This window comes from Pseudonaja textilis, chromosome 5, assembly GCF_049901715.1.
Source record: "Pseudonaja textilis isolate UNSWEBS1 chromosome 5, rPseTex1.2, whole genome shotgun sequence".
Classification (NCBI taxonomy): Eukaryota; Metazoa; Chordata; class Lepidosauria; order Squamata; family Elapidae; genus Pseudonaja; species Pseudonaja textilis.
Window position 1 is genome coordinate 105649 of NC_141994.1, and position 144179 is coordinate 249827.

At 46.0% G+C, this 144179-nt stretch overlaps 1 protein-coding gene across 1 annotated transcript; it reads right to left on the bottom strand.

Annotated features, from left to right (window-relative positions):
* Window positions 1-14406: 14406 nt before the first annotated feature.
* SEMA3E (semaphorin 3E) lies at window positions 14407-121352 on the bottom strand. The gene is made up of 17 exons (XM_087933902.1): window positions 120844-121352; window positions 58706-58866; window positions 52753-52812; window positions 51872-51991; window positions 35670-35763; window positions 30585-30704; window positions 30140-30282; window positions 29072-29186; window positions 28418-28487; window positions 27281-27425; window positions 24211-24433; window positions 22349-22440; window positions 21753-21794; window positions 19921-20087; window positions 18753-18814; window positions 18024-18163; window positions 14407-17135 (listed from the first exon to the last, which is right to left on the bottom strand). The coding sequence occupies exons 1-17, from the start codon at window positions 121076-121078 to the stop codon at window positions 16677-16679; spliced, it is 2448 nt and encodes an 815-aa protein (XP_087790028.1). The 5' UTR covers window positions 121079-121352; the 3' UTR covers window positions 14407-16676.
* Between the last annotated feature and the right edge of the window lie 22827 nt (window positions 121353-144179).

The following is a 144179-nucleotide window of genomic DNA, read 5'->3' on the forward strand; positions in this document are numbered from 1 at the left end:
GACAGAAGAAGGGAGGGAGAATACTCACCATCGCTGAGCTATTTCAAGAGCTGCCCCTGATCCCTCCCTCCCCATTTGTCTCAATATCCCCACTGTTTCTACCAAGATCATCCGATCCGAGTTCCAGTGAAGCAACTATAATTGAAATAGCAAGTCTTTTTCCTCTGCTTCATCTTAGAAAATCAGTTTTACTATTGTGGGATAAAGCTCAGCTTTATTCTCAGAGAGAACTGAGGGAGATGGATCTTTGCCGGCAGGAGGGAAGCCGACCAACCCGGAAGGAGCTGGAAGAAAAGGGGAGCTAATCACACCTGACTTTTTGCCGAGGAAACTAAACATGGCTACAATAAAATAAAATAAAATAAAATAAAAGAGTTTGTGTGCTAAATGCTAAGATGCCCCCGCCCAGTTCAGAAAACACCTCTCTTATTTCTGGAACAGAGTTGAGAACCGTCACGAGTAGATCGGCAGCTGCTGAATTCCATGTCACCACGAGCCACTTTAGGGCAGCCAGGCAGCCCTGTTGCCCGAGCCGGGAACCATTTCACCTGGTTTCTTCCCTGCCTGCAGCCCCTTTAATGCCAGCGGAAGGCAGCTGCTCCTCTCCTCTCCCATCTTCTCTGCTGCCTGGATGGAGCTCTGGCTCAGACATCCAGTGGGGCAACCCTGGAGATGCACCTGGAGTCCAGGAATAGACTCTGGACCTGAATCAAAAACACCCGTCTTCCTGGGCTTCCCAAGGCCTTTAAAACTCTGGCAAAGGATCCATTCTGGAACACTCACCACGCGCACAGCTGTACAAAGTTTTGTACCAGAGTAGGGAAAAGCTGACCAACCCCAAGTGGATTTTGAAGCTGCTAGAAAGAGAGTAACACCCATCACTTCCAGTCTTGGTCCACTATGAACCCTGGGGATTTAGTCCATTGTGGATAACCAGACTGAGATAGGCCTGTGTAGGAAGAAACGGCACCGCAAGTGTCCGTGGGAATATCGAGTATCTGTGCGGATAGACAGGCAGGTGGACGGAATTAAAAAAATGAGAATCTTTCCTACATTCAATATTCCAAAAGGCAAAAGACTGCCTAAAGGACAAATGGGAGATTTGACTGGTATTTGTCTAGCGCTTTTTCCCATTATGAAGTAATCTTTGTATCTTGTTACTAACTATGGTAACTGTCTGTCCGTTAGAAAAAAAGTGATATAATAATTATGTATATAGAACAGTGGGCCATCCAAGTGGATTATAACCAAATACATACCCCTGCGTTTGCTTGTAAAGGGGAAACATATAGCTGAGGATGGATAGATTGACGCCTTGTTAGAATTTTAGACATATTTCCAATCAGTTTCCACATCAAAAATGCATAAAAAATACTCACACACTTGCAGTTATACATTTGCTTTCAATTCTAATATTCATACTTTAAGAAATCTTTCCTAATACATGGATATTGTGTACAAATTTTGTGTCAAGAATTTATAGCAAAAATGTGAGAAGTGCACAACCTGACAGTTAGGTGCCTTGTGCTGATGGCATGTATTAATCCCACAAATGATGAATGGGATGCTTCATTAAAACAAAAACAACACCCTCCCCCCAAAGATCACACTTGTAGATGCGTAGTTTGGATCCTAAAGTCCTAGTTATTTTAAAATCTTTATATTGATATGCTGCTTTTCTGATGTAGGAATTATTTGCCTTCTTTTGTATTACAGGAACCTCCCTCCTAAGTCGCCCTTCCTTCTAAAGAGGGCCGTCTCAGAATCTTTGTTCCAGATGCCCAAGTTTTTTTCTTCTTCTCACTTTCTTTTCTATTGAATAATTAATTTTCCATCCTGCAGCAGCTGAAAAACATCAAGAAATGAAGTGTTTTCCTAAATCTACAGAAATGTAGTGCTGAGATCTTTTTAAACGAAACTAACTGGCATGCTATTTTTTTTAATCGGGGTTTAGCTTCTGGCTTTGCTATTAATCCTTGAATAATAATCCTTAACCCACTTGATATTTTAAGAAAAAAGAGAAAGATGCTGCTTTCTGCACTACTGCCCTCTGCCTCAGTGCCACAGCTCAGGTCACCGGGTTAAAAGGCTGAAGTGGGCTTTGTTTTTTAATGCACAATTAAATGCAGTTTTATAAATAGACTTGCTTAGAAAGAGCGTAAGTGGCACAAGAAACATAGAAATGTGCCTGAGTAGTTTCAGCAGCAGATCAATGCAGCCTCCAGCGAGAAGAACAGGATGGGTTGGGTGCCAGCACCCGGCGGCTCGGCAGACTCAACACTCTGCCCATTCCTTGCGCCGTTTGGGGAGACTGGCAAAAAGAGACCTCCGAGACAGCACAGCGGGGGGGGGGGGAAACGGACCCCACAAGGCATCCCCAAATGCAAAGGGAAGAGGTGGATAGGGTCTACCTCATCTGAAGTCGTGTGTTTGGTTTGGATAAAAGAATAGGAGTTGTTGAGAAATGCAGTAAAATACTTTTAGAGCTAGAGGAACTTGATCTTAGATTTCAGTGCCATAAGTGCCTGTGGTACAACAGATTCAAAGTTAATGTAGATTTCAAAAATCACCATGTTAGTCATGCCATACGGAGATAATGGAATAAATATAGGAAACCCAAGCTGTGCTCAAAAGCAGCTTTATGGTTCTCAGCATAAGAAGCATTTTATAGCGAAGACAGGGGCAAAGATAAAACGATGAACCTATTATTAGGTGCTAGAATTTCATCAAGGGGAATATAAAATAGAGTTAAGACAAGACTTCATGACACGGGACATGGTTGTCATTGGTTTTCTTGCAGCCATCAGAAAGACTTAAAATAGATAAAGAATTGATGCCGTTGAACAGACAAAGAGACAAAATTCAAAATGGAATTTATGTACAGATAATGAATTGCTAAAACATACACATTTTCATTGAAATTTGAAACAAGAGAAGAACAGGTTGAAGAATGTATGATAAAATGAGCTAAAAACCATGGTTATACTGTACAGATGGAACAATGGAAAAATATGTAGTTAAAAGTTAACATAAAATTTACATTGTGTCACAGTTTAAAGAGAATTTTTTACAAAATGAAATACCATTGGTATATAGAACAGGAGAAAAACAGTCTAGAGTGTATGAAGTTACATTTATGTTGGAAACGAGAACAAAAATAAGAGTTCTTTTATTATGCCTAGTGGATGTGTAAAAAGCTAGAAACTTTGGGCTCAAATACATTCAAAGGATTCAGAGGATTTTAAAGATTTCAATATTCAATTGAAACTATAACTTTTCCTCCTGGAACAGATGGATGAATAGTTAGGAAAGAGGGGTGGAACGCTGCTTTTATGTATAATAGCTGCTGAGAAATTAGAGTGTACACAAATACCTGGCAACCCCCCCAGCCAAGGAACAGCTGGGGAAGACTGATAGATTGAGACTGCCGGAATGGCTCCCCCGACTGGCCCGCTTAGAAGAAAGGCAAGTCTGTGCTGACGGGTGACCGGACACCCATGAGGGGCGTTTTGTGTAAAAACAAACCTTCTAATTTATGGTTTTAATGACTAGATAGTATAGATTATAGAAAGTTGAGAGTCATGATGTAACCTTGGAGAAAGAAGTTAAAATATAATAGTACTTGTAACTGCTGTGAAGAAAATCAGAATCCATTTATTTAATTTATTGTTTACTTTTATTTATTTTTCTCACTTTTGAACCACCCAATTCCCTTGGAGAGGGGCTCTGGGTGGTACAAAGTAACATCCTAAAGTATAAAAATAGGTCAGTTGAAAGTTAAACATTTGGAGAGAGGTGGGGATGATTAGATGGGATAGCGAAGGGGGGGCAGCTTTCAGGCCCCCAGCCAGCCCCACAGCTGCTGTTCCGCTGGGGCTCCCAGGCAAGGCCGCAGATCCAGGCTTTCGCTCCTTTCCAGAAGACCAGGAGGGTGGGGGCCCACCTCACCTCTTGCAGGGAGGAGAGTTCCACAGGGTGGGGGCAACAACAGTGAAGGGTCTCTTCCTGGACCCCCTCCCCCGGTCGAATTCTTTGGCTGAGGGGTCTGCACACATACCTGGCCCAGCGAGTGGGATGGGCCAAGGTAGCAGGACTCTACTTACAGGGAGTGCCTTACTTCCCACCCCCATCCTTCCCTTCTTTTTCTTTACCTTCCTCTTTCCCTAATCGAAGCTCATCCTGCTCTTCCCCTTTCATCCTCTAGGGAGAAAACAGAAGGGGCCGCATGAAGAGCCCGGCTCCCCTGTCAGCCTCGGGGAAATCATCTTCTGCGGAAGAAGCTCTTCAGGCGTTGCTCAACAGGAAGAACCGGGCTGCGCTCCAGCTTTTCCGTCTAGTGCAGTGGTCACCAACCGGTGGGCCGGGGACCACTGGTGGGCCACGAGAAAATTTTGGTGGTCTGCAGAGAAATGCCCCCCCCAAAGCACTCCCCCCAAAGCAATTAACCCAGGCTGTGTGGGAACACAAGGCTGTGCCCACCCACGTGGCCCACCTACCCGCTGGCCCCCACCCTTCGGCTGACCACAAACCTTACCTTGAGTAGAGCCATGCGAGCTGGAACTGGAAGGCAAGACCAACAGCAGGAGAGGGAAATCTGCCCCGGGGTGGCTTCCTGACGTTGGTGGGAAAGTCGGTCCCATATTCCAGAGCTGCAGGAGTCACAGGACTGGCCCTTTGGTCACCCCGGAGCAGCTCCTCCAGTCCATGGCAGGCCAGTGCACCTGGGTGGAGGAGCAGCTGCTCCGGGGTGACCAAAGGGCCAGTCCTGTGACTCCTGCAGCTCTGGAATATGGGACCGACTTTCCCACCAACATCAGGAAGCCACCATCAGTCAAAATTCAGATTAGTGTCCACGGGACTTAAAATTATGAGTTTGGTGGTCCCTGAGGTCCAAAAGGTTGGTGACCCCTGGTCTAGTGCACATATCACAGTATGTAGGGTGGTTTTAGAATTTGAGAGAGCCAAGGGCTACATATCCATTGGGCTGGACTGAGATTTGTTTAAGTGCAGCTGGACCCGTCACCTCTCCATCTCCTTGAAAGCGCTGCCAGTTGCTCTGTGTTTAGGACCCTTGGTTGGCAAGCAGAAAGCCCACATTTGAGACCCACTGTGGGGCAGGGTGAGCTCTCGTCCTTCGCTCTGGCTCCTGTGGAGGACATGAAAGCAGCCCCCAACCAGGCACCCCGGAGGCGACAGTGATGGTGCCACTGGCTAATCCTTTCAACCCGGGAGCTCCTCGGGGGCTTCTAACCGGAAGGGCCATGCGATGCGATTGTGGGCTGTTTTCCTCCGTTTGGCAGCTTCCTCGTTTGGCCTCTACTCGTTTCTTCCCCTGCGCTCCTTGCCTGACCAGGTCCCCTTTCTGCCAGAGGGCAAGGGCTTCTCCTGGGCTCTCTCTGGAGACCCCACCATCTTGCTGTGTTTGCCAGGGGCTGCATGTGCATCCGCAGGCCGAACCTGGAACAGCCAAACACTATCCCTGCGGAGCCTTCTTGGTAAAGGTTCAACCATTCACAGCGTGCTCTTTTGAATGTTTTGCAGAGCTCTAAAACTAGCTTCAAATACATGTCCAAACTGATCGCTCCAGTTTGCTCCAGTCTAGGACCAACCCCGAATGCTGAGACTTTAGCTGTAGGGCAGCCAAGCCTGTTCTCAGGTGATGCTAAGCAACCCCCTGGGAATATTTAAAGCTTGCTGCAATTGGAGCCAGAGACTTCAGGAGAGTTGAGATTTAAATATTCGTCCTTTCTGCTGAATAAAATGCAAAGTAATGCAGGTCTTCCATATCACCTCATCAAGAACTGGTTCACACATGGATGTTTCCTATTAGATAAAAGCCAAACTGACATATACTTACATCGGAAACCTGGAGCAATGATTTAGTTAGCATCACATGGAGTAAGTTAGATATGAGCCATTTCATCTCCCCCTTCAGACAATAGTTTCTCCACCCTGTTACAGCCAAAGCCCCTTCTCTACAGGAGCCCTAACGCAATGAACCGAGTGCACACGATGAAACACACGCCTGAATGGACATCCCCACAAATCCGAATGAAAGAGCTGTGCCCTGCAGCCCAGCATCTCTTTCCATAAAAGCCGAGCAGATGCTCCCAAGCAACTGGAAGGAAAGAGATGATCCCAACCACATTCTCACTCCTGCCTGGAGAGAGGGAAGTGGGGAGGGAGGGAGGGAGGGAGGGAGAGAGAGAGAGAGGGAGAGAGAGAGAGAGAGACTGACTGCCACTCATCTACATAATACATAATTTATCTTCCGAGCAATGTTTTCACTTTTTCTTCCCAAGAATAATTATATGTTGCATTATACCACATATCTTCTTTGATTATCTGCAAATGACAACTTAGAGAGAGATTTCAGTTTAAATAGTTATGGGGCATCAAACACAGTTTCCTAAGTTATAGAAAGATAAACACCTGAAGATTATATATCCGGAAACAGCAACTCTGGTTTTCACAGCATATGCATAAAGAGAGAGGACGGGGATAATTTATAACGCTGTGGCTGTTATCTGGCAAAGAGGGACCTTGAGATTCCATCCGGTGGCTGTCTAGATTTTTCCAGCTCAGATCTAGAAGATGTCATATAGGTTCATAAATGTGACTAAATAAATATAATGACTGTGTCAGGTCCCTGTTGGGATGCAGATTCATAATGGGCATGATGCTGAATTATTATTAAATATTGTAGCTATTTGTTTTTTTATTCATCATAAATGAATCTGCGATTGCATTTCTATTCATACACAGGCAAATTGCTTTCCTCTCTGTCTCTCTGTCTCTCAAAAAAAAAAAAAAAAGAGAGAGAGAAAGAAAGAGGGAGAGAGAGAGAGAGAGAGAGAGAGAGAGAGAGAGAGAGAGAGAGAAACATATATAGTTATGAACAAGTCAACTAAACTGAGAAACCCATTTTCATGGTCACCAATAATTTGTCTCTAGATTCCATTCTCCAACACTTTTGAAGCCTCAAATAACACAGCCATTTGCACTAAAGCAAATTGAGAAGGCTGACAGGAATGGCAAAGAACCTGTGAGGTGCCAACTGTAAAAAAAAAAAAAAAACCTAACTAACCCCTTTGATAACCCTTATTTGAGCAGCGCAGCTTTCTAGGGCACCTCTGGCTTTATGACCCTAGAGGCCCGGGGGCAGAAATCTCTCCAGCTTCATTATTGACGGTAAGAAATAAAGGAGGAATGAATTTATTGCATCAATAGGAGTCTAGTTCTCCAGGATTCAAGGAGCCCTTCCCCCCCCACCCCAGGGAGGAAGGGAGGGAGGGAGAGAGAAAGAGAGGGGGAATTATATTTTTATTAGCTATAATAAAAATTTAATCACTAGATCAATTATGCTGAAATGCAATCATTTCAATCTTTCAAAATGCTAATGCTGACCCACGTGGTCAAGCGATTAGAAAGGACTGCAAATCCATTTCTGATTTTGAAGTAGACCTGGACCTGAAGCATGGATCGTGGGGTGGGTGGCAGGGGTTCCTTGAATCCTGGAGAACTAGATTCCTTTTTATATCCTAAACCGATAATGCTCTCCCAGCTCTAAAGGGACTTTGGAGACCATCTAATCCACCCTGCTGCCACCCTGGCAGAAGCCCAACAGGGAGCAGAACTCAGGACCTCCTGAGGAAATTTAGGTTCTAAGTCATCTCCTTTTTTCAATGGCGCTTACCAACACAATATTTAGAGAACATGGTACAACTTTGTTGGAGTAAATCCAACACCTTACTCTGGCTTATTATCCTTCACAGTGCCAGTTTGCGTTCTCTTTACCTCAGAACAGGAGCAAAGATCTGTCGCAGGACCCTAATTGTTTCTTCCCCTCAGAGCGGAGGGGAGTTGGGAAAACTTCGCAGTGAGGGCAGCCGCCGCCTGGTTTCTTCCGTGTGTGTGTGTGTGTGTGTGTGTGTCCTATTCAACTGGACAGCCACAGCTGCCCTCTTGCGAACCCCCCCTGCCCACCGGGCAGACCCTCCTCCTCCCCATTCCAAAACAGGGGTCAAAGCTCAAACTATGACCCTGCCTCTCACATCTTCAGCGGGTTCTTCCACAACTGCCTCAGCCTCAGCCAAAGCTCCTTTTCTCTCGATTCCAGGAGTGCCAAATTATCTCCAATAAGCAAGCGTCTCTTTGATTGCCTCCTCCATTATGGAGAAACTGTTAAATTCTCCAGGATAAGAAATCCTCTAATTTAAAGGAATTAACCTAGTTTCAGAAAACCCTGCGCAATTGTTCCTGCCTGAAACTAACCCTTTTACGGGAGCAGCTGGCCTCCCAGATGTTGTGAGGAGATGGCGAGACCTGGCCTCTGCTTCAAAAGCTCACATGGAGCAAACAATTGTGTCATATTGTATCTGAAGGAAGGATGGCAGCCTTTTTTGGGTAACAACACGTCATAGGAACTCCTCTCCCCTTTAATTAATGCCTGGATCTTTTGAGTCTGATTATAAAGAGAGAATCCACTACTTCTTTCCAAATTTAAACTTAAGACTGGAAATTAAAAATGTAATGTCTCCTTCAGATTGAGCTCAATTCCTATTTACTTCATGGACATTTTTTTTCTTGGGTGGGGGTGACTTCATAATTAGCCTAGAGTCCAATTTACCAGTGATTTGTGAGGACTAAGGGGAGCCCCTTTCAAAAGGATGTGCTTCATATGTACAATATTAAGGGTACAACCTTAAATCCCAGCTAGGTTGAAGATTCTTGTTCTAGAGATGAATGGTTCTCTAAAGCACACCATATATATGAAAAATGCAAATTATGTTTTTGTTTGGTGCTAATTAACAATACTGGAAAAGTAAAATGTGAAAGATGCTCTTTTTTGGCATATGATGGATTTTATTAAATTCCAAGTTTATGACTGAACTCAGATTATAACACCCGTTTCTGGGCAATGCATTTTAGGAAGGACTCCGATCAGGGGTGGGATTCTACCAGTTTGCACCTATTTGCTAGAATTAGTTGTTCACATTCTAAGCAGTTTGGAGAACTGGTTGCTAGAGGAAATTACTGGGCTAATCCTGCAAGGAAGGCAGGAAGGAAACATTCTGATGTTGCTTACAGAAACTGCCTCTCCGTTAACCCTTATTACATTCTTGGCAGGACTAGACTTCCTGTCTCTGGAACTCCTCCGGAGTTTTTTTCCCCTCCTTTGCTGGTACTTTGCTTGTGTGGAGTGACCATTCAAAGTTACAATGGCACTGAAAAAAGTGACTTATGACCGTTTTTCCCACTTACAACTGTTGCAGCAGCCCCAGTCATGAAAGGCCAGGCAAGGAGATGCGTGCCTCAATGTGAGTGATATTGAGTTGGCTATGCCCAGCCAGTCACATGACCACTGAAGCCATGTCCAACCAGTCACATGACCATCAAGCCACACCCATCACCTAAGCCACACCCACAGAACCAGTTGTTAAAAATTTGAATCCCACCCCTGACTCCGATGAAGACTGTGGGCCGAGGAAAGGAACGAAGCCTGGAAGGGCAAACCTACGTGAAATAATTGGAAATATTTGATGGATTTAGCTTAGGAAAGGGAAGACTGCAGAGAAACATGACTTAAGTATTCAAGTACCTGAACGACTGTCATGTAGAATATGGAGTAGAGTTATTCCGCACTGTTCCATACTCTCTGGGTTCTCTTCAGAGGATAAAACTCATTTGTCTAAAGTTGTTCAGGAACACAGGTCAATTCCTTTTAAGGGAAGTGGAGCCCTGCGAGGAAAGGCTCAGGTTCCCTCACTTAGTGGGTGGGGGGGCTTCCTATTTCCACAGGGCAGCCCCCTTTTTGTGTATAATCTCTTAAGCAGGCCCCCTGGGATGGTGGCTAAGTTTTGAAGCTGGGGTTGGCATTATGAACAGATAATTTTGGGGCCCACAGAATCTGCAGCTCCCTAAACAGCTTGGCTCGGGGTGGGGGTGGAATCAGTGGCTAAAGCAGCTCTCTCCTTGCAGAAGCTGCTGATTTGCCTTCCAGGTTCTATATTAGGTCAGCTTACAAATGCTGCCTTTGTGAGACTTTTTTCTTCCATAATTAATTAATTGCAACGTTTCCTTCCTGCCAATGCTAAAATAAATTAGCACCTTTTTCTAACCTAGAAGCATTTTCAGCTACAAAAAAAGTAGAACGTTTTACAGTAAATTGTGCTATTTGGAAGAAGAAAAGCAAAGCGATTGTTCTTTTTCATTTGTAACATTTCTTCTACTTTTTATAATTGGAAAACATGAGGGTGGTTGTAGCATTCTCTTTCTCTCTCCGAGTCAGCATGCCTGAGAGTGGCATTCCTACCCCTGAGCAACGGTTAGTGAAGCTGGTTTCATAGCTACGTCAGAAAGAGGCTTATTCCCTCGGACATTCAGGACATCCAAGCGCCTGGCCAATGGCGTTCCCCTTGGAAGTTTCACGTCTCGTACCCCACACTTCTCCCCCAGAACAAAGTTACATCCACGTGGCCCTCCGACACCCAGCAGGCGGAGCCCCTGAGGGCCTTCGTGTCCTTATTCTCTTGAGGTTCAGGAGAGGGCTTTCGGGACCTCCAACCTCCGATGCCACCGTGGGTCCCTTTGCCCTCCTAGTTCGAACTTCAGAGAACCCAGCCTGGCTTCGGAGGAGCCGTGGCCTCTCCAGGGAAGGCCCCACGAGGCCCCTTTGCAGACCAACCCCAGGCTTCTCAGAAAGAGGGGCGGGGGGTTGCGGTTGGTCATGGCAAATCAGAAGTGGATACTGAAGCTGTCATGGAGTCAAAGGGGAGGAAAGTGTTGGCGCAGCAGTTAACCGTTGATGCTGTAAGAAATGCCAAGCCAGCATGTTGGGATGCTGGGAAAGAATTCCTGGCTGGAGCCCTTTTCGTCCACAGAAGGTGGACCTTTGAATGGTCGAACCTAGCGGTGCTTATTTAACTGAGGTTTTTTCATATAATCACTTAAGTAAAATAAACATATATATATATATATTTTCTGAGGTTCTCGCGGGTATTTGTATGTGGATCTTTGGTTGTTCGGGTTTTCTCCCGCGTAAGATTCTAAGTATCTAGACAACGTTTCGATGAAGTCTCATCCATCATCTTCAGGCTTCTGTCTCACCAACTCAAATCCCCCAGCAACTAAGACTAACCTGAGCACAACCAAGCCCCCACTTGAACAGAACACGCCTCCAACCAATCAGAACACGGCCAACCCCCCAACCAATCAGAACACAGCCAAACCCCCTACCAATGACAACACACTCCCACCCAATCAGAACACAGCCAAGCCCCCACCCAATCAAGTCCCCCCCCCCACTAGCAGTTAAAAGGAAGAAGCAGCTGCAATCTCACATTACTCTGAGAAGCACAGAGCCGGAGACAGAAGCCTGAAAAATCAAACCCCTCCGAGCCATACATGAAGCAAACCGACACCCACTATGAAGATGCAGCACGACCACGAACTCAAAGCCAAACAGCAAGATCACAGCTCACCAACTCAAATCCCCCAGCAACTAAGACTAACCTGAGCACAACCAAGCCCCCACTTGAACAGAACACGCCTCCAACCAATCAGAACACGGCCAACCCCCCAACCAATCAGAACACAGCCAAACCCCCTACCAATGAGAACACACTCCCACCCAATCAGAACACAGCCAAGCCCCCACCCAATCAAGTCCCACCCCCACTAGCAGTTAAAAGGAAGAAGCAGCTGCAATCTCACATTACTCTGAGAAGCACAGAGCCGGAGACAGAAGCCTGAAAAACACCTCAACAGCCTACACCCCAAAATACAATTCACCATGGAAACAGAAGCCAACAATCAACTTCCCTTCCTAGATGTCTTGGTATACAAAAGATCCAATGGCTCCCTAGGACACACCATCTACCAGAAGAAAACATATACAAACCGCTATCTACATGCACTCTCACACCACCACCCAGCACAGATCAATTCCGTAGCCAAGACACTCATCTCCAGAACAAAATGCTTAGCCGATGAACAACACCAAAAAACCGAACTACACACTCTCACCAACGTACTTACAGACAATGGATTCCAAAGAAAGAAGATTACCCACCTAATCCAAAAAGAAACCCCAACTAAAATCCAAGACAGAGAACAAGAAAACGGCAAAGCCCTCCTCCCATATATAAAAGGCACTACAGACAAAATCAGCAAGATCCTCCAAAAACACAACATTAAAACAGCATTCTGCACAAACAGAAAAATATCCACCATCCTAAGAAACCCCAAAGACAAAATCGAATTAGAAAACCAAGGAGTATACGAAATCCCCTGCACTGCCTGCCCTACCACATACATTGGACAAACTAACAGAAGAATAAGTGCACGCATTGAAGAACATAAGAACTCAATCAAAAAAGAAGAAACGGCCTCTTCCCTGGTCCAACACCTCAAAGCCACAGGACATGAAATTGACTTTAAAAATACCAGAACTATCGCCAAAACCGAACACTTCAACAGCAGAATAATCAGAGAAGTCATAGAGATAGAAAAACGCCCACAAAGCATGAACAAACGAGATGACACCTCCCGCCTTCCAGCCATTTGGAAACCCGCCCTCATGAACAGACGAGTACCTAACATGAAGAATGACACCAGACCCACACCCATGAGAGCCACACAAGATGCCACCACCACACTTCCATGTAGAAAACAGACTCACACCCACTCAGAAGATGAGACACGACCATGGACCAGAAGCTGCACTGCAGCTGCATCACTACCCACTTCAAACCCCTCCGAGCCATACATGAAGCAAACCGACACCCACTATGAAGATGCAGCACGACCACGAACTCGAAGCCAAACAGCAAGATCACAGCTCACCAACTCAAATCCCCAGCAACTAAGACTAACCTGAGCACAACCAAGCCCCCACTTGAACAGAACACGCCTCCAACCAATCAGAACACGGCCAACCCCCAACCAATCAGAACACAGCCAAACCCCTACCAATGAGAACACACTCCCACCCAATCAGAACACAGCCAAGCCCCCACCCAATCAAGTCCCACCCCCACTAGCAGTTAAAAGGAAGAAGCAGCTGCAATCTCACATTACTCTGAGAAGCACAGAGCCGGAGACAGAAGCCTGAAGATGATGAATGAGACTTCATCGAAACGTTGCCTAGATACTTCGAATCTTACGCGGGAGAAAACCCGAACAACCAAAGATCCATATATGTATATGTATATATATGTATAATGAAATACTAGCAACAGTGTCTGATTGTTATAACACAGATCTGAGAATGGCAACATTTCCCAAGGAAAAAACTGCAATTTTCTTGGCTTTCTTTGTAATTCCATTCTATTCTGGTTCTGCATTACACTTTTATTAAAATACCTGTTTCAATAACTACTAGTTTGAAACCAAGTTTATAAATGCAAGTTCTTTCTTAAAATAATGTATTTTAAATTTGTATTGTGATGATTCCATCAGCTAGATGCTTCATCGCTACATTTAAAGTAATATGAAATTATGTACACATAAAGAGGTTCTGAGGTTAGTATTCCAGAATTCCCAGAAAATGAGAGTTGTAAAGAACAAACGTGTTTATCATTTTGTGCAATTTATTTTAACAAAACACTTGAAAAAAAGTGTGTTTCAGAAAACTAATTTTACAATCCCGACTTTATAGTTCTTTGGAGCTGGATGTCTGTATAAACCAAGATGGTGGCGCAGGAGTGAAAAATTAAAGCTGCACCATGAGGCCAAATGGCCACAAAATGCAAGAGATCTGCATAACTGCACCATAATCTATTGCTATTACTTTCACCAGGAAAGCTACATTAACTGTCAAATAATGTCCTTTCCTTTTCATTCTCTGTCCTTAGGTCACTCACGAACAATTTCAGTTCAGCTGAATAAATGGGGGCTTGTCCAATGAGTGTTTCTCCCATCACAACCCTCATGAAACGCTGCCGATGTACCAGGTTCACCACCCAAGGAAACCTGAAAAAACACCACCGGGCAGGGCCACCAACACTGACAAGACGAGCCCTCAGAACAGAGAGAGAACGCCACTCCCTACCGGCACTGACGATGTTCCCTAGTTGGGGCATGAAAGGTCTGCCAGGAAACCACCCGGCTCAGAGAGAACCAAGGATCCCTCGTTTCAAACCTGAGCTACTAGTACTCTCCTCTTACCCGTTTAGTTTTCTTTCAGCTAATTAGTCAAAAAGAAGCAGGGATTAAATATGAATGTAAACCAACTGATATACTAAAAGTGATCAGTTCCGCAGAAAGCCAAGAAAATCAGAAAGCCAAGAAAATCGCCCTGTTTTTTGTATAAAATATGTTAGTTGTGGGCACCGTATTTTGAAGGCACCAAGTTTTCTGTAGCAACTCTGTATTCTGAAATGAAAAGTGCTGTTTGACTATGAATATGATCAATTCTGTAGCTTTATTTTTGTTTTATTCTTTTAAAGAACTTTTATGGCATCCTATCTCACACGGTGATCACAGCAACCAATAAAAATAACAGCTGTAAGAACCCACCGCTCCCTTCCCATCCACATGCCAGAACCCTCCCCCTTGTTAACTCCTGACTCAGCCCTCTTCCAGCCCAGGGCTGGAGGGGACCCTCCACTGTCTTCTGGGACCCCCTAAAGCTCAGGAGAGAGTTTATTCCAAAGACACTGGGGGGGTGGTGGCTGCAGAGAAGGCCCCCATTTGACGTCCCACCAGGTGGCAACATCGGAGGGGAAGGACCTGGCCCACCCTGCCTAATGAGTGGGATGGGCAGATACCCGTAAGGAGAGCACAAACAATCGGCCCCTTGAATTGCAACTAGAAGGCAACCTGTGCCACAGCCGCGTAACATGATTGAACTATGGAGCAGCCAGAACTGCCCCCACCGCATTCTGAGCGATGGCGGCTGCTGGGTGGTTTTCAAGGGTGGCCCCACACAGAGCAAGTGGCAGCAGCACAGCCAGGGAGTGGCTGAGAACCCCACCCCCCCGTACCCAGGAACTGGTGCCCGAGGTGGATTTGTGCAAAGAGCCCCCCACCCCCAATGGATGTCCCCCCCTCTCCCTGCAGGAGCTGCAAGCCCAGGAGGGCCTCAAAGGAAGCAACAGCTCTGCCTTGGGGGCGGGGGGATGCTACCCTGTCCAGAGTCAGAGCTGCCCTCTCTCCTCCTGGCCCTGGAGAGGAAGTGAAGACCCAGAAACCCCCCCCCGCCCTCTGGTCTTGCCAGGGGTTGAGTTGCATCCAGGCACTTGCCCACAACCTCCAGGCATTGGGGAAGCCCCTGAGCAAAGGCTGGAGAGGGTCCATCCTTAGTGCGGCCCTGCCTGCTTTTAGCTTCTACGGATATTTAGGAATATCACTTCATTAAAACAGTCAATTCAGTTTAAAATATTGACACCCCAATCCAACGAATTTGAGAAAAAGTATTTCTAAATCACTGCACTGGTTAGGAGCCAGCTCTTCAGATACCAGATTTGACGAGACTTGGTAGTGAGGTTTGGAGAGTCCCTTCATCCGAATCCAACCTCCAGTTCAGGGGTTCCCACGGCCCGGAGCCTGAAGAGGGTGCGGGGTGTGTGTGTGCTGGGGGCCTTCTTTGCTGCGAGGTGGGTTATTTTTTTAAATAGCGGGCCCTTCCCTCCCAGTGCAGGCGCTGATCTCAGCCTTTTAAAAGAAAGATGCCCCTTGGCTGTAGTTGAGAAGCAGATGGAAATATATCGGACACGGCAATCAACACGGCAGACGCTAGCTAACCTTTTCCCCACACGAACCCTCCTCCCAGGCACCCTGCTCATGGCAACGTTGCTCCATGGATGCCAGGAAGGACTTCAGGGCCAGAGCAGACTTCGAAGGGACGAGGAGGGGCCTAACTTGACGTCCTGTTCTGTGGGCCTGTCTCCTTATAGTTATATGAAATGATCTTCCCAGGAGGAACCTGGGACCATCCCTTCTCCTTCTTGGTACAAGGCCCCGGAAGCCATCCATGAAACAGCTGGGCTCAGGTCAGGAAGATTTCACAGTCACGTTTTGCGTCTGCTAAGGTGTTCAGTGCAGCAGCGAAGACGCCTTCTCATTGCTTCTACAGATATGCTCCACGGCTCAGATAGTTTTGCTTTTCCTTTGTCTTTCAGCTTTTATTTATGATTACCTTCCTCCTCCCATGCCCTCATGGATGCAAACCAAGCAAGAATTGGAAGCATGCTCTTCAGGAGGGAAAAGTATAAAATTTCTAGAATTTAGAACGAGGCCTTAGGATAGGCCACAGGAAAATCAATTATAGCTATGTTTGAAATTAACCTCCCCCCGATACAATTTACTGTTGCTTTGCTTATCAAAACATCAGCATTCTGAACTCACTTAAATACCCCCAAATACGCTAAAATATACAGTGCAAGCATGTCCATGATTAATTGGACTAAATGCCGAATATGAAGATTGTCAGGTTGTCTTTCAATTGAAGCTTGATTCATAATGATACAATTAAAATTCAACAATTAAGTAGTTTTTTTTAAAAAAAATGCATCTAAATAGACATTAAGTATGTAACTTTCTAAAAGCATTTAGCTCATTTCCAGTGTCAACATCCCCTTCCACTGGGTCCAAACACCACAAAGAGCCTCCTGCATGGATTTATTGTGTGTGTGTGGGGGGCAGGGGCCACATGATATTATGGCTTCCCCCCATCAGGAGTCCCCCATCCGGGTGTGCCTGGGAACGCGGTAATGCTCTGATTTGATACGGGCCTTTTTTTCTTGTGGATTGGCATACTTCCACTTAGAGGGAGTCATTTTCAGCTTTTTTCTCTTCTTATCTGTGCACCACACTTTTTCACAATATTCCTCCACCCTCTGAAAATTGCTGTAGCCTATCAGTTGCAGGAACTCCTTGTACCAGGGCTTCGACCCGTGGGAGAGGCTGCTCTGGGCAGGGCAGGGCGTTTTCTGAGCCAGCTCCTCCTCATAGTCCTTGCTGAACATGCGATCCACACGTTCCTCTTCCACGACTTCCAGGGTGATTTTTCTCACGGTATGAACGATGCTGTGTTCCACCGTCTGGCAAAAATACATTCCGGCATCCGTCCGGTGCAGCCTTAAAAACAGCAGGCCAATGTCCATTTTAAGGAGCCTTTCATCAGCCTTCACCTGCGGGCAGGTCAAAGAGAAAACGGTTTCATCCATAAGAAGGTTTTTTAAAAATCAGATCGATGAAACTAAGACGGACCAGCAGGAAATGATTAAAGTGAGAAATTTATTTACATGTTTGATATACCAGTAATTGCAGACTTGCATAACTGAATTGGGTTTAGAGGAAGAGTCTAATAAATGTATCAGTAAAATATAGAAAATTTTGAACAAAATTCAGGGATGTTAAATTCAAATAACTTGAAGCACAATGTACCCCAAAGTTAAGTTTTTGAAGGCATCACTAGTTTTACTGATTTATTGGTAGATTTTTTTTTCTGAATACCCTTTTGGTCTAGAAGTTGCTCTCAACATGGGGAGAAAAAAAGAAAGAATTTGGCCTCCTGGTTTAAAGTAGATGAGATCAAAGCAGGCCTGAGAGTCTCCAGAAAGGATGAGGGACTTGAATGCCTTCCACTCAGAATGCTTCATGCACATGTTGCTGTTTAGCTATGTTGAACGATGCTAAGACTATTTGGGGAGGAAGATTAGTGGAAGTGTGAAAGGCGTAATCACAAACTCAGTGGGACTAATGGAACGCACACAATGCTTCTTTCCTAACCGTATTTCGTGAAATAGAAGCAGTGCTTGATGTGTGCGTGTGACTTTCTGAGCTGAACCTGGACGTGGTGAGGAGTGAGGGGTGTGGCAGAGATTGTTTCAGAGCAAGAGCCCAGGAGCAGCACCTGTCAGGAACACCTGAAGCTGCTGAATCTCCCAGCAGGATCCCTCAGGGAGAGGCCTGCCCACCGGCGCTCCTGCATCTTGTGCCCCTGCCCCCCCGAGATGCACATTCCCCTTGGACACCAGGTGGCCTGCACAGCCACGAAAGCAGGCAACTGCCAGTACCTCTTCCTTCCGGGCCTCATGAGCTCTCTGCACAAGCCAGATCACCTGGGCTTGCAGAGTCCTGGGGATGCACTCCAGGAGGGTGCTGTTGTGCTCGATGCCGTACACCAGCCGCTCCTCCACCTTGCCCGAGGCGTCCCCTGTGGACCGGAGGAGACACCCATCAGCGCCCGGGGCCACTTGCACCAACGGCGAAGGGGGCACCACTGATCTCTGCTTTGAGTTGGCAAAGAGAACGTCTCCTTTCTCAGGGAGCACATAACAAATGCACACGGAGGACCTTCCATGTACAGTCTGGTGGTGGGATGGCCAACAATATAGAAAGCATTCTATATATGGGTTTTTAAAAATATATAAACAGTGAGGCCATCCGCACAGCTACTTTGCCTACATGCTTATCTCCTACCACAGAATTAACAGAAAATCCCCCCCCACCACCACACACATAACGTCTGAGTTGGGGCAAGCCAGGTTACAGTCTGTCGAGCTCCTTCAGGCAGCAATGTTAAGGCCAGGCCTTGGTTTTCCCTGCCTGAAATTGGAACCCAAAGTAGGAAATGTAGCCCAACGATTGTAGGCAGTTCTACGGTCCCCCTCCAAAGTGCCCAAAACAGGACACTGATCCCTCCCTCTGCTGATGCGACCTGGGGCTGCCCTCGGCCCATTACAAACCCCCATCCCCACAACCCTCCCCCACTTTCTCCTTAGCCCCAGAAGAGTAGCCATTACCTTGCTGGCCGAAGCACTGCTGAGCGGCATTTCCGTGACGGACATCCTGTCTACGGAAGCGTCTGAGCAAAATGAAAAACAATTTGCAAACAGCTGAAAGCTCCCAGTTGTGACGGCAAAAGGCAGAGGCCTCAATCAGGCAAGAGAAGCTCCCAAGGCCAGCAGGAGGGAAGCGGCCTCCCGAGAGGGGCCTCCTGGGAGAGGGGATGACGGAAGCCTCGCTCCAAGAGGCGGGGGGGATTGGACATATCGGGGGTTATCGGGGTGCAACACAGTCAAATGTTCCCCATGCGCAGGCCACAGCAGGGCCTCTGTCCCATGTTTGTCCTGTCGGACGCCCAGCAACTCCAGCCTTGCATGCCTGTCTGCTGAAGGGAGGCCTGGCTCAGGCTCCTGGTCTCAAGGCGGAAGAGCAGCTCCTGTTGACACCGGGCGGCCAGGGGTGGGTAGGGGCTTGGCTCAAGGGAGTGGGTGGGCTGCCCCCGACCGGACAGCCGTGACATCCCCTCCTGCAAGGCCCGGGGGAAGCAGAGGCTCCTCTCTCCCCCCCGCCAGGCCACCCGTGGAGGTGGAGTGAAGTAAGATGGGTGGAAAAGCCGCCCAGATTTTATCCGCTTTACGGCAGAGATGCTGCAGCCTCTGAAAGAGAAACTGCCTTTGCTTTGCTTTCTTCTCCAGTCCAAGGTATCCCATGCTCCACTGCCGATATCAACTCAAGGGAATCAATGCACAACACCCGCGTGACTCTTTCCCCCTCCCTCCTTCAAACACGGTTCATAAGGGCTCCTGAAAAGCTTCCTCTTTCCTACCGCTTGAAGCCTTTAAAACAAAGCTAAGAGAGCCAAGAGCTCCGCCATTCATCCAGTGTCCCTTTCTAAAAGAAAAAGGACATTTCTGAAAAAGAGACTCTTCGTCTCTATTTGCAGCAGGGAGTGAAATGGAATCACGGGTTTTTATGGTTTATCAATTGGTGCAAATGTGGCTAAGGGAGGCTTCCACGTGCTGTGAATTTGGAAAACGGGTGAATTCAATCCCCAGGGTGCACCCATTCCATGACCAGAGAGAGTGTGTCCCTAGAGGGTTGCCCAGCTCACGCCCACCGGTCAATCCAGGACAGCCCCGAGGAAGGGAGAGACTGGCGGTCCTGAAGGCAGCGTCGGATCCTTACCTTTTGGCCTGTGTTCCTGTTGGGTAGTATCTGGAGCAGGACATCCCATCCCAGGCACAGTAGGGATCTCTCGCCAGGCAGCAGTCGGCGCAGGCCGAGCCATACATGTCACACTGGTGGAACTTCACCTGTGCGACGGCAGAGTCGGACCCCACGTAGATCTGTTGCTGCAAGGAAAGCACAACCCTCTTTAGCACAACTCCGGTGAAGGCGGTGTCTCCTTTGCGGTGACGATCCATGGCTTCCAAAGGAAGGGCCAAGACACTGAGTGTTAGGGTTGATGGAACGTGACCCAGTTTGGTTTGGGAGAAGCACTGCCCCCACCCCCACCCCCCCGAGCCTCCCCTCAGCTCGGAAGCGGAGGAAGAGGGAGGCGGCCCCCACTTCTTGCACTTCCCCCTCCCTGGCAGCCTGGCCTCCGAGGGGAACTTCCTTCCGTGGCCTCTGTGTCGTAGGACGGGAGACCCGGGGTCTCTCTTCACCAACTTCCTGCTTCTATGATGAAGCTGCAGATTGATTGCAGCTTACAACGAATTAAAACCTCTTTTATGGCACTTTCTGACTTGATGTGACACGACGAAAGATAAATTATTGTAAAATTTTGCACAAAATTTGCTAAACAAGGTTGACCTGGTGTTATTTCTGTGCGGGGCAAATGGTATATTGCCAGGGGAATGAAGTGTTCACCTATGTCTTCACTGCTCAGGGAGACAAAAATCAGAGTATCAACTGAATTTGGTATTAAATCGCTTAAAATGCCTTCAAGAACCATGCTTTATTTATCAAGATCTCATTTCACATTTTATGAATCAGGAAAAGGGGATTGGTTACGTAACGGTTGAAGGAAATTTGACACAGCATGTATCGAGCAATATATATATATATATACACAGCCACACATGCACCTACTGTGTGTGTACGCACTCACACGACGACACACAAGGAGAGAGGCAAGCATATATCTGAACGCTTCTCTGGAAAGCAGAGCAAAACTATACATTAATATTTAACATTCTAGACCACTCCCTGAAAATTCATTTTATATGGTACATTTTGTTGCACTGCAGGAGCAGAAGGAAAACCAACAGTGGTAAGAAAACAGCAAATCTGACCTTCCAAAGGATAACATAGAAACAGCCCTCAATTTCACATAAATGCATCGAACTGAATATTATTTGACTGAATTAAACTGATATATAAACCAGTTATACGTAACAACACTATTACTAATAGGTGGGTGTTCCTAAGATTTTACTTTTGGAGCCTCTGAGTTACTCTTGATTTTTTACAACTGTCTAGACAAGTTCCTACAGTTTTCTTGGCAAGATTTCCCACAAGTGGTTTACCCTTGCGTACTTTCTAGGGCTGAGAGAGACGGACAGGCACTTTGTGGGAAGATTATGGGCTGGTTGAAATTTCTGTTTGATGAACCAAGATAGAAAATAATGTTTTAGGACATAATATGCCCCGAATAGATGCCTTAGGTAGCCTTTGGGGTACCTCGACCTATGTATTGGGAATCTGCACCTGTAGGATGTTCGCCTGGCTGCTTCACGAAGCCAAGGGCTGGCCTGAAAAACCAAAACACGGCACGAGTCCCTGGATCTGTGGAGCTCTCATAGCACAGGGGAACCTCACACCTCGCAAGGCAAAGGGTTCAAAAAGGCTGCCGTGGGTGCCTCCTGCTTGAGCTGGGGATCCTGATGAACCATCGGGGGGAAAAAACAACCATTTAGAACCAATATTTTATTATCTCTGAATGTCTACACGCTGGATGTGTTCATACCACTAAGAATGAAATAATTTTCTTGAAAAAAAGGAACAACACTTACTCTTTTGGAAGAAATTTCCATAAAGAGAATAGGAGATGGCACCTGAAAGTGAAAAAGTTTTTCTTAATTAGGAAAGAGGAGGCTATCCACGCAGTCAGGATAGCTACCTATGGGTGATCAGTCCATCCAAGAATTGCACATTTTGTGCCAAGACTGCTTAGTAATCTACTGCAAAGGTAGATTCCTCCTGCCTTTCGGCCATTCTTTAGGCCGCCCAAAGCTTTCCCTGGTGAGCACGGAGTAGCTTTATCCATAGTCCATGTATTGGCACGTGTTCCTCCCCCGCCACGCTATCTCCAGGGAGCCAGGCCCTGGAAGGCTTGGAAGGCAGTGGCCGGCAGCCGGAAATTCACCTGGGAGCCAGGTTGTCTCACGATGCAGGTCACAAAGCAACAGGGCCAGGTGAAAACAAGCCCCCCCCCTCACTGCCCCTGCTGTCGTCAAGGGCAGCCCTGCCTAGGGGTCTACCTGTGGGTGATGTGGTGGGGATCCTCCCGTGGATCCAGGAAGAGAATGGGTGTGACGTGTGTCCTGGGTGGGAGGGTCCGTGGGGAGGCCGGGGTTAGCACCCAGCGGTCGGTGGAAGGCTCACTTACTTTGAACACCTGCAGCTCTTCAAGAATCACTTCCTCCATAGATTCCGTGTCTTGGTTGTAAATTGTGATCACTTTCAAGACAATCCCATTATCTGTAGGTGAAAAGGAAAGGAAGTCTATCAGGTAACTAGGGATTGCTAAACAAAAATACACAGACACACCTGTCAATCATTTAAGATAAAACTGTTTGAAACTAACACGCCAAAATTTAAATCTGCAAGTCATTCAAAAACAAGTGTCTATAAATTCAAATCATCAGAAAAAGGAACCAGATCTAGACAATTTCAAATGTTCGAAGTTTAACAACAACAGAATGGAAGCGGGTAGAAGGCGGCTACATTCCTTCTTGGCCAAGTGGGCTCACTGAGCACCCAAGGGCTGAGCAGCAGCGTTTAAGTTACATTTTGTCCCTTCTTCTGTGGTTGCAGAAAGCTGGGTTTCCTCTGCAAGGAGCCAGCTTTGGGGTGGGGCAGGGCTGGGGGGGAAGGAGCCAAACAAGGACCACAGCAGCAGCAGCAGCAGCGGCAGCAGCAGTTGTGTTGCCCTCCAGAGTTGACTAAGAGGGCAACCTCCTCCTTCCACGAAGCCCCCGAGGTTTCCTGGCTGGAGGGAGGGGCCCCTTCATTATCTTTCATCCCGACAGCAGCAGCAGCTCAAGGTGGCCGCAGAAGCCTTTTTGCACGCTTCCTCCTTTTCCTTGGCCCACTGGAAAGCAGAGGGGTCCTGGCCGCCTCCCCACTCATTCATAGTTGAATGCAGTATTACGCCCAATAACAAGCACCAGAAAGAGAAATTATTCCCTCTGCAGATTCATTTGCTTACAGTCCCAAAGGGGAGCAGCCTTTCCCTGCCTCCATTTCTCCAAACCATATAGCAGTCTAAACTAGCTTAATTATCACAGATTTGCTAGAACTTCCCAGGAGGAAGAAGACGATCTTAGCCTAAGTTGACCCCATGTGATTTCTGGCAGAGTGGACATGCAAACGTAATCATCGTGTTATGAGATTAAAAAAAAAATGGAGGAAAATTACAGCCCCAAATTGGCAACCATCTTTTGAGACCTTCCGACAGAGTAAACAGCTTTTGGCAGAGCAGGCCAGCCGTCGGCACCCACCCTGGAGTAAGACCCTTCCTTGGGTAGGAGGGGAAAGGGTGATTCCTGTCCTCTGAATTGACACGGAAGTCTTGCAGACCTTCATGCTCCGTGGATTCCAGCTCTAATGCACCCCTTCCTACTAGCCCGCTGGGACATCCCAAGCACCTGTCCTTTGGGCCACCGGACTGCTCTCGGGGCGCTCTTTTGCTGCAAGGGGGGAGCTCCAGAAGCCACGGAGAGTAAAACACAGAGAGCCTCCCTTGAACCTGCCCAGAGGCTTCCCAGGGACACGCTAAGCTGAAGCAATCATCATTTAGGAGGCTCCTGACCAACAGCAGCCCCCCCCCCCCGGGACTTCTCTTCTTCCAGCCTGGAACACCGAGGCCCCGTCTGGCGGTGCAGGAATGAAGGGGGCACAGATGGCTCGGGGGGAAATAGGGTGAGGGGCGAGAAGGGGAGAAAAGGAGGGTCCACGGTGGGAGGTGGAAAGGGCGGTGTCACACGATTCTCCAAAGACTGAAAGAACGTCGACCTCCCTGCCCGCCAGGCCTCAAGTCAAGATGCCTCCGCTCCCCTTGCGAGGTGCGGCACTTGGGACAGAGGAGAGCGGGAAGAAGAAATCCCTGGCTAGCCGTAAGGAGCTAGGGGCCGGCCTTGGGCATGAAGGGGCAGCCCGGAGGGGTTAGAGGGCAGGTAGGTTGCAAATGGAACCAGCCCGACACTCTGGATGGAGAGGGAAATTTAAGTCACCCGCTTTCCCTCTGACCTGTTCCGATAAATAAGACATCGTATTGGCCATCTTCGGCTTCCACTCTGTCCACGGCTATTTGTTTGAGGCCGTACTTTCCGTCTGTCTTCACCAGAATTGGCCTCTTGTGCACCGGACGGACAGTCTGGTACATCAGTGGGTGGCCTCGAGCGAAGCGGATGGCCTCGTCCGGATAGTCTTTGGTGCTCCCATGCAGACCCCCATTCACTTTGCTGGCACACTACAAAACAAAAAGGAGCTAATGTGACAGCATCAAAGACTCCTTCTGTCAGGGATGCCTCTGTGCCTGTGACTAAGTGACTATATGCACCACACACCAAGGCCTGGCAGGAGTCAGGCTTCTTGGATTGCGGCCAAAGGTTTTGGATGCAGCTCCAGGGTTGGAGCCTCCACCGCCACCGTCTTAGGGCTCGCTGCTTTGTCATCTTCTGCCTTCAGACACAGCCAGTCAGATGGTCAATCTGTATTGTCCACCTGTAACAGCCACTCTGTGCCCCTGGAGGCCACCTGGCAAGAACGCCGCCCACGGACACAGTGCCCTTTCCCACCTACGGGCCTAAGCGCAGGCAAGGCTCCTTTCCTTTCTACACCCGTTGGCAGCCCCTGTATGATGGGATGGCGTCCCTTAGAAACCAGACTGACCCTGTCATGCCCCTGTTAGAATCTGACTCTGAGGGAGAGGAGGAACAGCCGACAAGGGAGTGGGAGTGTGGCTCCGGAGGTTGTACAGGAGGCTGGGGAAGGGCACAGGCTGGCTGGGCCCTCAGAGGAAGACCCAGGCCCATCCCCGCCCCATCCTAGGGCATGCAGGGAGGAACGGATAAGGGAGAAACGTGAATGGCATGTTCTACGGGGGAGGAGCTGCAGCTGTGAGGACTGTTTAAAAGGACAAACTGAGCATGGCAAAGTTGCTGGAAGCAAAGCGTGAAAATATTTCTAGTTTGTCCATTCTTATCTGAGTTCTGGCATCCTTCCCAGTGTGTGTATTTTGATATCTGTGGATGTCTTCAAGCCCTTATCCTGCCTGGTCTTCTTAATTGCTTCAGTGTGATTTGTGTTGTTATTTTTTTCTATTGATAGTTTATATGTATTTTGAGTTTGAACAGTTCTTCCTTTTCGCAACTGTTTGTGGGGGTCAATGGTAATTGGACCTTTGAAGCCAAATTAAAGGAATTTTAAAGGGACTTCACCTGTTTTTGTGACTTTGTTGCTTCTGTATCCTACCCTGGGTCATCACAGACCCAGAGGCCAGGCTGAGGAATTGTTGCTGGGTGCAACCGGAGCCCACAAGACCCCCTAGTGTGGACGACTGAGGTTCTTTTTTTTTTAATGAAATTGACCACTTAATGGGCTTGCATTTGTCTTTCTTTGATGCTCTTTATTGTTGTAGACCACTGGAAGTCTGTGGGTATAAATGTAATGAGTCAATAAGAAACAAGCAAGCAAGCTGGCTGACTTAATGAGCAAATCAGCTCATGCTGCTGTCTTGTATGTGTCGACTTAAAAGTCATTCAATTGGGGCCGGAGGTTGGGGCTGACTCCCAAGTAAGCCCTGTTTGCACCCCGGCCTCATGAGCAGCTAAACCAGGGGCTCTTCTGGACAGGAAGCCTTTAACTCCTTCAGCAACCGGAGAGGACACTGTGCTTTAGCCCACCTGGGCCCTTCCGGGCTCTTTAATTGGGACCCTTTGGGATTCTGCTTGAAAGAGCCGAGCGGTCATTTCCTTCATCCATACCTCAAAAGCAGGGTGGTTTTTCATTCCACACCCAGCCTCAGTAGCAGACTCTCCCCGCTGAGATGGGATTTTCAATCAATAAAGTGAAATCAAATACTCTTTATGTTTACTGGAAACATTCGTTTTTAACTTGCAGCAAGACTATAATTGACAATCATAAACTCCAACGCTCGTCCAATGGGGCAGGGTTAATTTTCCTTTTCTTGGGACTGAGCTCTTCTGCACTATTTGCTTGGACTCTTTGATGGTTTGAAAATTAATTTTCTCATCAGCCAGCAGCAGAATTTCCATCAGCTGCTTGTCATAAAAGGCAGAAGTTGTGGCTCTCCACAGACGTTTAAGGGTCTGGGTTTGTTTGCAGATTGACTCAGTTGAAGGCCAAATCCTGCTGAAAAAGTCTGTCTCAGAAAGATTTAAGCATGTGACATTCAGCTGGGGGTGTATGTTTGTGTGCTATATTTTATAAAATATAACTAGGTCATCATATTCCACACAAGTAGTTCGCTCATATTATTCAGTAATTTCAAAATCTCCACTCTGGGTTTCAAAAAATTATGCTGATGGGTTTGAGTGATTTCAACAACTGCTCAAGTGAGAGTTCTAGTCCAGAACGGATCAATATTTAGAATCAGTTGCAGGCCTGCCACGGTTTCTTCTCACTTTCGCACCTCAGTTGGTACAACTGAGTTGTTCAACTTCACTGGGCCGAGGCATACAGCTCAGTGAACGTCAGGGTGTTGGCTAACCGCAGGCCTGCTGTGACTGAACTTCTTCAATAAGAATGGGGTACTTAGATAGAACATTTAGGTAGAAGATTTGCAGAATCTACAATGACTGGGCAAACAGGTCCTTCTTTCTTCAGTGCAAAATTTCTCTGTATTTCTGCAAGGATGAGATTATGAATTAGGAAAAATAGTCATCCTTAATTCAAAAACGAAGATGAAAATGCTTCCCATTGCTTTCTTGTAGCTAAACTGGGAAAATGAGCAGATAAATAAATTGTCAAATTTCATTTAAAATGGTGGTTTGCTGAATAAGATATAATGTAGTTTCACACCTCTTTTAAAATAAAAAATAAACCAAACTTCTGATTGTGCAACTGGCCACTGTGGCTTCTTCCTGCTGTAACAGACCTTGGTTTGCGAGGTCAGTGGAGGCTGAGCTGATTAGGGCCAAGTTTTCTAAAAGCAAATCTCGGCAACTTCAGTGCAGTCAGCAAAGCACCTGCACAGAAACACCGTGCGGGGCGCTTCCATTCCTGCCATTTCAAGCAGGGAACGTTCGTCTCTCTCGAAGGGGAAGAAACCCCTTTGCCCACACCGAAAACTCACCGACCCAGGTCTCGGGTAGGGCACCTTGCCTTCGTACACAGACCAGTGATATTCAGGCCCTTCTTTGTGAGCGTAGGGTCCGTTGAAAGCCGCCCGGATACTGGCCATGTGATAGACACAGACCGCGTATCCGTGGAATATGTTGCTGCAAAGCAAAAAGGGGAGGAGGTTATGAAGGCCTGAAAGTCCTTGCTGGAAAGCTTCTTGTTACGTAACCATTTTGTAGAGCAGCGGCTTCAACCTCGGCTCGCTCCCTCACCATTCTCCAGTCTCCTTGTGCCACGGACAATTCCCACAGAAGGACCTGCCCAGGCAGTAGCCGAGCAGGACAGTTTGTGTTGCAACATGGCCACGCCTGCTTCCCCCTCCCCCTGGGAAGCCCTCGCTCAGGCCTTCTCAGGAGTGGAAGCTGCTGGACGCCCTTCCCTTCCGCCGTGTCCAGGGCTGCTCCCTGTAAGCAGTCTCTATTACTGGAAGAGAGGGAAGTCAGGGAGCTTCGGTGCCAGAGAAGTGGCGACAAAGGACAACGGTGTCCCTGTTTCCAGTTTTCCTCTGTTGGTGAGCGGGGCAGCCCTGAGGGCTTCCTCAGGCAGCCGGCATTTAATTCTCAGCCAACAGTGTTGGGTTGCTATGAACATTGTTTAGTGTTTCAAAGGAACACGTAATTGCCTGTTTCTTGAGTGTTCCAAAATGTGTATTAATGTGCATTGCTGGTTTTATTCTTGAAAAGAAGGAAGGGAGAAAAGAGAGGCAGGGAGAAATGGGCAGATTGCTTTGAAGAGCATCCTGTCAAATGTATCTGCCTAAATCGAGGGCTGCAATCACTTCTTTTGGTATGAAAGGCAAGAACCAGAGCAGGGATGGCTGGGATCTGGGATCCCCTAAAGAGAAAATTCAACCTGGACCCTCTTCAGGCGCCCCTTCATGAGACAAGATTCTGCCTACAGGTTATAAGCCATTAGCCCCATTCCAACCCTTTTATTGTCCAGGACTAAATCCTAGTGTATTATATAAGCTCATTTTTGTATCACTATCACCTAATTGCCTTGTTCGTTTGCTAAGGGGACGGGTAGGGTGGGGGGTCTTGTGGACTGTACATCAGGGTCTTCATGACATTCCCACATCATATCTGCCCACCTTGTAGTGTTGAAGAGTCCAAATATCACCGGGTTTTTGCTATCCCGAGTCTGGAGCAAAAATATGTCCTCTGCAAAAATGGAAAAATGGCAGTTTAACTTGCACTAAAATTAGATATTTTAACAATATACATAAATAAATACACAAATGGCTCCTTTATACTACCTAGCAAAGCAATAATTTCACGTGCTTAATTCTAGGGTAGGGTTATTATTGACCCCAGTTTGGGCATCAGGCTGGGTCAGTCTCGTGTTCTGTTGGAATTGCAAGGTGAAGGAGAAGATTTATTACTGCTGTGGCTAATTAAAAACAGGAGAGAGAGCTTCCTGACTCTTCTGTGATACTGAACTGGAAGAAGAAAATATGCCAATTGAAACTGGTTCACACATTATTTGGAACTGGGGTTTATTTCAACCAATGTTTGCTGAAAAAGCCACACTGGCCCCATTCAGACATAACGCTAAGCCAAAACCAAGCAGGTGACATTGTTGCCCAAGGTGTGAACCTTGCCACTATGGCGGCTGCATGAAGCCATGGTTTGTTGTTTATTATGGTTAACATGACCTTCCTGTCATGAAATATTGAAACGCAGTGAGGCAACTATGATGACTCTGAGGGCTCTGCCTTCCTGGCCTTTGCAACCCCGTCACTCACCCAACTCGTCAAAGTGCGTGTCGATGCCATTCATCCCTGGGACCGAACAGGCCAGCCTGGCTTTGAGGAAAGTGGTCCACTTGTTCACCAGCATCCTTTGTCCTCCCATGTCATTCTGAGGAGCAGAAGGAGGGAGGCAAGGAAGGCCTTTCTCAGACTCCGCCAAGTTGTGCATTTACACAACATGACTCCGTCCATCCCTTCTGGCTCAGTGCAAAGCACCAGACCACAAACTAACACAAACTGCACACATGCACAAAAGTTGAAAAAGCGCAACAACAACAACCCTCCAGTCAGTGTCTTGTATGGAAGTAAAGGTTACCTCCCTCAGACGACACCCTAGTGGTCACAGCCGAGCGGAGGCCCTGCAGGCAAGGGTTCCCAGAAGGAGGTGCGTGTTGGTGAGGCTTGAAAGCTAAAAAGGGGCACCTCTAATCTCTCGCGGGACCAACGGGGGATGCTGGAGGGGCCCCTCGTGAGCCTCAGAGACCCCCCTCAGCTGAGCAGAGGCAGGAGGCAGATAGGGGGTGGGAAGCTGGTGGGATCGGCCGACCTGTTCGGGCCACCGCAATACAAAATGGAGCTTTGGAATTCAAACAAGGCGCAGACACGGACTTTGCGTTCAGTTCTACACACAAGGGGCGGCTTTTTCTTTCCATTCTCTTTCAAAGGGGCTTCTTTCTAGGCTGCCCCTGGTGTCTTCTCTGATGCCCACCCGCTACGAGCCTAACGGAGGTCTGCCAGAGTCACACTGAGGTGGGTGGCCGTTGGGATGGCTGATACTGAGACTGGGCTGGACTCACAATCCAAGCTTGGCTTGTGGGTGGGGAGAGAGAGAGAGAGAGAGAGAAAGAAAGTTTTCTTACTTCATTCCAGCTTTCCTAAATCTCCCTTCTTGGGGATTATACCAACAAACAGAGGCTCACCCGTTCTAGAACTAAAAAGCCCAACCTATCTGATGGGAGTCCAGCTGGGAAAAGCTGAATTAAATATACAGCAGAAAAAGGAAAGAAGGAAGAAATAAAAAAGCAGCCAATCCCAGTTGATGGCCATAGAAGTGTTTCTTACCGCACAGACTCGGCCCACTCTGGCATAGAGAGCCTGGGCAGCTGCTTCTGCCTCCAACGCTTTCTCGGTGAAGAAGAAATACACCTTGTTGTCTTCCCGGTCTTCGTTGTCCGGAATCATGTGGGAACTCACAAATTTAGGTTCTTAAAGAGACAGTGAGATATGGGATGGATGAAACTGCTTAATTCTAATTGCAAAGTGTGATTCCAATTGCAATTCCAGTTGCAAAGCGTGACTTCTACTTGCATTGTCCCACACGAGATTATGAACCTCTCTAAAATAACTTGTATCACGGCCCGTCTCTGTGACGACAACGTAAGGGCTGACCACCCTGCTTTGGGGGAGAAGACCTACGGCAGAGGCTCCACACAAGCGGAGGCCAACCTGTTGCCCTGAAACAGCTTTGGTCCTCATCACTGTCGTGATTACTTAGAGCCCTTTGTACCTTTCAGCAGCCGTTCATCGTCAGGCTCAGTCCGGATGTGAGCCAGGCGGCCCATCAGGCGGAAAATGGCGGCGTCTCTCCCCCAGTAGTCACTGTAGAGTCCAGTAAACAGTTCATTTTCTGAAGACCAAAGAGACCATGGGAGGAAGTTAAGGAAGGCCTCCAGCAAGCCTGGCTCAATTCCTATTGACTGCATAGCCCCAGGCGTGGGCTTCCCTTGACCCCAGCATGGAAGTGTCCTCCTCAGCGGAAGCGCCCCCCTGCGGGTGTGTCTGTCTGCGCCTTGCAGGGTGAAGTCAAGTTTAGAAATCCTGTATCGCAGGCTGTGATTGTGAGCCCATTTGGGTACGCTGGCCCAAATATGCCCAAACTGAGACATCCCCAGCTCTGCTCCTGGTCTGGCCCGTGAGTTGAGTCCAGGCCAGGCAGGGTAGGAGGCGGGTTGGGGAGTCTGCCTAGGCCCGATAAGAGGCACCCCCCTCTCCCTCCCTCCCTCCCTCTCCGGGGTCCTTCCTGGCACCTGCTGCTCTGCCCCTCAACCTTCTTCTCCAACCCCAGACACGCTCCTTCTTCGTCAGGGCAGCCACACTCTGCAGGCCCTCTTTACCACAAAGACATCTGTGCCCCAAATGACTTCTGGCGTGTGGCACTTCAGTCGAGTACCAGAATGGCCCAGCATCTTCGGTCAACAAGAACGGTTGCATATTGAAATCCAGGCTAGCAGAAAGGAGTCAGTGGATGCTTCTATTTCTTCAGGTTCTCCTAACACAGGGCAGCAATCAAACCCATCTTGTAACTCCAAACTTTACAGATATGTGGGAAAGCCTGTTTGATGTTGATATAAATACTGTATGCTATGACCTCAAAACAAATATTTAATATATAATAGTGGGATATTATACAAGTGAGTAACTAGAGATATGGAAGAGATTCAGTAATCTAATATTTAGACTCTATATTTTTCCTAATGTAAGCTAAGGGCAGTAAAGATTATGTATAGGTCACTGATTCATTTCTTAAAATATAGATATCCGTGGAATCAAAACATTTACATTTACCGCTAGATGGCAGCCAAGCCACAAAATAGTGGAAAGAATATACTGTATTTCCCATACAGAAAGAATGGTCTTCTCTCACAATCATATATTTATTTTCTTCCTTTTCTAAACTTGAAGGAAAACAAACACATTTTTTTAAATTTTACTTGCCAAGAAGGATGGATTTAATTTTGGTTTATGTCAATTTGAAAACAGTTATGCTATGATTTTAAATAATGACTTGAATAATTTAAACTCTCTACTAGGTAGACTCTGAAATTTATTTCCATCCATAAATGTATTATTATTTCTTAGGTTTTGCTTAATACTGAATAAATATTGTTTTCAAACTTATGAGGTCCTGAAGCTAAGTAAAATATTAGCATACAAAATAAATTTCAGCAGCTCATACTGAGGTGGTACTTCATGGCAGAGTCGGTAAAATAATTATGTAATCACATTCTCTAATTCTCAGCTTTAGAAGATATAACCTTGACATCTACAGAAATACAGAAGTTTTGTGTGTGTGTGTGTGTGTGTGTGTGCTTAGCCTTATGACCCAGATTGTTTAGCCAGCAGGATTCCAATCAATGGACTCCCCCAGACTAGCTTTTCATGATATCTGAAAACAGGCCCACATAAGAGGAAAAACCTTTGGTTTCCATAGGAATCTGAAGCTTTTCTCTTATGACTCATGAAAGCAGCTGTGTCTTTCCCAGGCTTCCACAGCAGATTCAGAAACCGTTTGTCATTTCAGTCTCTGCAAGAGAATTTTCTCTCTGTTCTAGATTCTTACCTTGTAGTATTGCTGCCTAGACTTGTCTCTGAGTGTGTGTGTGTGTGTGTGTGTGTGTGTGTGTGTGTCTTTGTAAAATAAAATTTTCTGCCTATCTCTATTATCTACACTATTGCATACCTGTGATTTCCCTGCTCTATAGTTTGGGGCTTCTTTAGCCTGATCTGACATCCCTGGCCTTCCCTGGTGGTGCCAGCTCTCTGTGGGCGCTCCTGGCCTCTTCCAGGAGCTTGAGCCACCGCTTCCTCCAAAGGCCAAAAGGTCTCCCGTCTTGGTGGCCCACAAGTGGCCATCTTTATTCTGACTTTTCTGGAGGAAGCTGCGTTTTCTTTCTGGGGTTGGGAAACCCAAAGATAACAAACCAAACATCTCTTGAAACTTTTCAGTAACTGCAGCCATCTCCACAAATAGCTAGCTAATAAAAAATATAACTAATTGCCCATTTCAAGCGTTAAATGATCGATTGAGAAATTTAACATGCAGTTCAGCTCTTTAGAAAAGATGCAACTGTATTTCAAACTCATTTTTACTGGCAATTTTCTTCTTCAAGGCACAAGAGTCAGCACTTTTTCAGTAGTAGGATTTTTAGAGGTCTATAATTAATAATGTTGTATTTACTTGGCCGTAGATCTACTTTCAGTGAGAATGTCTGTGCTCACCCAGAATGGTCTGATCAAGCATTTTCTAGAACACTGAAATATCAATCGACATACAGGACTAGATCTTTCTTCAACGAGGACACCTTGGTGTAGTAGTGATAACAGCCTCTGATTATATTTACTCAACACCATTTGAAAAAAAGAAACATCTCCTCCCCGTTTCCATGCGTCTTTGCTACATCCTTCCAGCCTTTCCTCAGGAGGGTCTGGCTGACTTGAAGCCTTGAATGTAGCCACCTCACCGTCACGGCCCTGGAAGATCCTCAGTTCTTTCTCAGTTGCTGACTGAGTGACACCTGACTGACGGGAGACCCTGCCTGGCACTGGGCTGTCCATCAACGTACAAAGCCTCTCCCTGGGGAAACGCAGCAGGGTCCCCTCCCTCCTCTCAGTATGAAACGGCCCCTTTCATCTCCAGCGCCTTCCCACATGGGTGCAGCTTCGTCTGGGTACCTGCTTGATTTAGCTGGGCAATGGGACGTCTTTCAAGCCTTCAGGGACTGGCTGGGAATCTAGGCCCCCCAACCTTCTTTGCTCCCCCCTTCCAGAATACCCACCCTGACCCCCTCCCCAGTAGCTGGAAACAACGGGATGCCCTGCCACCACTGGTACACCACTTACTCCCCAGTCCCAGCAGCTGAAAATCCCGGAGGAGAAAGGAGGCCAATGAGAGAACCAGCCTTTGTCAAAAGCCATCCGCCTAAAGAACACAGCCTTTCTTTCTTTCTTTCTTTCTTTCTTTCTTTCTTTCTTTCTTTCTTTCTTTCTTTCTTTAACCCGTGTGGTCTTTGCTAACCCGCCAGCCAGCTCCATTCCAATGTAGGAAGTTGTTTTATGGAAAGCAGACTGGAGAATTCATTTGTTTTAGACATCTGAGTCATAAAATTATTTATGGAATATGTCCAATCATTTAACATTTTTATATAGCATTAGCCATGGTTGAAAACTTATTCTGTTTTCTGATCGTCATTCAGAATTTATTCATTCAAAAGTAGAAACTGTTCCTTGCTGTTTTTCCTTAGTATCAAATAATCTCTCCAAAAACTGAAGCTAATTCACAAGAAAACATTAAACGAGCAACCAAACAAAATAAAAGTGGTAGGGAAGGAGCACAATTTAAGTCTTCTCTGTTACGGAGGAAAATTTGTGCTTAAATTTCATCCATTAAAATAATTTCATTTTAGGAAAGCTTAAGTTTGATTGGAGTTTGCCCAATATTTTAATTTAAGGCACACAAAACCACAAAACCAGATTATATTGCATTTTTTTCTGCTGTAGTGCAGACATTTCAGTGAAAGTTACTCTGAATCACGAGGCTTCTTAAAAAAAAAAGATAAATGCATGCAATGTCTTTTAAATTGGCAACGCGTGCCATGAGGCTATTGATTGTCCTGCTGTTGAGTACTTTGGACTCAATTCTAAAACAATATTTTGGAACACACAAACCTGTCTGGAGCTCTTTAAAACAACGACTACACTTTGGGAAACATTGTGAAACCCCAGAAAAAGCTTGAAGGGGCTTCAGAGAGGCTCTGTGTTCAGCATCTGTGTGCACCAAGCGTCCGAAATAAATCCCAATGTGTGGATGGATGGCTTGAATGGACAAAACCTGATAGGTGAGATTAAAGAAAAATCTTCCCTCTTCTTCTGAGTTGACTCTCTGTGCTTACTTTTCCCTACACTAAACTAGAATGAAAGAAGAGAAGACATTTCTAGGAGCCTCTGTGAGGACACATTTTCTACCCCGTTTTTCTCTGTGAGAAAACAAAACTGATAAGCTCTAAACTGTTTGTACTAGAATTAGATGAGCACTAAAAGAGCAGCCATCTTGAACTTGTCTCAAAAGGCCTGTGCAAGTATAGCTGAAGCCCAGCTCCCTCTTCTGTGGTTGCGGTCTCCTCTGGAGATGGGGGTGCCATGCTGGCTTAAGGCCATCCAGCCCCAACCATGGCTACCTGCCCCTCTCGCTGGGCCATGTTTTTTCTGAGCTTGGCCTAGATTCAAGCACATGGGCCCGCAATGAAGGGCGGCTCACTGCCCTGCCTGTATTGATAGCTTGGAACGAATCCTATCTTAGCCCAAATGGTTCCAAAGGTGCCTTTTGCGCTGGACAATCTTAATACAGTATAATATAGGATGGGCATTGTCTCAACATTTCCAAACGACACTGTGAGTTTGCTAAAGGGATCTGTGAATGAGTTCTGCATAAAGTGCAGGAATGAACGTTGGGCAGCTTCCTGTTATGGAGAAGCATGTTTAGATCCGTAGCCTCCATTCCTGGTAGGCTTTGGACTGAATTTCCAAAGGAGAATTCTTGAAACAAGGGGCCGGGATTTCTCCCACATTCAGAATAGATTACGTGACAGATAACAATAATGGATTGCAATAATACAGCCAGTCAGGGTAACAATGCCTGAAGAACAGCCGACGTTTCCCCAGCGTGATGCAACAGGCGAGACGGGTGGCAGACCAACTCTGAGACTCTGTGAGTGAATCCAACAGAACCCGACATAAGTAAACCAGAAAGGAACGGATGCATTTAGAAATGGAATAGAGAGTGGGTGCGAATGGAAAAGAGTTCTTAGGTTATTACCATATAAAGTGGACATGAAGGAAGAACTTGGTGCATATGGACATCTGCCCCTTCCTTTCTCTAATCGGTGAGCTTCTAGATGAAAGAGATGATCCTTTAAAAAAAGTACACAGAGTATTAGAAGAGATACTTGCAGAACAAAAACCATCAAAGGTAATAGATGTGTCAGATGTGTTATCTAGTCAGAACAATACATGACACCCTCTGGTGTCCAGGTTGAGACGCTAAGATGGTGGAGGACCTGCCCTCCCACTCCATTGCGCATATTCTGAAATGCGTCATCCAGATATTTTAAGTAAAGATTTAACTCTCTTCCCTCCATTTCCACCCATGCAGAAAAAGAAAATCCGACGGACCGGTTTATTAAGTAATAATTTTATAAAAATTACCACCACTTTTTTAAAAAATGCCTTTCTTAGAGGAAAAAATCATTTAGTAGTTAAACACATAATATTAATTCTCCTTTGCTCATTTTCTATGAAAAGGAACAGATAAAGGAAAAAAACAGAAAAGGGGAGAAAGGGAGAAAGGAGAAAAGAAAAAGAAAGAGAAAATGTGAAAAGTTTCAATCTTTAAGTACAGATTACACTTTGACTTCACAGAATAAGATGGTTCAGGTTTTTCTGCCCCAAAGGAAAGCCTGTTCAAAAGCAGGAAATGAAGAGGCACCATTTTAAGATTGTAAATCTGGGATGGACTGGCCTTTCCCTTGTCGTAACCCATGGTTTATTGTAAACTATAGATCAATAGTTGGAGACACAAACGCCAATAAAAGAAATCCCATCGCCCAGCCATCTCAGTGGTGCAGAATGAGGGGCCGTCCAAGGCCTCAAGAACAATGAAGTCATAATTAAACAAAGTGAATAAACAGGGATAATTATCAGTATGAATACTGGTGAATCAAGGAAGCTAAGAAGCAACGTTCTAGCAACTTCTGTCCTCAGATCCTGCAGCAGCACATCAGGAAGAGGCCTTGCAATCTGATGAAAGTTTCCTAAGGACATACAAGTCCACACCTAGCTGGAGACACCCTACCTCCACTTCTCAGGCCCCTGAGGCATTTCATGGTCTCAACCGTCACAGGTGGATGTTCTGGTTTCCGGGATTTCATGGACACAGACCTTATGCCACCAGAACTCCCACCTACCTACATGACAACACCAATGCCTTAAGAAGGTTGAAATTCCATATGTGCTGAGGCAGGAGACAAGAATTTGGATCCCGAAGACAAGCTCGGGATCCAAAAAGATCTCGACAGACTTGAACAACGGGCCCTTTCCAACAAAATGAATTTTAAAGTGGAGAAAAGCAAGTTTTACATTTAGTCAGAAAAACCAATGGAGTAAGTAGAGATTAGGCGAAACCTGGCTCAAACTCCGAAAGGGGCCTGGGAGTCCTAGTGGATGATCCCTTGAATATGAGCCAGCCGTGTGTGGCAGCAGCCAAAAATGCTAATGCAATCCTGGGTTGTATAAACAGAAGCATAGAATCAAAATCACGTGAAGTTATTAGTACCACTTTATAAAACCTTAGTAAGGCCCCATCTGGAATACTGCAACGAATTTTGGTCATCCCACTACAAAAAAGATGTTGAGACTTTGGGAAAAAGTGCAGAGAAGAGCAACTAAGATGATCGAAGGCCTGGAGACAAAAGCATACGAAGAACGGTTGCAGGATTTGGGTTTGGCTGGTCTAGAAATAAGAAGGACTAGGGAATGATAGCAGCATTCCAGCACTTGAGGGGCTGCCCCAAAGAAGAGGAGGAGGGGCGGGGGTCAACCTCTTCTCCAAAGCACCAGAAGGGCAGGACAAGAAACAATGGATGGAAACCAATCAAGGAGAGAGGCAACCTGGGATTAAGGAGAAACTTCCTAAGTGAGGACAATGAACCAGTGGAACAACTTGCCGTTCAGAAACCGTGGCTGCTCCATCACTGGAGGTTTTCAAGAAGAGACTGGACAGCCACTTGTCTGAAATGGTACAGGGTCTCCTGCTTGAGCAGAGGGCGGGACTAGAAGACCTCCAAGGTCCCTTCCAGCTCTATTCTATTCTACATTCTAGGATACATCAAGTTACCCTTCAAGCGTGGAACCATCAAGATCATCACTGATGTGAATGCAGCCTGTTTTGTTATCAGATTAGATGACTTTGTATCCACCCATAACAACTTCACTTTCAGCACCACAAATGAAGTCGTGGTCCCTGTGGGAGGCCCGTCCTGGTCAGGGGCGTTTGCACAGGGGCTGAAAAGGCAACGTAGGAGACCCAGGGGCGTGTCCATCATTTTGCCTGCTTTGACCCTGGCAGATGCTGGCGCTTCTGGTGGCCAAGCCCCCAATTCTGCTCTTGCCTTTATAAACTTTGCAAATGGCGTGGATGTCATTGTGGTATGGAGGCAGTTTTTGCAACCAGACATCTTCCCCAAAGCTGTGACCGGGGTTGTGTGTTGCTAAATCAGCCTGGGTCAGTTTGGAGGGGAGAGGATACCGGCTGTAAGCAAAGGAAGAGACTAGTCGTAGCAGCCGGAGACCCGGCCTGTACGGGTGGGACCCATGGAGGGCGGCTTTGGAGCTCAGCTGAGGGAGGCACGAAGAGGCGTCGTTTCCACCGATGAGGAAATCAATCACCCAGAAGGGCTGCAGATTCAACAATTCCAACTGGGAGGGGAACTTTTTTGCAATTTCCAAATCCAGAGAGAAACAGAAGAAAGTCAGAAGCCTCCCTAAATAGCCCCCACTGTGACATCACACAAATCTGGAAACAACAACCCAAGTGGTACGAAGGCATTGTGTATAAGGGCTGTTGCTTGTACTTATTCACTCTTCTTCTCTTCCACCCATATCCCTGTTTGAAATGAGGAGTTTATATAAATCGGGATCAAAGTTGGATGAATTTCCTTTGATCTCTCTAATTAATGAACTCATGTCTATTTCAAAGAGAATGAAAGGGGGGCAAATATTTAACAGGTGCCCTTCACTTCTCCGTCTCAGGGAAGGAAGGCATCTCATTCCCATCTTTAATTTTAAAATATCATTAGCTGAGCTGTAAAGCACAAAAAAGTGCCCCCCCCCCCGAAAGCAGCATTACTTTTAAAAAACAAAGCAGACCTATACATTAAGTCCTAGGAACGGCAGACAAGTAAATTGGAGATGTAAATTCCTTGTTTATTTTTAAGCTTGTGCTTAAGAATCTATTTGATTATTTTGTGATTATTGTCTGTGAGAAATACTTTGGATTTTTGTATATAACTATAATTGGATAGGTTCTTTTCCTTATCATAAAGAACAAAGAACAAGATAGAAATGCATTCTCTTTCTGACTTAGAGCTTCTTCCTTATAAATAGTTGGCAAGGAGAAAGACCAAAGCTGTGTCAAGGGGAGGGTGTGCCTTACCCCAGCTTGTAAGAAACCCAGAATTCTCAAATCTGCCGCTGTCATCATCCTGTCTCCTGGTGTCTTAAAAATTAAAGGATGGAGAAGCCACACAAAGAGGATGGGACTGAAATGAAGAATGGTGGTGAAAGAGGTGGGCACTCGGCTTGACCAAGGCAGATTTGCTCAAATGAAGGACCCCTCAGAGATGTTTCGATGCGAATATGTTTGACAGCACTCCTCCAGTACCCGAGAGAAAGGCTGTCACAGACGAGAGGGGGCCAGGCTATTCTCCAGAGCACCTGAAGGCAGGGCACGAAGGAACGGATGGACGCTCATCAAGGAGAAAAGCAACCTGGAACCAAGGAGAAACTTCTCCATCACTGGAGGTTTTCAAGAAGAGACTGTACAGTCATTAGTCCAGAATGGTAGAGGGTTTGGACTAGAAGACCTCCAAGGTCCCTTCCAACCCTCTTGTTCTATATTCTACTGTAGGAACTGTCTCCAAGTTAGCACATGGAAGATTGCCCTACGTAGTTAAGCCAAAGGTTGAATGGAAGAGTCAACGTTGGAAAAACAATTTGGGGAGAGGAATGACGGCAACTGACAGGTATTCTGGAGCCGAGTCCCAGGTGCCGTTATGCTCCCTGAAAGAGCTGGAGCCTTTTTTCCCTACCCACTGCCTGTCTTTCAAGACCAAAATAGCCTGGAAATTCCTTACAGGGGAACCTCAAACAAATCAGGTCAGGGAAGCTTTGAGAAGCTGGGGCTCTTTTCAAACCCATCGTTCAACTACATGGGACATAAGAAATGGGCTGAATCCCCCCCCCCCCGGGGAACAAACCCAGAAAGGCTCTCAGGGGCCATTTTTGCCTCTTCAGGGTGATCACAACCAGGCCATAGGAGGCAGCATGTATATTCCGTCTGCTTGCAGGAAACAGAAATTCAAAGATGCTGAATATCTGAAGAGTATCTCTCATTTTGTTATAAATCCAGAAAAAAGAAAGAAAAAGCAACAAACTGCTCTAGTTCCAGCCACTTAATTGCCTTGTTATGATCTTACTGATTACATTATATTAATCTACTATTATAGCCTACATTTATATATTAGATATTTATATTCTAAATTATATTCCAAATATATGAATATATTGCAAATATTATATTCCAAATTTCAGCATTTTTTCAACACATGACATAATTTTATATAGATAATTTCTTCAAAAACCAATTGCTATTATTCTCCTCTTAAAAACTATTATGCTGGATGCTGACTATAACTTTATTTTAATGAGATATGCCTCCCGTGAGTTCCTGATATGTACAGGTTGTTTTAACAAACTGTTGAATTGTTTTAAGGAAATGTTTTCATGCTCTGCTTAATTGATACAGATCTCTGCTTATATATATACATATACATATACATATACATATACATATACATATATATATATATATATGAATCAGCAATTAGCAAAGAACCCAATAGGCAAATTAAATGATGGATTTTTTTTTCCCTCTGAATTTTTCCATTTATTCTAAGGGGAAAATTGTTTTCACAAAAATATAGTAATATTTTCACTTAATAAAGCCTGTGTTGATTTAGTGATTTTACTGTAGAGAACAGTTTTCACTGCCTTTATGTTTCATTCCTATTCAATAAAACTCTCTCTCTTTGTACAATTTAAGCTGCCTGCTGTATGGGAAATACTTGTTGCGTTGGCTTTGCCTAAAAGACAACTCGGCAGCAGTTTTTACCATCTTTTGTTGTCTGCAGGGTGTTTGCACAGCTGCAATTACTAATTGAATCACATGGCTTACATTTTCAAGGAACCTTTCAAAGTTAAGGTAGACCACAAATTTACATTTCTCTAAAATTGTGAGATGTTTCTTTGGCAGAATTCCCCCCACCCTACCCGCCCCCAATTAGACAGAAAGCAAAGCATCTACTTCATAACAATTTGCAGATGTCCACTTTCATCGGGGAAGCCGTCTGCAAAATTTCAAGAGTTTCCCCCCTATTTTTATGAGTTTTTCCATACTGGCCTTCCAGGACAGGGTGAGAAAAAGCATCGGATGGCTCTGATACAATCCACCTAGTGGGGTTGGTTCCTCCCCTCCATCCCCCACTACGTGGATGATTTATGCGTGTCGATGTCAATAGAGTAGAAAATGGTTCTCTCAGTATCAGGGATACCAGATCTGAACTGCAAAATGCCGGGTGACTGCTAGGGGCCAGCAAAATGTTGCTGCTGATTTTCTTTGCCATCGACTGACCGGCTGGATTTTTACACTCCAGATCTGCCACATGCTGTGATTTAGCCATTCCTGGCCATTTAGGAGAAAATGTGGAAGAAAAATTGACCCTTGGCAGGATTTACCTAATTCCTGACCCAGCTTAGTCATGTTGAGCCCCCCCTCCCTCTCTCCAATGGTTTGGCTGGAGGCAGTAACACTCAGAGGGGGAAATGGCAGATTATTCAATGAGGTTTGGGCCAAAAGAAAAAAGAAAAGACAAAGAATTAAAAGCACTCAGGCTTGATTTTATGGTTCCTCTAAGTTAAGAGGAATAAGTTGGGTATGGAAACTGCCTTCAGGGTTTTTAAAGTTGTGCTTATTTCTTGATGTGTCTATTTTATTACTTAGCAACTGAGCAGGGCCCCAAAATAATCAGAACACAATACTAGAAGAATTAGTGCAAATTTAGCCAATTAGTAGTTCCGGATCAAGTCATTTGCATAATCAAGAAATCATAAAAGTGATTTAAAGTGAGAAATCTTCCTCCCACATGGTTCACTTAATTGAAGCTTTATTGTAACTGGGACTATTTGACTAAGTTTTAGCATCCAAATATTTCCTTTGTCTTATGCAGAGGAGTATTGACATACACTGCCAATACTTTTTTAAAAAAAACCTTCATGATTACAGATATCATGAAAGTATAAAATATTCCATTCAGCTTCAAATATTTTAGGTTTCATCCCAAACAGCAAAGATTTAAAATATTGCAGAATCTGCAGAGCTTCCTTGTTAACCTCAAAGCACCCTGGACCACATTCCTGGCTAGCCTGTTTTACATCTTCAGAGATTACCCCAAATGTTGGTAGCCCCTGAAGGACTTTCCCCCATTCAATGAGGAAAAGTTGCAGGCTTTTATTATTTTTCTTCTCCGTTGCATCATATTGGATGGTGAACATCAGAGAAGCAGGAAGTAACGGATGCTCTCTGCTGGTTTCACCTGAAAGGGCTAGAATATTCCTCTTCCCAGGGTCCTTGAGTTAGGACTTCAGTAGGGGAGCCAGAGTGGGCATTAAAAACAAAGGTGATTTACTGATGTCAAGCTCAAGTCAAAGCTCAAGCGACGAGCCCTTGTCCAGTAGACACCCTTCTGCAAAGGGTGTTTAAGATTGCCCCTGGAGACAAGGGGTCCTGCAGCATGATAAGCCCACTATGTTCCCAAGCAGAGGCCAAGGAGGCGTTTGCTCTAATCCTCTGTTTAATACCGCAAAACTTTTTAAAGCAACATGGTTTCATAAACACGTCACCTAAACTTGATTGTATTTTTCAGTCACATTTTTTTTAAAGAGGAGAGACCTGGATGATCAACATTACAGCCCAAACACAGGGTTTCTAATTGAACATTTCCTAATTGTTGAATTAAATTACATTCATGTTAATGGCAGTAATTGAGGACATCCCCTCCAGAGACCACCCAATAATAGCAGTGCTCCTATTTCCTCCCACCTACTGGAGGGCCAGGGTGAAAAGGAAGCGTCCTCAGGGAGGAGGCCTGGGGCATCCCGATCCCACTTGGATACATACCCTCAGGATCGCGAGGGGCTGCCCTCCCCCAGTCTTCTCGCTATGGGGATTCTCTTGCTTCGTTTCTTGGTGGGGGTGGGGAATAGGATATACTATTTTCCTGCCTTTTCTCCGGGTCCATAACCCCTGCAAGTCAGGGACTCAGGAAGAAAAGCAGGAAGATATAATTGTCAGCGCCTGTGCCTTTTAATCAGCATGCCACAGGAGGGATTAAATGAGAAGAACAAAATGAGGGAACTCTTATATAGTAACCTTTTTGAGAAAGGGAGGAAAAGACTACAGAGCTTTGTGATTTAAACGAGGGTAATTTGCGATACTTAGGCTCCGTTTTCAAGTACAGGGTTCCCCCCTTCCTTATTCCAGTTGCCTGGTGCTTTGTAGAGCAACCACATTGTGGAGCTCAGCAGGAGTGAAGCCAACCAAAATCTAAAGAGGTATTTGTCAAGCTGATCTAAGATCATTCAACCTGAAGTAGAAACAAAATGAAGACTTCTCCCATATTAACATCCATTTATTAATCACTGAAAGAACACAGGTGGGGGGGGGAGACTTGATGAAGACGTAGTTATTTTTGGATCTGCCCCAAATCCCCCAAATGTAGATTTTGTAATTAACAATTGTAGACGGCAAGTTTATATAGCTAAAACCCAGAGATTGAACTTTGCGGCAAACATTGTCAAATTATTAGTGAAAAACCTAAAAAGTCAAGGGGGAAAACAGTCCTGGTCTAATAAAAATAGGAAATTAAGTTAATTAGCTAATGGTGTACATGGAAACATAATTATGTATAATGAAACTGATACGTCTGAGATCTGTTGGAATCTGTTGGAGATCCACTACTGGGTTGTTGTGTAGATTTTAAATAGATCTCTCCCTGGAATGGTCAGAGGGAAACTTTGGGGATGTGAAAGGAATAGAGATAGTTGAAGGATTTTAAAAAAAACCTGTAAAGATTTGTATGAATAAAATCACTGTAAGAAAATAATCTCTGCTATTTGATTTTTACATAAATATAATTTTACATAAACACATAAATACAATTTACATAGACTTCTGCAAAGCCTTTGATTCAGTGGTACATGAAAAGCTACTGTTAAAACTAAACTCTTATGGTATTTCTGGATCCCTTCATAAATGGATTACTGTGTTCCTGTCAAACAGGCAACAAATAGTAAAAATAGGGAGCGCTTTATTAAACCCTGCTCCAGTTAACAGCGGTGTCCCCCAAGGCAGCGTTCTAGGACCCACACTCTTTATACTCTATATAAATGACCTTTGCGATCACCTTGTAAGCAACCGCGTCCTCTTTGCGGATGACGTAAAACTACTCAACACCACCAACTATGCTACTATTCTTCAAAGAGACCTTGATTATGTGTCTGAATGGTCAAACATCTGGCAACTCCAAATCTCGACCAACAAATACTCTGTCCTACACATTGGTAAAAAAATCAGTACACCAAATATAAATTAGGCGGATATGACCTCGTTGATGATCCTCACTCTGTCAAGGACCTTGGGGTTCTCATATCAAATGACCTAAGCACCAGAGCTCACTGTAACAGCATTGCCAAAAAGGCATTAAGAGTTGTAAATCCAATCTTAGGAAGCTTCTCCTCTGGAAATATCAAATTGCTAACTAGAGCATACAAAACTTTTGCCAGACCAATACTCAAATACAGCTCATCTGTCTGGAATCCACACTGTCTATTAGACATTAATACAACTGAGCAAGTCCAGAAATATTTCACGAGAAGAATACTACACTCCTCTGCTCGCAACAGAATACTTTATATCACCAGGCTTGAGATTTTAGGCTTGGACAACCTTGAACTATGCCGCCTACAGTTGGATTTAAGCATAGCACACAAAATTATCTGCTACAATGTTCTACCAGTCAATGACTACTTCAGCTTCAGCCATAACAATACAAGAGCACAGAACAGATACAAACTCAATGTAAACCGCTTCAAACTCGATTGCAGAAAGTACGACTTCAGCAACAGAGTGGTCAATGCCTGGAATGCACGACCTGACTCTGTTGTTACATCCCCTAACCCCAACTCCTTTAACCTCAAACTATCCCCAATTGACCTCACCCCATTCCTAAGAGATCTGTAAGGGGTGCACATAAGCGCACCATCGTGCCTACCGTCCCTGTCCTATTGTCCCTATTTAATCGTACCTATTTCCTGTATTCTTACTCATGTTTATACTTATACCTATTATCTTGTAAGCGATTGACAAATAAATTAAATAAATAAATAAAAAATATTTGGGATTATCCTGTTATGGCGCTGATGAAAACTAGCAGGGGATTCAGTGAAAACATTTTACAGCATTTTTTATCAAGAGAAGGAAAACCAGACCTCTCTGTGCCGCCAGTCAGAAGGGTTTTGGAATAAACTGTCAGGTTGCAATTCAAGACAGCAAACTTACTAAGAGGAGCAAGCCCTGTGCAGCTTCGTGAGTGTCTGGATGTGTGCAGCCACCTACACAGGCAGCCTCAGTTCAGACACGGAAGTTTAGAGGAGAGGGAAAGGCAATTCTGGTGTTTTTTGCGTTCTTTCTTGATGGGCTCTGCTTGCTGTCCTGAGAAGGTTGTGGCTTCTCAGCAATGTGACCCACCCAAACCAAGATCCAGCTGAAAGCAAGGATTGTACAAATGTTTATTTTTTGCTATTTCAAAACTATCTTTTTGGACGTATCATCTTGCAGTCCAAACAATTGCAGCCCTGTGCAATTATTTCTCCTGGATCCGTTTCCCAATGACCTCATTCGTGCTGCAGTCCAAGGGAAGGGAAGGGAGCATCTGGTTTTGCTGATCAAACAGGAGTCAGCCGTCCCTCCCTCTCCTTATGAAGTGTGACCCATTTGTTCCCTGGAAATATTTGTGCAAAGTCAGGGTGTATTTATGCTTAAGTAGCTCACTGTCTGGTCAAGAAGCCAACCAACCAGAAAACTACCAATTAGGCCCCTTTTGTGTTATTTGACACACAATTCCAGTTTTATAATCAAATACGCAGGGCTAGTTCCTATTTTAATTGTTTACTTGCTAGAGAATTCATCTCATTTTAAAATTTATACACATCATGTATACATTGATGAATTATTATATCAATTTACAGGACAACAGATTTCAAACTTTCAATCATCATTAATGTGATGTCAGTGGCTCCCTTAGACCACCCAGAAGTATTTTTTATGACACCTTTCCTGCTCTTCAAGAAGGGCGTTTGCAAGGGGCGTTGGGTGCCCTTCTCTTCGAAGGTCTCGGGGGGGGGTGGGGGGGAAGCCGAATAACATCACTCACAAAAGGCAGGTGCTTATTTGAGCACTGAGACAAGTGGACCTGTTTGTCCTTTACACCTTTACCTAGCAGGGGGTGTTAATTTCTCCCAATATTAGCAATTGTGTGAACTGACTCCAGGCATAGATTTTACGTTTTTTAATTAAAGGATTGGTATATCAGAATCACTGCAAAAATTTGCAAAGTGATATCTATGAAAAGGACTATTAGATTCTCTGTATAATCAGTAATAGGTTTGGATAAATGATGTTTGATGAAGTTTTGATAAACATGTTGCTTCGTTTTTTAATGATATTTGTGCCCATTAATTTGCCTTGAAGCGTCTTGTTCTGATTTTTATCTTAATTTCTGATCTATGACTGTACAGAAATTCATATGAAAAAGTCACATTGCTGTCGAATTTTGGCATTATCCAGGTATTTATTTATAATGATGTTTACAGCAAAGGAGCAACTAGCCTGCCGCCAGGGAGGGAATGGCTGGTATAACAGAAAAGAAATAAAGAAGAAAATAGGAAGTAAATAAACTAACAACTAAAAACCCTTACAAGCCAGAACTGCCTCTTGTTGATTCATTGCTTTGGCCTGGCTTATTTTCAATGAAAATAGTAGAAGCATAAAGTTGGAAAGGGCCGCTGAGACGATTAATCCAACCTGCATCTACAACCTTCCTAAATCATTGGTTCCACCGTTGAGCTATTCTTTCTGTTGGGAAAAACTTTTACCTTTCAACTTTCGGTCGTATTCCATTTCCTGCACCCTGAGAGGGAAGAGGTCTCCGTTTTTTTCTTTCTGGCTTCTCATCAGGTAACTGAAGAGTGCTATCGTGTATTTTCTTTGCCTTTTCTTTCCAAACTAAACACCTTCTCCTCGCATTGTTCAATTTCCAGGCGGTGATGAGGCTCCCTGCCCTTCTCTCCATCGGTCCTGACTTCTCTGGATTTTAAGGCCTGTTCTTGGAATTTAGGTGTCCCACGGCCGGCTCCCTCCTTCCTTTCCTCTTGGCGGATGGATTTATGCAACCGCTCTGCCACCTGCCAGGAGGGGGAAACCCATCCCTCAATCCCTCCCGCTGACGGGTGCAACTCACCCAATATCATCAATACAGCCACATTCCTTTATCTGCATTTCCTTCCTTTGTCAGATGGATCGAGGGAGGAACAACACAGCTCAGAGGGACAATTAATGTGGAGGTTTTCACCTTGTCAGTTTTATTTCCCTTTCTACACACACACACACACACACACACACACACACACACACACACACACACGTAATGCTGGCATCCCATAATACACAGTTGGATCCTCCAACAGCTGTTATCAGTTTACTTCACAGTTCCTTGAGAAAGCTGGGGAAATGAGCTGCCCCTGCAGCCAGCATCCCGCGGAAAGGCTTGAAAAGACGCCCCTGATGGGGTCTCTGAAGGCCCCTCAGCCGAAGGATCGGTCTGCCCTTCCCCCCCCCCGAGGACGTGGACTCTCTGCTCCTCGCCTGGGGGGGCAGGGGGTTTAGGGACTGGCCCCACTTCTTCCTTAGCAGAAGCGTTAAGGCAGGTGAGGAGCACCTCCCACAGTCTCTGAAAGGGTTTGGTCAGAAGGTCAGCTGCCTTCTCTCCGGCCCACCCTCCCTTCCTACAGTCCCAGGTGGTGCCTTGGGATACCGGGGAGGAGGAGCCCCTGCTGGCTGCTCACTTCCATGGAGGAGGGTCTCTGGGTTTCATTCCCACCCCTGCAAATGATCTGGCTGGCCTTGGGCCCGGCCTCGACTGAGCCCAGGGGCAAGAGGGCAGCAGGGAAGGGCTGCCGGAGGGGAAGAAGCCCTGCCTGCGTTCCCCCTGAAGCCCGAGGATCTCCCGCTGGGGAAATTGGGCGAAGGCCTTGCATCATCTGGACATAAACACCGGAAGGTGGGAGCCTATTTTTTGTCCGTTTCCTCCCGAGGAACCTTACCGGAGGCTAAAGCCTCAGCATAACAACAAGGGAAGATCTGGATAAATATCCAGGCGTGGGTGGGGGACCTATTTGGCACCCCAAGTGCATCGGGTCACACAGACAAGGCAGACCTGCAGTACGAAATGTCCGGCCTCCCCCCTTCATCTCCCCTGCTGCCTGCCTTGGAAGCCAAGCTGGCCCACCAGAAGCCCCTCCCTCCGTTTGGCTGGGATCAGCGGCCACCTCAGTTCTTCCCACTCCAACGGATTCCCCCATGGCCCTTAATTTGACTACGTAACAAGAGTTATTATCTGGGCCAGAGGGGAGGAGCTGGCGTCACAACGGTACGATCTGCAATCGAGCTCCAAGATTGCAGCCGATATCTTCGCCCCGGCCGGTCCAAACGACCTAAACCATCCTGTAGGGACGGTGATAGTGAGAGGCACATCCTGTGGATCCCAGGGACATCGCAAAGTCCCTGGTTGATCCAGGAGAAGTCCCTTTTGCCGGCGGCGGAGAGGCAGCCCCAAAGCTGCTGAAGTTGGGACAGCGTCACAGAGAGGCTTGCTAGCATCCAGCGCTATTAAGCAAGCAAGCAAGCCTCTGTCCCCAGGGAGTTTTACTCCAAAGATAACTGTGCTGGATACACCTGGAAGTCCCAGTTGGCAATCAGGAATGCTACAGAAGCAAAATGTATTCTGAAGAATAGCAAAAGGTATCTTGGATCATATTTCTCTGTGTTGTCATACTCCTCTGATCTGGCAAGCCTCTGGAGGGCAGCCCCCAGCAGACCTTCCGGGGCCTTTGGAATGGGGAAGGTCAGGCCTGGCATCTCAATGAACAGACTAATGGAAGGAGGAAGAAACGTGGCGGACAGATTCTGCATCACGGCTAAGGAAACTGCCTAGCGGTCCACACAAGTTGACTCCAAGAAGGCTTTACCTTATCTTTCAATACCCAGGCACACAGTTTTGACCCCAAAGATTTGGATCTGTAATGTTTACCTTGGATTGCCTGAGGAATGAGTGCAATGCAAACATATGGAACAGTTTGCTTAATTTTGTCCTGCCTGGGTAAATCTGCTTGCAGGGTTTTACCTACACAAACCTTATCACTGCTGACAACCTACAACTAAGAGCCAATGACAGCCTTGAAGTGGCAGGGCAAGGTATCCTCACGATTTACCTAGAGTATCCATACATACACAACCTAGGAATAAAATGTATTCAGATTAAGTGTGCAGGCAAAAACACAAATGGCATTCTTACAATTATGTCACCAATTCAGACCAGGCTTTCAAATCACGGAATAACTGCTGACAAAAAGATGTGATCAGTATGAAGAATTTCTACATCAATTTAAATATCACTCATGGATTGCACTCCAAGCAACTAGGAGTTTTTCAAAATCTTAAGAAGGAAAAGATCCTGTTCAAAATATTTCCCAGAGAAATAATTCATGAATTCTCTTCTCTTTTTGCATTGGCAGCTGTGACTAGGGAAAATTAGTTGGAGTTTAATCCTATGTCTCTCTCCTACAATTTGATATAGGTGCCAACTAATTCTAATTCTATCCATATCTATCTATCTATCTATCTATCTATCTATCTATCTATCTATCTATCTATCTATCTATCTATCTATCTATCTACCTACTATTCATCCAAAATATCTGCCTGCCTACCTACCTACCTACCTACCTGTCTCTCTCTCTATCCATCCATCCATCCATGTTTGAAGCACCAGCCCCGCAGGCACATCGGGAAAGTAGAGCAAAGCCAGTCTCAGAGGGAGAGGGAGAGGGAGAGAGGGAGGGAGGGAGGGAGGGAGGGAGGGAGAGAGAGAGAGAGAGAGAGAGAGAGAGAGAGAGAGACCTGATGCATCAGATTGAAATGAGGCCTAGTTTAGACTGAGGCCCTTTTCCACATTGAAACATCTTTGCTTCTATTAAAGGTTTTGTGGACGAAACATGGTCAAGACTATCAGGAAGCTCTCACATTTTGTTGAGGCTTTAAATAGGTTCCATTGGACCAGATCTCCACCCTAAAAATTACTTTTCCCCAATGTATTACAGTGCCAATTCTGAAGAAGGCAAAACCAAAATGTACCAGTAAATTACAAGGAGAACACACGCACACACATACACACATACTGCCTTCTAACCCTGCTGGAGAAGGTGATTGGACTAGAATAGGTATCTCATTATCTTTCTCCTCCCTCCCTCCATCCTTCTTTATTTCTTTTTCTTTCTGTCCCTTCCTTCCATCTCCCCCTCTTTCTTTGTCCCTTTTTCTTTTTTTTCCTTTTCTCTCTTTTCTTCCCCGCCTCTCTCTTTCCCTCTCTCAGGCTCACCCCATTGACTTGACTTGCTTGGGCAGGTCCCTCCAGTGCAGTGGGCTCAATGGGGTGGATCTGCGGGGGCGGGGGCAGTGGCAGCATGTTTGAAAAGTAGAGCAAAGCCACAGGTCAGTGATTTTTGCTGCGAAGAATCACAAAAGGTTCTGGGTTGTGCACAAGGGACACACATGTCAATGCAATTCAGCAACATAAAATAGATACAAATAAAACAAATCAACAAGAATCGGCAAAGCATCTCTGATTAGATTTTATTCACTACTAGAATCTAATCAGAGATGCTTTGCTGATTCTAGTCCAATCACCTGCTCCAGCAGGGTTAGAAGGGAGTGTGTGTGTGTATGTGTGTGCATGGCTGTCAAAACTCCAAAAACAGGTCAAGTATCTCTGGGGAGGCCAGTCATAAATTAGAACACTTGCTAAACAACCGGCCATTAAGTGAAGACCACTTAAGTGGCCATGCCCACCCAGTCACATGACCACCAAACCACACCTACCCGGTCACGTGACCAGCAAGCATGCCCAGCTAGCAAGCCACACCACCCAGTCACGTGACCAGCAAATCACACCCACCCAGTCACATGACCAGCAAGCCATGCCCATTCAGTCACATGACCAGCAAGTCACACACTCAAATTAGGCCACGCCCACAGAAATTTGAATCCCACCCCAAAATGGGGGGCACCGAGGATGAGCTTGTAGCACCAAGGGGGCGGTGGACTGAAAAAGTTTGGGAACCACTGCTAAGCAGTAATAATGATCAGATGACTATCGAACCCTACAGTAAGTAAACCAGCATTCACATTATTATTTTCTTTAATTAAGAATTAGGACATTTTTAAACAGTGTATCTGACTGATTACTCTTCCTCCTTGCAAGGAAAAAAAAATGCAACCATAAATAAACTTTTTCTACCATTCTACAGAATGGATAGCAAAACCGGTGAAGCGAGATGGCAAAACAAGCGTCACCCCAGTGAAAACTGGCTCAGAATAGAAAACATTCAGCAATACGACAGTTGCATGAAATGGCCTTTTCAAATTTACAGCTTGTGAAGACGAATCAAATGTACCCACCGACTGAATGAGATGATATTTCGCCCTTGGTTTTCTTGAACTTTTCTGAGATCGAGCCCCCGGCCCTCACCTCTCCCCCCCCCCCCCGTTAACTAGCCAAACCTTTCCTGCAACTCCTTGTGGGACTCGTTTCTCAGGCGTAAACACTAGGCCCAGAGTGATCGGTCTGCCTTTTTGAGGCCGCCTGCTGAGTGGGAATCCCTCGCGCATTTCCCATCCTGCAGGGAAACGGATCCTGCACACGTGACAGTCCCCATTCCAGGCTCTGCACAACGTGAGCAGGGCGTGCGTGTGTGAGAGAGAGACCTGCTTTCTGGGGCGTATTGTGCCTTTACCTCTGAATGGTGGCCGGCTCTGACAAAGACGCAGAGGGGATCAAAGGCTCCTGTCCCGCAGGCCAGCAGGTGTGTTCGGTTGTATCGGTGTAAAGCACAGATGTGATTTGCACATTCCTCCTATAGAGGGAAGTAAAAATACAGAGGTAAAAGTAGGCTGGCAACTTTTGAAGCAAGTCTCTTCCAGTTTTTAGTTTGGGCCAAGCAGACAGGGGGACGGCGACTGCTGGCCAAGGGACACCATCCATTCGGGAATCGGGTCTCGGGGCTCTTGAGTAATCTGGAGCTGGCTATTCAAGAAGCGGACCCGATTCCAAGACTGCTCTGCCTGTTTTTAACCTCTCTCGTGTTAATCTGGCCTCACTCTGCTTAGGGAGATTGGGAGGAGGGAAAAATACACTAACAAAGCAATCGAGGTACTGAAGGGGGATCCCTGATGGAAATCCACCCTCAGCCGTGGGAGGTCACTGGGTGATCACTGTCCATTCGTGACCTCTCAGTGCACAGACGATGCGCACAGGCGGAAAATGTCCCCAAGGAAGCAGAGGAGGGAGAGCATCTCTATCGGATGCTCTGGGCACAGAGAGAGGTGAGCAGAGGAGTGCAGGACACGAATGGATATTCACAACGACCTCATTCATTTGACTTTCTAGGGACAGCCTCTGCCATTTCCCTACGTTGCTCTTACAGTGAAACCACCCAAACCTCCAGCTAAGAGGAGAGTCCCACTCCTGGACTGGCGCTTCTGCCCCATGTCAGAGAGAAGCCGCTTTCCAGTCTCAGAATGGCATGTTGTGGCTCAAACCAGGTCAAAACAAGACCCTCCCGAACTCTAATTAGCAGGCAAAGACCAAGGAAAGCATTTCAGAGTTAACACAAACCATAGACCTTCCTTTGATGGTGCACTCTTCCACCTGCTGGGAGCTGCTGGGCCAGTGGATCTGCAAGAAAACAGGGCTCCAGTTAGAAGCTGCTACAACAATGTAGTTTTCTCATTAAATGTTAATGCAATGCTTGCTTTTCAAAAGGTTTCCCATAATTCAAAGGGTTATTTAGTGCTACTGGTGTTACTGGGGAAGTCTGGAGTTAAAGTCTGCAGATCTTTAAAGTTGCCAAGATTAAAAAAACACCCTGCTCCAAAGATCCATCTAACATTGGATGGATTAATAAATTATAAATTAAATTAATAAACCATCCTTCCCTGTATGAAGCACTTTGCGCAATGAAAGAGCAAACCTCTCGTTTGTCATCAATGCCTCTAAACGCAAAGCCTGCCCATAAATCCATTAATAATGCCCACCGGAATGCTTGATTACGCTGCCCTGGAAACAGGGGCTTCCTCCTCCTTTTAAGCCACCTCTCTTTCGTTCCATCGCTCAAGCTAAGAGCCCTTACAGGTAGAACCGTCCTGCTTCCTGTTTCTCCACAATCTCTATGTTGCCACAACTAAGCAGCACAATTCTGCTTTGTTACACAAGCCCAGTCGCTGGCCAGTGCAATCCCTTAGTAAATTGCTGAGTGATGTTTCCTTTGATTATCAAAAGCTAACAATGGAAACCAGTATCTGACTCAAGTACGGAATGACAAAAATATGTATGTAGTAGGAGCAAAATTTTATCTATCCTATTATCCACCCATCCAATCGATTCTTGCTCCCCCCCGCCCAAGACTATGAAACGTATATGGTCTCTCAACTCACTCGTGGTGACTTACATGGACAACTTAAGAGAAATAAATATTAATTTATATTTGGGTGTTGATCTATTTCTAGACCTGGATACTAAACCAATGAGCATACAGCAAGCAGGTGAGGAACATGGTAGCCTCTCCTTCATAAAGTGATGAACTGCAAGTGCAGCAGGAGCCAATGTATCTTGTAGGATCTGCTAATAAACTGAGCAAAGAAGAATCCGAACTAACAGACAGAAAATTAAATGAAAGATATTAACAGGAAAAATAATGCCAAATTATGTGTTCCATATAAATCTCCTAAAAATCTGAAAATCTTGATCCAGGTTCACAAGGCTAGATTAATCAGTTTCAGTTGTGACAAAATCACTTTTCTCAGCTCTTCTTGGAGAGAGATATATATATAGTATATGTACATATGTATGTATGTGTGTGTATATAAGTGGTGCTTTATGGAGAACATCTGGAAGTATCTTCTCCAGATTCCCACCTCCAGAGGTTTGGCATGTAATGGGCAAAAAATATTTTGTATTACGGAATTTTGCATGTTATGGTAGGCACCTGAAGTATATGTATTTGGGTATGTATTGCTTTCGTGATATTCAAACGTTTCAAAAATATAAATATAAGTAACCCTATCTACATACACACGTTTATTTTACTGGTGTGAATCAAACTGACCTATTTCATGGTCCTGCCTGACACAGATTCTAGATTCACCAATCTTCACTTTCTCTTTGCCAGAGTATGATGTTAAATATCTCGCAAACTCAGAGTTTCTCACAAGCAAGTTATTGAGCCAACAAATGGATTTTATCAAGGATACATCCATCTTCTACTTGAAGAAAGCTACTTGGCTAACTTTCTTCTGCACAAATATACAGACAACCCAAAAATAAATTTACAGTTCTTTCATAATGCAGTGCTTTTTCTTGATTGCTAGTGCTTATTTGCTAAATATTTTCCACATAGAGAATGCTAGATGAGTTCGTAGTACACATAAAGCCAGAAACTAATTGATTATAAATGCCTCCCCCCACCATGATTTCTCCTTCAAGATATACAAACTCTGAAAATGACTCAGAATGACCACCTCCATGGCTTTGTAGGGAGTGCTTGCCAGGATAAAAACCTTTTGGCTAGTTGTCAGTCTTAACAGTTTACAGAATCATAGTCTGAAGTACTTTCTAAATCCCATCAGTAGCATCCACCATGGTTTGTATTTTAAAGTGAACAAAGACAGACAAATAATTTATGCTTTGATATCTATGTTGAAGCAACAGGAGCTGGCTGGTCTGCTAGATCAGGTGTGGAACTGGATGGAGGGAGAAGCCAAACCGAAGGTTCCTTTCACATCACAACCTGAGTGAGATACAACAGGAAGACCAACGTTGAAACCCCTGGGAGGGTGCAGTCCTAGGCTGGGTCAAGAGAGCTGGGCAGTCAGAATCAAGGGAAGCCACCCTCCCTGCCTCTCCTCCACTCCTCGGGACTAGCACATGGCGTTGGATTCTGAGGGCTGCATTGCAACAAGGGCATGAGGACAATGGGGCTTGTCCAGAGAGAGGGTGGTCATGGAGGCAAAACATGTGAGAAACATTCAAAGGCCTCTTTCTTGGGGCCCTCAGTTGGCGCTGGGGATTGCCAGGAGACATGGCACGGGACTTGGCAGGGTTCTGACCATTCTCAGCCACCTCCATAGCCAGGGGGCTCTCAGGTATCGGCAAGGGGAGTTCGGAAAGGACACAGGAGGAGAAGGATCTAGGCAGTCAGTCCCCCGTGGCAGAACGTGGCTGAAAGCCTGAGGAACAAATCCAGCCACAGCCTCTGCATGAAGGGAAAGATAGGACGAAGGAGGCTCCTCAGGAGAAACCGGCCTGTGGGGCCAGGGTGACAAACCAAGGGCTTGGGAGGAGGGGGCAAATCCCGGTCCAACCCTGGGCCTGACTTCCTTCTTATTCCCTGACAGGCTGTTAGACTGGTGCAAGGCTCCCCTCCGGTTCCTGGATCTTGGATTGGTCTGCGTGGAGCCTGGGATGGTTCATTTCCCTCTAACTCCCCCATTCCTGTGGAATCCCGAGATAAAGGAGGCCCCTTTGAAGCCCTTAGAAGTGACCTCCTGAACCCAGGACGGTTGGCCCAGGAGGACAGAGGCTCCTTGGCTTGCAGGAGAGGAGGCTGCGGGGACGGAAAGTAGCTGTCAGGTAGAAGGTGGGACGGCACTGAATGGCTCCGGAAAAAGGACGAGAGACGGTGGCTTTTGAGTCAGTCAGTTCCCAGGAAGCCTTGTCTAGTGGCCAGAGCAGTTCAGCAGTGGAATCGGGGATCTTGGGGGGGAGGAAGATCCTCTACTGGAGGCTGGCAGGCCGTCAGCTGAGGATACGGCACCGAATGATGTCCCACTCTTCACTTTCATGAAGACAGCCAGTTTGGTCCAGTGGCGAAGGCGCCAGGCTAGAAAGCAGGAGGCAGTGAGTTCAAGTCCCATCTTCGGAAGGGAAAAACAAAACAAAAACCAGCTAGGGATTTGGGCCAATCAGCAGGAGAGGGTGAATTCTAGTCCCGCCTTATCCCCCAAAGCCAGCTGGGTCTCTCTGGGCCAGTCCTTCTCTCCCACCTCACAGGGCGGTTGGGGAGGGGGGGAAATAGGAGGAGGAAGGCGTCTAGGAGATGTTCACACTGTCTTGAGTATTCTTTACTCTTTATGAAATCATAAAGGTGGGATACAAACAAATAAAAATGATTCAGTAGAGAAACATGAGGCCGCACAGAACAGCGGTTGGTGACAGTGAAGCAGGCAATTCCCAAGCGACCCAAAGGAGGCAAGATTAGAGCAGAGAAGGGGGCGAGGCCTGCAGGTTCTAGCGCAAACAAATTAAACAAATGGAACCTTATGAGATATGTCCTTATGCACCCATTTTCCCTTCCTGTTTGCTTCCTCCCTCCTGCTCTCATTCCATTAATGAAATAGGTTTAGTATGATTATTTCTGATGCATTTAATTCCCCCTCTGTCTGCTTTGTCCCATCTCATTCCCATCAGCTAACCATGATTAATTCAATTAACTAGACCAAGCATGATTAATCCCACAATATTTAATGCACTCCCTGCTTATTTAGTTCACTCCAATTCACTCAGCGAAAACCACTTGCAACGGCTGCTATTCTCTGGGCACAAAGGAGATCAAAGGGGTGGGGGGCCATTTGGGAAGTCCCTGTTTTCGGTTGCAAGGGAGTGGCTGAGATTTGGGGGGATTTTGTACTCTTCCCTCCTTAAATGTTATACTGGTGTCCGGCTGAGTGGGACCACCAACTCCATATACACATTGACTTTATATATCATTCATTCGAGGGTTTACAGCTGCAGCTGCCCGTTGAACTTGAAACTCCATCTCCTGCAAAGCCATTAAAGATATTTCTTCAAAGGTTTTCATACTTTTAAAAAGCAAAAGGAAAAGACTGGGATTTTAAGCAATTCACAATGCAAATGAATAAACCTGCACAGTATAGTAATAATTAATTGGCTAACCCATGGGGTGAAGTACAATCAGTGGTACATGACATACTACTCCTAAAATTAAAATCTTACGGTATCTCTGGACACCTGCATAACTGGATAGTTGCATTCCTGTCAAACAGACAACAAATGGTCAAAACTGGGAGCATCCTATCAAATCCTGTACCTGTCAACAGTGGGGGTCCCCCAAGGCAGTGTTCTAGGACCAACTCTTTTAATACTCTACATAAATGACCTCTGTGATCATATCAAGAGCAACTGCGTTCTCTTTGCTGATGATTTAAAGCTATTCAACACCACCGACAATACTGCTACCCTTCAAAAACATCTTGACTATATATCAGAATTGTAAAACAAATGGCAACATCAAATCTCAACAAACAAATACTCTGTCCTACATATTTTGGTAAAAAACAATCGTAAAATAAAATACAGCCTGAATAGTCAAGACCTTGTTGATGATCCAAACTCTGTCAAGGATCTTGGAATACTCATCTCAAATGACCTAAGTGCTAGAGCCCACTGTAACCACATAGCCAAAAAGTCGTTAAGAGTCGTTAACCTAATCTTACGTAGCTTTTTCTCTGGTAATATTGCACTACTAACTAGACCATACAAAACATTTGCTAGACCAATACTTAAATACAGCTCATCAGTCTGGAACCCACATTACGTATCTGATATTAACACAGTTGAAAAAGTCCAGAAATATTTCACAAGAAGAGTTCTCCACTCCTCGACTCGTTGCAGAATACCTTATGCCACCAGACTTGAAACTCTAGACCTAGAAAACCTAGAACTGAGCCGCCTTCGGTCCGATCTAAATATAGTATATAAAATCATACATTACAATGTCCTACCTGCAAACGAATACTTCAGCTTCAATCATAACAATACAAGAGCACACAATAGATACAAATTCAAGGTTAACCGAACCAAACTTGACTGCAGAAAATACGACTTCAGCAACAGAGTGGTCAATGTCTGGAATCCTCTACCTGACTCTGTGGTTTTTTCCCCAAATCCCAAAAACTTTAACCTTAGACTGTCTACTATTGACTTCACCCCCTTCCTAAGAGGCTTGTAGGAGGCGTGCATAAGTGCACCAATGTGCCTACCGTCCCTGTCCTATTGTTTCTTTTTATTTTTCTTATATAAGTATCCATCTCATGTATTCAAAACTGTGTTTATTCTTATACCTGTATCTTGTAAGTGATTGACAAATCAAATAAATAAATAAAAAAATCTTGGGACAGATAGACCCTTCCAAACACAATGTAGTATCCTTTGAACCAAACGTTCTCTGATGAATAGCGGTAATCCTGTCTCGCAGGGCATCTAACAACAATGGGCCCACGGAGGAGGCCAAGCAATCAAGAGAATGTCAAACACAAAAAGAAAATAAACAGCCACCCCTCTTTCAATTACGGCAATTCAGTGGAAAAGTTAGAACGGTCATCTGCCAGGGAAATGAGTATTTTGGAATGATATTCTGCTCAGTCAAAGCTCCTTATAGGCCACATCTGAACACTTGGACATCCAATACACACACACACACACAAACAAACTTTTCTTATGCTTCACAAACACAGTTCCTCCATTAATGTAGGATATGGAAATTGTACTGTACCTCTCTGTAATTTTCACTGACTCGGTCTAAGCTGAGAGAATAGATCAGGTTTTTTCCTCCAAGAAACAGCCGGTCTTGATACTCGTCCACAAGCATCACACGAAGGCCAAGCGATCCAGATGGACTATGAAAAACCGATGTCCGGTTCTTGTCCCACAGCTCTGAAACAGAACCAGACTCGGCGTTACAAACACGGGGGAACACGGGAGGCTTGGAGCACTCGGCTCGGCTTCTCCTAGAAGCCAGGTAAATCACTGCCTGGTTTTTACTTTCAAAATTCTTTACAGGGCTACACATAGGCTTTCTTAATGCAACATGTCTTCTGTACAACTGTGCCTCAATGCATACAAAGGTTTTATTCATAGAATTGCAGACTATAAAGCCCTTTGGAGGTCATCTAGACTATATCTGACTAGTGCAGAAATCCCGCACTGCCCCAGAGAGAAAGAAACATTGCTCTTTCAAGGACTCTTCCACACCTGTAGGAAAGATCTGCTGTTCAGTGCTAGAAGCGTGTTCAAACGTCTGGAGTTTTTGAGAATTCAGTTAGCGCCTGCCAGCTCCGGATCCTGCAGGACGGAGGCAGTTGCCGTGATTTCCAAAAATGCTGCCACCTGAAGGGTCAATCTTTAAAGTTCCGCATTTATCTATAGGAAGAGCAGCCCCTGCGTCTAAATAAGGCAAATTGAAATAGTTGTTTTATGTATGTTGAGAATAAAAGAGGCAAAAGAACGAGCTGAAGATGCACCTTCTCTGTGAAGATGAGACGAGACGCCCTTCTCGCCCGCTGGTGGATCTAGTAGCACTCTTAAAAATACCTGGGCAGGTTTTCTCCCTGTTCTGGCTGGCTTGCCCGCTCCCTCCTCCTCACGCCTCCTACCTTCTGCTCTCCGGGGAGCTCAGCAGAACTTGGGCTTGGATGGTTTTGGCAAAAGCCAAAAAAACCAGCAGCAAGAAGCAGCGGCAAGTCAATCCTCTCTGTTGGGAGGAAGTCAGGCCATTTGTTTAGCAGCTTCCACTTCCTTTGAGCCCTTTGTTATGTTGTCGTAGGGTACAAGGTGGCCTCTGGGGAGCATTTTTCTGCTTTCATCTGAATAACAAAAAGCTACACAAAATGACCCAAAGGCCTCCAGTGCTCATTAATTTCTAAAACTGTTAACTTGGAACAGTTGATTCACACCAGTGGGGGGTATGCTACTGGTTCAGACCGGTTGGGCTGAACCGGTAGTAAAAAAAGCCCACTGAGAGGAGAAAGGAGAGAAAAGCACAGGATCGGCCCTCCCAGCCGGCCCTGTGCTTTCCTCCTCCTTATCCTCTCAGCTGATTGGCGCTGCAGAGTCTCAGCTGGTGTGGAGAAAGCAGCGCACCCGTGTTAGGCAAAGCATGCCCACCAAGCCACGCCCACCGAACCAGTGGAAAAGCAATTTGAATCCCACCACTGATTCACAACTCTGTTTGTCCGTTTCAAGTGCCTAAACTACTATCAACTTAATCAACAGACACTGAGTAAATATTAATTTACAAATGGTACTTTGTCCAGAATTGGAAAGAGCTTTCTTATGGTAAAAAGGCGAAAGCTTTTACTAGTTTTTTTTGCTTAGCATTTAGTTTACTTTGCATATTCTTTAGCCTTTTGAAAAATCTTTTTCACTTTCATTAGTTCCACAGATTATTCTTTCAAAACGTATTTATTTCAAACTGTTGATTAGAATTTAGAACACACTAAACAAGTCAGCAGTTTATTTTTGCAACTCTCAGCTTTCCAAGCAATATGATATTAACCCGCTTGATGGAATCATTTATGAAACTCTGGTAACATGAGGAGGCATTGTAACGGCATCTCCTATTTCAACTATTAATTCAGGAAAACATTGATAAATGGGCCTACTGAAATCTGGTTATACATATCAGGATACTGGCACACTGCCAAGGAATATAATTTATTAGGATTTTCTAAATGCCTAATGGAGGAGTGAACAAAAAAAGGACTTAACAATTTTTTAAAAATGAAAATTATTAACAAAGACGTAAACAGGTGGAAAAAGGAAACAAGAATTGGGAATTATAAAATAAATACTCTAATCTCTAAAGCATAATTACAATGAAATCTCATTTGAGCAATGTAAATAAAACAACTGATTAACATTCACCAGATTGCCCTGCTTTGTCATTTGCATGTTTACAATTACAACCTTTTGAAAATTGATTTTAAAAGTATCCACGAAAGCCTCTTCCTTTTAAAACCAGAATTGTGCTTAGTTTGGGGTGCCTCAAAGTATGAACCTGGCATAATCCTGTGCCACCTTCTTACATCACTGCTTTCCTCCCATAAGGCCAGGGAAGATGATCAGAAGGTCAAAAAGTGAAGTCCCAGGAGGAAAAGTGGTTGGAATCGGCCCCCTCTTGAGTTCAGGGCATACTTCAAAGATAGCTCTCTCTCTCTCTCTCTCTCACACACACACACACACACACAAAAAAAAAAACCCCAAGCCCTCTTCTCTCTTATTCCTGAGTAAGGGGGAAAGAATAATGGATGTAGTTATGGGAAGGCAATTTCTGGTTAAATGTGAGAACAGTTTGGCAAGGGGACTAATTGCCAGGGGGCTGCTGGGATGGATGGCACCAGGCAGAGACAGAGGAGGCTTTCATGGGTATTCCTGCAGGGAGGAGGAGTTTAGAGTTGATGCTCAAAATGGTTTCATGATTCCAGGAATCTCTGCATTGCAAAACATTCGGCATACTCCATTACTAGCTCCCGAAAACCTACTACTGATAATACACGTCTGAAATACTTTTTGGATTTTGAAGGGCCTTGTTGCCTTCTTGAATATCGGCACCTGGAATGTACATGCATTGTTTAATGGAATACTAAGTTCGTCGTCCCCAGTTTTTACTAGGCATATAATGTACTATTGCACTAATCGTATGTCTAATTTCTGTGCAAAAGAAGTCTTTATTTCAGAACCATTTATCTTTTGTTGGTCTGTTTTATGACTGCACAGTGTGCCCCTAACAACAATTCTGCAAATTGCTGAGAACTCACTTACACCTCCACATCATCAAATCTATTTCATTTGGGCACTTAGCTATATAAAACAAGTGTCACTATTTACGAAAAAGGAACCTTGTACTGTAATATTCTTCTTCTTCTTCCATTCAGTCAGGTACAATTCTGGACAAGTCCCTGAGTTTTCTTGGCAAGGTTTTGTCACTGCCTCTTACTTAGGGTTTAGAGAAAGTGACTGTGTAATGACCCGGGGTGTGGCACAAAAGCAACAAAATCACAAAAATAGGTAAAGTCCCTCCAACTTGGCCCCCAATATCCAGTTATCCTCAGCTGGAGATCAAACTCTTTCAATAGTTTACAAAAGAAAGAAATGCAGTCCGAACCCAAAGTACAGATAAATTAGAAATAAAAAAAACCAACACAAACCATGCTGAAGTAATTAACATGACTGGCCAAGATAATAAATTGCAGACTTCCAAAGATAACGAAGCACACACAGTTGGGAGGATGCCAAAACCCAGATAAGCCTCGACAAAGATAATGTACGCTTTGCTACCAGCTAGGTGCTGTGTGAAAACGTCCTTCTTATATCCTGTTCTCCCAGCTGCAACTAATGAAAGGGACCAGGGCCCTTTCCTCTCCTGTAAGCCACATTGCTCCCTTCTCCATTTCTCCTTGCGTGCCCTAGGATGAAAAGGGGGTGGGCCTGGGACTTCCTCTGAATGCCCAGCCGGACTGTGCCCTTCCCCTGTTTCTTCCACAGCCACCGGAGCCACACTCCCACTCCCTGTCAGCTCCTCAATCTCCCCTTCAGAATCAGACTCCACAAGGGCATGACAGACTGGCCCAAGGTGACCCAGCTGACTTTAAACCTAAAGCAGGACTAGAATTCATGGTCTCCTGGTTTCTAATCTGATGCCATAACCATTCCAAACTGGCTTTTAGTAACACACAATAAAAGGACAGAATTCATGCTATTTGACAAGAATATAATTAATATATAATGAACATCAAATATAATTGTGGTGGCTGAATGCTCACATTATACATTTTAGTATATTTTAGGGAAAAACGTGGTTCATAAAATGCAGTTCAGTCTTCTACTTATTCAGGCAGACAAATCCTTGGGGATAATGATTTATTCAGTCAGGATATGCTTATTGCTAGCTGAGTCTGAGTGGCATTCTTTCCATAGCATTTGGACACGCAAGCAAAGCTTCTTCTTTCAGAAGGAAGATTCTGTGTGTGACAGGGGGAGTCCAAAGGATGCACCATGTAGTAGCCTAAGAAGTAAGGCGGTGAATAGAGTGCAACTTTGAAAAACTGAGGATAAAAAAGGGGATAAAACTGTGGATAAAAAAGAAACAACACATAAATCAGGAGTAAAAATGCCATTTCTTTGCAAGCATCTGACTTTGTCTGAACTGGGAAGCCAAGCAGGTGTAAGCTTGATTATTATTTGGATTGGGAAGTGTGTGTATGTGTGTGTGTGTGTGTGTGTGTGTGTATGCGTACACACCAAAAGTGAAGCTTGATTCAAGGGCATCTTTATCTTTTTACCTTGTCAAACCAAGGTCAGTTTTTCCTGCATGAAAAATAATTTTTGACTGATGCAATCTGTAGAAAACAAAACAGCCATGGTCTGAGATTTCAACTGATGTAACCACCACAAAAACAGCCACTTATTCCGGACTTCCGGTTTGAGCTTCTTCAGCGACAGACCAAAACCTCATCTCTGCGAGGCTTCAATCCGTGCTAGTTGCTGGAGCGCCCCGAGCCGGCTGGTTTCGGGGCTAGGCCATCCCGTAGAGGTGGTGAAGAGGGGGGAGACTGCCAGCAGGGTTGACGAGAGCCGCATCTCTCCTCCTCAGCTGGCCATTACTCCCTTTCCCGAAGGCGGTTGCAGTGGTGGTCAGAAATGGCCACCACAAAGAAGAACTCGACCGGAAAAGAATGTGCAGGAGGAAGTTAAGAAGAGAAAGTTTTGGTTGACCAGGTCAAATAGCAAAAGCAACAAATAAGGTACCCTGGAATTGAAACTGTTAAAAAACAATAACATTGTTCCCTAAGAAGATTTTTAAGCTGCGAAGGAGAGAGAAAAGGGGAAAGATTTGGTTTTCTCCTTTTCCTATACTGACAGCTAAGAGACTTAAGCAAGAAATTGGAAAAAAATCCACTTTGACATCAATAGGCATTTAATGCTGAAAATAAAAAGTCAAAGGGATAATAAAGATTTCTGGATAATTAAAAGCTTTTGAAAACAGGAAAGGAGAGAGGAAGAATAAAAGGACAGGATCTGGAAGGGAGGAGACTGCCTGGAATTAAAAAATAACTTACAGCAAAATCTCAACAAGACTTCCAAAAGTTACTTTCTAACTGAAATATCGCAACAGAAACTCCAGGAAGAGAAAGTCGAAAAAGAAATAAGAAGATATAACTCAGGACTATCGGGATTACTTGATGATTTCTGGATTCTTGGTTATTGTTTTGAATGACTAAAATTCAATCGGGTGGTTGTTTAAAACTTTTTAAAATAGCTCCACTTTTAGAAGAACTAAAAATGGAACTTAAACAGTACAAAGAAGATGCACAAGAAAGGAGAGATTCTTTTGGCTTCGTATTTCAATTTTTAGAAATGGAGATTTGGAATTATGAGAAATAACAAGAAATGCCTGCAGAACAAGAAGATTGCAACAAAGAAGAAGCCATCTTTAATGAACAAGTAATCTTAGATGGGGGGAAAAAAAGGAAAGGGGAGAAAGAGAATAGAAAGTTTAAGATTGGGAAAAACAACTCCAAAAAAAAAAAATAGAGTGAAAAATAAGTATAAAATCAGAAAGCAACAGAAGAGGGAAATGCAGAAGAGAGAATTAGAACTAGAGAGACAAGGGGGTAAAAAGGGGAGGGAGAAGATGAGAGGGAAGAAAGGAAAAGAAGTTATAAAGGACAGAAGCAAAATACAGAGACACAGGGCCTATTTAGAGATAATGGGTGAAAACTTAATGGAAAAGGGGATTCTGCAAAGGCACATAAGATAGTATGGTTATATTAGAAGCAGAAATAATTTTAGAAAATATGAAACACTGTATGATTAAAATGCCTGATAAAATAGCTATCGTAATTCAGTGGAATGCTTGTCAATAAATAAATGTAACAAAAGGTATATTTAATGATTTATAAAACATATGTGAAGAGAAATAAGGGAAAAATTAATTATGGAGATTACATGTGTTTTTAAGGAAGTATGATATTTAATTGAAAAGAAGTGTTAAAGATGTTATGGTTTTAATGATTATTAATGATAGAACTGAACTGGAATGGAATGAGGGTTTATAATTACATATATTTACAATCTTTCTTTCTTTCTTTTTTTTTAAAGAATATAGTGTGTATTATAAGAATGTGCCAAGCAGAATTCAATTGGAAGTTATGTATTATGTATTATATTGAAGGTCATAAACTTAAGGTATATATTGAAGTTTAAATAAGAGTTGAATGGATGTAATTAAAAGATATAAAGGTGTCATACTCCAATTAGTAACTATAGGAGAAAATTTGTTTAATGAGAAAAGATAATATGAAATTGAAACAGAACAGACAAAAGTATAAATATAATGATTTGAACTGAGATGAGATAATCAAAATAAAATTGAGAAAATTAAAAGAGAGGAAAAACTATATAGAAAATGTAAAATAGTATAAGATATGGAATAGAATACAAAAAGGAGCATGAAATTGAGTTTTGTGTCTCTATAAAGAAGTTCAACCCGGGACCATGCTATTTTCAAAAAAGATGTTTTACTTGTATTTTGTGTGTGAAAACCCAAATAAAACTTTATTTTTTTAAAAAAATAGCCACTTATTCCAAAACACAGGAATTTATTGACTTATGAGAGATAAGGTCACATGTTTCTTATCTCAAAAGGCCAACAAAAAATTAACAGTTGGTATAAATTACAGTTTCTTTCTTTGGATATCCAAACATTAGCAGGAATTTTTGTTGCATCCAAAGAATAATCTCCTATTGCCAAAGCCCGTTAAAATTTAGTTATCATTTTCCCCAGGCTACATAAAGGAGCTGCACATTGCACGATCAATTTGTTCTTTGTACATTGTTTTTGCAATCTTAATCGTCAATTGTCATATTTTCTCAGGATTTCATTGCAGCTGCACATTCCTGGGAACAACTGCAGTTGCTTTACAGAGATGTAAATCGTTCCTGTTACACGACTACCCTGTTTGGCTCAAAAATACATTTTTCCTTTTAAATCTAATGTATGGCACAATCTTGGTAACCATAAGCAGAGATGTGAGAATGAGTGTTACCATGAGATTAAGCTAAGCAAAGGTTGCATTTTTTAAAAGCAAGAAAAGCAGTTGTTCTTTTGTCCCAATGTTCAAAATGTTTTGACTAATCCAGCTGCTAGATGCTAACTATCTTTTCCTTATGAAAAAGGAGTTAAGACATGATAATGGGTAGCACACTGGTGCAGAAATTACAGGGGACAAATATGGCTTACACAGAAGTTCACAGGTGGCCTATGGAATATTCTGAAAACATCCCATATTGAGAAGCTTTTGAAAATATTATTTTTTCAAAGCAATGCCCCACGGGGATTAGCAACAGCAATAAGACTTATACACCGCTTCACAGGGCTTTCCAGCCGTCTCTAAGCAGTTTACAGAGTCAGCCTCTTGCCCCCAACAATCTGGGTCCTCATTTTACCCACCTCGGAAGGATGGAAGGCCGAGTCAGCCTTGAGCCTGGTGGGATTTGAACAGCTGATAGTCAGCAGAAGTGGCCCGCAGTGCAGCACTCTAACCACTGCACCACTGAGGCTCTAGGAATTGCTAGGAATAACGGATATATATTTTTTTTGCCATTAGATCAATGTCTTTATTGCTCCATTTTAAGAATGAGACGCTCATTATTAAAAGGGTTAGGTGGGTCCAATTCGTCTGCGCGTTTCTGTCTGCCTTTTTATAAAGAAGAGCGGGATGGAGATGATGTGACTGGGTCAAAATTTCCAAGCCATGGCAGGGAAGCGACACGTATTCGTACAGAATAACGCAGTGCCCATGTACCTCAACAGATGCAAAGAGAAGCTCAGATTTAGCCTCCTCCTCTGAATCATGGAGAATCTGAGATTTGTACCCAGGGCATTGTCCCTTCAAATGCGATTCCTACAATCTTGGGTATCCTGGTTGGTATTAAGGACAGACATCTGCCCTGATGTGGGTGAAGGGCCATCAGGGTTTACCCATCTCTTACAGGACAGTGCCAGATTTACAGCCCGCTCCCCCAATGTCTTGGATGTACAGTGCCTTAAAAGTGAGAGAGTTTGTGGCTTGACTGCCCAATTTAAGCCATGCTTTCACGGGGTTGGCATGTCCTCAGGAGTGCCGAGTTCATGAAATCAGAAGGCAGCTGAGTGATATTCATGTTTATATTCAGCCGTTTATAGTCATGGAAGTGGTTTGGAGCAAGGGCCTAAACTTAACGGATGGCTTGGGCTTGCCTGGAAGACGGGAAGGATGGCTGCTGAGATCTCAGGCCCCAGAGGAGCAACTCAAGCGGGCTTGGTCGGCTTCCTCGTCCCTCTGCCTCGTGTTGCCAAGAACATGCAAAGTACAGAAAACATGTCAGCTGGTCTCAGTGCAGACTCTTATTACTTGCTGAAAATTATTATTCGCTTGGTACAATTTCATAACATGTTCAAAGTAGATTTGTATTCCATAAGCAACAAGATTGTATCACATGCAGATGTGGAAAGAAAGTGACTGGTTCTTATTTAATAACAGATCAGAAGCAAGAGAGACACCCGAGGCAGCCTCCTCTATGTACCAAACGCAACCGCTTAGGCTCCTTATTTAACAGTGACAACTTTTAGTGGCCTTATTCCTGCAATATTTTAGGCCTGCCAGGAGGGAGGGATCAAAGCCTTCGGTTGCCTGCTATTTCTCCTCCCTTTGAAAACTTCGGTTTATTTGCAGGCAGATGCTGGAGCCCTAAGTGGAGCAGAACGGTTTCCCTCTGGAGCCAACTGCCCAAGCAAGGGAAACCTTCAGTCCACGCTTCCTTTATTTAAATGTTTGCTTTGCCCTTCTTTGGAAGTAAAAGAAAGGCAGTTGCATTTTAGCTTCCCAAAAATCACAGGGCTGGATGTCTGGGTGTCAGTGGCCTTTGGCAAGGTGTAGATGCCTTCGGTCTCAACTCTAACGATAGAAATGTTAAGTATGACTCAGTTGTGAAAACACCGGAATATCCTGCAAATGTAAGATCACCTTATAATTTAACTTAAGTAAGGATTGCAGGAAAACGACTTTAAAATTACAACTCTGAAGAATGTTTCCAATGGTGAGACCATCTGACTACAACTATACAGTTACGTCATGTTACAGTTAAGAAAGTGGCACTTAAGGATATATCGGTGAGAGTGCAGAAAAGGTAACTATATATGAAATTACCTAAGCAAGGAGAACTGTCTCTCTCCAGCTGTGATCAGTGTGACCATCGTTTAGGAAGTTTTCTGGGCAGCCAAACAGGTGGGCCTGGCTATTTCCTGCCTTTCTTGCGTTTGGATTGCAGGTTCACCCAGTCAGGCAATTCCCCAGTTGCCTCCCAGCTAAGAACTAACAAGGTTTGAGCCTGTTCATTACGTTTTCAGAGGTCAACCAAGGTGAGGGGTGTTCTGTCACTTTCTAAAGCTGATGACATTAAAGGAGAAGCTGGAACTTCTGCTTGGCTCTGTGTGGTCCAGGTCAGGGCAACGATGCATTGCGTGTGTGTCTTCTTCATTTCTGATACAATTGGCATCTTCCATAGATGGTGGCTTTGTAAAATGCTGCCATCCATATTGGGCAGAGAAACATTTGGAATTTTAAGGCTCTATGAAAGGGAACCTCATAGAAAAGCTGTTGAAATAGAGATGAGTGATCCCCAAACCACCTTTTGACCAGACAAAACTGGTAAGGTTGATTTCCACCACCTTCCTTAGCTTTGCCCGGTGTTGTCTGTCACCTGAGCCTGCCTTTCAACCAAAATACTAGGCCGCAATGCCAGCCCACACTGGGGACCCAGTTGTTAGCCAGTTCTGGCTAGCTGAGCGCAGCCAACGACACCAACACTCTGGTGTCAGAAGGGACCATGGAAACTTTTTAATCCCAGAATACACGGACAGACTCAACTATAGTTCAGCTGGGAAACAATGAACATCTTACCATAAGCCATTACCCATTACCCACCAGGTAATCCTGGAAGCTGGACATTCAGGTAAACCAGCCCCTCAACAGAGACTTGAAGATAAACTACACTTGCACACCATCCAAAAGAAACAATAAACAAGTTAAAAAGGAAACAGAGACCGGAACTCCGCCTCTCCAGTAGCCAACATCCAGATAAGCAGGCAAATAATTCAGGAGAAAAAAACATCCTAATCATCAAGAAAATGACTAAACCCCTCTAAGACTGGCTGGGAAAGCTAGTGATAGGGAGCAAACCCCTCTCGCATGAGCACTGATGATATTACATAGGCAGGTAATGAAATGTCTGCAAGCAAGCAAGCAAGCAAGCCCAGAAAGCACCAAGGACTCCACAGGATATAAACTTGCTCTATTTGATCAGATTAAAATAAAATTATTTTCTTTCCCCATGTTCTGGAACATTTTGTGGATTTTTTGCTGATAGCAGGATTGAAAAGTTGATGTTTTATGGATTTGCTTACAGATAATGGCATGAATCTGAATTGGAATCACTTCATGAACTTCTATAAAGTGGATCTCTCTCCCGCCACCCCGCATGTGAGGCCACTGTTTTAATGTTATCAAAGGATGTGGATACTTACTTCTTATTCTTTCCTTTTCCTTTTAACAATCTTAGCCTTTCAAATAAGGTCCATAAATTGGTCTCATTTCTTTTCTTTATACTTTCTCACAAAATTCTTCAAATGCTTAACAAACCTCTTTTGTAAATCCAATATAGGAAAATTATCCAAGTCACTCTCTTGGTCTATTGTTTATAAATTCCTTTTAATTATTGACACATCAGCCCGTTGCTTTTGCATTTCCTGGGTAACAATATTTGCATGTCATTGTCATTCTTACATCCACTTTCAAAAGTCTCACTCACGTCAGGCAATACTTGGTTGCTCTTACATAACATCTTTTAAACATAGTCTATCTATCTACATTAGTTTCCCCTGCTGTCCAATTTCTAAAGTCTATTTCTTTTAACAAAGCAAAGCAAAGCAAAGGCAGTTTCCCACAAGAAAAATGAGAGAAAATACTTTTCTTCATGCCAAATACTGCATATATCTTGCTACTCTGAAATACCCAGAATGCATGCCTTTGAACTTTTGATCAATTCTAGCATGCAAAGCAATTGAGGGATAGATTTAAAGCTGCAGTAACTACCAAGAGAGGCAGTGTGTTTGGTATAGTTTTATGTACAGCGTTGATTTTTATGCCTCGGTTGAAACTATTACATATGAAGAAACTGGTAACACTCCAATTAATGGAAATTCAATGACAAGTATTAGATTACTTTGAAAACAGAGCTGCTTGAGTGCGGGTTGGACTAGAAGACCTTCAAGATCCCTTTCAACTCTGTTATTCTGATATGTTTTTGAAAAAGAAAAAAAATAGAAAAATACTATTTTAAACCTTTCTCCTTAGTCCAAATTCTTTACCATATTCTGTCTTTATGTCAGATGTTTCACTGCATATATTCACATTCTCTATTATAAGCAGAACCCATATTGTTTATGTTCCTTGAAATACCAGATTTAGAGGTAAATTTCAGTTAAGCCCTGTAGCTTAGTGACAAGTAACTTCTGTTAAATATTTACTTTATTTGCTGGAGTGAATTAAAATGAATTATTTTATGGTTTTACAAAGCACTCTGTATGTGTGGAGACAGAGATACCTCTTGGGAATGTTCTGTGGATAGACAAACTATGAAAATTATCTATCAATCATATATGCAATAAATAATACAGTAGACCAAAACTATAAGAATGAAGTAGATGATTTGAAGTATTAAGATTTGAAGTAATTCTACGATGATGACAATGTGCCACCAAAATCATTTTCAACTCCTAGTGACCACATAAATACTTTTCCTCTAAGACCCCTCTTAAATCAATCTGGTCCATTGTTAGGCAACTCTTAGTGTTAGGAAATTTTTCCTGATGTCCACTTCAAATGTACTTCGTTGTGATTTAAAGTTGCTGTCTCTTCTCTGAAAAAATATGCCTTGCCTTCTATATAACAGCCCCCTCCTCTCCAGGCTAAACACACCCAATTCCTCTGACCTTCCCCTGGGAAGTTGAGGCCTCCTCTTCTGACCACGGCAGGACAGAGAAGACGAATGGCTGCTTCTGAGCTTGACCTTTCCCTTCCAGGGAGGCAGCTAGGATCCCATTAGCGTAGTAGAGCATTGTCCGGTTGGCTCTTGGTCAGCTTGTGATATGTCAAGACACTATGAGATTGTGGTTGTTGTTGTTGTATGTTCTGTTGCTCTGTAAGATTTCCCTCTTCCATATTAATGCCTTTGACTTTTTTCTACCAAAATTCACATCTTCATGATGAAATTTGTCTTCTGCCCATTATTCAGCCTGTCAACCTATCTCCCTCCTGGTGCTGGCCTCTGTCTCCACGTCTTTGTGTCTTCCATCCATTTCAAAAATCCCAGAGGAGGCAGAGTGAGATTCACCTGGTGCTGGACATGTTCATGATGATGAATACTCTTTGCTCTCCTGCCTTAGTGACTATTTCTAGAAAGTTGAAAGAAGAGGCGACTAGGTCGGCTGCCCTAGATCTGATTGTAACGACCTGTAGAAAGGAGCAGCCCGATGAAGGATGGGCGACCTTCGGGGTTTTAACGAGGGGGAATTATTGGATATTTGGCATCACTCCATTTTCTCTTCTCCACCAGTTAAAGTCTCGGGATGAGATCTGCGAGCAAACAAAAGCTCATTCCCCAATCCTGTGAACTGCAGGCCATCTCCTCATAGAGGAGGAGCCTCCGTTCTTGTTGTTGTTGTTGTTGTTGTTGTTGAACTGAAACTGCTCCATCTACATCCCCCCCTCCCATTTGCCAGCCATTGTTCATTTCCAGGGGGTTTCCTTTCTTCCTTCCTGCGCTGGATTCCTCAATGGGGGGTGTTTCCCCAGGATCTCAGCCTCTTCACCCTCCGAACCAGCTAGCCTTTATTTGCACTCTGCTGTACTGATTTAGCATCGCAGACCAAAGAAATAATAGGAAAACAAATAATATTATACCACAATATAAGAAAGAATATAATGAAGGGAACCCTGAAGAAAACCATCTAGTTGAAACTATCCATACGGCCCCAACTCCTCTAATGCCAGCAGTAACTGAGCAGAACTTGGCAACAAGTCTGAAAATCTTCAGCAAAAAGCCTGAAAGTAGAAAATTAGCTAATTCAGTTCCTGGCCAATCAGCACAACTGGTAAACAGAGGTCACCCTGCAAGTTTCTGCCCCAATTACCATAAGTGGGAGGGGCATCTTTAAACCCTCCCTCTCTCCTTGTCTTTTACTATCCTTCACTTTTTTGCTTTTTAATATTTTTTTATTTCTTCTATTTTTCTGTTTAAGTGTCTGTAATTATTTCAATCTTGTGTAAAAGTCTCTTTCAGTAAATTATATACGGTAGTTAAATAAAGAAAATGCAGAGATTAATAAATCTGGACTGTCCTCATTCCTTTTCCATAGCTATTGTGAAGTGATAGTCAATTTTCACTTACAGCCAAAGTGACAGAATTTCAGAAAATCAACTCTCCCTGCTCACAAAGTTCAAATGATGTTCTTTCTATACAACGCTGACCAACCTAGAAAGCTAAATTGTGTAAAAAAATGAAAAGCAGTTTGGGGGGGGGGAGGAGAAAGAGGGGGGAGGACGGGAACACTTGAGGTTCCAACTAAGGAGGAACGGAGGGATTGGCCAGCGAGGGAGTCCCACTCACAAGGTCAGATGTTTCTCCGTCAACAACACACAGAGTGCGTGAAACACACAAGGAGAACTTGAAATCTCAGCTCTGGAATTGGGCGGCCAGAGACACGCCTGGGTCACGGCCTTGGACAGAGCCACAGCAGAGAGGCAGGAGGCGATGACGGCTATGTAAATGCAGAAAAGACACAGCATGGAAACCCCCTTGAGGGTCCTTGGATAAGAGTAAACATGGAGAGAAACCAAAGCAGTGTCGCCCTAGGAGTTGATGGCAGGTGATTTGGGCAGGCAAGAGAGACGGATGGGAAGCTTTCAAACAGGCACCTGAGGGCAACCACGGGAGGTTTTAAAAACGCACAGAATAGCCAAAGGCAGCTCCTCATAAGCCAACTAACAAAGAAGAAATAAAAGGAGCGATACAAACATTGCAACTGAGCAAATATCCAGGGCAAGTTGGACACACAAAGTGAGCTTCCAGGAAACGGTTTAACTCGTTAACGCAAATAATGAATGAGATTCAACAACATCAGGTAATTCCTTCTTCCTGCAAGGAAGCTTTAATTTCTTTGATGTATAAAAAGACAAATGATTTGGCTTGTCTAGAGCCAAATAGACTATAATGTTACTTAATATAAATTATAATGTCTGCATGGCTATACTGGAAAAAAGGACTAAATGACCTTCTAACTGAATGGGCATCCCTAATCAGAATGGATGGTCGATATTGGAATTCTTTCCCCGTTTGTGCCAAAGATGATCAAGGAAAGGAATCATCTCTCTCCTGCCCCCCCATGGCTTATGAATTAAGGTCAAAACATCTGGCCTGATTTGGTTTCCTTTCCTCCTTAGCAACAGGGGGAAATTAAGAATAAGGCAAAAGATTCATAGACTGGGAACCAACCTCAGAGTGAGAACGTTGTTTATCTCTATGTTTAGCTACATACTATTCAAAAGAGACAATCCAAAGTCCGAAAAGGAAACAGAAAGACCCCAACACCTTCTCCTCAGCAATCAACAACCAGATAAGCAAGGAGTAAACCAAGGTTAACACTAGACCAATAATCAAGAAGCAAACAATTTCCCGATCAAGGAACTAACAATTCAGATCAACAAGCTCACAGTAAACCACAGTCTAATCAACGAATCACCAAGAAGGTTCCCACCAGCACTGACGGGGAAAGCCATGGGTAAACCCCACGCCCTACCAGCACTGATGATGTTGCCTAGTTGGGTCATGAAACGTCTGCAAGGAAACCGCCAAAGTCAAAGAGCACCAAGGCCCCCCCAGTTCAACCTGGAACTGCAAATATTCTTTTCTACCTACATGCTTTTACTTACGTTACTTATGAGACTTTTTATATTTAATTTAAAGATATCACTAAACTATTTCAAGATATGGGAATGATAGCAGAAGCCCTATAAACTGTTTTTTAATCAATGATACGTTTACAAAGTTCAGAATCTTTTAGCTTCATGAAAATATCCATAAGGTTGGAACTGAAGAAATATTTTACCTTGCATGTTGCGTTCTATACAGAGGTGATCTGACCAAATCTCATTGGAGATGCAGACTAGGAATCCCAGGATGGGGAGGGGGAGGGGAGAGGGGAGCAGCAAAAGAAGGACTGGGATGGAGTGAAGGGAAGAGAAGCGTTTTATATTTTGGCTCTTCTTGCAGGTGCCATTTGGTTATTAAAAAAAAGACATAGGTAACTCCTATAACTACCGTTACAGGCAACCACTGCCCTATTTCAAACGCTCAGATAAATGCTATAATCTCTGAATATTACTCCAAGTATGAGCAATATTGATTAAGGTAAAAGGTAAAGGTTCCCCTTGCACATACCTGCTAATCGTTTCCGGCTCTAGGGGGCGCTGCTCATCTCCGTTACAAAGCCGAAGAGCCAGCACTGTCTGAAAACATCTTTGTGGTCAGGTGGCTGCCATGACTAAATGCCTTCCAAGGTGCACAGAACGTCGCTGTTCCCTCCCCACCAAAGGGGTCCCTATTTTTCTACTTGCATTTTTTTACATGCTTTTGAACTGCTAGGTTGGCAGAAGCTGGGACAAGGAATGGGAGCTCCCTCCGTGACACGGCACTAGGGATTTGAACTGCCAAACTGCCAACCTTTCTGATCAACAAGCTCAGCGTCTTAGCCACCATGTCCCTTAGAATATTGATTAGGTACTTAATTAATTGAATAGTTCCTAGTATAGATAAGGTACCTAATTAAATATTCATATGCATTAAAAATAATCCTTTTTTTCAAAGACCTGATAGTGGAATCCTGTATTTGGTTCGCTTAAAAGAAAACCACATATAGAGTGTTTATAAATTAAGTAAACTTTCTTCTACACTTCTTTCATGTTGCCACATTTAAAATATCACTGGTATATTTTTGTTTGCATGACTGCTAATAATTATCCTCCCTGCCCCCTCTGTCTGCTGCAGGCTTTGGTTTTCATTACGGACCCTGCATGTTTTATAGCGTTCGTGCTTTAACTTGGAGCACGAAGCAGAGCGGAAGCCTCTCTTGCAACCCGGGACAAGGACCTGGGATCCACATGGTGATTCTAGGCCCTGGGAGAAGATGGAAACACAGCAGAGCAATGAGGCAAGTGGGGAAAAGGCAGGCACCGTATGATTCCTAGCTAAAAAAACCAGCCAGGAACTAAGAAATATTTGTCAGCGTTAACTGGACGGAATAGAAGATAAGGAAGAAAACCAAATGGGGCAGCCCAATGCTCCTTTTAGGGGCCTGCATGAAACGCCCCTTCCGGCCCGAATAAACACCTGGACAGGCTCCCCCCCACCGTTCAGGACTAACCACTGTTTGCCCCAAAAGGTGACTGATCAGTGGGAGGCCGACTATTCCTCCTCGGCATGGCTGCCCCCAAAAGGGCAGAGTCCCTAAATGCCCAGATTTAAAGGCACATTTATTTACTGGATGGCTAAACTGCTGCCATCAGGCGGCTCTGGCAGGATTGCACGCACCGGACCTTGGCATCCATGTGGCTCATGGAAGGGTCTTCTGGCACTGCAGGGTGGGCCCAGAGGTTCCCTCCTCCCACAATGAAGCGGATCTTATGGAGGAGCTTCCTGCTTCTGGTGGGACTCATTGAGCCACCTGCACCCCACCGCTGGGCCCGCGGGAGTCTTCCTGTTGCGCTCGGCTCCTGCCTCCCATCCACCTGGAAACCAAACATAGGCTGCCCCTCCCCCCATGATCCCCCAAGAGCACAAAAGAGGGTGCTGATGTCCACCCATGTGGGGAAGAAGAAGATGCGGTGGGGACCCAGGACGTGCCAACCTCGCCACCACCCAGGGCTCCATCCAGCCACCCTACCAGCTTTCCCAGGGCTTCCTGGCTGTCAGACGAGGGCAGGATGGAAGAGCTCAGCCTGCATTTCACAGTCCTGGCTCTGACGACGCTGCCGCCACTGGAACCGCCTTGAGCAACAACATGCAAGAGAGGAGACATTTTCTTGTCATTTGAAAAAGATTTTTCTGGCCATCCAATTTGCAAGAGGGACTCTGGTTGACATCCAATTTAAAACCAACCATTAAAATTGCAGTACAGTATAATAATCAACTCTTTTGGATCGTAAGATGCAGCCGTTCCAGTTTCTTGCGTAAATATCCCCCTCCTGCTACAATGCTTCACCCTTCCTGTTTTGTATAAAATTGGGGATCTTTCAGTGTTGCCCAGGGATTCCTTCGGGGGCAAACCCAGCCCAGGTAGCTTCGACCGCTTCTGTCCTTTCGCTTGTTCCTTTTCTCAAATGTCAAGAGGCCAAAATGATGCAGCTCTAAATCCCTTCTTAAAGGGAAACCTAATTACATCCTTCTGTTCAGGGGTGTCTCTTATGTCTGTGTTTCCTTTGCTGTCAAACTGTACTTAAAAATAATAAAGCCTGGATAATATGAAATGAAATGAATCCCAGATGGCTCACTGCAAGTAGTTATTTTAAAGGCCGCAAACACTTCATTTAACACACTTAGAAATAGGGATTCCACCGGCCCGGCTCAAACTCCCCGATAGCCACAAAGGAAAATTAACAACAGCCTCACAACTGCAGTGGTTTTCAACACCGATCAGATTCAGTGATTTGCAGCCACAAGCATCAAGGTTTTGCCTTCCAAGAGTAGCTGGCTTCTCATAAGGAGCCCCAGGCCTGCATCAAATTATGGGAGCCGCTAAGTAGAGAAAAAAGCGTGTAAGTGGATAAGAGCAGCAGGGAGAGGTGGCTACCCACCCACCCCTCTTGTGGGGCAGGGGGGGGGGGAGGGGGGAAAAGCCTGGTCCGGTGGGTCTGCAGAAGCCCTTTTGGAGAGCAGGTGTTTGGCCAGCCCAGGTCCACACAGCAGCCCTTCTCCAGCTGCCTGGTTTTGGAAGAAGCCCCTCTGAGCCAGCCAGCCGTGACCTGGAGGGAGGAGGGAGAAGCTACACACAGACCTTTAGCCACCGAAGTGCACCTCCTCTTACCCGGGTGAAGGGTGGAAAGAAGTCAGCTAAAGCACCCAACACGGGTGACCCAACAGAGAAAGGAAAAGATCCTGCCTCTTTCAGATGAGTTGTTTCGGTTCCCCTGCACATTCCAGTCAATCCATAGGAATTTTAAATGCATTTCCTCCTGAGAAACTGTTCTAATTACTCCTGGGAGTTTTAAGAAACTTTCTGTTTATTATTTATCTTTTTACCATTTATTTCACACATTTAAATTATAGTGTACACACGTGTGTCTATTAGAATGGATGACTAAAAATGACTTTCTTGCCAGGTGGGATTCCTGCAATAAAGACTTAAGCTTCTCAGTCCCTTTGCTCTTTCCAGGATCCTCCCAAAGAAACGACAGGCAGTTGTTTCTTTCACACACACACACACACACACACACACACAGGGCCCCTTTGCTCCAAGTAAATACGTGGTGCTTTTAAGTGTGGATAGAGACACGGTGTTGTTAAAGGAAGACTCTTTTAAATTTGAAAGGAAATGGGATCTGGCCAGAGGACACCGTAGAGTATCTTTCTGTTTGTCTGACCTGAAAGGCATCTGAAAACAAGGGAGATATTTCTCTAAAAACAATTCCTCACCTTGTGTTTCAGTTATTTACAGTCTGGCTTTCATCCAGAGCATCATTACATCCCCTAAAGGGTATTAAACCCCAGACTGGGCTGAGACAGGTAGGGCTGCTCTGGGGAAAAGCATAAACCAGTGTGAGCTTTGGGGGCTGTCGTCTGGGATTGATGGTTACAGCAGAGCATGAGCGCCCCTGAATGCAACCCCAGCGCCTCAAGCGGCCTCCCCAAGATCCAGGTGGGCTGACACACCACAGCCGTCAAACCCAGCCAGGAGATGCCCACGGTATCCTCCTGTCTTGCGGTCCCTTTCATTTCCATGGAAGCTGACAGCTACGGAAAGGCAAACCGAGGAGGAGGAGGAGGAGGAAAACCCATCAGTTTTCCATCAGTTCAGGTTCTCAATTAAGTAGCCTTTTATTCTCTGAAATTTGTCAGCTTTCATTACTCAATCAAGAGAGGCCGGGAGGTGGGGAGGCCCGTGATCTTGGGAGCTGCAGGCAGCAACAGGAAAAGAGCAAATTAGCCATGCAATTCTAAAAGAGCGTTTCACCGCCTTCTGTTATTAGCCCCGACCCGAACCGCCTGTCCAAGGCTCTCCTCGAGCAGACGGGAGGCCTGACCAGGACCGGAAGAGGCCAAAGGAGCCAGCTCAGCCCCGTAGCGCTTGTCTTTTTAGAACGGTCACGTTGAAGGAAAGAATCCCATAGCCCCAAAGCAATCTTCTTTTCATAAGGCAGGCAGGTTTCTTTCCAATCAGGCAGACAGATCCACTCAATTTTTGCAGACAAATCAGGCCGGTTAGCAATTATTATTATTTTTTGGCTGACACTGAAAGCAGACAAGGGCAAAATACTTTTAAAGCAGCATCACAGCAACTAGTAATGCAGTATCACTGCAGTATTCAGATTGCAATTATCTGTAATCAGAGTTGTGCAAAACACTTAACATCCAAACTACCTGAAAATCAGGCTCAATATATCCCATCTAGAGGGTGAAGTGGATGGTTTGGGGTTGGAAATGGATTGGCAGCTCAACAGATTTTACTTTCCCCTCTCATTTTAAAATGGCCCTTAGATAACTTGTGCTTGGATATTTCTGTTCATTCCTGAATCTCTGAGGAATATTTCTCTGAGAATAAAACTACTGTCACCTCCAGGATCTTCCCAGGCTCATATTTCCACTGTTTCTCACAGCTGAAATTGAACAACGGAAGAGCTCCTGGAAAACTGTTACCGGTTCAGATATCAGAAGCCGGGGGAGACCATGTCTGGTTTAGCGTCAACCCTTCTGAGCTACGAATAGCCGATATCTTTTCCACCACCTACTAAATTGATCCCTAAAGTTAAAGACCCTGCATTTCAGAGGTCAGTATGCAAAGAAAAATATATGACATGTTCCAGACAGCTACCAGTTTTATAAACTGAGTGCCTATTCTTTTAATGTTCTAATTTATATAAAGCTAATTAACAATTGAAAAATAATACATAGAACATTATTAATTTTAACAAGAGATGGATGGATGAAAGGGATAGTTAAGAGGTCTGAAAAATTATGTTATATACTGAACGAAAAACAAAAACAGACAAAGCAACCCCTGACTATATTGCTTACAATCTTCTTCCTTTCTCTTTCACTGATAACAAAACCACAAATGGTTTTTGCCAATCCCCACATTTCCACCCCTTGGGCCACAGATGCTGAGGGAGCAGACAGGCTGCAGGTGGCTCATCCGGATGATCCCAGGGCCCTTGTGACTGGGCCAGTTCTTTCCTCTCTCGAGCCTCTGAGACCAGGGAGAATCTGTCACAAAGGACCACTGCAGAATCCCGAATGAAGATGGGAGACCATTTAGTCTGACCCCCTGCCCTGCCCATGGCACCTGTCAGCTGTGGGAGACAATCGGGGGAAGAGCAGAGAAGCCCCAGCGAGGCCCTGGAGATCCAAGCCAGAGAGCTGCCACAAGGAGACGAGCTGCCCATGAAAGCAGGCCACTTGAACCCTGAGCCAGCAAGCTCTGCTCTGGCAGCCAGAAGAGGAGCAGGCACACTCTGCAAGCCACCTAATCTTTGGCCAAGTAATGAAAAAACAGGCCAAAAACTACAGACATCCTTTTACATGTAGATAGGATAAGCCTATAGATAATTACGACCCTGGAGAGGAAACTGTCAAAAAATGAAATGATTTGTAAATGTTTAAATAAAAGGAGAAAGCTATCAAACACCTTCTAACTTAGAGTGGAGGCAGTTAAGAGCAAGAGTCCTAATTAATACTATTTGTCAGAAGGAAGGAAGGAAGGAAGGTTGCAATGCAAGTCTTCCAAGGAGGGCTTCATTTTCAAAGGAGGCTGGAGAAATTCTAGCCCCCTTTCCTCTGCTTTGGAGGGGTAGCCTGTATCTTTTCGCTGTTTTGATAAGCACCATTTGATGGTAGCCATAATTGCAGAGCTCGGTTGTAGTTGTAACATGAGGGCCACCTCCACATGCATATTGCATGGAGTAGGACGACGGAAATGCAGGCAGGGGGTGGGGGACATTTGGCAGCATGAGAGGATGCCTTGCCGGGCACCTTCCATGTCAACGCAAGAGGCCCCGGCGGCTTTGAGACTGCTCCATCCCGCCAATGTTGGAGGTCAGACAGAGGGCTAAATGGGGGAAAAGGAGCCTCTTGTCCATTGGCTCCCTCTTTGCACTGAGAAGGGGCAGCCTCTGCCTCCACCAAGAGGGGCCAACGGCACCCGGGCGTCCTCCCTGCTGAGTAGCAAAAGCAGAATAAACCATGCAGGACCAAACAGGAACCCAAAATAAATCCACCCTGGATTTCAGTGGAAGTGACACAATGGGATCTGTCCAAACAGATCCCATCACAACGCGGGCAGGCAACGATGAGCAGAGTTCAGGGGGGCTCAGCATTCTCCAAACCCCCAAACAAGTCCATAGGTTATAGGCTATAGAGCACTGCACACCAGAACTAGACAGACACAAGAACAGTTTTTTTTCCCAAAAGCCACCATTCTGCTAAACAAATAATTCCCTCAACACTGTTCAACTATTTACAAAGTGTGCACTACTATTACTGTTAATCTTCTCATCATTCCTTATCACCCATCCCCTCCCGCTTGTGATTGTAGGACTGTAACTTTGCCGCTTGTATCCTTATGATTTATACTGACTGTTTCCTAGTATGATTTGATTGTTGATTGTACCCTATGACTATCATTAAGTGTTGTACCTTGTGATTCTTGATTCTTAACAAATGTATCTTTTATGTATATTGAGAGTATTTACACCAAGACAAACTCCTTGTGTGTCCAATCACACTTGGCCAATAAAGTATTCTATTCTATTCTATTCTATTCTATTCTATTCTATTCTATTCTATTCTATTCTATTCTACTCTACTCTACTCTACTCTACTCTACTCTACTCTATTCACCAGAGAACGTTTGGTTCAAAGGATACTACATTGTGTTTGGAAGGGTCTATCTATCTGTCTAAGATTCCTTTATTTATTTATTTGATTTGTCAATCACTTACAAGATACAGGTATAAGACTAAACACAGTTTTAAATACATGAGATGGATACTTATAAGAAAAATAAAAAGAAACAATAGGACAGGCACGGTAGGCACGATTGGTGCACTTATGCACGCCCCCTACAGGCCTCTTAGGAAGGGGGTGAGGTCAATAGTAGACAGTCTAAGGTTAAAGTTTTTGGGGTTTGAGGAAGAAACCACAGTCAGGTAGAGTATTCCAAACATTGACCACTCTGTTGCCGAAGTCATATTTTCTGCAATCAAGTTTGATGCGGTTAACCTTGAGTTTGTATCTATTGTTTGCTCTTGTGTTATGGTTGAAGCTGAAGTATTCATTGACAGGTAGGACATTGCAATGTATGATTTTATATACTATACTTAGATCAGACCGAAGCCGGCATAGTTCTAGGTTTTCTAGGTCTAGAATTTCAAGTCTGGTGGCATAAGGTATTCTGCGATGAGTAGAGGAGCGGAGAACTCTTCTTGTGAAACATTTCTGGACTTTTTCAATTGTGTTAATATCAGATACATGATATGGGTTCCAGACCGATGAGCTGTATTCAAGTATAGTCTAGCAAATGTTTTGTATGCTCTAGTTAGTAGTGTGATATTACCAGATAAACTACGTAGGATTAGATTAACAATGCTTAATGCCTTTTTGGCTATGTAGTTACAGTGGGCTCTAGCACTTAAATCATTAGAGATGGGTAATCCAAGGTCCTTGACAGAGTCTGGATCCTCAACAAGCTCTTGACTATTTAGCTTGTATTTTATTTTCTGATTTTTTTTGCCAATATGTAAGACAGCATTTATTTGTTGAGATTTGAAGTTGCTGTTAGATTGACCATTCTGATATATAGTCAAGGTCTTTTTGGAGTGTAGTAGTATTGTCTGTGGTGTTGAATAGCTTTACATCATCAGCAAAGAGAACGCAGTTGCTCTTAATATGATCACAGAGGTCATTTATGTAGAGTATGATGAGAGTTGGTCCTAGAACACTGCCTTGGGGGACCCCACTGTTGACAGGTACAGAATTTGATAGGACGCTCCCAATTTTGACTATTCGTTGTCTGTTTGACAGGAATGCTTCTATGCAGTTATGGAGGTGTCCAGAGATACCATAAGATTTTAGTTTTAGTAGTAGATATTTGATCCCAAGCAGCCACATTCCTCCACTGCCATGGCTCTTAAAGGCGCTTTTCCCTTTGTCTTTCATGACTCTGTAAGGCTAAATAGACCTAAAGAAATACGGGGTACTTCCAAAGACATCAAATCCAGGGAAGAATCAACCACTTTTCTCCCTTTTGCTTAAAAGCTAAGCTGCAGCACATTTTTATGAGCTTGCTTTCCATTAGCAAGATGTTTGGCCTGAGGGCATGTTAAAATTCTTGCTGACAGGTCTTGAAGTAATGCTTGTAAGCCAAAGCTTTTAATACTATTGCTTCCCCAAAAGTCCTGTCAGAAAGATGACCTGCACACTTAAGGGTTGGACAGCATTCCATCTTTCCCCAAAGCTTCACTTTTTACAACATGAGGAGAAAATATTCTTAATATTAAAGCAGTTTGCAAACAGCAGTGGATTCTGTAGATTTTAATGCCCTTCCCATAAGATTTAGGATTATGACACAGCCCATAAATTTGACTGGTTTTCAACCACTTTGGCATCAACACATCTCTGCTTTTAGTCAGGCTGTTTTTCAACAAATTAGTCATTTGTTGCCGTTAAACACCAGCCTTAAACACGGGCCTTTCTTCTTTGCCACAAGAGAGAGATAGCAAAACAGTCTAAAATGCTTGCAATTCACAGTCTGCAGTTCACCAGTTGGGTCTGTGCTCCAATCTCACTATTGACAAGCCAAGAACACTTTTTGCCCTCCCCAAAGGTGAGAAATTTTCTTGTTATTTTCACAAAAGGAAAATAAAGATGATCACGTTCCAAGGGAAACAAAAATCATAGAGTGCCAGAGTGGCTAGGAGCGGATCAGTCAGGGGTCATAAAAGCAGGCTGGCCCCAGAACAGACCCCAGTTCCCAGCCCAGAGAGAGGCTTCAGGGAAAACCGAAACTGGTTAGTGGGGAAAGCAAGGGGGCAGAGGGCAGCCTCCAGTGCCAGGATGAGAAACTTTCCCACTGACTCTGGGAGATCAATCCATCTCGGGAGGAGAAGCTCCCCCACTGGGAGATCAAGACATGGGATCAGCAGGGAAAATGGAGGGCAGCATTGCTTAATGAACAAGGGCTGAGCAATGGAAGGAGTTAAAGAAAGGCATAACTCCGTTGCTTCCCATCGATGTGCTGCTTGTCTGGTCTGGGGTTAATCTATTGCCAACATAAATGGTGGGGATGATCTAGGAAGGGGAGCCGAGGAAGATGCGGTGACTGATTGTACGGATGGGACAAGGGAAATTCAGAAAAGATGTTCGCAATAGGGAAGGGTTTAACTGCCCCATAAATCCTCTGCCACCATTCAGAGATTGTTAGCACCTTCTGTCACCTCCAGGAGACGAAGGAAGCCCAAAGGAAAGGCAACCTGGTGCCTTGCGAGCGAGTGAGCGAGAGGAGGAGGTAAAAGAAATGCCTGGAGGAGCAATCTTGGCACAGGGTCAGGGATGGCGAAGGCCTGACATACTGAATGCTTCCTCAGCTGCTCGTCACATCTGGCCAATACCTTACTAGACGTGTACAGTGGGGATGTTGAGGATCCCCGCCTTTAGGGGGAAATAGGGAGCATTTTACAAAAGTAAGGAGGAAAAATAGCGAGATTAAGAAACAGACTTTAACTCCTGGTGATTAGAGAGATATGTCTTGGCAACGTTGTGGAAGAGACTTGCTAGTGTCTTACTCTGAATGTTTTTTGTGGTTTGCAGGTCGAGTCCTAACATTTCACAGTCGTCTCTCAGGTGAGTCCAGCCCAAATAATTCCACAAATGCAAACCTTTCTGTTGGCGGAAGGAAGTTCCATCAGTCAGCGTGGCCTGGGGCACCCATATGCCCTCCAGCCTGGAGGGGAAAGGGCTAACACCTCTGCAGCTTTGGACTCTGAAGGGAACAGGGATATAAAGGTAACAAGTGCATTTATATTCCTGCTACTGCCACACTTCAGATCCCAGGACCATCAAAATTACTATGCAGATTCACACTTCCGGTCTGCAGCACTTTGGGGCAGGCAGGAATCTGCGACTGTGCATGGTTTCTGCCTGTGCTCGCTACCTGAGGGCCCTGAGCCACCCGGCTTCAGGGCTAGCCACCTCTGTAGAAGGTGGTGAAGACAGGGGGCACCTGGCAGGGTCGAGAGATATCGCACCTCTTTTGCCTAGCTGGCTAAACCCCCTTTTCCGAAGGCAGCTGAGCAGCGGTCAGAAATGGCCGCCACACAGAAGTGCTCAGCCGGAAAAAGAAAGTGCAGGAGGAGTTGTGAAGAAGTGAAAGTGTTTTTTGCTGACCGGGATAAAGTAACAGCGAAAGTACCCTGGAACTTGAAATTTGCCAAAGATACATCGTTTCCAGAGATTTACAAGTGGCGAATGGAAGTTTAAAAGGGAAAGTTTTCCTTTCTTTTCACTCTCCTTCCTAACGTGACAGCGAATAGAACCGCAAGAGAAATCGGAAAACCCGCATTGGAGGTAATCAAATGCTAAAGGGATAAGGATTTCTAAACATTTAAAAAAAAACAAACTTTTTTTGCTGTAAGTGGGAAGGGAGAGGAAAAAAAATTGGAGCAGAATTTGAAAGTAAGGGGGAGATTGCCTAGAATTTTAAAGAGCTATTAAATATTAACAAGACTTCTAAAAGATACATTTTAACTGGAACTTTGTGACTAAACAGTAACCCCAGAAAGAGAAAGGGAAGAAAGGAGGAAGTACTAAAAGGAACAGCTTATTTGGATTGTTTGGTGATTTTGGAACTTTTGGGAACTATCTTTGATTAAAAGCACTTGGGTGGTTGTTTTGGAAAAACTTTTTCTCTCTACAATGGCATCAATTGTGGATGAATTGAAAACTGAATACCAAAAATACAAAAAAGAAGAACAAGAAGGGAAGGATTCTCTTGGTACTCTTTTTCAATTTTTAGAAATGGCGGTTTGTACTTATGAAAAGCTGACTGTGCAACAGGATGACTGGGATAAAGAAGAAGCCATCTTTGATGAACAAGTGACTCTATCTGGGGAAGGAAAGGAGAAAGAGGAAAAGAAAAAGGAGACTTTAAGATTTGAAGAAACAACCAAAAAAAGAGAAAAATAAGGAGAAAAGTGGATACTATGTTAGAAAACAACAGAAAGGGGGAAAGTAGAAGAAGAAAAGGGAGGTGGAGAGACAAGGGGGTAAAAAGGGCAAGGAGAAGAATAAGCAAGGGAGAAAGGAAGGGATGAGAAGCCTCAATGGTGGGGAGCAAGATGTAAAGAAACAAAATTCTTTTAAGAGACAATGGGTAAACTTAATTGAAAAAGGGATTCTGCAAAGGTACATAAGATTGTATTCCTATATTTGTATTCAGAAATAATGTTAGAAAATTGGAAACAACATGTAATCAAAAATGGGATAAAATATTTAGTGTAATTTAGTGAAATTTTTGTGAAGAAAAAGAAGGCAATGAAATAAATGAGAGAATTGAAGTAGGAGAAGTGGGAACATTTTAATGAAATAATGATTTAAAATATGTGATGTGGGGGGGGAAATAACTATGGAAAGTTTAAGTGTTCCCATAAAAGTATGATATTTAATTGAAAAGTAACATGTAAAGTGTTTAAGATATAAATGAATATTAATATTAATGATTAGATTTGTATTGGCATTGATAGTTGTTTTAATTACATCATATACTTTTTTTTTTCTATAAAAACATTGTGTAATTTTAGAATGTACTAAACAGAATCCCAATGCAAGTTATATATTATATTAAGTATTATAAATTTAGGGGAAAAAGTTAAAGGCGTCATACTCCAATCAGTGTACAGAAGTTTTGTTTAAAGAGAAAAGATAAATGGATAGCTGGAAACAGAATAGACAAAGAATAATAAATATTATGATTTGAACTGAGATGAGATAAATAAAATAAAACTAAGAAAGTTAAAAGAGGTGAGAAATTATATTGAAAATGGTAATATGGAATGGTATGTAAAATGAATATGAATTTGAATTTGTGTCTGTACGAAGAGTTGTAACCCGGGATCAAGCAGCTTTCAGAAAAGATGTTCTATGTTTTTATATTTTGTTTTGTTTGTTTGTGTATTGTCTTTGAAAATCAATAAAATTGTTTCTTTTAAAAAAAAATTACTACGCAGATTCACTTTGTTTTCCAAATATCAAGTCTGGGTTGCAGCTGCTACTTGAGAGTAGCATCTGGGGTGCTGAGAGTATGACCAGGGGAATTTTATATTTTAATTCTTTGACTACCTACCTACATTTCCTCCTTATAAACTGTACCAGAATAAAGAGATTAGTGAATAGAGATGAAAATAAACAAGTGCTTTTTTCAATGTTCTAGAAAACATAAATGCTATAATTACAAACAAAATGTACTCTGCTCACATCTACTAATGCCTTTGCACATTTTATTCAGCGGCCTAAATGAGGAGGAAAAGGGACATTTGGAGAGGCAATTTGCTCCACATGTGAGAAGTTCGTAGGATCCAGTAACAAAGTCGGAAGGATTAACAGCACACAACTCCTTGGTATCCATTTTTGACCAAATAAACTCAAGAGTGCAGCTATATGTCATATTTAGGCATTTAACTCAAACTGTGTCTGCTGTATCTTTTCAACTTGATGGCCTCTGTTGTCATCTGGCACTCTCACATCCCCCGTTGTCCAGTCAATGGCTGAATAATCTCGATAAAACCATTTGGCACCAGGAAATGAAGCCGCTTCATATCTAGTTTTGTTATGAAGGCTGCGTGCACATTCAAAAGCAGGAGATTGCTCCATGGAGGGGGGGGGGAGGGGGCACAAAGGCAGCCCCCCACCACCACCACTCCTTCAAGGAGCTGCCTCTTTTTCTGGAGCCGAGCAGCTGCTCCTTCCAGCCAGTCCTGGCAAAAGGCGCAGCTTGTTGAAGAAACTGAGCATCCACTTTGCTTTCACTTCAGAGAAGAAGTGCCTCCACCTACTGAGCGCTTGCACAATCCACGGCCCACCATGTATCGATGACTGATTAAGAGGAAGGTTCAAAGATTTGTAGAATCACGAAACTCGCTCATTTTGGGCCGGTCACGTGGGGGGACTCTTCACTGGGAAGTTAGCAGTGAAAGGAAAGACCAAAAGGGCCGGAGGCCATCAAAGCAGACACCAGCCAGGCACAGAACTCCCCCCAAGAAGCACTGCAAGATTGGAAGAGATGGGGACTCGGCCCAGAGAATGGAGAGCATCATCATCACTGCCATCATCATCATCATCTCCTCCTCGAAGAGACTTTCGGCTTGTAGCTACTTCTGAGACCGATGTTTTCATTTAAATTCCCAGCAGGCAGGACTCCCATTGGTTAAAAGTCCTGAGAGCAAACTCTGGAAAAGCTCTACTAAATTACTGAGGTCTCACTAGAATTGTTAACTTCTATTCACCCCTGCCTGGTGAGAGGATTTGCTTAAGTGACAGTCATTTATTTTACTTTTTATGAAATCTTGAACACCTTCCATTTTTTTCCAAAACAGGGTCTGTTCCCATCTGCCTTTTATTAGGGTTTGCAGTTCGTTCTGTGGGAAATAATCTTATAAAGCAAGGACCAAAACATTTCACTTTAATTATAAGCATACGTTCTGAGCTCAGTTGGAGACAAAGCAATAAAGGTTTCTGCCACCCCCCACCCCCGCCCCCAGTTCATAGGAAGAAAAAAGAGAATTTAGCAACAGTAACACAACAGTTTGGTGGCAATGAGCGGCTGCAAACTGTTGTGTTACTGTTGCTAAATTCTCTTTTTTCTTCCTATGAACTGGGGGGGGGGGCAGAGAGTCTACAGAGGGACTTGAGGCTGAATGAGCAGAGTGAACTTTGTCCAGTGTGTTGGGTTACTTGGATCAGGCTACTGCTAAGCTGCCCCCGTTGTGAGTCCACTGCCTGCCCCACAGTGACATGGATCAACGTCCCAGGGCAGCAACGGCCGCCTGGATGCCCTCGGCCAAGAGCCAGAGACTTGGCTAACTGGGGCCATCCAGCCAGGCAACACAGGGCAGGGAATGGCCTGGCTCAGGACCGGCTTCTCTGCCATCCCTGCAGATCAAGCCCCCTCCCACCCTTAGTTGATGCTGTGCTGCGGCCCTCCCACCCCAAATGAAGAGCCTACTCCGAATGACAGCAATGATCCATTACAAACACGGATTGGAGGTTTTGCTTCTTTGTTGTTGCAATGATCAGTCCTCAACCTCCAAACCACCAATGGAACCGTTTAGTCAGTGGGCAGATGGGAAATGTTGCCTTCTTATGACCAGGAGGCGGAGGCAGTTCCTTGAAAACAGGCTTTGTCTGGTGTCATTTGAGGGGTCTCTTTCCCCAGGAAGGCCCATCCTGTCTCCATCCCCATCCGCCACTTTGTCCCTCAGCAGGTCCCACCAGCCTCACAGCCGCTCAGCCTTGCACCCGTTGTGGGAGGATGGGCCTGAAGCCGGCCAAGCCAGTGAACTCCGGGTGTGGGAGGGCTGCACTTGGACAGCTGCCCTCATCTTCCCTGGCCCCACAGGACTAGCAGCCGGAAACCAACAGCGATGTGTCGCTATGCGTGTCGAATAAAGGACCGAAGAGAATGAGGTCAGCCACCTGGTCAGAGGAAGACGTCTATCCCCACAATACGGGGTTGACACGGCTGCCAAGATGGAGGGTGAGAGAGGCCGAGTTCACCCCAGAGCGACCTGCCTGCGGTCACTGTCCCCCCCCCGTCTAGGAAAGGAAACGTCTCTGCAAGGATGGACCAAGGGAGGGAGGGGGCACGGGTTCCCCTGCAGTGACCAGGCCTCATGGGGCTCGGCTCCCAGCTCCCCAGCCCCTTGCTCTTGTGTGAACCCGCTCCACTCTATCCGCTGTGCCACCCCTGACCTGGCTACAGTTGCAGTGGGATGATGGATCCTAGGGGGTTTGTGGCTTTCACCACTTTAGCAACCAGGTCACATGTGTTGCTAGCTCATCCTAGGCAAACGTTACGTGGTTTATTTCGGTCCCCGGTCCAAGCCAGTCCAGGTCTCTCTCTCCTTCTCCTTCTTCTCAAGCCTTACCCACTCTTCCTGATTCTGTGCCATCTGCGGGACCGGTGCCCTCAAACCCTTCGTCCCGGTGGTGGACAAAAGGTTACCAGCGTCTCCTCACGGGAAAGGCCTTGTGTGACCTTCCTAGGTTGTGTCTCCCTTCCCCAACCAAGTTGTACCCAGTGACAACACTGGGTGTTGGTCTAACACACATGGGGGGGGGGCACCTTAGGGGAGATGGGTCCAGACTCAAAAACTTCTCCCCACTTGGAACCGATCAGCCAGCCTGGAGTCCATCCATCGATGTGGGAAGTAGCCGTTTTCCTCAGGGAAAAAAGCCCCATAAACCCCGCAAGGGGAGGCAGCACTAAGACAAATCAGGCTGAGAGTGTGAAAGAAAGCAATTAAAGGGGCTGCATTTCTCCCCCTTGAATGTCAGATTAAGCTGCCATGTATTTTAAACTGCAGTGTACAAGTTACAATGTAATTCAGGTTGATTTTTAAACTTGCAGTTTTAATCCCTTCTTTTGCAACACACGGGAAATAAGATTTAGGACAAGAATGAACTGACATGCAAAAATATTAAGACGATTACAACATTAAAATAGGTCCTGACATTCATCCGTATCTCTTTGGAGGTTCAAATGCAGCTTGTGATGCAATTATTGTTTTGAGAGCTCATGCCCACGATTTGCCATTTTTAAAAAACAATCTTCTCAGCAGTTATAACCCCCTTTCATAAGGCATAGTGCTATTTATAACTTTGTCTGTTTTTCTCTGTTTCTTTTGCAGAATATAATCTCTAGAAATTAGTACCCGCGTCCCATGGGTGGAAAACAGATATATGTGAATATAAAATTGTTGGCGCAGGCCTGTTTCAAATTCCATTTGAATTCAGCTCCAGAGAAGAGTTGGGAAACTTGGAGATGCCTTCACATATTCATTGCCATGATGTTCCTACTTTTCCACCTTTAGCCAGACACTGACAAGTGGCAGAACCAGCATTGGAGGGATGAAATAGGAAAAATGGAAGATAGTATTAAATAATGATGATGATGATAACAATAACAATAGACCGAGGGATTAATTCTGGCTGCGCAAGACCAAGCCTTAAGGACAAATGTATGCAAAGCCAGAATGGAGAAGACAGGAACAGACAGTAAGTGCCACCTATGCAAAGAAGCTGAAGAAACAGTGGACCCACCTGGGAAGCTGCTGCAAGGAGATTGCACAAACTGACTACAAGCAGCGGCATGACAAATTAGCAACAATGGTGCGTTGGAAGATCTGCAAGAAATATTGTTTGCCTCTGAGCAAGAACTGGTGGGACCATAAAATAGAAAATGGAAAAGAAAATGAAAATGAAAAAGTTAAATTGCTCTGGGACTTCAGAATCCAGACAGACAGGCACATAACACCTCGGTCTTCAAAGCTGCTGATAAGAAAGACCAAAAAGTCTGGATAGCGGATGTGGCAGTGCCTTGAGACAGTGGAAGAGAGAGAACTGAAGAAGGTAACAAAATACAAGGACCTACAAACAGAAATAGAAGGACTATGGCAAAGGCAAGCAAGTAATAGGTGCCTTGGGTACAGTCCCAAAACAATTGGGGCATTACTTGAACACCATAGACATTGACACATTTGCCATCAGTCACGGCAGCTTTGCTTGGAACAGCTTCCATCCTGCAGCAACATCTGTAACACCATCAAACATCCAGATTGCCTCTCCCAGGTCCTTGGTAAGGACTCGATAGGGTGACAAAAATGCCAAACCCACACTGAACATCTGGCTGACCGTGGGATTAATAATAATAATAACAATAATAATGGCAGGTTTTCTTCACCAACCCAGCAGGACACACAGGCCCCTGTTTTTTACTGTGAGGCTGCCTGCATCTACCTCTGACCGAGACCTCCTTAGCCATTCTGGTGCTGGAGCCATATTTTATTTCTCATTATTCTGACATCATCTAAGGGCCACCCGAGACAAGGTGTGCAAAACACGCCTCTGCCAGCAATGTTGCCAATCAGATTGGGCGTTGTTACCTGAACGCCACTTTTTTTTGTAGGCAAGACAGGTCAGGATGGGTGGTACTCTTCCTTATCTGTTTAGGATTAAGTCTGTGCAAAAGGCTTATTGGTGTAGCTCCGCCCACTCTGGGTGACTCCTCCCCAGTTTCTGCAAAGTCAGTGCGATAGACTGGACTGCCTCTAAAAAAGGAGAAAGAAAAACAAGAAATTAACAGGAAACACCCACCCCCCCCCCCGGGTCCCATGAAAGGAACCTACCCCTAGGGTGGGGCTGACCTGTCTTGCCTACAAGGAAAAGTGGCACTCAGGTAAACAACGCCCGTTTTCCCTTCTAAGGCTACGACAGGCCAGGGTGGGACATACCAAAGCAGGGTTGTCCTCGGGAGGGTTAAGACTGGTCCTGGCTGGCACATACCGAAACAACTCGTTGGAGGTCTCGTCTACCAAATGCCACATCTGCTGAAGCGAAGGAGTCCAGGCGATAGTGACAGATGAAAGGCAAAGATGAAGTCCAGGCAGCAATTCTGCAGATGTCTTCCACCAATGCCTGTGTAGCCCCTGCCGCTGTCGTAGCCGCTCTACGAGTGGAATGGGCCATAATGCCCCTGGGGACTGACAGGAACCTGCTGAAATAGGCTCGAGCTATGCATGCCTTGAGCCCTCTACTCACAGTAGATGGAGAAACACTACCCCCCCCCAATGAGGAAGGTTGGAATGAACCAACAGAGACTCCGTCCTGTGGAAAACAGCAGTACGATTAATGTAAATTTTGTAAAGCTCTGCGCACATCCCAAGCGTGCCAAAGTTTTTCTCCCCAACTCATGGACCGGATGAGGATGGAAATCCAGAAGCACCAGCTCCTGAGCCCTGTGGAAAGAGATGTTGACCTTTAGAATGAAGGCCGGGACCAACCTTAAAACCACCCGATGAGGATGGAAGATTCAGGGGCCAGGGCGAATCGAGAGAGCCACCAACTCCTAAACTTTCCTTGCTGAAGTGGCTGCCAGTAGGAAAGTTACTTTCAGAGTAAGGAGATGAAGACTGGATTGTTGAAGTGCCTCAAACTGAGGTTTTGTGAGGGACTGTAGAACCGTGGTCAGATCCCAAGTGGGTTACCTATGTACCATACGAGGGCAAAGGTTGGTCGCTCCGTTGAGGAATGGACGGACTGTAGGGTGCTGAGCCAAAGATTCCAACTTCCCACAAGACAAGACTGACAAGATGACTGACACCTGCCTGAGGAGGGTGTTGGGGGAAAGACCCTTGGTCCAGGCCAGCCTGTCAGAATTCCAAGACTGCAGCCTCCGAAGCTAGTAGAGGAGAGATGTTGGACTTAACACACCAAGTTGAGAAGGACTGCCAAATAGCCTCATAATTGCGAATTGTAGAAGGGCGCCTGGAAGCCTGAATGGTTTGGATAACCAAGTTGGTTTAAAGTTGGGCAATTTTGAAGATGCCCCCCTCAATCGCCAAACTGCCAGTTGTAGCCACTGGGGCTCCGGATGAGACAGGGACCCCTGGAGAAGAGAGACATCCTCCTGAGGAATCCACCAAGGAGGAATCACTGAAAGGCCCAACAAATCAGCAAACCAATGCCGGTGAGGCCAAAAAAAGGAGCCATCAATATGATGTCAGCCCTCTCCAACAAGAGCTTTCGAATCACCACTGGGATCAGTGGCAAAGGTTGAAAGGCGTAGAGCAATCCAGGTGGCCAGCTGCAATGTAAGGCGTTAGTGCCTCCAGCTCCTTGGGAGAAATACCTACTATAATACCTGGGCAGATGCGCATTAAGGGATGAGGCAAATGAATCTACTACTGGCAATCCAAATCTCAGGCAGATTTGCTGAAACAAGGAAGGATGCAGTTGCCATATGGTATGGTCAATGGTCGTCCTACTGAGCAAACTTTCCCGTATATTATCAGAACCAGAAATATACTCGGGTCTAATTGACTGAAGATGCTGTTCTGCCCATCTGACCTGAGACTCTGCCTCTGTCATAAGAGAAAAGGACCTGGTACCTCCTTGTCGATTAATATGGGCTTTTGAGGCCATGTTGTCAGTCATAACCAGATTAGATGCCACCACCTGGGAGAGAAACTTTCTGAGGGCCCAAACTAACGGCTCTAAGCGCTAACCAACTGATGCCATGAGCCTGTTCCTGGTGTGACCACAATCCTTGAGCCCAGAGGGAACCTAAATTCCCCCCCCCCAGACAAGGAAGCCTCGGTAGAAAGGACCAGGCAGGATTCCAGCTTAAAACACTGCCCTTTTGGACCTGGACAGCCACCAGTGGAAGGAAAGCAAAAACTTGATTAGACGACGTTACTTTCCTGGGGGAACGGCTGGACCTCGCTCTCTGGAAAGGAAGCAAAAACTACTGTAAGGATCTGGCAGGTCGCCTGGCCCAGGGAACCATACCAATCCAGGATATCCTTTTCCCAAAAAGCAGAGAAGGTCTAAAGGGACAAAACTCCTGCCCTGAGTGCCCCTAATCAGCCCCTGAAGGCCGACCAGTCTCTTCTGGAAGAGAAACACGTGACATGCCCTAGTGACAGTTATTGCTCCCAAATGAAGGAGGCGAGTAGTAGGAGAGAAATGGCTCTTTCTTCTATTAATGGAAAACTCCAGGTCCTGCAGAACTGAAATTGTGACTTGCAGATCCTGCTGAGCCCTCTGACAAGAAGACATGATTAAATGTTACCTAAATAACACAGTAAACACACCGGGAAGGTACAGAGGTGTGCTATTAAGAGGGCCAGAATCTTGGTAACACCCCGAGGGGCAGAAGACAACCCAAAGGGGAGAGCCCTGTATTAGAAAAAGACGCCCTGATAACAAAACCTAAAAAAGCCTCCTGTGGGAGGAACAAATAGGGACATGTCAATAAGCTTCCGTCAAGTCTACTGATGTGAGGAAGTCCCCCTGCCGAACGTTTATCAAGATGAAAACAAAAGTGTGCATTTGAAAACGCCTGTACACAACAAAAGCATTGAGTCGTTTCAGATCAAGAATTGTCCTCCACCCCCCCTGAGACTTTGGGAAAAATGAAAATTCTGGACAAGCATCCCAACCCCTGTTGTCGAGGGGAATCTCCCAAATGGCTTTGAGGTCCAGCAAATGCTGGATGGCCGACTCCCTCGGACTCTGCCTCACAGCATCTGTAGATACAGGGCAGCAGAGAAAAAACCTCAGAGGAGTGGAATAGATTCTAGTGAAAGTCCTGATCTAACAGTGGACAGACCCCCTGTGTCTGAAGTAATACCCTCCCACTGGTCAGCAAACCACGCTAAACAAACACCAATGGCGACAGACTGTGCACTAGCGCTGGCAATGGAACTGGCAATTTCTTCCTCTTTGAAAGGGCCATCTAGAAAAAAACGGCTGCCTGATCTTGTCTGAGCGGTCAGGACGAGGTTCTGATCGTTGATAAGCAGGTTTTGAAGGCCGGTGGAAAACTGGAAGTTGACTTTCCTCTGAACTGCAGGCATTTGAAATAAGGAGCAGATCGATGTTCCACTCTGCAGAAATGAAAGAAGAATTTTCCCCTTGTCCTCTTGTCTCCATCAGAAGGGGCTCAAGGACCTGACCAAAGATCTTATCCCCTAGGACCAGGGCAGACGCCAACTGCCCTTACGTCTGCTACCAGCTTGCCAGTTGCGTAGCCAGCACCTACACCTGGTTGCCACCAAGGAGGCAAAGGCCTTTGTGGCAAATCTGGTGCTAGGCAAGGTGGTACCAGCCATAAAATCCAGTATCCTCCATGATCTTGCTGATGTCCTGGTGGATATGGACATCCGATGAGGGAATTGCATCCCGCAGCTGCTTCAGTTACTTGAGCGAGGTTTTGGTAAAGGCAGAAGCCGCTGTAGAAGCCTTAACAGCCCAGGCAGCGGCCAAATGGGATCGCTGTAGCGACTGTTCCACTCGCTTTTCTTCTGCCTTGAGGACTTCCTCCGAGGTCAAAGCAGCAACCGGATAAACTGTGGGGATCTGAAGGGTCTTGGTAAGTGCTGGCCCCACATTGAAGAACCTGCGATCAAAGGCCAAGGGATTGGGCCCTGTGGAAGGAGCTTCAAGCTGTTTCTTGGTTACCTTCAGGAACAGCTTTGGTGATGGGACCACTTCCTTCTTGAATGCAGACTCATCAAACAGAACACCTGACTCCTCCGGAAGGAGTGTGGATGCTGTTTCCTCATCTGTGTTTTTTAACTTTGCGGTGTTTCTAGCCCTGAACAACAAGGGACTAAACAAAGAGTGATTAAAACAACCCGTAAACACCGGAATCTCCTGTGAAGGGCTTTCATCCAATGACCTATTGGATTGAGGCCGATCAGGTTCACCCACCAACGATGGGGCCACTGAGGCAGCAGAAGTGAGGTCTTCAGCCAACCCAGAAACTGGATCCTGGACAAAGGAGCCTCGTTCTGACAAGAGAGCTTCACGAACCCTGGATCTCCTTTCTGATGAAACAGAAGTTGCAGATGAATGATGGGTACTCTCTGCAAGCCTTCTGAGACATCCTTCCCGATTGCCTGAAAATTAATAGGGACATTCGGATCAGAAGGATCAGTAGGTCTGGCTGCAGGGCCAGTAGAAGGAAAGGAGGTTCCACCCCCTGTTTACTACACCCACGCTCCCGCCAAGGTGCTGCTTCTCTGTGAAGATCCTCAGCTTGACTGTAGCTTTCCAAAGGAATGGGAGAAGTGCCTCTTCTGGAAACATGAGGGGCCAAGTTCGGAACCCGGGTTTGGAAGAAGGCCCAGGCTCCTCCAAATCCACTTCACGGATGAGTGAGGCTGGGGATGGGGGACGTGCAGACGTAGAGCGAGAAGAGGCCTGATGCACCTTGGCTATTTGCTTCTCGATGGACTGACGGTGCCTGGAAGCATCCTTCTCCTCCGCCCTTGAGGCCTTTTTCACAGGCTGCTTCTCTTTGGTAGAAGCAGCAGGAGCCACCTTTTGAGGCATGGCTGCTTCTGAAGCTCTGATTTCCCTTGGGGCTTCAGCCACCTGGAGCAGCAAGGCCAAATGTGGACTGGGAGTCCTGTGTTAGGAGGAGAGCGCTCGAAGGGATTTACGAAACCATCTTCAGGGGAAATCTTCTCTATCCCCACACCATCACCACTTTCTTCTGCCCAAAAGCACATCAATAGAAAGATTTCTCTTCCTATTGGGACTCAAGCCCTCCTGGGCTTGTAAGGGCAATATAGATAGACCAGACTCTGCTGAGAGGCCAAGGGTCCTGGTCTACTCCAGGATAGGGAACCCACTGTGAAAATTGAAATTTATAGCGCCTCCCCTTCGATGTCATCTGCAGCTCCAAAGGCAACTGGTGCAGAAGTGATGGGAAGAAGAAGTCTGTTCTTCAACATGGCTGCCTTCTTCTTCCTCAGAGAGAGGATTGAACCCTTCCTGGCTTTCGATGCTGTTAGACAGAGAAAAGGGCCACAAAAACTCCAGAAAAAGGCAGCTGTAGGATCCTTGCAGCTGCTGCTTCGTAGTGGGGTTGTACCATCCCCGTAGCTCTGAAGAGAGCATGGTCGCTGCCCATGCTCCTCTAACAATGCCTTCAGGCAAGAAAATTGCCTCCTCTTCACTGCAGTGTCGAAAAACAGCCCCGCGGCACCCAGTAATGGCGGAAGCCCCAACCTAGGTTTTCTGGCTGCCCAGCCGATTTTTGATCAGATCTTCACCCCGAAGGGTTGGTAAACGGCTCCTGCAGCCCCTGCCGGCTGCTCTGAATCCCCAGAGCGGTCCTCAGCTGTTTGGTGCTCCCGCCCGTCAGCTGTGCTGTGGAATGCCAAATTTAAACTGGGAAGGCAAAAAGGAGGCTTTTTGTAGCAAGAAGGAAAAGAAAAACAAAAAAATTCTAGAAAGGCTGCCTTTGGAAGGAAAATTCCAAAGGCAGGAGAGGCAATCACACACGTCCTATTCTGTTAAGGACTGAGCATAAACTGGGGAGGACTCACCAGAGCGGGCGGAGATAGGCTAATAAGCCTTTTGCACAGACTCAGACCTAAATAGATAAGGAAGAGTACCACCCATCCTGACCTGTCGCAGCCTGACAAGGGAAAATGGCAGACACTCGCTATCTGGCGAAGAAGGTGGAAACTCAAAGATCAGGAAAGGAATTCTTCCGTGGGATTCATGGTTTCCATTGCTTTTCACCATGTCAGTCATAGCCCTCATTCATATTCTGAATAAAACAAAACTTGGATATGAATTGTCAAAACAAAATGGAAAAAATATAGTAAAATGTACACATCTTGAATTGGGAAATTTTTATATATATATATAAACTCCCCCCTCCGATTGTAATGTATTATGCATTGTACCTATGAACGGAGGTTGATTGACTTTTCCTTATTGGAAATTCAAGAAAAATGTGGAAGCAAAGCCGAAATGCTTATCACAGCTTGTACAGAAAGCATCCTAAAACCAGCAGAAGGGGAAACAATGAATTATTGGATAATATTTAGAAACTTGGAGAAAGAAACTATTCAATTGACCAAATGTCAGTTTTCAAGAGGCAACTGAACTTTCTTGGGCTTTTTTCTTTGAAAACATCTCACTTCTCATTCTCATCTTCAGTTCATTAGGATAAGATTGACTGCACATAAAATAAACTGAAAATAAAGTGGACAATACCAAGAATTGGCAATTGTTACAAGCTGGCACCATTAAGAGGGAAACAAAAGGATTTCTGTGTTCCAAAATAAACAAATGCAGTGAAATTGAGGATTCAAGATGCATCAAACAGTAGCAAATGCAGATTCAGTAAAGAAACAGATGAAACTACTGTATAAATTCAACTGTTCCAGTTACAATGAAATTCCTCAGGCTGAATAAGCAATGGAGATGGGTGCAGGCACTACAAGCAATGACATCATTGCTATTCTTTATGCACATGACTTTACTCTGATGCTGCACATGGCATTATCATATAGCGTAAGAATTCAATACATAATGTTATTTATCATCTATGTATAGATAGCGCACCAAAAGTCAGGTCCAACAGGCGAACTGCAAGATGTTTTATTCATTACTCGTTAATAGACAGAGTTGCCAATTCCTTTGCAATAGCTCCAGCATGCAGACATTATAGAGTGGCACCCTGGCCCTTTTATTAACTGTTTCAGAACTTTCTGGTTTTGTTTTGATCGTTTGTTCTGCATTATAAATGTAAGTTATTCAGATGAAGTTACAATTTCTGGAGAGAGTAAAGATTTCAAAATGTGAAACCGAGATTGGCGTACTTGGAAATGATCCCCGGATGAGTTAGAGGCAATTCGTTCTTAGGTTAGTAGAGGATTCTAAGTAAAGCGGCGGAGAAAAATGCTCCGCGCTGCGCATTTCTATTAAAATAGCCACAAAGCTTTCCTGACAGCAAGAAACTGAAGCTAAGTTGGGGAGCTGAAACAGTATCATCATCCCAACTGACCTAAGAGAAGTTATGCTAATGATATAAATTAAATAGGGATTTTGGGCTAAAAGTCACACACACACATACACACACACACACACACACACGCCAGAGGAAAGGACAGCTCCTCACAGTCAAAAGGCCCCCTTTAAACCATTTCCCTGGCTTTTGTTTCTGTTTCCTTCCTCAGGGGAGTGTGCAGCCCTTCCACTGCGGAGGGTGTGGGGGCAACAAACGTGGTTTCCCCCAAAGAACCACTCTGCCCCTTAAGGAGCAGGCAGACTGGCTTTCTGAGGAAGGGCCTCGCCCTGATCTCCCTCCTCCCTGCATGAAGCCCCACCAGGGTTAGCTTCAGCCACACCTGGAAAGGTGCCTGACAATCAAAGCGAGGTCCCGAGGTGCCTGCCCCAGGATAGCTGAGCATGACTCTGCGTAGCTTTTTAAGGCCGGACAAGCTGCCAAGCCAGCCCGCTGGAAGAAATGCCTGGAAACCCTCCATTTCGGACACGGCTTTGAGAGGCTTTGGGGGAGGGGGGAACACAGACCCCCCCCATTTGGAGTCCCCCTCTCGGAGGACTCCAAATCCCATGGGAAGCATCAACTGATGGCCCTTCGGTACTTGGCTCAAGTTAGTCAGTGGAGGCTCAGAGGGATTTTCTCACTGCTGTATACGGGCAGTCCTCAAATTATGACCAGATAATTCTGGGACCAGAATTTCCATGGCTAAGCAAGGTGGCTTTCAAAGTGAGTCATGCCTGATTTTATGACCGTTTTTGCCATAGGTTATTAAGTCAGCCCCACATTGCTATGAAGTGGGTCTTTGCGTGATCCATGGAAATGGCAACTATATGATCCCAGGACCATGAGCGACCACGATGAATGCCGCCCGTTGCCGACATCCACGGGGAGAGCCAGCTCAGACAAAACCTTCTCACTGAAGCCTTGCCCTGTTTTCACAGGAATCCAGTCAGTTCCCAGAATCGGCTCTCCTTCACCCACCCCGTCCCAGCCCCCGCAAGCCCATCTCAGGCAAGATGGCAGCCAAATGCAAGCGCCGGATGGCTTCAACTTGCCAGCAGTAAATCGGCCTGTTCAGGCGGATGGAATGATTAGGGGTGGGTCATTAAGGAGTTGCTATGCACTAAAAATAGGCAGAATTCTTTTCATGGGTGTAAAGGTTTGTTTTTGCAGACAAGAAGCTGCTAAATGACAGGAATACTTTAACGATTCATTCAGAGACGCCGTTTCCTTTCCTCTTATGTTTTGCAATGCAGTGGGTGAAGAACATTATGAAAGGGACTTCAGCATACCAGAGCTCGCAATCCGTGGTGTTTTCTTATTGAGGCTGTCTCCAAACCATAGCACCTGTTCCCCCACAGTCCTTCCTGCATGAGAAGGAAAATCTTCTCTGGGGGCTCACATCCTACTTGGTGCATCGCCGGAAGCCCAAAGGCGTAGCTCATGCGCTGATCGGGGAGCAACAAGCATGCAACCCACAGCCGGTGGGAGGCCCTGCTGGCCACCAAAGAGCTTCACCAAAGGGGAGGAGGAGTTTGAAGAGGGGCTCTTTTCTTGGACCCTCTCAGACAAACCACACGGCTACCTCACTGGGTTTGCTTGCACGGCAACAGAGGAAGCATGAATTCAAGAGTGCAGTTTGCTACTAGTTAATTTTCGGAGGGGGGGGGGCAAGGGGAGAGATAGAAAACTGCGCAGAATTGCTTAAATATTTCTGTAAGATAAGAAGACACTTTAGTGAGAAGAAGGGGAAAGTTATGCCAAGTGGAGCTGCTTGATTGTCTGAATGAAGGCCCAGCTGTCAACTGCGCATTCTTTTACATGGGAAGCGATGCTCAGGACCCTGGGGGGGGGGGGTCCTAAAGTGCAAACAGGCTCAACGGTTCTAACAAACCAAGAACCTCCCCAAAACCAAAGGAACAAAAGCAATTCCCCTCCCCCCATCCAATTGGCAACCCTGTCCCTCCTCCGTGGCCCTCAAAGTCCCCAAATAATGCAGTGACTAGATACAAAAGCCCCCAAACACCCACCTCACACCGACTGAGGCTCTCGTGATTCCAAGCCAACAGATCCAGTTTGTAGATTTCAGGGAAATTTTTTGGAAATCTGATTGGCATGAATTGTAACAGAGACAAGAGGGAAAATCTGGATAGCCTGGAAGGCCCCGCTCACTGCTTACATTTGACTAGGCCGTTTCGGGTCCTTTCCCCCACCCCCATCGTCCTCTAACACTTGACCTTGCAGCTCCCCATCACGTCCACTGAGCTTATTGGGAGGCTCCTCCTCTTCAGGATTTCTACTCACTCTCTGTCTTTACCTTCTGCATCACTAGAGATGGCAATAGCCACAGCCCTTGGACCTACTTCCCAGAGCTTCCCAGCCCGCTCTGAACGGTTCACAAAGTCGGCCTCTTGCCCCCGCCCATCACCTGTCTCCTCATTTTGCAAATCTCGGAAGGATGGAAGGACGAGTCAACTTTGGGCCAGTCAGGATCAAACTGCTGGCAATGAGCAGAGCCAGCCTGCAGTGCTGCTTCCAACCACTGGGCCACCAGGGCTCTTATTGCGCTTTCAAGATTGCTCTCAATTGTCTTCCGTGCATTTTTTTAACAAAACTTCTCATGATCTCTGGAGGCCTTTGAAACTGAGCAGAGTTTGGTGAATGAGAAATTATTCATTCTTCTGAAGCCTTCCCCTGCAAACGTTCCATCCTAATTGCAAGACAGTATATTTTTATCATGCATATCAATACCTAGAAAATCCAACAAAGGATCACAGCATAGTTCAATACATTATACACACGTCATAAGCAGGTTGTCATCATGAATGCTTCATTCGGGAATTACAAGTCACAAAAAACCAGAGACTTCTTAATAAATTATCACCATAGTTTATCAATTCAATCAATTTTTTCCATTTTTATTACTGCTAAGCATATCTGATCTGACACAATGGATTATATTCTACAATAGCTACTATATATCAACATCAGCCACTGGGATTGATTCCTTATACAACAATGGTGTCACAATGGTGTATGGAAAGGATGTACCTTTCCATCCATATAATAAGATGTTGAGAAGGATTTTAACTTTTCAGATTTTAATTTAATTTCTTCATGATTTTATTCCACACTATTGGTGTCACTCTTATTAAGCATTACCCTTTCAAAGGGGGGAGGAGTCTCAAACCCCTCTATTTTTAGCTTCTGAATAAAATGTTGGTAATATCAACATTATTATGGTTTCAACATAATATTGATATAACATAGGTAATTCATGAATTGTAGTAACAAATGTATTTTAAAGTTTGCCTTCAGTCTTACTTGCATTATTAGTTCAAATAATTTAATTCTGACTTTGCAATGTGATTATCTACTCTTTATTTATTAAATTATATCTGGAAAACTGTTTTTTTATACCTGCAAAATAACTTTGGTTTAGTTTACAGGAGATAAGGGACGCGGTGGCTCAGTGGCTAAGACGCTGAGCTTGTTGATCAGAAAGGTTGGCAGTTTGGCAGTTCAAATCCCTAGTGCCGTGTCACGGAGGGAGCTCCCATTCCTTGTCCCAGCTTCTGCCAACCTAGCAGTTGGAAAGTATGTAAAAAAATGCAAGTAGAATAATAGGGACCCCTTTGGTCGGAAGGGAACAGCGACGTTCTGTGCACCTTGGAAGGCATTTAGCCATGGCAGCCTCCTGACCACAAAGATGTTTTCAGACAGTGCTGGCTCTTCGGCTTTGTAACGGAGATGAACACAGACCCTTTTGCTGGGAAGATAACAGCAACGTTTCATGCACCTTCGGCGTTTAGTCATGCTGGCCACATGACCACAGAGACATCTTCAGATAGCGCTGGCTCTTCTTTGGCTTTGTAACAGAGATGAACACCAGCACTCCCTAGAGCCGGAAACGACTAGCACATATGTGTGAGGGGAACTTTTACCTTTACAGTAGATATGGACATAGGTGTACCTTGAAACTGAGTCTTCTTAAAAATTAAGTGCTTATTTTACAGTGTCCTTAAGGATTTGCTGAGCATCAGATTTTTAGAATTAGTATTTCCATATACTTGGTTAGGAAAAACATCCTAATTTTCTCTTTTGAGATGCAGTAAATGTACCCAAATAAAAGGAGTAGGATCAAATAATGAAACCTAGCTGTTACGTTCTATACCCCAATGCTCTCCACATGTTAAATTCTCAGGATAATTCTTATTATCAGCCACGCTCAGATTCTAAGCAGGAGTTGTAAGACATAATGAAACCGTTTCCTGAGAGCAACAACTGAGGGATGGTTTATTCCACCTTCTCCTTGGATTCAGGGCACGTGAGAGCCTCTAATGAACCCTCAGCAAAATGGAAAACATGGCGGCCAACTGGCTGGCCAGGAGGCTGCCCTCAGCTCTCCTTTTGCAGCAGCCTGGACGGAAGAGCAGCCGCCGCTCCAGGTGCCAGAGGCTGGGAGCCTCCAGGTTGCTCACTGGGAGCCAGGATGAGGAAACGGGAAGCCAGGAACCTGATGTTCGGCGCAGGCAGACTCCTGGTAAACCAAATTGCAGAGGAGACGTTAAGGCCTTTCCCAGTTGTGATGGATGCTGCGAAGACAATTCGGTCACATATTTCACTGCAGACATTGATCAGGGGCGGGGGTGGGGGGTTCACCACAGGAGACACTGCCAAACTCAGTTTTCATTTAGGAGTGAAATGGCCCCCTTGAAACCCACCGAGGAGCGGGAGGGGAAACAATTGGCTCTGGAGCTCTCACCATTTGCCTTGCAGACAACCAGCCTTTCTGCCTCCCAACCATTCGGATTTCAATGTAAAATGAATCTGAAACAGACCACATCTGGCATATCTCTTCCCTCCATGACAGCCCAAAGGGAGCAGGGATAGAGCTATCCACTTGGGACCTTCTGCTAGGGAGAAGAAAAGGCACTGTTTCTGTTTTGGAAAAACGCATAAAACAGAAATTCCATGAAGGAAATTTCAGGAACTTCCTTCATGAACACAGAGAGCGTTATATTCACTCCGTTCCCTTTGCTGAAGACGCCTGGTCAATCCCTCACCTGAAAGCTGAGAGGGATGGAAGCTAGGAAGATGGAAGAAAATTTGGGCTGGTGACGCTGCTTTGCTGGGTAAGGAAAGCCTCCCCACAAAGGGGCAGCCTTCTAAAAAGAACCCAGCGGGAAACAGAGCTAACACTAACTAGCCAGTCTCCAGCCAGAGAGAGACACCATCCATGTGGACATCTGCTCTGTGGCTCAGCCACTCTTGTTTAAAGGTGACAGGTTCTGCTTCAGAGACACACCTTCTGGCACAAATGTGCGTACAAACGAGTAGGAATGGACTCTGCTAGTTTAACAGTCAGGAGTTTTGCAAAAGGCTCCTAAATATGCACTGAGGTCCAGAAGGAAACTTTGTGTATTATGGAGCAGAGAATGCGGGAGCAAGTTCACGTGGAGAGGGACTATGGCCTCTTCTGCTGCAGGGTCAGGCTTAGACTCCAGCATGGATGTCCCTGCATAGACTGGGGAACATCTTCTTAAATATGAAGGCCCATGGAGGCCTCTCTTTGTTACGGGCACTGCACTTGCATATATCAAGGAATAGCTTAACTTTCTTTTCACCTACATACACACACACACACACACTAAAATATATGAAGCTTCACATTTGCGTTCCCCCTACCTTTTCATCTAATAATCATAAGTCTTGGGCAAATCAAAGTGGCAACTGTTGGTGCTCTACTAAACTCTCAGATCAGGGCCCACAATTTGACAGAAATCAGGAGAAATTTGGAAGACACCTTAAAATCCTGCATCGCGAGGGACTTTTGGGGGGCAGTGTTTTCAAGTATACACAAATTTATTGGATGCATGAGTAGAAGGAAGTACTCAAACGGATGGGATCCATCGTCATGGAAACACTGTTGTGAAGGGCTCGAATTCTAAGCCTCATTTAAAAAAAGGAAACAAGTTCAGGTCATATGGGGGGAAAAACATAGCCAATATGCCAAGGTGGTGATTCACAATCACATTTTTCTTTGTGACCCCTTTTCTTTTTTCTCACATGACTCATGTAAAAGTATCTTCTAAGGATTTCAAAATGGCACCACTAAACTAGCTTTGGAGTGACTTCCTGAGTGAAACCTCAGGTTGTGAGTTGTTGCACCCTGTAGCGTTCTGCTGAAGTCTTCACTCTGGTCCACTCTGAGCGGGAGCCAGAAGTGTCCCTAATTGGCTGATTCCGTTTGACAGCTGAGTATAAAAGGAGCTGTCAAATGAAATTAGCTGTTGCCCTGTCAGCCGGCTGCCTGAAGTTAGCGGCAACCTTTAAATGCTGAAATAAAGCCTGTTAGCTTTTACCCTCGCCTCTGCCTCTTATTCCCGCATGCGCCAGATACAAAACTCCCGCCTGATGCGGGGACTCTGGATACATAACTTGCAACAGGCACCGTCATGTTTCAAAGTAGTCGTGCCCCGAAATACAACCTTTAAGGAACAAAAGGAAGGAGCTGCAAATGAAGTTCCAGGGATGAGCTCGGACCCCCGGGAAGCCTCCCCAGCAAACTGGCTCATTCCTCCCCCTCCCCCTTCCCCCCTTCCCCAGGGACTGGCCTTCCCACCTGAGACTGAGGCCTCCGACCACGTCACCCTTGGACAGGATGTGGCAAGCGGGGGGGAGGGAGACCCTCTCCAATGCCAGTGCCCCCCTTCTCTCTCTGCTCACTTGCCACGGATGCCAAAGGCCTCAAAATGGCCACAGACACAGGGAGCCCTCACCTCATAGCAACCTGTTCCTTTAACAGTTTGAAATTGTGACAGCCTTGGGAAAAGCGACTTTGGGACCTGTCCTTGAAGTGACATCACACACACACACACACACACACACACACACAGATTCATGAGAGCACATCTCCACACACGGCCACTGACTTGCACCCACTGCATCTTGCAGTGACGGGACTTCGATTGCGACCTTTCCAATAAGTCAATTGGGAAGCACTGATTCATTCAATGACTGTTTGATTCACTTAACCACGATTTGCTTAATCACTGCCATAAAAATGATCATAAAATTGGGTCCACTCACACGATGGCTTGCCTTATGATGGAAATGCTGGTCCCCATCGTGGCTTTAGGCTGATGGCCGCCTAGGCCTCCTTGCCTCGGCTTTGGACTGAACCGTGGCTTCCCGCCTGGCTTGAGGCCCCATGCCTGAGAGAGCTTAATTTCTCTTGAGTAAATTATTCTTAATATTTCATATCATGTATGATTGATGAAAGCAGAACTGGCTTGAACTGGTTTGCAGAAATGGAAGAGGTCGTGGGTTAATGCCATTCCAATGAAGTCTGGCATGCAAGAATAACTGACGAAGCAACGAATCCTTCACCGAGAATCGCTGCCCCTCAAAACTCCAGCAGCCAGAGAAAAGTAGGTAGGCCAGATAGCTGGGATTCCTCCGAGTGTCTAGGCCTGATGGGCCTCCAGCTACCGAGATACGCATTTCTCTTCGCTTACCTTGAGGTCCTCCAGCAATATTTAGTCTGGCCTCTCGTAGACCATGAATGGAGTCCTTTGAGGAAGGAAGGAGGAGGGGGAAAAATCTGGGAATATAAATTCCAAGGTAGAGAATAATAGAAGGCTTGTGGCAGGGCAGTTACAGGATACGGAGTGAAAAATGATACTGGCCAGCAAAAAGAGATCAAAAAGGGACCAGAAGCTAATAAAAACAGAATACTGGGTGGCTAACTGGCTGAATATATGTAATCTATACCACATACTGTAGGGTGGATTTGAGAAATTAAATCCCGGTCTCTGTGAATCAACTGCCTTCCCAACAGAGACCAGGGAAGAGGGAATCCTGGGTATCAGTAGAGAGAAACTCTGCAGAGTCGCACGTTTTGCCTCACGTGCTGCACACAAGGTTCATTTCCAGGGCCTGGCATTCGGAGGGGGAAACCAGGGTCCACCTTCAAGCAGGACCATTTGGGAAGGGCCCTGCGCTGCTGCCTTCCATTCAAGCTGAGGCGTTAATTGCTTTCTGTAAATCAGGAGGAGCAGAAGGGTCTGAGAGCAGCTCAGGGCAGAGCCACCCGTCAATCCTCCACCTGCAAAGCCCCACGGCAGCTTTGTATTGTTCTAATGAGCTCCCTTTGTTTTCAACACTTTGGACAAGGGGCACTTAGATGAAGAAGCAGACATTTTAAATGAAAGCCAAACAGTCCAGGCCCCTTTTTCTCTGCCTGAACCTCACCAGCCGCGGTGGGAGACGATGTGAGAGGCTCCTGCTGGGCCTGGCTGAATTTTAGGAATGTGTCCTGGGTGCTTTGCGAATGGTGGCCACAAAGAGGCTTGCCTGCAAACCGTAACAGGACAGGAATAGCCAAGCAGGGGTGTGGCCGTATCCCCCCCCCCCCGGGCCATATTCCTTTCCTTTCTGCACAGAGAGGCACATTTTCAAACAAAACAAATGACTGGATGCAATCACCAATCACTTTCTAACGATTGGAATGGACCGTCAAGAGCTTCTCAGCCTCGGGAACTTTAAAATGTGTGCACTTCCAAGTCCCGGAATTCCCAGCCAGGGAGTTGGCCTTCTTAGGCAGAGGGCGGGAAACGGACTCTGTTGGATCGAATCCTATGAGCAGGTGAGCCCAGAGAAGTCCATCTGTGGGAGCCATTCGCATCGCATCCGATTTGCAGCTTCAACCCTTTGGCCAGGGCCCTGCTGGAGAAGAGGTGACCCTCTCCTCTCCATGGCAAGAGTTAAAAACTTCCCTTTGTGTTTCACTCCAACCTTTTCTTCTGTTTGCTGAACACGCCTGTCTACCTTGCTTAATTCTTCCTCACAGGACGTAGGATCTTGAATCTGGTAGCCCTTATCTGAGTTTGTCAGTTTTCAAAATTGAACCTTTCATCATCATCTGCTCCTATTCATTTAAGGGAACGCATGCAAAGTATTTATATGCATCATGAAATATTGTTATAGTAGTATTTTAAATGTTTAAATGTTTTATGAATGAAAAGTAACACAGCCTGTTTATTTGCACAAACGGAAGCACATATCAGAAATCATGACTTCTATGCACAATCTGGAGATAGATGCAACCGGAATGTTTAACTAGATCCCTAAACTGACAGCATCAATACGGTCATATTTTCTTCTTTGCTGTTCTAAGCTCCCTGTCCCTACTTTCAGTATCCTGACATCCTCAGCCAGCTGCGCTGAGTCATGAGAGATAAATACATGCCTTTTTACGGTCTCTTACCCTTGCTTAATCTTCCCACCCACATTGAAACAATCAGCTTAATTATAAATGACAGCTGCATGTCAAATGAACAGCAGTTCAAACAACTGCAAGCGTGAACATTTTTTGCACTCAAGAGTTCTCACTTTTAGAGTAACAACTTATTCAAAATGCATAAATTTCATTATTTGCTGTATCATTTGTCATTGAAGTTAACATCACAGCTACTTGGGAAACACACAAATATTCACACAACCCTGCTGGCAAAATACTAAAACAAGCTACAGCAGAAGGCTTGACGTAATAATGACCTGCCCTTTTCTAGACATAGCTAGAGTTTTCCATTTCTCCTCTTAACAGCCGTCCAACCAACCGCTTGTACGTTACTCACACATTCATCGCTGTGCTCTGGTTTGTCAAAGGTGATGTGTGGTGGTGCTGTATTTGTCAGTAGGCAGCCAACATACCAGTAGCCAAGGCAGTTCAAATGGCCACAGGTCTATTGCTTGCTCACACACTCTACAAGAATCCAAACCATTAATAGTCGAGAGAGAAAAGTCAACTGAATTCAAGCTCGGCTGGACTGAGATTATTGTGGCCCCGAAGGGACTCGAGTTTTTGTGACCATTAATCATTCCAGGAAAATGAGCACGGGGTTCATAAGCTAAATATGAGTCAGCCCTCTCTACGAAAAAGTCAAATACAATTTCAGGCCACATCAAAACAAATATAATTTCTAATTCATAGGAAGTAAATACGATTTATACATTGGTGTCCACTATTAGCTTTCAAACAAGTGGAGACCACTAGATGTCAGCAGAGAGAGAGTATTCTGAATTGCTTTGCTGCCATCTATTGGCCAATTGGAGTGTTGTTCCCACCTTAAGGACCAGGTCCAATTTGGGTATCATTTTTTTTTAACTATGAAGACACAGGAAATAAGTTCAAAGCCTGAGGATTATCAGGGGCCTAGAAACAAGGTTGAAGAAATTGAAGGAATCAGGAATAATTAACCTTAAGAACAGAAGAGTGAGGTAGATTAACTGCTTTCCAAGCCTAATCCATATGGTTCAAAAAGTTCTGACAGCTGAATTAGCAAATATATTCATTTTCTGAGAAATCTGGAAGAGGCAAAAAAATGAATTTCAAATGCTATACTTTCAGGGTGCATTTTGCTGTTCCTGTGTTAATTATCCCCCATCTAAAAAAAAAAAAGAGCAACACAATTGTGAGTATTCCATATTCACTGTGAAATTTCTTTTGCCCAACAGCTGCCCATTTGCTGGAGCCCAAGAATCCAAGCCAGGGCTGCACCTCCACCCGCTTCCTCCTCCCTGCTCCGATATTGGCCAGCCTCCAGCATCACATACGCTGACCTACAGGAAGGGAGGAGCGGGGGCTGCCAAGTTACTGGCTGAGGAGATATAAGCCAATATATTATGTAGTGAATTATCCTTGTTTCCTGACACAAACTGCAATTTCCACCTATCTAATGTTTCCGGATGCTCATGGTTTTTAGGGCGAATAATTCACACTGCGTTCCATTTGGGAAGCTGCCGGCATCAGCAGGCGTCTCAGTCGGAAATAAGTGAGAATTGCAAGATGGACTTAACCGAGAAAGACTCACGAGGAGAATAAATTAAGGAACAAGCACGGACTACAAAGCAGGTAGGGCACATTGGAGCCATCCGAGGCATGTGGGCTCATCTCCTCCCCCCGCCGTGCCATGAAAACTGATCAGAGGAAGGAAAAAGCGGCCGAGATACACAATTTGGGTCAGTTTATAATAATCCTGTATAACATTGTTCATTAAATTGATGAGCTGCCCGATTCCCAGCAACCCTGGTAATTTACACTTGTTAAGAACATTTATGAACAAAGAACAGTTTTAAAAACACAAAGAACAAGACAAGACAAAGGGGAAACAGTGGCAAAGAAAAGAAAGCTGGATGGGAACGAAAGAGAAGGGGACGAGCATCAGTTGTCCTAAGGTACATTCACTGTCACACACACAGAAATATATATATTATGCTATTATAATATGTATGTGTAGGGGTGTGTGTGTGTGTGTGTGTGTGTGTGTGTATGTGTGTGTGTGTTTCGTAAACTGCTTCCTTTGTAATAAGGAGAGTAACAAATGGCATGTGTTCGTCTCTCTCTGGGGCTATGATTTGTATTATGTAGTTATTTGTATCTGTCTCTTGCACTTTTTAACCTGATTCATGTAGAATATATAAATTGCTCACAGCCACTTTCAAATGATGTGCCTAATAAACTCAGTAACTAAACAGATAAATCTTTATTTTAAATCTACCGGCATCTGCAGAAAACATCCATAATTTTTTAGCTGCCATTCTTTAAGGGGATGGTTTTTTCCTGTCCTCTAATTGGACAACTCTCTGCATGTCTGATCTGGATTTCATGTACATCTATCAAACTCATCGTTATTGACAAATATCTGACTTGGGGAGCTTCTTCCCAGAAGCACCTCTGCAAACAGCCTACGGATATAGAGATTCCTGGCATCCCGAGGAGGCCTCCAGGCCACGAAGTCAGTGAAGGTGCTTCTCAAGGGAAACTGGGCAGAGGCCCCTTGGAGACTGCAGGCGAGAGGCCCCTCCGGCCCCCAGGAGAGCCTTCCTCAAGCCTTCTGCACTGCCCTTCTCTGCAAAGGCGGCTTCGGCTGCACAGGAGGAGGAGAAGGAGGATATTTCTTCCAGTTCTACCACAAGACCACTTGGAACGTTAGGTAAGAGTTTGCTAAGAAGAAGAAGAAGAAATTTCTGCAAAAGAGGGACAAAAGGTATTCTATAAGGAGGACCCTGGAGTCTTTTGTCAAGAGCTCTCAGGGCAGACTGAACAGCCTTCTCATCTCCATCAGACCTGAAATCCGTATCCACCTTTATCAACGAAAAGCAAAACCGGCCAGGAGTATTTGGGCCAAGTCCCATAAGGAGACAAGCATTCAGTAAAGTGTATCTGGATAGTCCACCCGTACACTTTACACATATGTGTGCAAACCACTCTAGAGGCAGACTGAAGTTGCGATTCAGTCGTTTGATCAGTGAGTGTGTGTGTGTGTGTGTGTGTGTGTGTGTGTGTGTGTAATTAGAGCCAATGTTTTGGTGATGAAGACGAGGGCCGGGAGAACAAGGTTCTAGTCCTTCCTCAGGCATCAAAGCCAGTTGGAGGACTTTGGGGCCTCCCCTCCTTCTTTTAGCCCCACTACATTGTGAGCTAAAAAGTAATCCATCCCTCTACCAACCCACAATGGGCCTGTGGTAGCTCAGGACCCATAACCTCCAACCAAGAGGCCTCATCCCGCAGACACGTTGGTTTGGGCTGCTAGCATGATGTGCACACACACCGTCCGCTTCTCCCAATACGGTTCAAGGTGTCTATTTCAAACTCAATCTGGATACACCCCTCTCCCCACTGCATCTGCACCAGCAGAATGAATATGCAAGCAGACAAGCTGCACAGCAGCTGTGCAGTGAGTCACTACTGTCACGCAGGGAGCTGCTCCACGGCCTATTTGCCTTCCGTGTTGTTCCTGCAGCCCAAAGGCCTCTCTCCCAGGGGTTTGCGGGAAACCGGGCATGTGGTCAAGGAATATTTCTCCCCCCTGAAAGGAGCTGGGGAAGAGCGAATAAGGGAGCGAATATGTCAAGTGAGCCGAAGTGGTTTCCCGTCCTTTCCTTCCCCTGGGGAGACCTGCTTCTTAACAGACGAGGAAGCCCTACTGGCTGCTAAGAGCTGCCTGGACTCCCTTGTCTGGCAAAACCAGGAGAAGCGGGAGCCTGGATTCAGTCAGGCTTCACTGCAGCCCTGAGGGGAGCTCTCTGCGATGCCCCTGCAGAGCTCAGGCTCCTCGGACGGGGATGAAGTGGGCGGAGGCCGAGCACACCATCGATCAGGCTGAGAATATCAAGCCTTTGCTAAGCAGGACTTCTTTCCACTGAAGGCCGGAGCTGCAGTAAAAGTTTCCACCAGGTGGTTTCACCTCAGAGGAAGGAAGGAAGGAAGGAAAAGAAAAGAAAAGAAATGGGCCCATCCAGGTGATTCAGGGTTCAGGCGTAACACTCATTTCTTCAACCCAAAATCATCCTCATCATCCTCATCGTCAGGCCCTGATCCCTGCTCCTTAGGTCAAATGTATTCAACTAATTTCAAGTTCTATTTGTAAACAGGGGGGAGGGGTCTTTGGTGGGAGAGATGAACTGAAGAAAGGCACTAAAAGAAGATTTTTGTCCAAAGTGACCACACAGTCCTAATATCCTTCATCAGCAGGAAAAATCACCTTCTCCAACTCAGAAGTGTTAGCTGGGAGCCCATTTCACAAAGTAACAAGTCACTGGCTGTTTGGATTATTTGTGACTGAGTCTTCCAAGTCAACAGAGAACGTATTTCTCTTTCAGCCTCGATGTTACAGCACAAAACATCCCACCCTGATGGGGGACGTGTCCTGAGGACTTTTCCACTTGTCTACTTTTAGGAGATGGACAGGCCTCCAGGAGCCCTGGTGTGGCCCAGTGGTGAGAGTGCAGCATTGCAGGCAGACTCTGCCGACTGCCAGCAGTTCAATCCTGGCTGGCTCAAGGTTGATTCCGCCTTCCATCCTCCGAAATGGGTAAAATGAGCACCCAGATTGTTGGGGGCAAATAGGCTGACTCTGTAAATTGCTTAGAGAGGGCTGCAAAAGCACCATGGGGCGGTAAATAAGGCCAAGCGTAATTGCTATTGATGTTCAGCCCTTGTTCCTCTTCACCACCAGGGAAAACTGGGCTAAGGACATAAAACAGGGCTGGGAGGGAGGTGTAATAATATTCTCCACTCACACTTTCCCCCAAAAGGTAATAGAAGAAATGCTGAAAAGTTCTGCAAATCCAGTGAAAAAATAATCCTAATTGCAGGAGCTACCAGATTTCCGTGGGGAAGCAAACCTCCCATATGCGCTTCATCAGTCTGGACTGTGACTGTGAGCCAGAGAAGATTTCTGGATCTCCACCCTTTCCAAAAGAGCTTCCCTCTCTAAAACCAGTAGATGCCGCTGGGTGCAAGAAAAGAGCATGGACACACACACGCGCACACGCACCGCACCCCCTTGGGGAGGTGCCTGCTGCCTAGTCCTCTAGGACACAGGGACAGATGGCAGGAAGACCGTGGGTGGATGTTTTAGCAGTTGGAAGGAACTGGCAGAGAACTCCTTCTTTGGAGAGCTTGGGGGCTCTTATGAATATCACAAAAGTCGTTTCCATTATGGAGTAAAAAGCCATTTGATTGATTCAGGCGGAAGGGAACTTCTTTACTTCATCTACCTCTCCTTCCAATTCATGCTGCCCATTGATTTATTGTCTGAAAAGCGGGACTTTGTAGGAGTTGTGCTGGTTTTCAGATCCACAAAACAAAGAGGAGCATTTCAGTGTCATCTTTGTCATTAGACTAAAAGGAAGGGCACATAAAATAAGATGATAACTTATTAACAATTGCTGTAACTAAATTCCATATGCATATCTCTTCTGGAATTCACAGGATATAAAACTCCTATGTATTTCCCTACATAGTCAAAGGAATAAATCATAACAGTTTGTAAAGTCAGTTAACTGTGGCAAACATTCCCATCAATTTTAGAAAAGCCATTGTAAGCCAGGTTGTATTCTTAGTTGATTTTTTAAAAATGTTAGAAAGAAAAATTGTTTGGATCCTTCTCAACATTGTAAATGTCGGATTATCATTCTTGTTTGCATGCAGATTGTCCTCTCTTAGACTTTCCATTCTCAAACACCTGTGGGTGTGTGTGTGCATGTGTGTGAGCACAAATATGTGTGCGTGTGTACACACAGACCAAGTCTACATCTGCAGGCAAACAAAAACATGTGAACCGCCAACTCGGTGTAAATTAGGATACTGAAAATAAATGTGCAATTGTCTGCATAAGCCGTGTGAATAATTATAACGTGTAGAAGCCATCAAGTAATTGACTAAACTGCCAAAGTAGAATTAGAATTTGTCACAGCAGGTTCCTCGAAAACAATACTGAGCATTTTGTGCCACTTCCACGCTCTTATAAAAGCCTGAGAATTCCAAGCTTTTCTCTCTTGGGAAACCATGGCCTGGAGACCCCAAGGACTGGCTGGGAGGGGCCTCCAACGGGCCTCCTTTCCATCACCGAGGTGCTGGCAACACGAAACCAGAGGTGCCCTCCAGTCAGGCTTCCATGCGCTTTTGTGAGTAGAGTTGGCGACTTCGTTTATCGTTTTTGCAGCAGCCTAATCCCAGGTAATCCCCATTCGAGGTTTCATCAGGGCCGACCTGCTTAGTGTCTGAGATTAGCCATTGTCTGGGAGGTACAGCCACCTTCGTACTCCGTGCCTTTTATCGAGACGACCTCCACAATATTTGCAGGGAGAGCAATCTGAGTCTGCCGCTACTGAGGCCACAGAGCGAAGCTCTGACTTTTCATGAGCCAAGCGTGCCTGACAGCCAGGAGGAAAGGACCCAACCCTGGCGCATGCCGAGAGATTCCCTCCTTGGCAGAAGAGGGCAGCTGGTCCCCTGCTTCTGGGCTTCTCCCAACGATTAAGCGGCTCCCACAGAGCCTCTGATGTGTTCAATGCGCAGAGAGCTGCCAAGGAGCTGATTCATAATTTGGCCCATTCAGCAGTGAGACTTTTCAAGGACTTTTCAGCTGGTTGAACTATACAATCTGGGAACTCTTTTTGGGCACCAGTAGCTACGACTGAAACTCACACATCCACCAAGCCTTACCAAAAAAACCCCAAACCTTCCTGCGTTTCATTCCTCAAGAGTGAGAGGTTTAGACTACAGGGTTCTGGCCACCATCTTTTTTTGACACGAACTTCACACACACACACTCAAGTGCAAAAACAATTTCAAAACTACTAAGGGCACTGCAGCATATTTTTTTTACAGCTTTCTCATCATACTTCCTTGCCTGTATGGTTTGGTTTACGCTGTGCCAAGATTCAGTGCCGTCTCCATAGCTGGGGCCCCTTTTCCATGAGGTCCCCTCTGAGGCTCTCCTCGCTCTCCCAGGGCCACAACTATCTGGCTGGTTTTGCTTTGGGCTCCTCGCTGCACGTATGCCCTACTCATTGTTTCCCCAGAACCGTGTTGTGTATATATGCACACATGCCCACATTAGCCCCCGGCACCATCTTTATTGGGCCCCATATGTGGCCCATTAAATTTTGAAGTCCATAAAAATGTTGAGTGGCTGAAGGTTTTCTTTGGGCAACCAAAGAAAATTTATTTATTTATTGAATTTATAGTATTGCCAATTCGCCCATGACGACTCAAGGTGGTTTACAGAATATAAAACCACAATCAAAGCTAACAAAAAGAATCAAATAAATTTATATAACAAAAATCACCCCTCAACTCCCTCCCACCGACTCCCCACCCTGGCAACAGCAGATCACAGGAGCTCCCAAAATGGTTGCTTCCCCTACCCTCCTGCGCTCCCCCCCCACATGGGCCAGGGTGGCCTCTGGTTCGAGGCAGCAGCCCCCAACCAACCCTTCTGTTTCCACCTCTCCTCCTCCTCCTCTTCAAAAGCTGCCTCCTTCAGAGCCTCCCTGAGGAGGCAGCCGTTTGATGTGGCAAGAGGAGGAAGGTGTGGACACAAGCGACAGGGCACGGCCCCTAACCACGTCCTCCTGAGCCTCACACCAGTGTAAACACAACTCATCATTACAGCCTCCACAGAGATTAAGATGAGCCCATCGCATCCCTGCAGGCATACAAGTGATGGCAAAAGAATGTTGGGATGAGGAGAGCTGTGCGTAGAAACACGAGACAACCGCAATTGTGGGAGGCGACCCTGCAAGCCAGAGAACCTGCATTAGGCCATCTTTCTGAAAAGGGATCTGGTGAAGTCAGATCAGCCCCGGGGTGACTGCTACGCGGAGATCACTTTGCAAAGTGCCGAGTTATCCGAAAGAGCCAGAAGGCATCGGTTGTACTGCTACTGACACGTCCGGGCGTGTCCATTCAAGGCTACCCATTAATCCATGATCGCCCAAGGCCATCATGGTTAGGGAAAGAGTCACAGCAAGATGGAACATAAAGTTATTTCTAAAAATTCTAATATTTACAAATTAATTGCCAAGAACTTTCAGTGTATCTGAGAATGAATAGCTGGACAATTAATGAGCCTTTTCCTATCTCACAGTTAAAATTCTACATTTGTTGTTACACCTACATAAAACGAATTTAAAATAATAGTTTAAAAAGTTACATGGTACAAATGTACTTTAGTTAGGAATGAATATCTCACACTTCACAATTCATTATCAATGAAGCAAGTTCCAGGAATAGGTCACTGGATATCAACTATTATATGAAAAAGTCCATCAAGCAAAAGAACCATTTTAGCAGTAAATAGAAGGCTTTGTTTTGCATTCTTTGCCCTGTTTTTGAAAATACATGGACTGAAATCTTCAGCCACAAAACAGGGGGCTCCCTGAGTTAAATTTAACTGGTTGCCAGATTCCTTGCTGTTTTGGTGACAACAGCACAACCCACTTCCTGTGAGGCCACTTCTCCCAAGATTCTTACTTTTAAAAAAACACACTGCCAATCCAATCTGCAGCCTTGGGATCGCTGAGTGGTCTCCCATTCAAAATCTAACTGGCCTTATTAGATCAGCCGGATGCATAGCTGAAATCGGGCGACTCCTCCGGCCTCCCCTCTGGCTGCCTTAACAGGGAGCATCAGGGTCCCCATTTCACCAGGGCTTCTACACACACACACACACACACACACACACACGCTGCCCCAACCCCAGCGCCCTTGAGGAAGAAAACCCCACTCGCTCGGTTCAATAGACACGGATCCCGCACAGCCCTCGACCACAGAGAGGCTGGGCAGCGCCAAGAAGCGGGACGAGGCCCGTAAGCCCCGTCTCTCAGCAGCTCTTCCTGCACCATGGCAGAGCAGGAGCCGGGCAAGACACAGAAGCAGCCCAGTCAAAAGATGGCGCCCTAAATCCCTGATCCCTGCCAGCGCCCCAAACGGGGGCCCCACCTGCCCAGCAGCAGGACAAGCCGGTGCCCCTCCAGGCAGCTTCCAGGCTGGGCTGGTCTCCGGCAGGTAGGAGCAACCCTGGGAAGGGCAGCAGCAGAGGTTATTCTTAGGGAGGGGCCATGCCCGTCCTTCTGCAGGCAGGCCGGCCTTCCTCTCCAGGACCCCTGGAGGCAGAAGACACCTGGGCTGCCAACAGGGCCTGACTCGGAACCGGGGCGGCCTCAGCGGATACTGGTTCTCAGTCTGTTGTAGGAGGAAGCGCTCATTTGGAAAGAGACGGAAGCTTTCGGAGCAAGCTTCCCTTCTCCCTGGTAGGTCTGCCTCCCCACCGGAGAAGGCTGGGACTAGAGGCCCCAGCAGCAGCAGCCACTGTCCTTGGCTGGGGCTCAGCAACACCCCAGCAACACCCTGGCCTGCCTCAGGGCGGAAGCCCACCGCCTCTTCCTGCTGCAGAGCGAACAACGCCAGCTGGAGGAGAAGGACCAACTTGGGAACGGGCCAGCTGCCCTTTCATTGTGCTAAAGACCGTTCACCTACAAGCTTTGATTAGTGTCCGTTTTTCAGACCTAGGTAAGGGCTCTAAAGAGAGACAGCCTGCTACAGCGGTTAAGGCTTCAGGCTAGGAACTCGGAGGATGGGACTCCTGCCCCCCCCCCCCTTAGCCACAAAAGCTGCTGGCTGACTTTGGGCCAGTCTCTCTCAGCCCAACTCACGTCTCCATGGGGGAAAATAGGAGGAGGAAGGAAGGAGTATTAGGTACATTTGCCACTTTATTTACAGACATAATAAAAGCAGGATACAAAATCTAAAAAAAACCACGGCAAAACTTTCAGCTAGTGGCAAAGCCTGAGGCACAGAGTCAAGGGTGCGCTATAGGAAGCTAGCCAGGCCTGGCAGACAGCCCAGCCGAATCAAAAATGCTAACAGAGATTTTGTGCCGTGGCGTTTCCATCTCCATTTGCAGCCCAAGAAGAAAAGAGCCAAAACAGAATTCGCTCAGCTATTTAATTGGAACTGATGGCTGAACATTAGGATGGTGCCGGAGTTGGAATCCATCGTTTTTGTGAACCGCCTGATTGCAGCTATTCTTCCCAGCCAGGGTGAGGAATCCTGAAGGGCTGCTGGGGTCTTCAGAAGCCCCTGAACACGTAGAGATGGGGAGTTAGTTACGGGTGTGAAGACAGCGAGGTAGGGAGCTCAACCAGACCCTCTTCTTCCTGGGGACAAACTTTGCCCTGGTCCGTATCCCGAGGGCAGCATCAGCCCCAAAGGAACGTGGCACCGGCCGCCCGACGCTCATTTCTGAGGGGGGGGGGGGTGAGTCAGGCTGCCAAGGAGACAAGGCTCAAGAAGGCTTTGCCACATTGATGTATGCTTCCAAGAAAGCAATAGCATTGCAGGAAATTAATTTGATCTTCCTTCCTTCCTCCTCCCCTCCCTCCCGGATTACAAGGCAACCTACAGAGCATTCCTGCTCCTTCTTTATCCAGGTGGGGTGGTGAGAAGATGAGTTTGGCCCAAAGTGATGCCATGTGTTGCATTTCAGGGTGCACCCCAACTCATCCACCGCCTGGTCTCCCCTATTTCCAACTTTTCCCCCCTGCTAAGGAACAGTTCACTTGCTAACCTACCATTCCAGTTCCTGGAGTATTCCTTGAAAATGTTAAGTATATATCAAACATTACGCTGGGCTCTTATATTGTGTTTAATCCCCAAAATACTTGTACAATACACCAAACCATAAACAACTTGGGCTGTAAAAAAAAAAAGAGTTAAGACTGAAATTTAGAACAGAGAAAATTCAACCTCTCAATATTTCACTGATCTTCCCCTCAGAAATCTTTAACAACCTATTTCCATAATTACAATCAAATGTACTTTTTGAGTTGCTTCTTCCCAAGTCTTTAGAGATAGTGTAGTTACTAAGTGAAGGGTTTTTTTTAAATTTCTTAGTGAAGAACTGAAAGTAGATAGCAATTATTCTTCCTTTGTACGGGGTTGAAGCTCTTATTGTAACATGTAAAGGCTGCAATATAAAGCGAAAAATACTTTTTATCTCTTTATAAAAGATTATATTATTCCTCCTTGGTAACGTCAGTAACAGAACGAGGTGGGCATGCTTGTGAAGGCGTCAGATTATAAAGTGGGAGGCCATAACTCAGCAGGGGCAGAAAGTCAGCCGGTGGCCTTGGGCCAGCCACTCTCCCTCAGCCCCAGGAAAAAGGCAAGGGCCAACCCCTTCTTACAAAACTTACCAAGGAAAGGGCTGGGACTTGCCCAGGCAGGTGCCAGGTGCCCCAAAACCGCCTCCCTCCCAGTTACTGAAGAACACAGGCCGAGATCCTGTGGCCACGGCCAACACTTATGCCCCAAGGGCCCCCACCTGCCCAGTTCAGCTCCCTCACTGGGGGGACAGGGGACGGGGGACAGCCGTCCGGGGAATGCGCTGCACACACTCGGGCTCCCGTGGAAGCGTCCGCCTTTCCTTCCCTCCCCCTCAGGCTCAGGCGCGAAGAACGGCAGCCCGAGCAGCCGACCTCGTCGGGATGTAACGCCAACCGCCAGGCAGGGCCCACCCGTCACCATGCTCAGCACAGCCGGGCCCTGCCTTCTCTCCTCTTCGGAATCCGCCTGGCTGAAGCCCCTCCTGACCCCTCCAGGGGCAACCCTGGCCAGCAAACCCCGCTCGCCCACCTATTCACACGGCCACCATGGAGGGGAGGCTTCCAAAGGAACCGCTGCTCTCTTGGCCCTCAAGTCCCGCCTGTTGCCCTCCGAGACCATCGTCCGCGCAAGCTCCCCCGCCACCCGAGTACCGGTGGCTTCAATGGGACTCCGAGGAGTCGAAACGAAGAAGGAAGGAGCGAAGGGCGCACCTGGGTGCCAAGGAGGCCTCCGGTCAAGCGACTCCCAGGCATCCCAGGCGTGGCATCAAGTGGGGCGCCGGGAGATTTCAAGGCTCAGCAAGGGGGGGGCGCATCTCCCATCCTGAAGAAGGGGGGGGGAGAGGCCAGCTCCTTGCAGACAGGCTGGATGCCCCCCTTCCCACTTTGGGCAACGCAATTCCGCTGGATGGAGGCCGGCGCGTGTTCACCGTCCTGGGGGCGATCGCTGCGCGGCGCCATTCCCTCCAAGGCCCCCCCATCCCCACCTGCTCCTTCAGCCGCACCGGGGTCCCCAGGGCGAGAGGCGACGAGGGGGACAGATTGGATCGGGAAGCACAAATCGAGGCCCTAAAGTTGACTCCGGGCGCCTCTCTGGAGGATCCCGCCCCGGCTCTCAGGATGCGACCCGGCTCCCTAAGTTCGTGGGCTCTGAGGCGCGAAGGCGAGGAGAAGGGAGGGGGCTGGAGGGTGTCGGAAAGGGGCGCCACTCCGGCAAAGGAGGCGCAATTGCCTCGCGATGGGAACCCTGCGCTTCCTCCGCTGCGTATCCTAAGGCATCCGGACCGATGGCGCGCATCCTTGGAAGCGGCGCCTTGGCGCTCCCGCTGGACGGAGCCCGGGAAAGAAGCGCAGGGACCAGGCGGGTTTCGCCGAGCGGCCGGCGCGACTTCCCACCTCAGCAAACGCGCCACCTGCCCGAGCGCAACGCAGCGCCGCCTTACCTCTGTGCGCCAGGCGCAAGCGGGGCTGGCCGGCGCCCGCCGCGTGGCCTCCACTCCAGGCCTCCAGCAGCAGCAGCCCGGCCAAGGTCAGCAGGAGGCGGTCTCGTCGGGCCATAGTGACCCCGGAGGAGGCCGGCCGCTCTGCCGCCCAAGGGGGCTCTCCAGCTGGCCGAGGGGTAGGGAAGTGCCGCCTGCGCTGCTCCGGAGGGCTGGGGCTGCCCCCGCCTCTACGCATGGCGCAGGCTGGGCGGGCGGAGGGCGTCGGGGGGGCTCCGCGCAGCCGGCATCCCGCCCGCCGAGGGGAAGGGGGGGGCGAGCGCCGGGGGGCGGCTTGCGTAAGAGCCCCGTCTGGAGAGACAAAGCCGGGCGGCTCTGGCGCTGCCTCTTCCGCGGCAGCTCCGCCGCCCAGCCGAGCCGGCGGGAGGAGGCGGCGGCGGAGAGGCGGAGGGAAGACGCGGCTGCTCGCCGGGACCTGCCGGGAAGCGCCCGGGGGCTGCTCTCCCCGCCCCCCGCGCCGCCCCCCGCCGGAGATGGACCGGGGCGCCCGCCCTTCTAGCCACGTGCCGAGACGCCCGCCTGGCCGCCCGCCCGCCCCGGGAGCCTCCCTGCCTCGCTCTCCCGCGGGGAAGGCCGCGGCGGCGGCGGAGGAGGACCGGCGCCTCGCACCTCCCGACCTTCCCCGGCGTCTCTGCGGCCGGGACGGGGACCAGCCAGGGGGGAGCCAGGCCGGGGCGGCTGGTGGGGACGCAACTCCGGGGCGCCCGCGCGAAGCGGACGGAGAGCCTGCCCGCCGGTGACTCAGTGCAGCGACCCGAGCGTGTTCCCAAGCGGAGCGGGAGGCCACCGGGCGATGGAAGGGAAGAGGCGGCGGCGGCGGCAACGCGGGGGGCGGGGGGGACGGGACACGCCAAGCCGAGACCTTCAGGGAGAGGAGAGGCGACGCCGGGACGGCGCCTGATCCGCTCGTTCCGCCCCCTTGCAGATGCCAGGAGGGTAGGTCGGCTGCTGAGCTCACGGGGCCGGTCCAAGATGGAAGCGGCCCTGAACCCGGGCTCTGGCTGCTGGCCTGCGCCAGGACGCTCGGGAGGAGGCTCGGTGGGCTTGTTCCTTCGGCTTCCCCCGGGCCTTTGTTTTTGGGTGACTCCAGACGGCGCCCCGAGCGCTCCCGTCTCCCCTTTGCTCCGCCGCCGCCGCCACCTCCCTGCCAGGTGGGCTGGGCGGACTTCCCTCCAGCTCCTGCTTGTAACTACTGACTGGTTACGATCCCCTGAGAAGTTGCAGTGCCCGAAAAGGGGCTTTTCCCGCGGGTGCGTGTCCCACCCCTCGGTTCCGTTCCTTGGTAGGAAATGAAGCTGGAGGGAGACCGGGAGAAAGGAACGGCCGCCAGGTGGGAGCGAGTGGAGGGCTTGAGCATGGCGGGGCTTTCCCAGCTGAAATGCAAGCACGCCGGGGTGGGGCGGCCCTCCTCAGGCCGGCCGGCGAGGCCCAGAGCGGGAGCAGGCCGCCAGCCTTGCATTAGCTGGTCGGAGGCACCTGCAGGCCGTCTCTAGGAGGGAAAATGTGCATCCTCCTCCTCCGCCTTTTCCCTCATCCGATTTGCCCGGGATCCCTTCAAGAAGCAGCTGCTCAGAATTACAGCCTCCTCGCTGCCCGCTGATTCAGGATCTCTCGGAGAAGTACCCCCCCCCCAAATAAGGCTCCCGTCTTCCGCAAAGTGTTGCCTCAGTTACTGTAATTCCAGGGCTGTTGGAATTCTGTTGACCCATTTTCCGCTCATAGGTGATTTATAGCTTGCAATTCACCAGAGTTAGGTCAGTTGTTTCTAAAATACCTCGCCAGGAATCTTGGCAGAACTGGGCTCAATGGATGGAAGGCATTCCCACCCCCATAAAGGAGTCAGGAGGCTTGCCCGATGTTCCTCTCAGCTGAAATTTAAACCTACATGAGACCATGCAACTAATCGTAGAGGCTCTGGGAGAGACAAAGTGCCCACATGAGTGGCCCACGCTTTGCATGAATAGTTCTCATCCTTTTTCTTTTTAAAGGATGGAATTATAGTCATGTTAATTGGTGCCTTGGCTGGAGCAATTTATACAACTGGATAGCAGAAAGCTATTGAAATGGACGGGTAAGTCTGGTCCAGGTAAAACTCTGTGAAATTGCACAGCTCAACACAGTCGAATGAGGGAGCTCTGATGGCTATTATGATGAGGGAATTATGACCTTGGAAGCTAAGAAGGGCCAGTCCTAGTTAGAATTTGGATGGGATTTCTCCACGGGCAACCACAGCTATGTGGATAGATAGATAAATAATCTATTTAACATCTGTCTGTCCATCTATCTACCTACCTACATAGAGACCAATAGATAGATAGGCACATACACACTTCCTGAAGTGGCACCAGGAATTGTTGGGAGCCTGTGGTCCTGAGCCTTGACGCCTGCCTCCTGGGGATTGGGGTGGGGTTGTTGATTTCAGCCTGTGACTCTGGCCTTGGCATTTCTGCGTTTCTGATGGCGGCGTTTCTCAATCTTAGCAACCTTAGGGTAGGTGGACTTCCCTTCCATTGGGAAGCCTGTGGCCAAAGAATCCATTTTGTGAAACTGGGAGTGAGTCCCCTTCCGCTCTCTCTCAAGCCAAAAAGCCTTGTGAGAATGGCACGTACCCTTCCTCACTTGCTACTCAGAGCTGCATCAAGGACAAAAATTAAAGAAAAAAAAAGCCTTGCAGACTTGCATTTCTGATTGTCCCAGCGCGCTGTGGTCTTGGGATTGCCATTCCCACATTTGTCGCTTGGTGACCTTGACTTTGCTTAACGAACAAAAGGGAAGAAAAGCTGCTGTGGCCTTGTGGTTTTTCATTAGCAACTGTGGCCCTTAGCAGCCACGTGGCCAGTCCTGCTTGGGCTGGCTTGAGGGAGAAGCACCTGGGCTTAAAGGCCAGAAAGAGGCCCCCGTAGCCTGTTTTGGAGAGCAGGGCTCAGAAAGTGATTCTGAGAAGCAGTTCTCTCCTCCGGCAATCTGCCCCCGCCACTCTTCCTCTCTGCCCCCGAAACATACACCAAACGGAGCAGGCTGGGTAGACGGCGGCTGACTTGAAGAAGTCGCTTTTCAAGGGCTGCCATCTCTCTCTCTCTCTCAGAATTTGTCCCTGCAGCATTAATTATTTTTTAATTTATTTATTGTTAATGTAATGTTTGCTTTGTTACTTTGAGGCAGATTGTGAATAACTGACAATAATGATAATTATTGGATATTAAATTATTGGATATTAAATTATTTTTATAAGCACTTCTAATAATTGGACTAAAAGGATGCTGAGGAATTGGAATATAATGGAAGCAATGCAAACCAGTCAGTAAAAGCAATAAACAGAACATTTAAAAGTTCCCAACCGAGGTTGGCTATGAATGCTGGAAGAACAATTGAATTGTGAAAAAGGGGGCCAAAATCATTTGTGTTTTTTGCCACAAGCAGGTACTTGAGCGAGACCCAACATCAGCAACTCCTTCGCCTGCTTTCCAGTAGCCAGGATGCACCCCCACAAACCCCCCTTCCTTATCATGCTCCTGTCACAAAGGTTTATGCCATGAAGCCCCAAAGTGCTTAGCAGAGGCAGCAATAAATACGAGCGAGGAGGAGAGAGGAAAGATTTGCTCTGAAGTCAGAGAATGCGAGATGAGCCTCCTGCATTGAGTGCCGTTGATGGGGAAGCTTCCCTTGGGGCGCCTCAGTGTCATCGGCCAGACGGTCTGGTTCCAACTCAGGCCCCTTTGAGACCCCTGCCTGCTCCTCCAAGTCAAAGAGTATCGGAAGGAGCCCACTCCTCTCAGTCACTGGATTCCCATCTCCCCGAATGCTCTCTGCTCTGCGTTTGTCCCTGTCATGGAAAAATGTTCTCATGCGTTTGGGGGGACAGAATCGTGTCTCTTTCTCCACTTCCAACTCCAGGCAGCGTTGGAGCTACAGTTTCTGTTCTGTGCCTCTTCTGAAAGAAAGAAAGAAAAAGAAAGATTTTAATCCGTCAGGTTTATTATGCCAATAAAACTACTGCCTGCTGTCAGCCACCCAGGAATTTCGTACCGAGGGCCCCTATTGGCGCCCTTTTCTCACGGAGTCTGCCGAAGGAAAGTCTTGCGCAGGAGGCCCGAAGGGAGTCTGGGCTGCAGGGCCCCGAGATTAGGAGGAATTGGTGGCTGCTTCATGACCTGCCAGAAGTTCTTCAGGCGGAGGCCTTCGTCTCCTTGAAAGGCTTGGGCAGAGCCTGCCCCCTGTCAGGCCCAGGGGGGAGCGTCCTTTCTCGACCTTGGCAGCGCTGAGTGGGTGGACTTCAGTTCCCAGAACCCCCCAGCCAGGGCCCAGGCCCTCTGCAACCCCCTGCTCCAGAGGAGGCCCCACGCTCCCTGCTTCCAGCATGGAGACAGGACAACCGTCTCCTTTTAGCAACTGAAAAGTATTTGATTGGCTTGGTTTTAATTCTTCATTAGACAAGCTATCTTTTCTGATCCTTATCCTGAGCTTCATTTAGCTCCATGAGTCTGTTAAAGATGAACTGGGAAACGGTGATCAATAGTAAAATGTTTCAGTGCAAACGAGGCCTGGAAATACCACCTCATGTTTCGTTTGAGCTGTCTGAAAATTAGTGTCGTTTCTGACAGTTTAATGTCAAATTCACACACCGGCACAGAGACCAGATGGTAATCTGAGGGCCTGATTATTCATTTCTGGCCCCTGTATTTCCCATCCGCGCAATGTGAATAAGCAAAGCGCCCCAGAAGTGCCAGCTGACGTGAGCTGAGCAGCCGAGGAAGTGCAGGAAATGCCTGAAGAAGAGCTGGGGGCCCCCATCCCTTTGGGAAATGGCCCCCTAGAAGCGGCAGGAATGGAAACCTAAGTAAACAGCCCTCATGTCTGTTCCAGCAAACCTCCACTCCAATCAGGTTTGGAAGCCATATTCCATGCTGCCACCTGAACCTTCAGTCTGAGAAGGCAAGTTACTCGTTTGCACAAACCAGCTGCTTGAGGGTGGGTCAAGGGCTACCATGGTGAGTCCTCTGCCTCCCGAAGGAAACCCGGAGCCATTTTCTCATACTTGCACATCCAGATATTTTGGCTCTCTCGCAGCAAACTAAATAAAGGGTGCAAATTTATTGGTGGTTGAGTGACAGTAAGAAACAAAGTATTACGATAGCTTACAAGAGCCATTTCCTATGAAATCTAATTAAAGGCTTCTTATTAGCTACAGAGAGTTGTTCACATGACACACTCACATCCACATGCCTTACCCAGACTCTGAGAATAATGGCTCAGGTGCTCCAAGGAGCATTTAGCCTTCCTCCTGCTCTCCTAAAAATATTCTCTCCCTAGCAATGGGATCCTTCCTAGCATTTCTAGTTTATGGTCACCAGGGCTCTTTACCTCCTGCCTGGCAGGCAAAGGAAGGATTTTCTTTTGACTGGAGAAATATATCCCACCAGTAGTCTTGATAAATGCACGGAAGAAGATCTGTTTGTTGGTGGATCAATAAATGTTTCTGGAAGAATACAACTTTTAAACATGAGTTACTTGCTCATCCAGGCAGAAGATGGAAGTTCAGTGCAATACTGAACTCTTCCTTCAGAGCTCAAAAGTTGTATTCTACTCAAAAAGAATTCAAATCCCAAACTATTAAGGGGAAGTAGAAGCACTTCCCTCTCTCCAAGGAATCATCTGATTGGTGCAGGGCTTGCTGCTCACTCCTTCCTTGGTGGTGTTGTGCAGCAGGTGGGAGTTTGCAGCCCAGCAGCTCCTCTGGGGTTCCTCCCTCCCTGCAGAGTTGAGGCAAGGAAACCGAGCATCGAATGGTCCTTGGCCATTGAATGTTATTGTGCTAAACAAAAATAGCCTTAGCTACTATGCAGTTGTGATCTCCGAAGCTTTCAGCCAGTGAAGATTCCAGCCTTGGGAAGACCATCTGCCGAGTCCGTAATGTCAGCTGCCAACGAGTGGGCATTTTGCGGTCTTTGAACAACTCACTTCTCCAGGTGCACTGGGCCTACAGCACATTTAGCCAAGCCGGCTAGCAATTCTGCAGGCTTTGTTCCAAAAACTTCTGAAATGCACCAAGTTCAGGAAGGCTGTTTGTTTATTAGCCGCCCCTTCTGGCTCGATTAAAGCACCTCTGTCCCCATCTTCACCATTCGCTTAATCGGTGTGTTCTTCCAGGCAGAGCCTCTGCTTGGGGCATGGCAAACTGATGTCGGGGAGGAGGGTTTCCTTCATTGTGTAGAAGCAAGAGCCTCTTTTTGGTGTTCAGGCTGCCAGAAATATTTCCCCTGATCATTGTTCTTCCTGTTGCATTTTACCCTTGGCATCAGCTGGGCTGGCTGCGTATTTCCTTGGGCCGACTCTTAACTACTGCTTTAAAGAAAGCCTCCAGTGGTTGGAATATCCTTTCTTTAGCAGTGATCCGAAGCCCTGGGCCTGCTCACAAGAGGATATATGACAACGCCTCAAATAGCATCTGGGTAATCCCTTAAATTACGCCCCTTGCTTCCACTGCCAGGCAGCTGAGCATTTCCATCCTGAGGGAATGGGATGGCACCCTCTTGAGAAGACGCACATCATGAGCAGGAATACATGGCTACGCTCCCACTCTCTGCCTTCAGAATAGTTACACCACATCACACAGAAGCCCTCCTAAGACGCTGCAGCTTCAGAGAGTGAGCTAAGCAGTCAGCTACATTATTGCTGAAGTGCTGTAATGCTGAAGGTTCAAACAAAAAGAGATCAAATGTTGTTTGATGAGAAGTAAAGCAACCAGGAATCAAAAACCTATGAAATTTCACACATCCAGCACTCGTACAACTGGTGTAAATAAGCCGAAATCTTTTCCTAGCTCCTCTTGGTGCTTATTTAGGGCAAATCCAGGGACTGAAGAACTGAAGACACAAGAAAATGATGGTGCTTCTTAGCCCTTCTAAATAAAGAAGTGACACCCGTCTTCCGAACCTGCCCAGGTGGTTCTTTGCCAGTGAAGAGACTGTTCATTGCAGTGTTGGGAATGAAGAGCACTATAATTTAGATCACAACCTATAATACAATCTTTGTTTATGGTGGGAGCTCAGCTGGGTAGACTCGGTCATCGATATCAGGATAAGGACGGGTTGGGAGGCTGCCCGGGGTTGTTGGATTGCACTGAGCCTGGGTGTTCTTGGTCCAAGTCCAAGAGCGCCTGAGCCACTCCACTGCCCTGGCCTGAGGCTCATGTCTGCAAATCACCCGTGGATCAGCCTGGCAACGCTTGTCTGTCGCCAGCGGTGCTTTTTGGGACTCCTTGCTTAGGTCAGGAGGAGGCCTGGCCACCGGTGGTTCCAGGGGGGAGCTTTCACGGTCTGAAGGCTTGTTCTTGGCTGTGGTGGGATGTATAAATATAATAAATAAACACCACGGGTGGAGACTCTACAGTCACAATGCTAATGGCAAAACGATTACAGTCCTTATGGACAAAGCAGCCATTTAGCCAGCCTTATTCCATGCCCTGGGATTCAATGGTAGTTCTTCCTTCCAGCTCTCCCTCTCCCCCCCGCATCCCCTCCATGTCTCATTGTGACCCAATCCCACACAGCTGCACTGGTGAAAAGCTCAATCTCCACCTCCACCTCTGAGGAAGCTTGGTCCTCCTGCTGCAGATGTGATGATTTAACCATCAGAAGCCACATTTCCCCATCTACCACCCTTTCTCTCCCCCTCAACTTTTAACCATCTTTCATGGTGAAGACTACTTGGAAGCTCCTATGTTGGCTCATGGTTTTGGAATAATCATGTGAACCCGAGGCTGCCTTGCAGGGGATTCCACAATGACACGTTCCTTCTGTTGAGCTTCGAAGCCTGCTGGAAATAAAGATACTATATCTGGAAATGTTGCACAGCTGCAATCTGATCCAGAAAAGACCTTGCTGTCTCAACTGAAGAGGGGCACAAGCACATCACCCGGAAAGTTTGCTCCTGTTCCTTCTACTTCTCCAGATTTCCTTGGCTGCAGATGTTTCAGGGAAAACAGAGCCAGAAGAGGGTGTTCCAGGGCTCCATTGTGGACGACGGGTCCAGATGCGGCTTGGAGAAAAGAAGGTAGCTGGAGGTGTTCGGCCTATGCCCTGCTAGCTATCTGATGACATTTATGGCTGTGGAAGCTTGAGAACACCGCTGCCCATGTTTCTGCCCTGGCTGTGCCAATTATCATTTCCTCCCCGAGCGAAATCTTTTCATGTCGTACACAAAGGCACTCAAGGCTCCTTCCTCCCCTGTGGCCGTAATTTCCTTACGAGAGCCTGACCCCACTTACAGCAATTAAGACACACACACACACACACACACACACACACACACACACACACACACAGCCCTCTCCATTTTAGCCTCCCATTAATAAGAAGATCATGAATTGAGAGCTGCAGGGTACAAACCCTCCGCAGTTGTTCACGGAGGAGCCCCAGAAGGAGAGGGTGGCGTTTCTCTCCCGCTGCCTCTTAACTTTCCACCCTTCACAATTGGAGCCTAATTCATTTTCCATGGTTCATCCAGGCTGCGACTTTTCTGGCAAGGTTCCAAGTAGATATCAATTGCATTTTTCTTTCATAAAGTTATTCAAATGTTTTGAAATGGCACCAAAGCTTCTCTCAGGCCCAGAACTGAGGGAACCAGGCGGGCTAGCAGAAATTGCTGGAGTCAATTCAGTTCGTCACGTCTACCCACAATACACAGACGCTACCCACAGAGATGGCTAAGCCAAGGTGCATTTGATCATGGCTTATTGAATAAACCACAGGGGTGCTGTATTTGATGCATTTGATCATGGTTTATTGAATAAATCATGTGTTATAAACACCGATTCTTAGATTCACAAAACGTTAGGTCAGAACAAAAGACGTCTCACACAAGGACTGTGCAGGAATCCAGACACATCAACCCTCTTGCATACCTGGGAGTTTCTGGATTCCGACCGATGTATGGAGCCTCTCCCAGGTGGTTAACCGGGGACTTAAACCTTGAGAGGCGCTTATTGTTCGAGGAGGCCGCCACTACCTCTCAGCTCAGAAGGAAGGTGAACGTTTTCAAGGCTTGGACTAAGTGGCTCCTTCGGGAAAGCATCTCCTTCTCAGCACTGTGGCTTCCCTTTGGTTCCTCGGGTTGCCCTCTCGGGAGACACGTAGGGGCTCCTGGCCACGGCTCTCCAGCTCCTGCCCTCCTCCCTCTCTTTCAGTGTGAGGAAGCCAGCTGGGAGCATTAACCCAAAGAGCAAAGACTCTTCATGCCAATCTTGTCAAGGCCACAGCATTGGCTGACAGGGGAACGAAGCCAAGGCTAGGCCGATGCCCGCTGGTCTCCTGGAGGAGGAGGAGGAGGAGGAGGAGGAGGAGGGGCAGATGAGATTTACTTTGCTTTACTTCAGTATAGTTGAGTGTCATTAGGTTGCTTCATGAAGAATGTCGATGAATCGCCCAAATCTTTCACAAGGTTTCCCCCAGTGGCCATTGTGAATGCACCATGGAGTTTTTTTACGGTTCTGGAACAACAGCACCACTGGTTCCTGCCCTCCTGCCTGCAGCCGTAGCCCAGCCCGGAGGGAGACCTGCCTGAGAAGCAAAGCCAGCAGAGCCTCCATTGCCCTCCCAGGGTTTCTTTCCTCTCTCTCTCTCTCCACTCGCCTTCTGCTTCAGTGCTGCAGCCAAAGCAGGCAGGCGCACCTGCTCTGAACTGGGGCCCTCAGAAGCCCCAGGTGAGCATAGCTAGGGTTAGGTTTAGGGTTTTGGTTAGGGTTTAAGGTTAGGGTTAGGTTAGGGAGCTCCGAGGAAGCCCCGAATTCCCCCTCCTGGAGTTATGCAAGGACAGAAGAAGCAAGTCCCAGAAGGGGGGGATACATGGGATCTTTTCGTTGGGGCGCTTAGGGGGCCATTTTCTACCTACCACCTAGACAGAAGTCCAGAAGCCCCGCTGAATTCCATGAAGTTGGCACCTGAGCAGGAAGGCTTCGGTCTTGGCCCGGACGGCCCAGCCGAGCTCAGTGTCCTCTTTTGGCAGAAACGCACAGCTCCCACCTCTCCTTTGCTCTGAAGAGGTTCATTCTATAAAAAGGGATACTAAAAATGAAACAAAGCCTAAATAAAAAGAAACGCTATAGCAACTCTTTCCCAGCAAATGGCTCCACAGGCATCTTTTGACGCGCTTCCAAAAAGGCCAAGCAAGACAAAGTATAATTGTAAACCACACGGACACAGAGAACAAAAATCCTCCCGCGAGCTGAATGTCCAGAAAGATTTAACGATTGGTTTATGCTGGAAGCAAAAGATTCAGAGTCCCGGTTAGAATCGGATCTTATTAAGATAAATGCTTACTTTATAAAACAAAGGAAAACTAAGATTCACCAAAAGGAGAATGAAAATAATTTCAATCAATCAATCAATCAATCAATCAATCAATCAATCAATCAATCAATATGAATGAATGAATGAATGAATGAATGTAAAACATACGAAAAGTTATCCAAATTAGTTTGATATATTAGACCCAAAGGTAATGAAAGCAACGCAATATATAAATATTGGGCTAATGTTTCAGATACCATTGGACACGATCCAGCTCAAGCTAAATTGTTTTAAGTTTCATATTATATGCTTAAGTAGAAATCTTGTATACGCTTTTCAATTAAAATGTACATTTGAATAGTTAGCATTAGGATCAATAGGATTTTAACCATATAATTTTAAGTAATTCTTAGTTTATGCTCACTAGCACTTTATGTATAAAAAATAAGTTCTGTATTTGATCCTCAGAGTTCAGTTTCGTCCAAGTGGCTCTGTCTGGCTTCAAGGGCCGGGGGAGGAAAACCATGTGTGCAAGACCACGGGATCAGCCATGAAGACCAGGCCTTGGTAGCCCAACCCGTCTCGGAGGGCCATCCTGGAGGCCTCGGGTGTTCACAAGCCTCATGCAGGCCTCTTTCCTGACCTTCTTCCACTGTAGCTCCTCTCTGGAGATGGGCTGCTGTTCCCACCCCTGAGGCAGCCCTTTGTCCTGGATAGACATTCCCCCATATCCTTCTAAAGCCATTCTCCATAGCGGCCCCCACTAACCATGTTTCGGTTAATGAAATCCAAAGACAGTAATGCTCTGGGTAAACATGGGCTCACCGATTGCAAACACCCCCCCCCCCGCAATTCCCCTAACCTGCACAGGCAGCATAAAAGGCCCCCGTCCCCTTCTGCCAACAAAGGGAAGCGTTGATTCATTCAGTCCATGCAGTCAGTGGCTTCGCTGAGAGGCTTTATGGGGTTCCTGTTGTGGCAAACGCTCCCCAGATGGCCAGACTGCTGCTGCTACAGAGGAGGGGAACTCAGGGAAAGGGAGGGAGAGGAGCCCAGGTTGATAGGAAAACTATACTATTAGATTGAAAGGTACCCGTTATATCGTGGTTGTGGAATAAACCACGATATGAAATGATAACATAGAAATATCCATCAAGAAGTAACTTACAGCTTAATGAAAACACACAATTATCACAGGAAAACTTGTTGTTAAACCTAGTGTGAAGAAAAAGGGTCAAAAGGCCTAACGTTACTTATAATTAAAACATGACTTTCTTCAGGCTTTGGAGACACACATTGGCCATCAGCAGGTGGAAAATATAAAGTCTAAGCAGGCAGTTTTGCGAATGTAGAGAAGACGTGAAGAGTCAAAGGAAGCTCAGCCAGGAGAGGCTTTCTTAGGAACCTGCTGAAGGAACAAGCTCTAATTATGGGGCCAAACCACAGGGGTCCCAGGAGGGCAATCAGTAAATTTCCACCTGACCCAATAAGTGGTGCAGTTCTTTTCCATGGCATATGACATTGTAACTATTGGTTCTCATATATTGGTGGAGTGTAATTTAAAGTGATGATGTGACCGTGAAATAGTTTACATACATATATAGTGCTGTATGTTTCCCTCCTCCCTCCCCTGGGTCTACACGTGTGTGTGTGTGTGTGTGTGTGTATGACACCCAGTGGCGGTGCCATGAAGTTGCTAGGCTTCCCCGCTAAGGGGGATGCGGGTGAGGGGCCTGGCTTCCGCTCATATGAGCTGGGTTGAGGGAGCCTGACTGGGGTGGGGGTGGGTGAAATGGCCCTTCCAACTTGAGGGGCCAACTTGACATCCTCCGATACAGGCGGAGGAGCTACTCCTTCCTGGGGGGCAGAATCTGACCTTCTTTCCGGAAGGAAGGGCTGGTTTAGGCCTTGGGGGGGGGGGACCTTCCGGTTCCTCAGGTGCCGACTGGCCCCGATTGGCAGGAGAGGTTGACTTAATCGGTCCCACTGACGAAGCGCCCTCCGCTTTGCTCTGTTGCCTTGGATCACCTCCCTTGCCTCCTCTGGCTCCCATTCCCACCCCAGGGCAGGGCTGGTCCTCTGCCCACACACCGGCCGGCTGAGGCCAAGCAAGGCTCCAGAGCCCGTTCCCAGCACCTGGGGCTGCTTTGATGCCTTTCAAAAGGGAGAAGCTAGATTTGCTGAGTTAAGGCAGAAGCGTCTCATTAAAAACACCTCTTAGCAGTGGCCACCCAAGTCACCCAAAGGAGCCGTGTTCAGCGTAAGGAAAGAAGCACCTCAGTTTTAGGACCACGTGATCTAAAGCTTCAAATAGAGACTTGGGGGATCCACCACAGACGAGGGACGACCATGCCGCTCGCACCCTTCAACCAGAAGGCATCAGTTCACGCCATCTATTTTACTTTTTTGCATTTTAATTCATGCCAATTCACTTTGGATTGACCACCATGCAGCTGGTTCTCCCCCGCCACCCCTGCCAGCCTCCCTCCTTAGGGCAGGAGGTGAAGAACGTCTGCCACCCATTCAGCCCTGGGTGCCAGGAGGGCAGTCGCCACCAGAAGGCCTCCCCGGTCCTTGGCCTCTGATGGCTCAACTGCCCCCCCACCCCAACCATTAAGCCTGGGTGCAGCGAAACATGTCCCCCCTCTTCCTGCTTTGGGCTCCTTCCCTGGCTGGGCAGCCTTTCTCACCCTCAGCTAGGACTCTGATCCCTGTTAAAACTTGTTTATTCCTCCCAGGTTAAGCCAATGGTCGCTGCATTGGAAGAGGAAAAACACAATTTTCTAGAACCTGTGCAAAAAATAGTTGGAGATGCAGCTGTTCTCTCACAAAGAAAGGCTGCAGCAATTGGGATAAAAGAGATGTGGAAGGCTGATACAGAGACATATGAAATCACACCCGGTCAGCGGTGGCTTCATCCAAAGCGAACAATTTTCAGTTGACTGTGGCTGTCAGTTTGGCTGAAACACAACAGTGGACAGAGCTGTTGTTGCCAAGGCCACACCAGGCGGAGCTGATATTACATTATCGTTCTGAACATGCAAATCTTTGTGTCAATGGGATTAATCAGTTAATGCTGCCTAGGGGAGCCCAAGGCAGCACTCAGGCTGGCCCAGAGGTTCCCCCTCCCCCTCCCTCCCTCCCTCTCTCTCTCAAGACCATCCACTGAAGGAGGCTCGGGCATGAGAGAAGAGAATAAGAGTGTCCTGCAGCATATTCACTGCCAGCGGCAGTCAGTCATGGACAACCAGACCACCAGTGGCTATTATTATGGGTGGGGGGTGGGGGGAAAATGGACACTTTCTGAATCCTAGACAACAGGCCTTCAATCTTGGTTTATGGGAAGTGCCATTGGAAATGGGGCCTCACTCCCCAGTGCAGCCCAGAGCATGAGATACCAACCCTCTTTACAGATTCTGATCCCATAAGCTGGTCCAGGGTGGGCCAGCAGATGCTTTTCAGCTTCTCCCCTTTCTCTCTAGACAGAGGGGAGAGAGAGAGAGAGAGAGAGAGAAATGCTTTCTTGCAGCTTTCTTAATTTCCTTCAGTTGCAAAGACATTTTTCTTGTAATTTTATATCCATAAAAGGAACGAGACATGTCTGTTCAGTGTCTATATTAGATTAAACTGGATATGGACAAGGTGTAATGTTTTTGAAGAACATAAAAAAAAGCAGGTTTTATTAAATTGTTAAATGCTTTTTTTTTTTTGGCTTGGAAAAGCACGCTTTTATTATTTCTTCTTTGTAGACTTTAAACATTAATTTGACTCCCTCTCGCAGTTCATAAAATTCAAATGAATTTAATAGAGAAAGGTTTGGGATTTCCTTTTGAAAAAAGTCCACAGTATTCATGTACTGATATAACAACATTATAATAAAATAATAACTGAAGTGGATATTTTATCTAGCTTTTATGTTCAATTATTATTTTATTTTTTAAAAAATATTATTTTAGGCCACTGTACATTCCATTGTGACCCAGGCCTGCCTTGTGTATTCAAGTTACAATTTCTTGGGTTTTATATGTTGCTTTGGTAATCTCAGGATGCGAGTCCAACAATCAAAGCTGGACCCTCCTTTGGCACCAAGCCAAACCAAGGCGGGGTCTGTGGAGTTTCTTCAGCGGCCCCCTCGTCCCCCCTCCCCCCCACCGCTCATTGCTTTCTTCCTCCTTCCAAGGGCCCCCCTCTTCTCATGCCAATTTGAACATTTCAGTCAAACACATAAACAAACAAACAAACAAAACCAATTCAATTTGGATGTCAGAACCGATTTAGACCTGGCCTCTCAAATTGAATTGATTTGCTAAGTTTCAACCAATGAAAGTCCTAGAAAGTGTCCCAATTGTTCAAGAGAATTTAGGTGTGTTTGAACCTTTGCTTGATTCCCAGGACTGGGTGTCCTCAGGTCTACGCTGGGTGGCAGGTGCTGCCGTCATGGGAGCAGCCCTGGGTGCAAATCATGCCAGCACAAAAAGACGAGAAAACCCAGCCGTGCTGAGGCGAAGTCACATAACCTGGAGCTCCTGAGGGGATGATCCCTACAGATGCCAAAAATCTGGAACTTCCTTCTTTCTCCCTGTTTTCATCAGGGCTTCATTGCTTCCTGGAATACATTGATTTATGGTTGAGGACAAAGGTCCTTAGTGATGACTATAAATGTGTATGAAATTCAAAGAAAAATAGATGGAAATAGATAAAAAAATAGTTATAATGCTTCATTGTCCTACATCTACAGAAATTTTTCCATAGCCATCCTATATTGACATACTGTATTCAAGGGATTAAGAGAAAAATATTGTAAAATAAGAGGAAGCAAAACTAGGAATACAGAACTAGAACTTAAAATCTCGACTATAAAGAGTCTATTCATTTGTATGCTCTTACACAACTTTTTTCTTGAAGGAATCCTACAGTCAGTAGAACGAATCTTTTATTAGAAAGGCAAAATGTGCCTGTTTCGTTTCTTTATGGTCTTGGTTTCCTGTTGTTAGCAATTGGTTCCTGCTTCTTAGGATTCCCTGATTTTCCTACCTTAAAACCATTTAATTTTTGTTTTTTGGGGTGGTGTGATGTATCCATGAAAGAATACCAAGGCATTTTAAAAGGCAAAACAGCAGAAGTTTGTCTCAATATGCGAAAGATAGTTGGTGACTTCAAAGGTGAATTCGGAGAGTGGGCTCTTTTTCTAGCTGGCCAAACAAAACCCATTTTCATCTAATTTAAAGAAGAGCATGTGAACTGAAAATTCCGTTTGAAAGTGTGTGTTGCGTTGAGTTTCTCAGTCATGAGTTCCGTGTTCAGGATATCTGGGAGCTCAGACTCTGTAGGGCTTCTCCACGCCAGCTTTTGGTTCAAATAACGATCCTCCCACTGAGTCACCTATCGGTCTTCCACCGGCGTTTAGAGCAGGGACACTTTCAGCCGCGTCTGCAAGGGATGAAAGTCTCTGGGTGGCTGGAATGCAGAGAGGCCAGTGGCTCTCCCGGTGGCCTCCAGGCGCGTCTCTGTTGCTCCGCATTGAAAGCAAAGCCTGCTTACCGGACCCGGCAGCAGGACCAGTATTGATAGGGAGACGGCAGCTGCGATCACGCTTTGCTCACGCAAGCACGAAGCTGAAAGCACCAGCCTGAAGATGGCGAGTGGGACCTCGTCGAAACGTCACCAAGATACTCTTAATCTTACACAGAATATATAAATATAAATAATATAAACATAAACATAAATATAAATATAAATATAAATATAAATATATATGGTATTCAGCTTTGTTCGGGTATCTTCTCACGTCATTGTAGTTGTGCTTTTAAAGTTGTAGCAACTTTTCGGCAGAATCTCATCTGCCAACATCAGGCTTCTGTATTGTGTTCGTCTGTGAGTCAGACTTTCACAGTTGTTTCAGTTTTAAATTTGAGGCTAGCCTACTGCTGTGCCAGAATGGTTTTTTTCTTCATCCTGATTGGTTGGGAGTCTTGGTCTGTGTTTATTGGTCTTAGAGTTTAATAGAAGAATTAGTACCCACCTGGATGAACACAGAAATGCAGCAAAAAAGCTGGAACACACTTCCTCACTAGTCCAACACATGAAAGCCACAACTTCAATGGCACCAAAACCCTAGCCACTATAGAAAACCCCAGCTACAGAATTATGAGAGAAGCCATAGAGATTGAAAAAAGACCTGAAAGCATGAATAGAAGAGATGACTCCACCAGACTGTCAATCATTTGGAAACCTGCACTCACAAACAAAAAAATCTCCACACCACTAGCCAGACAAGCACCTGGGCACAAACAGATCCCCCCTGATACCTCCAGCTCAAACACACCCCAACCAGGCACCCAGATGAAACCTAGCTTCCTAACAAATGATAGCCGTCCATTTACTTGGAGCCAAGCTGCACTAAAAGCCTCCAAGACAGGAACACAATGTTGCCAGCCAATCAAGACAAAAAAAGCTACAAAACAGACAGAAGATATTAGAAACACCAATCAAGCAGAACACAGCAAACTCCAAGACCAATAAACACAGACCAAGACTCCCAACCAATCAGGATGAAGAAAAAACCATTCTGGCACAGCAGATGGCTAGCACCAAATTTAAAACAGAAATGGCTGTGAAAGTCTGACTCACAGACGAACCCAATACAGAAGCCTGATGATGGCAGATGAGATTCTGCTGAAATGGAAGGTGATGCAAAAGAAATGTTCTGACTTCAACACACACACTGTATTTTCTTTCAGGAGCCTAAGGTGGCATTCATTGCCTTCTCTTCCCAATTTGGTTTTATGGCTGAAAGTTCAGCCAAAGGACAGGGACTGATGAGAATTGTTAACCATTCGGACAGCCAGGACATGTTAATCGCACCTCTCCGTAGGGTTCTTTCTGCCAGGGTTCCCCAGAGAAGAGAGTCGGAGGGACGACATATTGACCTCCCTCCAGGGTTCCCCACGGCCCTTCCTGCAATTTCTCAGCCTTCAGGGCAACCTTCCTCCCACTGAGGTGCCCTTTCATCTCTCTTCTCCTCCTTCCCTGCAAGAGGGATGCACTGGGGCTTGGGCTCCGAGCTGAACTTCAGAGCGGAATCTGTTGCCTGCATATATACACCGAGGGCCTCTCTGGGCAGGGGTGGGGGGCAGATAGTCCTTTACAAAGAGGCAGTTCAAGAGCTGCTATTTCCCCAACGTAATTTTACGGATGAAAAAGGAAAAGAAGGACAAAACGGGAGCGTTTGATGAGCCCTGAAGAAAGTAATGTGGCACTTTGCAGATGGCCTGCATGTTTGAAGCTTGTTTCAGTAGAAAGTTTGTCTTTCTAAAGTCCTTAGAAAGAAAGAAGGTGTTGCTGTTTAAGGAAAAGTGCCAGTAGAGTCCCTTTCAATAGGAATGATTCAGGTAGGTTGTGTTCTTTCCAGGGCACAGGAAGACCAGGCTGCCAGGCAATTAACTAGGCCCAATTAAAGGGTCCAGGTGAGCTTTGCCAGCTAAGGGAAAGTGGCCAGACATTCAGTTCGTTCTCTGGTTCACAATTAGGAGCCACTGTTGTTGGTTTCTGAGACGAAGCAACTTTGAGCAAGACATTAGACAGCCATGGCCTATTGATCATTTGCTTAACGTTCCCATTTCTTTCTACATCTTTCTATTTCTATTGCTTTCTATTGATTATTTCCCCCAAAGAATTTAAGAGCATATGTTCATGCAACCAAGCCCTTCTACGGTAGATCAGACTGACAAGTAGCCAGCCATTCACACGGCTGGTTTCCAACAGTGTTATCAAATGCTGTATGGAATCCCTAGGGGTGGGGTCTGGTGCCGAGGGAAGGCCCTGGGAGCCATAGGGTGGGAAAACTAAGCAGCAATGGCCTCCTGCCTCTGAGCAAGTGTGCTGAGCACAATCTGCATCACTAATGGGAGCTTCAGATTTGCAAACAAGGACAAAGCAAACTAGATGCATCCCAGGTCCAAATACTGGCACCTCCTGGACTAGAACATACGTAGTATGCCCTTAAAGAGGTCATCATCACCCGGGCTAGGTGAGGTGCTAAGTGTTGACCAGATCCCAGGCTGTTCTGGTCAATCCTCAACCTGCACCTAACACCCAACCAATGTCTTAACATCATTCAACCTTGACAGAGTGCAAGACCGAAGCCAAGTTCAACATTTTCAGGAAATACTTAATGAAAAACTCACTGCTAATCTACCCCTTGTGGGGATCTATTCTGAGAAATGGATGCAGTCTGAAGATGTCATCACACAGACCGCAGCAACTATACTTGGACTGGAAACCCAGGCACCCCAAGGCTGGCCTGATGAAGAAGCCATCAGAGAGACCATTTCAACAGCCTCCCGGGCCAAGAACAAGGCCAAGGCAGACCGGCAGAGTGACCCATCATCTGTCTCAAAGAAAAACAAAATTAAACACCTGCAATCCAGTGTAGAGGCAGAACCACAAGAAATGCAGGACAAGTGTTGGCTGAGCAGGTGGAACTCCATTCAGGCAAGACAAAGCGTCATCGGAGACTTAAAGGCAGTTTATGGCCCTTCTAAACCAGGGTGCTCCCCTTTGTTGTCATCTGATGAGCGGAGCCTGTTCAAAGACCAGGGAGGACCGAAGAAAAAAAAGACCCACCTGAACATTTTTCCGGCTGCTCTTTAGGGCAACTACAGCTGATCCTGGGGGTTCATTGCAGATTCCTCAGCTACCAGTTTTGGATGCCCTCCACCTGCCTCCCTCTGCTGATGAGACCAAGAGAGGGATCTAGCAGGTGAGCTCAAGTCAAGGAACAGGCCAGGCTGGCATTCCTGCTGAGATCCACAGCGACGAGGCCCATAGGCATCACGTCTGCTTGGAAGACGCCTGGCTCACAGAGGAGATGCATGGCAACCATAGAGAGAGACGCACAACGCCCCCGTCCTGGATCTCTACAAAAATCCAAGGAACGAATCATGTTGCAGAAAGTACAGCAGTATCATTTATTAAATTTACATGTGGCCTATCTCACAATCACATAACTTTGGGCAGCTTATAACATGATGAAAGCATTGTTGTAAGGATGATGACAGTAAGTCAGTAAGTGCAATGTGGAAAGAAGAATTAGCCAAGATGGTGGCAGCCTGCAACTTCTTCTGTGGGATGGGATCTTCTGTGTGTTGACCACCTGCCGAATGGCATAGCCCCATCCAGGCCCCAGGCTAACCGACAAAGGCCCTTTCAGAAGACTCCAAGGGGGGCGGTCTGATCTCACCTCAAAGGATATGATACAACAGAGCGGGAACCATGGCAGAAAAGGCTCTTGGTCTGAACTGCCCTGGCCAAAGTCCCTTGGCCGGCCTCTTCTGCACTGACGGTTCCACACCGCTCTCCCTTGCAGGCATGGTTATTGCTGCATTTTTCTGAACAGACTTCTCACTGTCTTGGGAAGAAACCTCTCAGAGGTGCAGTGTGGCTTTGGGCCAGAACAGAGAACTGCAAGCATGATATTTGCTGTGAGCCAAACCCAGGAAAGTGCATTGAGCAGAACAACCTGCTATTTACTTTGTTTGGCCGAGGCATTTGACACTGTAAGCACAGAGACTCTCTGGGTCATCCTGAGGCTTTAGGGAACCTGAGGAAATCCCTAACGTTGATTTAACTGTTCCACGATGGAATGCAGGACGGAGATTCATCAGATGCGCCTGCCATTCCCAGCGGTGGAAGGCAGACTCGGGGGCCGGCCTGGTCCCAGTCAAGCTGTTCGCCTCTTGCATGGTGCCACGTGCTGTCCAGGGTCCTGAAGGAGGGGAGCGGACCTCAGATACCAACTGGATGACTGTCACTTTGACCTTTGCTGCTTGAGAGCCTCCATCATACCATCCTTCAAGAAGCCCTCTTTGCAGGTGACTTTAAAAAAAAAAAATCCTGGAAACTCTAATATCTTTTAAGCTCTTTGAACAATGGAATTGTCCTGGAACCAACAAACGAAGAAATAGTCTAATATAGCCTAGACTTACACACAAATTCTGTCCAGAATGTTTCCTAGTGATGATAAATCCAGTTATTGCTTTTGAAATGCATGAAGATATTTTAGTGGTTTCATCAGTTTTGTTTTGTTAACTTGGATTGTTTTTCCAGAGTTCTACTTTAAAATAAAAGTAAAAACTTATTTTTTGCAAGATTTTGCATTTTTAAGAAACTCTATAAGGAAAAAGAAATCCATCCATGTCTGAACTTATTAACTATGCTGCCATCCTCTTGCAATTGCTTAAACAGCACACCCCCACTCCCCCGTAATAAATCATAATATTTACATACCAGGAACAATGGAATCATCTTATTTAAACTCCTAATGCAGCAATAATTGTTACAAATAATCACTGTACTTCCTGCAGCTTATCCTGATTCTCCTTTTCTGTACATAATTGGCTGTGATCTCTGACATCTTAGTAAAAATCAAGCGGTTAACTCTGCAGCATAACACAGGCCTCAGTGCTTCCTGTTACATCCTGTGCCAAGTTTCTGGGTCTAAGGACATAGTTTCTAAAATTTAAACCTTGCAATCCAAGGCTCTCTGAAATGGCCGCCCAACAGCTGGAACCAACCATGTTGACATTGATCAGGGTGGAATTTTTCTGCATCCTTATTGTATTCATCCATATATATTAATGTGTTGTCTGGGTGGAAGATGTTTGTTACCTTGTCTTAATATCTATGTGAAGAATATCAACAGATCGTAGACTAATACTTATTCAACAGACATTAGCATTATTACAATACTTTTTAAAATGCTTAATATGAAGTTACAAAGTGTATATTAATTTTAGCCATGGTTTAATATTTTGGACATCCACCTTCTTTTAAACAATACGCCTGTTATATGGAAATTAATAAAGGAATAAATATTATTCCTTAATAAAGAAATGGAAATGGATCAGCTATGGCCTTCTTATAGCTAAGAGACTAGTGTGAATGTAGGGCTCTGTTAATGGATTGACGACCTTGTTGCCTATGAATGAATTCCCCTTGTAGAACTAATGTTTTTTTTCCTTGTTTCTTTTTATTTTCTCATTTTTTCTTTTTCTAATCTATTTAATTAAATAAGGAAATGGCTTTGTAAGAAAATCTCTAGGGCTGAAAACGACCCAACTGCATCACACTTGGGTAATGCCCACGGTAATTTCACCGTGTGAGCCCCCGAATCTTAGTCCCTGGCGGATGGGCTCCCATGTGGTAGCACTTAGACTTAGCAGCCCTCTTGGTCAGGGAAAAGGAGTGGTCAGCCGCCGTCTAAAGGAGCTGATCTTACAGCAGGACTGGGACTCATCCAGTGCAGCCAGGAGAGAATGTCCTGGACACTACTGGCTTCTCCACAGCACTGTAGAAATATGTCAAACCTAGAAGACCATAAAACCTCCAGGTCATTTTGTGAGGAGTCATTGCACAGCAGGGACACAAATGAGTCCCAGGTGAAGTCAGATTTATGCTGACTTACCTGATTGTAGCAAAACGAAACCAGTAGAATATATGAAGGGTCGGCTGCACCTTTGCCTCAAGGGTAAAACAGGAGCAGTAATCCAGTCATTTGAAGGTTATTCTGCACTGCAACATCGGAGAGGCCAGATCGGAAGTACCCACGGAGGCCTGCGGTTTCCTTCTTACATCCTATTTACGCAAATTAGTCCTTAGTGGCTTGGAGACCGTTTCCTGAACACATGAAACATCTGTAACCTCTATTTAAGTGCTTACCTGCAAAGTCGAGGCACCAAGTAGAATTTTTTCGGTAGCAGCTGTGTAGATAAACTTTCTCCAGCAAGGCCAATTTAAAATGATTTAAAAGAAAGCTAAAATGAAATTACTTGTTCCCAAGAGCGTTGCAACATATTGAATAATTTAAAAGAAAGGTGTTTCCCTAAAACACCCCCTGGAATGGAAGCACCGAATGGCCCCATGTAATTTTTCTCTTAGGAGTTTTTCCTAATTGAAGTCACTTGGCAAAACCAGCATGTGGCAAGTCTCTACTGCATCTTCTCTTTAAAGGCTAGTCTTTCCTCTAAAGCGGCGTTATAAGCCATCTTTCTTCAAAAGCATCTGCGAGAAAACCACCAAGCTCAGAAAGCCCGAAGGGCTCCACATTAATTCATACAATTTTCATAACTTGATTTATTTGGCTGTACAAGTAAGCTAACATTTACTGCTACTACAATCTCCACATCTCCCAAGAACGAGAGGCAAACCAACCTTTGATAACACCCGATGAAGTCCATAAACTTTCCCCCCTGCTGGGCAGGTGCTAAGGCTGCAGGTTTCTGGCAGCCTTGGTGGGACTAACGTGTCCCAGGAGGCTTAAGCTGAAAGAGCGAGGTGCTGGTTTCGGAAGGAAAGGCGACAGACTATCCCGGCAATCGGGGCGTCATTTTCTGGCTAAGATGGAGGCCACAGGCACCCACAGCTACTGTGGTTCTGCTGCCCCAGCAAATAAGCCCCAGTTGAGCTCAAGCGTTCGAGGAGTCACCCCGAGTTCCTTGGAGAGACATTTTGGGTGTTCTGCTCCCAAAGAGGCTTTATAATGAGACCATCCTTGACACCCTGCCCTGAAACCTCACAGTCAGGTTTCCGCCATAAAAAGGAGATGGGAAGAAAATGCATGTAAAACAACAACATGCTAATTAGAGTAATATGCAAATGGGGTAATTATGCTTTAAATTGGAGTAATTTTTCATTTGAAAATTCTATCTAAGGAAAGAATGGATTCAATAAATGGAAGTACAGTATGTGGCTTTGCATTTAAAAGAAATTATTTGGTTTATTTATGTAAGCAGTTATGTTACAAGATATTGAAAACAGAAACATTAGATTTTTAAAAAAAATAATAACAAACATTTATAGACTGGAATACTGCTGCACTGCTGTGAAATTGAGAGTAGTTCTAGAAATTTTCTAAATTAAAAAAATGCACTTTTGACGGTTCTTTCTTTATATGCTCCTTTTCTTCTCTTTATTTCAAATATGGGCTTCTCTGAG

Coding starts and splice junctions, on each gene's coding strand:
- SEMA3E (XM_087933902.1), bottom strand. CDS start 121,078: ATGCGTAGAGGCGGGGGCAGCCCCAGCCCTCCGGAGCAGCGCAGGCGG. Junction 52,813..58,705: donor TCAGTGAAAATTACAGAGAG/GTACAGTACAAT, acceptor GTTTTCTTGCAG/ATCCACTGGCCCAGCAGCTC. Junction 20,088..21,752: donor TGGAAATTTCTTCCAAAAGA/GTAAGTGTTGTT, acceptor CTTTCCTTGCAG/CAACAGATCTACGTGGGGTC.